General features: G+C 37.8%; 8 protein-coding genes across 11 annotated transcripts; 3 read left to right on the top strand and 5 right to left on the bottom strand.

Moving 5' to 3' along the window:
* The first annotated feature begins 461 nt into the window (after positions 1-461).
* On the top strand, positions 462-6,956 carry LOC306863882 (zinc finger and BTB domain-containing protein 21-like). The gene is made up of 2 exons (XM_079407464.1): positions 462-578; positions 1,895-6,956. Exon 2 carries the CDS (start codon positions 1,900-1,902, stop codon positions 4,972-4,974), a length of 3,075 nt encoding a protein of 1,024 aa, XP_079263590.1. The 5' UTR covers positions 462-578; positions 1,895-1,899; the 3' UTR covers positions 4,975-6,956.
* Positions 6,727-9,065, bottom strand: LOC306863883 (autophagy-related protein 101-like). Its single transcript, XM_079407465.1, has 2 exons — positions 8,527-9,065; positions 6,727-7,963 (listed from the first exon to the last, which is right to left on the bottom strand). The coding sequence occupies exons 1-2, from the start codon at positions 8,776-8,778 to the stop codon at positions 7,559-7,561; spliced, it is 657 nt and encodes a 218-aa protein (XP_079263591.1). The 5' UTR covers positions 8,779-9,065; the 3' UTR covers positions 6,727-7,558.
* A 1,013-nt stretch (positions 9,066-10,078) lies between these two features.
* Positions 10,079-14,181, top strand: LOC306864313 (DNA repair protein RAD51 homolog 3-like). The gene is made up of 9 exons (XM_079408259.1): positions 10,079-10,144; positions 10,269-10,503; positions 10,651-10,808; positions 10,996-11,129; positions 11,238-11,369; positions 12,156-12,222; positions 12,312-12,372; positions 12,926-12,986; positions 13,677-14,181. The coding sequence occupies exons 2-9, from the start codon at positions 10,310-10,312 to the stop codon at positions 13,788-13,790; spliced, it is 921 nt and encodes a 306-aa protein (XP_079264385.1). The 5' UTR covers positions 10,079-10,144; positions 10,269-10,309; the 3' UTR covers positions 13,791-14,181.
* A 6,018-nt stretch (positions 14,182-20,199) lies between these two features.
* On the top strand, positions 20,200-71,510 carry LOC306863990 (protein phosphatase 1E-like). Its single transcript, XM_079407635.1, has 7 exons — positions 20,200-20,493; positions 52,602-52,723; positions 57,653-57,852; positions 62,805-62,993; positions 63,088-63,231; positions 63,847-63,940; positions 67,417-71,510. Exons 1-7 carry the CDS (start codon positions 20,312-20,314, stop codon positions 68,352-68,354), a joined length of 1,869 nt encoding a protein of 622 aa, XP_079263761.1. The 5' UTR covers positions 20,200-20,311; the 3' UTR covers positions 68,355-71,510.
* Positions 71,511-80,167: 8,657 nt separating this feature from the next.
* On the bottom strand, positions 80,168-94,884 carry LOC306864105 (E3 ubiquitin-protein ligase TRIM37-like). Its single transcript, XM_079407821.1, has 20 exons — positions 94,805-94,884; positions 94,486-94,608; positions 93,663-93,786; positions 93,508-93,575; positions 93,031-93,155; positions 92,654-92,704; positions 92,479-92,560; positions 92,319-92,395; positions 92,054-92,233; positions 90,906-91,020; positions 90,431-90,628; positions 89,899-90,035; positions 85,806-85,888; positions 85,111-85,287; positions 84,710-85,000; positions 83,879-84,043; positions 83,339-83,531; positions 82,336-82,451; positions 81,920-82,072; positions 80,168-80,982 (listed from the first exon to the last, which is right to left on the bottom strand). The coding sequence occupies exons 1-20, from the start codon at positions 94,805-94,807 to the stop codon at positions 80,924-80,926; spliced, it is 2,520 nt and encodes an 839-aa protein (XP_079263947.1). The 5' UTR covers positions 94,808-94,884; the 3' UTR covers positions 80,168-80,923.
* Positions 94,885-95,416: 532 nt separating this feature from the next.
* LOC306864419 (E3 ubiquitin-protein ligase TRIM37-like) lies at positions 95,417-98,705 on the bottom strand (the record flags this gene model as incomplete). Its single annotated transcript, XM_079408428.1, has 5 exons — positions 98,562-98,705; positions 97,844-97,925; positions 96,530-96,631; positions 96,040-96,080; positions 95,417-95,537 (listed from the first exon to the last, which is right to left on the bottom strand). The coding sequence occupies exons 2-5, from the start codon at positions 97,862-97,864 to the stop codon at positions 95,417-95,419; spliced, it is 285 nt and encodes a 94-aa protein (XP_079264554.1). The 5' UTR covers positions 97,865-97,925; positions 98,562-98,705.
* Positions 98,706-99,519: 814 nt separating this feature from the next.
* Positions 99,520-109,561, bottom strand: LOC306864213 (rab5 GDP/GTP exchange factor-like). Of its 4 annotated transcripts, XM_079408044.1 has the most exons (11): positions 109,492-109,548; positions 108,530-108,722; positions 108,213-108,406; positions 106,893-107,036; positions 106,543-106,563; positions 105,756-105,922; positions 105,583-105,664; positions 104,266-104,398; positions 103,871-103,962; positions 103,509-103,765; positions 99,520-101,069 (listed from the first exon to the last, which is right to left on the bottom strand). In XM_079408044.1, exons 2-11 carry the CDS (start codon positions 108,706-108,708, stop codon positions 100,668-100,670), a joined length of 1,671 nt encoding a protein of 556 aa, XP_079264170.1. In that variant the 5' UTR covers positions 108,709-108,722; positions 109,492-109,548; the 3' UTR covers positions 99,520-100,667. The 4 variants fall into 4 exon arrangements, with proteins under 4 accessions (XP_079264170.1, XP_079264171.1, XP_079264172.1 ...); XM_079408045.1 differs by lacking the exon at positions 106,543-106,563; XM_079408046.1 differs by lacking the exons at positions 106,543-106,563; positions 106,893-107,036 and having other exon boundaries at positions 109,492-109,561.
* A 141-nt stretch (positions 109,562-109,702) lies between these two features.
* On the bottom strand, positions 109,703-114,876 carry LOC306864116 (BTB/POZ domain-containing protein KCTD7-like). Its single transcript, XM_079407833.1, has 4 exons — positions 114,316-114,876; positions 111,812-111,981; positions 111,454-111,632; positions 109,703-111,372 (listed from the first exon to the last, which is right to left on the bottom strand). Exons 1-4 carry the CDS (start codon positions 114,610-114,612, stop codon positions 110,996-110,998), a joined length of 1,023 nt encoding a protein of 340 aa, XP_079263959.1. The 5' UTR covers positions 114,613-114,876; the 3' UTR covers positions 109,703-110,995.
* Between the last annotated feature and the right edge of the window lie 966 nt (positions 114,877-115,842).

Here is a 115,842-nt window from a genome sequence, read left to right as displayed (position 1 = left end):
CATATCTACAGTTCCATAAAGGGACTGAAATTATGCTTATATATCATTTTCCAATAAAGTAAAACCTGTTGATGAAACACTGATAACTTAACAGGGAGTTTTTTAAGGTCATAATCGCATCTAAGGAAAAAATGGATACCTCCTAATTTCATAAATATTTGATTGAAAATATATTTTCATTTTTCAAAAAGGATTTTAGCCAATTTATTTTAATTGTACCATTAATACATTCAATGTCAAGGGCTTTTAGTCCTCCTTCTTCATATTCTTTGACCATCATTCCTTTTCTAATGTAGTGTGTTTTCCTTTTCCAGATCAAATTAAAGTTAGCTTGGTTTATAGCTTATTGCAAGTTCTGTCTCTCTGACTCAATGAACTTCCTGTGAACGCCCACAGCTCACACAGCAGCCAATCAGAGAGCAGCACACGTGACGAGCGTTCTTAGCGATGACCTCATCCCTAGAGTGGGATGACGTCAAACACAAGATGGATGGAATCACGACTGCTTCATGCTCAACGCAACTCTGAAACAAAGTCCACTGTCGGAGCTCCGGGGCATCCAAAGCCACCGAACTAGGGTGAGTGGAGATCCTGAACAACTTTATGTCGTCGTCTAATTGAAGTAGCTGAATGCCGTTTGGGTGAAATCAGCCTTTCCTGACGTAACGCCGAGGAGGTTTTCTCTTTCCTGACAGAAGCGGCTGCTCTCAGGATGCGGCGTCTGCGCAGTCGGTGGCAGGAGAGGCTGTGTGTGCGCAGACGCGTGCTCTAATCCTCTCATTTCCTACCTGGAGAATAGTAGAGTAGTAGTAGAGTGCCTGTATTTTGTCACTTGTTTGCTGATATGGTCACAGTTTGGCAACGGTGAATCAACAAATAGTTATATTTGAAATGGAGCTCTCGAAGAATCTTGAAATATTCAGCGAAATCATTCCAGTTGAAATATAAACACACTCACGCCTTGTTTTCATGAGTGAATAGTCTCTCTAGGCAGCGTAAACCCTACTGTAACTAACGTTAGACATGATGTAATCAGCGGTCGCTCTGCGCATGCGTAGACGCTGGCCCGCTTTATTTTATGAGATTTATTTGCTTATTGTAATTCTACAGTGACATAATACTCAACAGCTTACTAAATAACATAAATATGTATATTTTTCTAACGTCGACTTTTTGATTTATGTCATGATTTTGAAATAATGTGACAGTGTCTTATTTTAAAATGTATTAATAAATGAATAGTGTTTGTAATCAGGCATCTTCGTCAGATTGTTGTTATGTTATGTTGTTTTTTAACACACTAAATTGCAGTGGTTGCCAGTCAGTCCAGGGTGCCTCATTATTCAAGACAACATTCAAAGACAAAATACTAAATATCAATATGATTTCAGATGTTTCAGTAACTGTATGTATTTTTTTAAGGAAAACAAATTTGATGGAAATGTGCATTTGTTTGAGACAAATGTCAGCTTACATGTTGTGTACCTATCTGAGCATTTTAATGTTTAAGATAATGGTAATAATTTTTAATAAGATTTAATTTAGCATTATTTATTGCATTGGGTAGCATTTATTAATGTACATTAATGTTCATTTCCACATATCTGAATATATTTGTAACATTTTAAGTTGTATAAATAAGTGAACGAATTATAAGCAAACATGAATTAACAATGCACAAACAGTGTACTTATAAATTTAGATACAAATACATAAATAATGATTTACACAATTTTTATTTGTAGTTCATAATACCTTATGCTTTAAGTTTTGTCAGCGTATTTATATATGTGTAAAATGTTACCAAGATAATTTTTTGTAGCTTGATTGAAATCACTGTTGTAATGACTTTTCAATGCACTAAATTTGTATTTTCTTTCACTCCCCTTCAAAGCCAAAATGGAGAGCCTGGGGCACTACTGTAACCCTTCCCATGGTATTTCACTGCTGGGTGTCCTCAACGAGCAGCGGTTGAAGGGTCAGCTCTGTGATGTCGTGTTGTTAGTGGGTGATCAACAATACCAGGCCCATAAAAGCATCCTTGCAGCATGCAGTGAATATTTCCAGTCTGTGTTCTCCAGAAGGGACGCAGAGAACCGCTCCATTGTTCAGCTTGACTTCTGTGAGCCTGATGCATTTGAGATTGTACTAAACTACATCTACTCCTCATCTCTGTTTGTGGAGAAATGCAGCCTGGCAGCTATACAGGAGCTGGGATATAGCCTTGGCATTCCCTTTCTAACCAACATCATGTCTGTAAGACCTCAGGCGTCATACTCTGTGTCAAGGAAACGGATGTCGCTCTCTGAGGAGGAGGATGGCGCTTCTCAAAAGAGAAGTGTTATTGTACATCAAGGTCAAGGTGAGCAGCCTGGCATGGATGTGTTTCAGAGGAAAAGTTCGACTCTTCAGGGAAAACCGTTTAAACAGGCCACAGAGCCAGGCTCGCTCACACACGATTTCAGTAATCAGAGCCAATCCTCAGGACATGTCAGACCAAAAAAAGAGTCCAACAGTACCTCCAACAGCAGAAGTTCATATAAAAACACAGACGATAGCAATTGCAGATCCATCATCTCCTCACCAACATCCATACTGAGACATCGAACTGAATACCGATCGCAATCTATGAGGCCGCAACTAACATCCTCAGTGTCATTTAGCGAGTCTGTACAGCATGCAAGCCTACAATCAGATCAAACAGACGGCGCCATTGATGGAAGAATGGAAGCATCGCATGATTCCAGAGCAGTGGGTGAACATCAAGGTCCACGCAACGAAAGCGTAGACCGAAGTGGGCCACTTATTAAAAGTCTGCTGCGCAGGTCATTGTCGATGGATAGTCCAGTTCCCGTTTTTTCTCCAGCTCTGGAGCTAAAGGACTCACAAAGTCGAGAACAGTCCGTGGTCAAATTAATTACCACAACAGCAAGGTCGCCATCCTCTGAAAATGAGGATCGGGTGTCAAAAGATATGCCACTTCTTCTCAGGTCGAGACAGCGAAATGCACATCAGACAGAGGGCACTCAAATGACTCCTCTCCGAATTAAAGCAGAGCCCAGCAGTCCTCTTGCTGACCCCTCTGAAATAGTTCGCATTACTGTTGGAGACAACCTGCCGGTAAATTTCAAAGACTTTCAGGCAAACTATGATGAAGGTCCGAGAGGCTACTTCACTCCCTCGATGAAGAGGAAGACTAAGATAGATGGTAGTTATATGCCCTTTAAGAGATCTAGGCCTGTTAATGAGCAACATCTGATGCATCAGGAAAGCACATTGGATGAGGTACCTTACAATTCCAACATGGACAATAGTAATGAGGAACCTGGAGAACTTCGCCCAAACAAAATGTTTAAGTGCTGGAACTGCCTGAAGGTTTTCAGGTCCAATGCAGGTCTGTATCGCCATGTGAACATGTACCACAATCCAGAGAAGCCGTATGCGTGCGACATCTGCCACAAACGCTTTCACACGAACTTCAAAGTCTGGACTCACTGCCAAACCCAACACGGCGTGGTTCAAAATCCTGCACCCTCTTCTAGTTCCTATTCTGTCCTGGATGAGAAGTTTCAGAGGAAGCTAATTGATATTGTTCGAGAGCGGGAGATAAAAAAGGCCTTGATTATGAAGCTCCGGAGATCCAAGCAAGGCCTGCAGTCGCAACCCTTCGGCAGGAAAAACAGGCGATCGAGGTCCTACGGATGCCCCTACTGTGGCAAAATGTTTTTCTTTCAATCACACTTAAAACTACATATGAAAGGACACTCCGCTGAGCCGGCTAACCTTGACACGGATGCCGAGAGAGACCTTCAATACAAGCAGCAGCAGTTGACACATCTTAAAGAAAACCAAGATAAGGACGCCTTTTCTTGCCGGCTCTGCAATGAGAAACTGCCCTCTATGTCTGAATTAGAAGACCATGAGAGAGCTTGCAGGTATGCTACCGTTTGCCCATACTGCGGACTTCGATTCTCCAACACAGTCGTCAAGAAAGACCACGAAGCTCACTGCAAGTACAAGAAGCTGACCTGCCTTGAGTGTATGCGCACATTCAAGTCTTCTTTCAGCATATGGCGTCATCAGGTTGAAGTTCACAATCACAATATGATGAGTGTGAAGGAGCAGTTGACTCTCGGTCTCCAGAAGAGCAATCATGACGAATCATCCAATGTTCTCGGAGTTACTCCTTCTTCTCAGGAGTCGATATGTGACTCCAGAGAGGAAGGAGTGTACAGTGACTCATCGGTTCCACCCATGTATGATTCTGAAGACTCATCGTCTTATGTCCCAGAGGATTTGAGTGCTCATGGTCAGGGAGAGCTGCAGGTCAAAGAGGAACCTCAAGAGCAAGCAGTATCAGACAAGGATGGCATGAGCACGGCTTCTGTTGGATCTGAGGAACCGGGCGTTTGGCCTTGTGAGAAGTGTGGGAAGCTTTTCAGTGCCCACAAAGACCTGGAACGTCATCAGGAACTGCTTTGCCACATCAAACCCTTCATCTGCCACATATGTCACAAAGCATTCAGGACCAACTTCCGCCTCTGGAGCCACTACCAGTCCCACATGTCCACTCCTGACGAGCCAGGGATGAGAGACATCGACAGGCTTCAGTCTTCTCCATCTCCTTCTCCACCTCTTACAAATTCCATCCCAGAGCCTCCAACTTCTCCACTTAAAGCATCCCGTTCTGGGGTGGATGCCCCAGGAGAGGAACCCAGAGGCTCCATATCATCGTCAACCAAACTCAAGAAGCCAGAGCAGGAGAAAACAGGCGATGATGAGCCTAGGGAACAATCTCACGCCAAGTCCGACAGCACAGAAAAAACGATCACCCCTCAGGAATCCGACACGCTATTTTACCATGCCCCAAGTCTCTCTGCGCTCACCTTTAAAAGGCAGTACATGTGCAAATTCTGTCACCGGACATTTAAGACCGCTTTCAGTCTGTGGAGTCACGAGCAGAGCCATACGTAAGAGCACAGAGTTGCACATTTGTAGCCCTAACCATTAAAGTTGACTAACGTGGATCTTGTCTCCTTTAAACTGTCACATGATTTACTTTGGGAAACACTTGCAGACAAAACCCAGGGATTTATTAATAGCATTTGATCATACTTAATACACCTTATTCCTATAAACAGTATTTAGACTGTCAGAGTTTCCTGAATGCATCTTTGATTGAGTTGCTTAAAACATACATTTGTTTTCGAAAGCATTTCCCTGTATTATTTCTAAGTTCACTTTTAAGTGTCAGGAAAGACTGTTATAAATTAAACAGATTTATTTCACCTTAGTACTGATTTACTGCAAACAAAAATTGAGTGATTACTTTTTTGGATTATTACATGAAAGACTTACGTACACCTCTCTTGTTTCAGTGGCCTTTATGTTGTTATTTAGCACTTTGAAGCAATTCCAAATAAACATTGCTCTATATTAAAAGAGCACAGGCTGATGTAGAAAGGGCATTAATAGACATTCATTCCCTCTTTACTGGCCTAAAACGATAGCTTTAAATTTATTTATGCCCAATTAAGTTAAGGAAAAATTTTTTTTTCTTAAATGCCCAATTCAGCCCTGCTTATGTTGTTAGAGCTATTAATCTTAAATTGTTGCTTTGGTCATTTAAGAGAATGCAGATTTACATCTTGATTTAAGATGTGTTTGAACCATATAAAACCATACCTTAAGCAGACTAAAATAGTAGACATCAAACTATTCAATAAACTTTGTGAACATTGATAGAGGAAAACCTTTATAACTTAATTTCGACATTGCTAGTTAAGTTGTATTTTTAATTTTAAGAGTATTCTGTTAACGTGCTTTTGCCAGTTATGTAGGCTTACATGGTATTTTTGTTTAGAGGTTGTGGATAATATTCAGTGATTGTATTGAACAAATAGAAGGCTTTATATGTACAAAATAGCAGGTTTGGAGTGATGTTCTTTAAGCGGTTTAGTGTGTGCCTGCAATGTGGATCTCCTAATACTTTTGTTGTACAGGACATGCAGTATATGTGGGAATTACTTCTCATAAATGTGTATAGATGAAGTTCGAGTAGATTTTCACACTGTATCAGTACTGTATCAGTACATTGTGAGCTTTACCATAGTGTAAGCTCAACTTACCAGAACCCAGTACTCAGTGATTAATGAAGTCTTGATGTAAGTCCCAATGTTCAGTGGACCTTTTCTGTGACCGTATGACCCAGAGAAGATCTTTATTCTAAAATAGTAATCTCATTCCTTGATATTTTTCCCTCATATTTAGCAAGTGTATGAAATATTAAATCAATTAAGTAAAAAGTCTTCTTCCCTTACATTAGGGGATGTTTGGCTTCACAAGCTTGTGGCCTTTGTTGAGCACAAAATCCAAGTATGTTGCTTGCTCTTTGCATTTTCCATCAGCTACTGTCATTTAGTCTATATTTTGATGGATAAAATGGTAGCACATTCCTTTTTAACTTATTTCCCCCAAAAGGTATTCATTGACGAAGAAGTTGCCTATTACTCAGGAGGATAGAAGTACCTGATTTAGTTTGCATTTACTTTTGACCCCAGTATTATATGGCATAATATGCTTCTTGTTTTGGGTTAAGAATCCAACAATATTAACATGTGTCCTGATGATAAAATGATTATTTCAGGAATTGATAAACTTCTTATTATGGTTCATTGAAAGATTGTATGACATTGAATGAATAGTGATGACAGAACAGAACATTTAATCCTCAAAACGTATTTTTATGGTCTATGTTTGTACAACACACACAACATTTTCTCTGTTTTATGAAAAGTATATCTTTTTTGGTATTCTTGTGGTATCACTGCAATAACTAATATTTGTAAGCACTTGAATCGTTCTAATGTGGCTTTAAAAACTGTATCAGTTTTTGTGTTAAAGCATTTTCTACTGTTTTCTGTGCTTGCTTTCTAAAATAAATATCAATACCGTGCAATACAGTGTTTGTGTTCTGATTTGGAGGCCATGTCAGTTACAACATTTACAGACACTTGTATATATTAGCTATACTTTTTGTTTCTAAAATAAAAACACAAAAGTTGTTTAAAATAAGAATACTTTGAGAAGAAAAATGGGAGTCCTCACATAATTATGCATTACATATTTTTGTTGTGTTTTTAATTTTAATTTGATAATTGAATAGACATTATTGTTCTCAATTAGCTTTTGAATTAAGGTGAATGCAAGGAAAGAACACTTACTTGTGGCCTAATGCTGATATTTAGAAAACATTTTGCATTTGTTCTTACACTTTCCAAGGAAGCCAACACATGTGGTCCTTAAATTTATGTTTATCAGGCAAACAAATTCCAAACAATATGATATAATTCAGGTAACATAATTAGATTTTATAAAAAAAAAAAAAAAAAAAAGGAACAATATTCTTGCTTGAATTAGCTGATATAAAGATAGTGGATATCATTATTATACAAGGAAAGTGTAAATCCCATTCAGAAACAATGTAATGTGGTTTTCTATTTTTACACGATCATCATAAACATCCAAGAGCATCTGGCTTCAGCTGTTTGACTGTCCTTTACAATGCTAGCGTGTCTTTGATCAGCCTCCTCATGGTAGTGCTAACTGACGTGCCCAGAGAATCAGTGATCTGGAACGTGATCTTGTACAGATACGGCTGAACGTCTTTCAAACTCGTATCAAACACATTGTCCACCTCCGACTGTGTGGGCATCTTGGGAAGATACTCGTGACGGTTAATGACCTCCACGATGTTGATGACTTTCTCCCCGAGCTTCTCGCCAACCTTCTCCCTGCAGATCTGACGCTCCTGTTCGTTGGCCAGGTTCACCACATTCACCTTGATGCTCCAGACCTCCCAGAGGATGCATTCGTCTGAAAAGGGCCAGCGTGACTTCTTCTTCTGGTAGAACTCCAAAGAGATCTGACCCATGCCATCACTCCCAGAATTACCAAGAGCATCCTGGGTAGAAATAAGGTTGCGGTTACAAAACGTGTAAGAACGTTGCTACCTTATTGAAAGGTTTGGGATATGAATTTATTAGGTGAATAATTTTATTATTATTCAGTCTATTATTATTATGATTTGTTTTTTTTAGCTTGTAGTCAGGTATAGCGCAAATAATTTATTTTGAAATAATTTAAATATTTTTTTTTTTGCAAACTATGTATTGGAAAAACAAATATTTATGTATGTATACACTGCCGCTTAAAAGTTTGGGATCAGTAAGATTCTTAATGTTTTTAAAGAAGTTTCTTCCACTTATCAAGGCTGTATCTACGATATTTGATCAAAAATACAGGAAAAAAAACTGTTTTGTGAAATATTATTGCAATTTAAAATAATAGTTTTGTATGGAACTTAAAGTTACTTTAAAGAGTATTATGGTACTACCATGGTGCATGTCCAAGCAGGATGTTACAGTACCGTGGTATAATACCCAGATAGAGCACCTTTATAGTGAAATACAGCCTAGTAACCTATTCAAATACATCTCGTAAATGAAATAATGTGATCAGAAGTACCTTAAACTCGGCTACCGCTTTCCTGATAACCCTGTCAAGCTCATCAGACGACACTCGCACGAATGTGAAGTCGATGAAGTCGCAGTCCACGTCTTGAGTTCCCACAGTGCCGATGGAGTAGGTGCCCTCTTTCTTATAGTGAAATTTCCCCGTGCTGCGGTGCAGGAGGATCGTGTGCAGGAGGGCCAGCATGGCCTCATCCACCTGCCTGCCCTCCACTGACACCTCCAGCACCTCTGATCGACAGTTCATGATGCTCTATAATAAGCTTCTACAGTTAGTGAAACAAAAAGACTTTAGGATGATATGTTGATCTGAGCTCAGCTGTCAAATAGACACGGATCCAAACACATTCAGATCCTCTGCGCCACTTCAGACTGACTGAAACAGCTTACAATAAAATACCGATTTAACAATATAATTATGAAAACCAAACTTAATTTAAGCCGCTATATGGAGTTTATATAACATTTAACATATAACATTTTTTTCTTGCAATGGCGTGTTTTTGTTTTGTAAACACACGTCAGCTGTACAGGGCGGGATAAGGGACAGTAGAGTTTGGCGTTTTAATAATCGCAGTTGTTCACATCACGTGTTCAGGCTCAGTAGTGGAACATTATTAAGTAAGAACTGGACTGAAATAATCGTGCTAGCAAGATTTTATGGGTTTCTTTAGCTAATTTCTGAATTAGTAGCGATATAATGTATTTGCTATGTACTTGTCAACATTCGTCTTTTATTATGATTGCATGCATAATATAAACAATACAAAAAGAAATGTATATAATCAACGGCATTTTACAAAGTGAGTTACATAACAATAAATGCAAACAATAATTAAAGCGTATGTAGTATATAAAGTATATAAGTAAAATAAAACAATAACGATTATGATAATATGTAATCAAATTATTATGCTAAATTCGTATTATTCCGTATATAATAGTAATAAAATGCAATAATAATAATAAATGGAGGCATTCAATAATTTTATAGCATGCTTTCTCTTTCTCTATCCCACGGCTCTTAACTATATAACTATATCATTTTTACCAGTGTTGAGAAGGTTACTTTGCAAATGTAATAGGTTACAGATTACAAGTTACCTTATTTAGAATATAATAAGTAGTGTAACTATATCAATTACTTTATTAAAGTAGTGTAACTAATTACATTTTTTTACTTTTTGATTACTTCTCTAAATTTAAATTTCTAAATTTTGCTAAACTGATCATCATTTTGAAACATTTAAAGCAGGCAGGATTAGGGTTCGTCCTGATGGTGTCTCAATGCAATTTGGGAAATAAATAAATCATGTTTGCATGCATGTGAAAATATTCAGATGTATCCCCCTTTAACATTTTCATAAGTAACTGTAATTTATTTACACATTTTTTTCTCAGTAACTGTAACTTTTGTAAGTAAATTACTTAATTCCGTTACATGTAACTAGTTACTCCCCAACACTGCATCTTACATGCAAAAAAATAAACTGAGTATAATCGTGAACTTAAATGCGTCAATGGCGTCGTCTTGGGACTTTTATTTTGAAGAGAATTTTCCCACTCCGCGTCGTTTCCTGTTTTGGAGGAGTATGAAAGGGAAGAAAAAACATGTAAAGAAACATAAGTCCTCTTGTTTATACTTCGTGTTTAAAAGTTTTGATTTCATAAAATATTCTTTCGATAGTACATTCTTCAAAGAGTGACTTTGAACATCCGTGCTTGTTTCGTTCACAGAAGCAGGTATCTCACAGGAGGAGGCAGTGGAGGTGCTGCAGATGTTGAGGGATGATGGCCAGCAGAGGGCAGCAACAGAGAGCCTAACAGCTCTGGATCACCTGCACCAGGAGCAGGCTGTGGGGAGCATTGTGACATTCTGCTCAGCCCTGGATGATGCCCTCGGAGGGGGTGTTCCTGTGGGAAAGACCACCGAGATCTGCGGGGCCCCTGGTGTTGGAAAGACTCAGCTGTGGTATGGAAGTGGATTATAAGATGTATAGTGCATCCTAAATTCAACTTCTTGATAATATGTGCCACATATATTTCAAAAGTGCGATGTGCTCTAAAGAAGTCTTCAGGATTTTCATAAAAGAGATGTTTTTTTTTTTTCATTTTAAAGCATGCAGCTGGCTGTGGATGTGCAGATCCCTGTGTGTTTTGGAGGTCTGGGAGGAAAGGCACTGTATATAGACACCGAAGGGAGTTTCTTAGTGCAGCGGGTTACTGATATTGCAGAGCCAGCCGTGCAGCGCTGCACTCTCCTGGCAGAGGATACAGGTCTGATTTCAGTATTTAAGATAAGTTGGGATGTCTAAATGTACGCATATTCAGAAAAAAAATACTTAATGAGCTCTCCACGCCTAATATTGTTCAACTTTACCTGTAGTTTCATGCACGTTTGAATTCATTTATGAGACACAAAATGTATAATTGTCAAATAATCTGTCTTTGCTTTTCCTCCTAGAACAGAGACAGGCTTTAGAGGAACTTACTGTCGAGAAGATCCTCTCAAACCTCTTCTTGGTCCGTTGCCATGACTATGTAGAGCTGTTAGCTGAGGTTTACCTCCTACCTGACTTCCTTTCTGAGCATCCCGAGGTGAAAATGAGTAATCGGGACCGCTGCTAAGGACATCTCTTTCAGCAGTGTGATATTACAGTACTGCTAATTACATGCTTATAAATAACATGTATCTACCCATCACAGGTGAGGTTAGTAGTGATTGACAGCATCGCCTTCCCATTCCGGCATGACTTTGAGGATCTTTCTCAGAGGACTCGTCTCCTAAATGGCCTTGCCCAGCAGCTCATTCAACTAGCAACACAACATAGTGTAGCGGTACTCAGCAAATCTCACTACTGAAACAAAGAATAATGGATAGCAGACAAATCTATTTAATTATTTAATTATTTTATTTTTTTTGCAGAATACTTATGCATGTGTGTGTGTGTGTGTGTGTGTATGAGAGAGAGAGCGATCGATCAGGATATTTGATTAGGATATACAGTAGCCAACATTTGAAGTGGATCAAAACCTTTCATAAAATTTGTCCTAAAACCAAAACAATACCCGTTCTTGTCTTAGGACAACTTTGATGAATTTTTTGATCCACTTCAAATGTTGACTACTGTATATAAGATTTGATTAATTGTTTTTGCAGAATACTAACATTTGTGTAAATTATTAATAATAACAATAATTAAATAAAAATAAAATCATATTTGTTAAAAACAAATATTACAAATATAAACAACATAAGCATGTATTATTTCAGCTGGTTGCCAGGGCAATATTTCCCATCTTCGTTTAATTTACTTTGTAATTTAATTAATTTAAGTACCAACTAACTAATATTAAATAAAAATGAATAAAAAATTATAGAAACTATATCAGCAAAAAAAAAAAAAACTCAAAAAAATTATCAACAAAATACAACAAAAATGCAATAACTTTTAAATGAAGTAAAAATAGAAAATATAAATTAAAATGTAATTGAATATATAATATTTACAGAAACTAATAGCATATCAGTAATACTAAAATACCACTGGTATTATTAATTATAATACATACATATATTTTTTTTATAAAAAATAATTGTATTTGGTTACCATGTGCTCTTAGGTTGTTTTGACCAATCAGATGACGACAAGAATTTCAGATGGCCAATCTAAGCTGGTTCCTGCATTAGGTAGGACATAACATATACGAATGCATCCATGAAGTGTTTTTTTTTTTACATATTCACCAACAGAATAACAATTAAAATTCACACTTCAGGTGAGAGTTGGGGTTATGCTGCGACGCAGAGGCTCATCCTCCACTGGGAGGGACTGCGAAGGTAAACACAAACACTTTTAATTTGCTAATTGTGTGGGAAGGTGTTTATTGTGTTTTTATGCTGGATTTAGTCTTTTAAGTCCACTCAACCTGACACAGCAAAATGTGGCTTTAGAAAATAGAAGCCAACATCTGTGGGGTTCTCAGCCAAATGTGTATTCTGGAGAGAGAGAGAGAGCGAGAGTATGTTGCATAAACTCTTTACCCTTCACCTCCGTGGGTGATGGAATGAATCACTTTGAACAAGTAGCTTGCTTTGCCTTTTGTAGCCAGACCTTATTCATAATGCATCCTGCATACCTGCTAGTCTATTACTCTGTAGCAGCAGGCAGCAGAGGCACAGAGAGCATCTCCATCTTGCTTTCTCGTCTCTTGCCATAAAGTTGAAGGTCTTCCCGCTGGCTGTACAGTTCAGCCTCCCTGCATTTGAATTGCCGCAGACCCTCTTGCTTTTTAAACCGAGCAGACAAGGTCAGAGAGGGAGAGAATGTGCACTCTGCAATGAAAAAAACAAGGCATTTTATGCTTTTCTCCACTGTCTACTCTGTGTTTAGGCTCATCTCCCTGTACAAGTCCCCAAGTCAAATGGAAGCCACCGTTCAATATCTAATCACAGTAAGTTCAACAGTGGGAAAGATACAAGGAAAATATATGTATATGTAATGTAAGGAAAATGTATAAAGGTATATCACAAGAGTGTGTCTGTACATATAATACTATGTCTGTATATACATACATATATTTCCTTACATTTCTCCTTATACATTTATATATAGATATACATTATGTGTATATATATATATATATATATATATATATATATATATATATATATACATACACACACACTACTGTTATTTTAGATTATTGATATACTATAACAGTGTTTGTTTTAATTTTATTTTTAATTTTGATTTTATATTTTCTGTTTTCACTTTAATTTGAAAGTTTTAGTAATTCTGTTGTGTTTTTGATATTTCTAATTTAAATATGTCTAATATTTGAACATGCCTTTTTATTAATTTCTATTTGTTTTTATTTATTAGTTGTAGTTTAATTTTAGTTAGTACTTTTTAATTAAAGTTTTTTAATATTTTATTTTATTTCGGTTAACATTTATTTTAAGTACTCAACATTTTAAAGGTTTTAATTTTAGTTACATATAATAACCCTGATATAAACACACACACATATATATATATACACATATATATACATATATATATATATATATATATATATATATATATACACATACATATATATATACATATATATATATAATATATTTGTGATCTTTCACAGGTCCAGGGTTTTAGGGATGCCCCAGATGAACCCAGAACTACTACTGCTTCATCTGCAGTCTCATCTCCTTCGGGAAACCACAGCAAACGCCCTCGAATGGAGGATCTGTCTTGAGGATGTATTGCAGACCATTTCGCTTTTCAAAGCAGTAGGAAGCCACTTCAAAACTCGAGAAATGTGCTGAGAGAAAAACAAAACATCATAGCAGGAATGTACAGATATGTATATATTATTTAAAAACACAATTAAGGACGATTAGTTCTTAGATTATTATTGAATAAATGATAGTATATTAATTGTTTGTGGTATTAGTGGATCAATTAGTGTAGCCAATATACATTTTCCACCAGTCAATCAGACAATGTTAAAATTTAGGTGGAAACACTGAAGATGCAAACCTATTCCAAAGTGACCCAAACTTTCCAACTTCAATTGTTTGATGGACCAGGTTAAAGACCGCATATTTATGAAAAATATTAAAGCTATTCTTTGTTCAATAATGTCCAATACTTGGCTAATATTCTGTATTTAATATATGCTAAATTGTTTTTGTGTCGCTTCAAGTGCTGGTGATTAGTCAAACTAATTGACAATCGACAGTCGTTAATCATGTCACCTAATTCACACAGGCCCAAACTTTGTGCCATAATGTGCAATTAACTAAATTTGGAATAGTGTATTGAATAATTTGGCCCTAATGAACACGGTGAGAAGGTTTTGTTGTGTTGCACAGGTCACATCAGAATGACTTTCTGCCATGATTTATGCATGAGTGACAGTATAGAGATAAAGAGTTTACCGCTCACATTCACCTCCAAGTAACATTAATAACTTAGCTGCAGATTGTGCCGGATCAATATCAGTATATCATCCACTCCCAGCATATATGTGTGAGGTTCATCACTTTAATTGAATTATGCACTGGGAAGCCAGCATTACATCAGCACAAAGATAAAATATGAGCACTTCACCTGATATTTCCTTGGCTGGCAATGGATAGTTGAGACACCCGGCAGAAGAACTGACTTAAACACTTTATGTTCATGTGGGAAGAAGGGGACATTGGGTACTAGATAGATGTTTTTAACCTCCATGTTAGACACATGAACAGATCACGATTGAAGAACTGCCTGAGACGGAGAGCTGGACTAATTGGTTTACATAATTTGTCAGGGCTGGTTTAAGATGGGTGACAGTCTGGATGTGTCCTAACAGGCTCTTAGCCTCAGGCTTTCTCAGGTGAGGAGGAAAGTACACTGGGTATTCCTGCACTGCTGTGTTATCCAGTCACTGCATCACACATCGCTTTACCTTAAGACTTATAATTTTGAAGATGAATATGACAGGTTACTAGCTGACTGAATACAGTTTCAGATTGCTCTATACAGGCAAGGCTACTTTGCTGTTCTTTACAAATATGCACTATGGTAACCAGTTTCAAAATATCATTACTCATTTTAAAAGCTTTCACAATTTTTCTGTCATTTTCGTTACCTAGCAATAACTGTGGTAACTTTGATATTTTGCAGGAAACTGGTTACCTTACAATTTCGAAAAGGTTAATACCGAGTTGGATATTATCATAGAACCCCCAGTCATTTTAATAATGATAATTCTGAACTCAACAAATGTGGGTTCAGCTTCCCATGGTTCAGAAAGCTTTAAAAGTGTTTCTGTCATTTGAATTCCTCTGCAATAGCTGTAGTTGCTTAACTGTAATATGTTGTGTGAAAATATTTACACCAGTACATTTATGAAAGAGTTAATTTTTCCTTTTACATAATCTAGCAACCCCCCAGTTAAATAAACATGTTCTAAAACAAATAATCCTTCAAACTGCGTTAGAAGCTTGTACATTGTTTCCTGTCATTTTAATGTTTAATGGTTAATGATAGTATCTGGCAGTCCGCAGTTGAACTAACAATAATTAGTGTGAACTCAAATATGGGATCCCCTTTCGATAGTTAAAGATGCTTTCAAGGTTTTTTTTTTGTCATTTTTTTTTATGTCTCCGCAATAGCTGTAGCTGTCTAACTATAATATTTAGTTTGAACATACACTATAGGCTGATGCATTCTTGAAAGGGTTAATTTAGCTTTTAATATGATCTAGTAGCCCTGGCTGAACTAACAAGGCCTGTTCTAAAACCTGAGGCGCCGCGTAGGATTTAAATCAAACTTCGCTCAGAGTTTATATGTATGTGCAAGTGTTTATAGGTGTATATGCATGGATCAAGTGAATATGTATGTGCAAGTGTTTATAGGTGTATATGCATGGATCAAGTGAATATGTATGTGCGAGTGTTTATAGGTGTTTATGCATGGATCAAGTGAATATGTATGTGCGAGTGTTTATAGGTGTATATGCATGGATCAAGTGAATATGTATGTGCGAGTGTTTATAGGTGTTTATGCATGGATCAAGTGAATATGTATGTGCGAGTGTTTATAGGTGTATATGCATGGATCAAGTGAATATGTATGTGCGAGTGTTTATAGGTGTATATGCATGGATCAAGTGAATATGTATGTGCGAGTGTTTATAGGTGTATATGCATGGATCAAGTGAATATGTATGTGCGAGTGTTTATAGGTGTATATGCATGGATCAAGTGAATATGTATGTGCGAGTGTTTATAGGTGTATATGCATGGATCAAGTGAATATGTATGTGCGAGTGTTTATAGGTGTTTATGCATGGATCAAGTGAATATGTATGTGCGAGTGTTTATAGGTGTATATGCATGGATCAAGTGAATATGTATGTGCGAGTGTTTATAGGTGTATATGCATGGATCAAGTGAATATGTATGTGCGAGTGTTTATAGGTGTTTATGCATGGATCAAGTGAATATGTATGTGCGAGTGTTTATAGGTGTATATGCATGGATCAAGTGAATATGTATGTGCGAGTGTTTATAGGTGTATATGCATGGATCAAGTGAATATGTATGTGCGAGTGTTTATAGGTGTATATGCATGGATCAAGTGAATATGTATGTGCGAGTGTTTATAGGTGTATATGCATGGATCAAGTGAATATGTATGTGCGAGTGTTTATAGGTGTATATGCATGGATCAAGTGAATATGTATGTGCGAGTGTTTATAGGTGTTTATGCATGGATCAAGTGAATATGTATGTGCGAGTGTTTATAGGTGTTTATGCATGGATCAAGTGAATATGTATGTGCGAGTGTTTATAGGTGTTTATGCATGGATCAAGTGAATATGTATGTGCGAGTGTTTATAGGTGTATATGCATGGATCAAGTGAATATGTATGTGCGAGTGTTTATAGGTGTATATGCATGGATCAAGTGAATATGTATGTGCGAGTGTTTATAGGTGTATATGCATGGATCAAGTGAATATGTATGTGCGAGTGTTTATAGGTGTATATGCATGGATCAAGTGAATATGTATGTGCGAGTGTTTATAGGTGTTTATGCATGGATCAAGTGAATATGTATGTGCGAGTGTTTATAGGTGTTTATGCATGGATCAAGTGAATATGTATGTGCGAGTGTTTATAGGTGTTTATGCATGGATCAAGTGAATATGTATGTGCGAGTGTTTATAGGTGTATATGCATGGATCAAGTGAATATGTATGTGCGAGTGTTTATAGGTGTTTATGCATGGATCAAGTGAATATGTATATGCGAGTATGTATAGGTGTGTCTGCAGCCAGTTTATATGTATGTGCGTGTGTTGTTGTGGGTGTATATGCATGGATCAAGTTTATATGTATATGCAAGTTATTCACAAGTGTATATGCATTCATTACTAACATAATATGTATTGGCATGGATTTCATATTAGTGTGCACATGTATTTCATATATATATTTTGAACATCCAATAGTATACATGTATATGTGAGTAATTTATAGGTGTATATGCATGTGTTTTATGTATGTATTGATAAGCGAAGTTTGATTTAAATCCTACGTGGCGCCTCATAAAAACCACAATAAATATAGGATATCTTTTAAGCCAAGTAAGAAGCTTTTAGTTTAGTTTTTCTTTCTTGGAGTTAAATATAATATCTGGCAACCCACAGCTGAACTAACAAGCCTGGGAGCGGAACAGTTAATTCCCAGCGATGATGTGAAATCTACAACAGTTGTTATTTTTAGCTTAAGCTGTGATGTCCTATATACAGGCACACAGAGCATCACTTATCGAGTTTCTCTCTCATAAACATTCCCTCTAAGAGCTCTGTCGAAGTAAACCGTGGCCGTTTCGATTAAACGATTAAACATAATTGTTTCGTACGGCGTCTGAATCACAGTCTCGCAATAGATTACTAGTAGTAGCCTAATTAGATTTTAATAATAGCTTAATGTGTATCAAATTTCTGAGGGCTAGCCACCAGCTTTTCATAGTGACAGTTTTAAATGTATTAATATTGGGGCTATTAAGAATATTCACTGAGTAATTATTTCAGCTTTGGCAGAAAAAGGTAATGATCCGTCTAAACAGCGAGATAACGTTGAAACTGACAAATAAGGACCTTGCTCTTAAAAATGCCGACAAAACCAAATCCATCTTTAAACATGACGCATAGGCTGCTTACGTCACAGGCGCTTTGCGTTTGGCCGACGTCATACTTGCACGCAGCTACGACACTGGAGCGCGCGTGAACTGGAAAGATAATTATACCAAAAATTTATATTCTCACACTATGACTGTTTTAAATATAGTCCAGCACGTATACCTTAGTAAACTTTTTACAATACACACATCCTCTTTTTGCGCATAGAGAAATACAGAACGCAGCCCGTGCAAAAATGCCTAGATTACATATGAAAAATAAAAAGGTACATTGAATAAAATATAAAAACATGAACTGCTAAATGAGAAAACAAAACGAGGTTTTTATGCCGTAGAATTGGCCTACCTATTATTTGAATTATTAAAGCTTTAATTACGTTTTTAAAAAATACTAAATGTATGTAACTGTTGATTAGGTTAAGATACTTTATCTATATATATATATATATATATACACAGTGGTGTGAAAAAGTGTTGGCCCCCTTCCTGGTTTTTAATTTTTTTGCATGTTTGTCTCACTTTTTGTTTCAGATCAAACAAATTTAAATATTAATCAAAGATAACACAAGTAAACACAACATGCAGTTTTTGAATGAAGTTTTTTTATTATGAAGGGAAAACAAAACCCAAACTCACATGGCCCTGTGTGAAAAAGTGCTTGCCCCCTAAACCTAATAACTGGGCCACCCTTAGCAGCAACAACTGCAATCAAGCGTTTGCGATAACTTGCAATGAGTCTGTTACAGCGCTGTGGAGGAATTTTGGCCCACTCATCTTGGCAGAATTGTTGTAATTCAGCCACATTGGAGGGTTTTCGAGCATGAACCGCCTTTTTAAGGTCATGCCACAGCATCTCAATCAGATTCAGGTCAGGACTTTGACTAGGCCACTCCAGTGTCTTCATTTTGTTTTTCTTCAGCCATTCAGAGGTGGATTTGCTGGTGTGTTTTGGATCATTGTCCTCCTGCAGAACCCAAGTTCGCTTCAGCTTGAGGTCACGAACAGATGGCCGGACAGTGTCCTTCAGGATTTTTTGGTAGACCGCTGAATTCATGGTTCCATTTATCACAGCAAGTCTTCCAGGTCCTGAAGCAGCAAAACAGCCCCAGACCATCACACTACTACCACCACCATATTTTACTGTTGGTAAACACTTTTTCACACAGGGCCATGTGGGTTTGCATTTTGTTTTCCCTTCATAATAATAAACTTCATTCAAAAACTTCATGTTGTGTTTACTTGTGTTGTCTTTGATTAATATTTAAATTAGTTTGATGATCTGAAACATTAAAGTGTGACAAACATGCAAAAAACAAAAAATCAGGAGGTGGGGCCAACACTTTTTCACACCACTGTATACATATATATATATAGATATATATAAACATTTTTTTAAAGTATTAGCTCTGAAAAATAATGTAACTGCTGTTTATGTGGTCAGTCAACTCTGGAATTTTATACTTTTTTAAAACTCATTTAATCTCTGAATTTTCCCCTTTACTTGGAAACGTGTAGGCATTTGCTCCTCGGATTTCCAAAACAAACTTGCCTTTTCTAAAATAATTTATTATTATTATTAGGCTATTTTTCTAGTCACACCTGTAACTGGTGGGAAACTACAGAGGGGCTCCCATGATTTACATAAGTCAGAAATACCTGAATAATACATTAATAATAGACCGTTCAAACATTATATATCAAACATAAGTATGTCTGTATTATGATGCTTCCATACAGAATGAAACCGCTCGTGTCACGTGACTATTTACACCATGTGTATTAAAAGTGTTATGCAAAATAGGCTACATCATCAGTTTAGACCCTTTAAAGTCAAAAGTAAATTTCCGTCATAAATATACGGGATTAAATGGGTTAATTGTAATTCGTTCACCCCCTCCTCCTCTCCTCTCCATGCCCCGCCCCCGTGTGACGTCACGCACGTCTGTTGAGCGAATCCCTCTCCGTTCACGCGAGCGCGCGCCCTCCCCAACTCGCGCGACTCGCTCCAGCCTATGATTCAAAGTAGTGTAGACTTCTTGCCCGGCTTCAGCTGTCTCTGCTCTCTCCAGGAATGAGAAGCGATGGCCGGCTCTGCCAACGAGGAGAAAACCTTCAAGAGGTTCTTGGAGCTCTTCTTGCGGGAGATGAGGCCACCTCTCCAGGAGGACGTACCTCCACCTATGCGCCCCTTGACGGACCTGATCTCGGAGTACGAGGTGGAGGGGGAATGTCTCGACCTGTGTCTCCAGCACCTGTGTAAATAGTTAAGTACCGATGCACCTTTGCGCTTCATTTATTTCACTCACTATGCGCGTGTTTTAGGTTTGTAAACATTAAAGCGCGCAAGGATAAAAACATGAGGGCGAAGGACAAAAGGAAACTAATTCCTGCTCCTGTGTTCATGCAGCTGAAGTAACCTGCAGTTATTTGCGTGTTTGTGGATGAGAAGCACGGTGTTATAATTCGTTTAGGGAACCTAACAGTTTAAGAATGTTTCGTACATTTCAACGCTTAAATGTTTGGTCTGGCCACTTCAAAGATGAAATAAGAGCATTTCCAAATTGGTAATAGTTCATGTGCACCGCCAAGATATCGCTGTGTGTTGAAGTCTACAGTTGTGGCAATAATTTTAATCGTAATAATTATATTTTTATTATTACTTTGTTTCATTATACTATTGATATTATTACAATGGTAGCAATAACCGAAATACAAGAAACTGAAAAAATAACAACTATTAAAGTCATTCTGATATGAAAATAATTTTCACATTTTTATTACAAATGCAAGCAGATTTTGCTGAATAGGCTACACCAGGGATAGGCAATTTCGGTCCTGGAGGGCCACTGTCCTGCAGAGTTCGTCCCCAACCCTAATCAAACACACCTGAAGAAGCTAATCAATGTCTTCAAGATCACTAGAAAGTTACAGGCAGGTGTGTTTGATTAGGGTTGGAGAGGAACTCTGCAGGACAGTGGCCCTCCAGGACCGAAGTTGCCTATCCCTGGGATACACCCTCCGTTCTCCAATGACCCCCTTTAGTCCTCTGATGGGGTGCGAGCTCCGGTATTCCCCATATTTGCGCAGCGCTTCACTATAATCATTTTGACGCTACCATTTCCTTTGTGATAAATTGTTATCGATATGTTTTGATCTGAGCGAGCATACAAGCATCCATGTCGCCTGTATCAAGTCGATGAGAAAACTGAGCTTTTGATTCCATGCATGTTTCATGCACACAGTTACCTTTTACTCTCAAGATGTCGGCAGCTGTGTGCGCCATCGCCATATGCCGCGACGCACCTGTCTGCACAGCTTCATATACATTCAGCGCGAGCAGCCGAGAGTAGTGTAGCGAGCGGTGTGGTATCGCGGTGTTCTGGGCGAGATCTGTGGGAAGGGGTTACGTTTGATAAACTACGTCATTGGCTTGCTATAAATAGCCCATTCAAACCTTTGAGCATGAAATACTCACATCTAATGGGTCTAGTGATCAATGGCTGCGCAAATGCCCAAATAGCTGCACGCTTCCTGAGTCAGGTTGTTTCAGCTGTGCTTTATTGATTTTTAGTTCGTCTGTATCTATTTTCTGACTGTAATATATATTTTGCATAAGTGTTTACTTTTTTCTGGCTTGTGTTTTTCTGGGAGAGTAGAGGATTTCAGTGCCTTAGCTGTCACAGATATGAATTGTAAGGTGAATATTCTTAATATGATTGGATATTGATAATAAATCGACTATCCTGAATGTTATTTGAGACTGACAATATGAATATTCAAAGAAATATTAGACACTGATTATAATCAGAATATTCGGAATATTATTTGGCATTGATGGTATGAATATTCTAAGAAATATTAGACATTGATTATAATTGCAATACTCCAAATATTATTGGACAGTGATTATATTCTGAATATTATTTGACATTGAAATGAATATTGAGAATTATTAGAAATGTATTATAATTTGAATACTCTGAATTAATTATGAACTGAATATTCGGAATAAATTTGAAAAAAATATAAAAAAAAATATATATATATATATTAGACATGAAGTATAATCTGGATGTTATTAGACATTGATTATAATCTCAGTATTCTGAATATTATTATTTAAATTTGAATGATTAAATATTGATTATATTTAAATATTCAGAATTGATTATGAATATTCTTAATATTATTGGACATCTATAATATATGTGTACTATTAGACATGGTTTATAAGAATATTCAGATTAGTGGTCAATCAATAGCCCTATTCGCACGGATGAGTCAACTCTAGTCAACTGTAATAATTGCGAAGCTCGTCTGTGATCATAATCCCGTGTGAATCGGCCACATTTTTTAAGTAAAAATTCCCAAAATTGCATATTTCACTGAACACCTTGGTCCTGTGGTAATATTAGTCCTGTAACTCTGTGATTTGGCAGGGTCGTGTATTATTGTTTTTCAAGGTTTATATTTCCTGTGCGCATTTTTATCGATCTTTTGTGAAGAATGTAAGTTGGAGTGTTTTGATTAGTATTTTGGTTGCTGGGTTATATCGCTATACACCATAAAACAATACAATTTGCAGAAAGAGAAAGCTAAAAACCATCAGTAGAGCAAAAACAAAAGAATGATCAGATGGAGATGGATGATATGTATATCAGCATGTGGTAAGGAATATATAATGTTACGCAAAGCCTACATCATATCCAGGAGATAAGACAGTAAATTTGAGTAAAATCACAGTGTGATGCCATGTGAATGCACCACACGAAATTCAGATGTGGAAGGTAATTTCTAAATCACACAGGGTCCTCAGATAGTATTTGCTTACATCCTTTAATGCATTTGCTCAACCAGCTCATATTTTACCCAGCCTTTACAGCTCTACGCTGTGTTTGTATCTGACAAACTTTGACCACCTCACAAAGAGGTCATTGTTTTCTGAGTTTGAATTTCATTCAAATGTCAGCAACAGGCTGGCACGGCCTGCTGTGGAGAATCCCTTTTGCTCTGGCACAAACAAACACACAAATACAGTCTTTCTGAGAATCACAGAGCTATTTCCCCACTCAGATTTTTGCAGTGCTCAATAACCTAATTTCTGTGAAGATGCTCAGATGTCAAGGTTTATTCTAGGTTACTGACCCTGACTAATATCTGATCCCCAGGAGAGTGTTATATGGTCATTTCGCCTGAGGTGGATGGATATTTGCCGTTTGTCTGACAGTGACCTTAAAGGGGACCTATTATGCAAAAATGACTTTTATAAGGTATTTGAACACAGTTGTGTGGCCGCAGTGTGTGAAACAACCAGCCTATAATGGTAAAAATCCACCACCTCATTTTTTTATAATCTAAAAAAAAGAACGAGCAGTTTCAGATTTTCCCTCTGTTCATGTCACCGAGGGGAAAAGTCCCGCCCATTTGTGATGCTTGCCTATAAGCATAGACACAGTGAGAGTGAGAAACGGCAGTCCGACTCCGCCATTACTGATTACTTGCTGTAGCTGCTGTCAGCGCGAAAGAGGCATTTCAGGTGTTGTGTTTTGGGTTGCACTAACAAACATAGGAGTCTCCATAGACTCCCTCCATCTGAGCCACTGAGGACACTGTGGTCAAGTTTCATTGTCTAAGGAAATGTCCCAGAAAAAATCGGTAAAGTCCCCAATACATGTAGGGATCAATATCAAAGCTCCGTGTGCAAATGTCAGCTCCAGACAAAGTAAGTACCACGCGTTTGTTTTCCAAATTACTGAAGGTCTGGAATTTATGGTAGCTTTCATTGGCCAAGGCCCGCCCATGAGGCCGTTTGACCGACATGTCAAACAACCAATCACAGTTCGTTTCGTTCAGCGTTACATTTCGGGGCGTGGAATTGTTGCCACAATAACAGTGTTTGAAACTCTCTGATGTATTTTAAAGATTCTATGCCGCAAACTTTAAATATTTCACGTACTTTTGCAAATCCAGCGTTTATTTGATCCTGATAAGCATTTGTCGTCATGGTTGTAAACACGATGGCTTTCTTCTTTCGTGAGGGGGTTTGGCGCCACGGCATCTTTGTTTCCAGGTGGAACGTTAAAGAATGCGACACGCACGTCTCCCGGAAATCCTGTATAATTCAACCAATCTGACGACGACTTCACTCCTGAAGTGTTTCCAGATAAGTGTGCCATATGCATCAGACGTTTAGCCACCGTTCCATGGGCGTGACAGTCTGAGGCTGAGACTATCAGATGACTGACTTTTAAACAGAGTACGTTTTCTGTAACAGGCTTGTATTAATGGTGGAATGTTTATTTGCAAAGGCTAGCACTGCTAATGCCGAAGCTTGAGCTCTTGAAGCTCCGGCCTCTTCTCCGGGAGCAACAGCTCATTTGCATTAAAGCAACATACTCCAAATCAGTGCGTTTGGGCTCATACCCTAAAACTGGCAATTTTAACAAGCTATAAAAAATGATCTGTGGGGTATTTTGAGCTAAAACTTCACATACACACTCTGGGGATATCAGAGACTTATTTTATAATCTTGTAAAAAGGAGCATAATAGGTCCGCTTTAAAGTGAAAAAGATTGATTTAAACTTTTGGTGCCCGAATGCATAATTATTTTGTCAAACCACAGTTAGAGTGGAATACAAATTTGTGAAATAATGCATATAAACCAGAGTAATCATCTTTTGTTTAGCCATCAGTTTATTTTTGTTCTAAACCGAGGCTTGCTCGCTTCACTTACTTCAGGACTGAAGCTTCTGCTGTCTGCGTGGTGATTCAGCTGAACGTGTGATTATTTTGTCGCTGGGTTGAAGATCTAATAATAGTCCTAGGAGAAAAGTGGAGATCCCCTTTGTTCTGCTCCCTCTAGAGTGCGGGGAGAGGGTGGCTGGGTGTGTATGTGTGGAAAGGAGAAGAAGAAAAAGAGAAGCAAAAATTGATAGGGGAGGTTGGTGACGGCACGGTGAATAAGCTTCGTTACAAATCCAGAGCTCTGATGATGGTGGCAACCTACCAGTGGTGTGACATTTCTGACGTAGGAAGAATGCAGGGTATCATTCAATAAGAGCCAATCGATAGAGAAATAGTGACTCAGACGGACCTCTACACATGAGGTTCATTACTTTGACTTTGACATCCTTCTTGAAGGTCTGTTTTCCAATATTGTAATACGGTTTTCATAAACTCAACAGTTTTTGTTTTAGCACCCAGATTTTTCATTGTATGTATTGTAGGCTGTGCATTTTATTTTATTACCCTGCAGCCGCTCAATGATGGAATTCAAAGTAACATCACTTATTTTATTATTTTATTTGATCTTCACCATCAACAATTAATTTGAAAATGTGCTGTCTTAATTTTATTAGTTTTTTTTATTTTTAAATATTTAAAAAATTATATGGTTAGTGCTTAGTATTATTTACATTTTGCATTTTTTTCCCTTTTTTTCTGACACTCAAAACAATTCAAAATGCATAACGGCAGTATTTTAAGTAATATAGCGATTTCATTCGGCAGTATGTTAATTATCTCTCTCTAAATTCAAAATCAAGACGAACAGGAATACCCGTTCTATTTTAGTTGACAATAACATGATGTTATCTAACAGCCTGGTTTAGTTGTTGTGCGCTGATAAATGGGGATGTGTGGCGAATGTGAGGCTAAAAATGGAGGTTGGGAAGGGAGGTTGTTTCCTCCTCCTGTGGTGAGCAGGCCCTCCGAGCCAATGGGGAGTCCTGATAGACACTAATGGATAGAGGAACGCTCTCCTGAAGCTCATTAAACCCCCGTCTCTTGCAGCTGTAAACCACACACATACGGACGTACAATCTACATATAACAGACATGCATGCATACCCACGCACAAAAGATGTGCGACACACACACACAGCCCAAGGGAGCGCCTGTGGTAATGAAACAAACGGCACACTACACCACACAGCTGTGTTAAGATAGTATCAATGATGGAGGAAATATGTCGCAGAGGGGAGGATTTGCATGTTGTAGCATCATATGCGGCATTCACTCATCTGTGATGGCAGGAGTTTCCCTTTTTGTTGTCTTTTAGATTTCTTTTTTTGATCATTTAGGGTTGAGTGTTTTGGAGAATTTGAGCTCTGGTGCACAGAAAAGACATTTAAACATTGAATCACGTTGAATACACAGTAAGTAATGCACAGAGATATGATCATAAACCCCATTATAATATGGGATTTCACTTATAATCTAGCTTGTGTATATTTCTGAATTCAGAATTGTTTTGTTTTTTGAAAAAGCTTACAACATTGTGTTTGGTACAAATTATTTTTGGTTGAACTCTCTTTAACCGCTGTCCTCTCTTAAGTTCTTCATCAGTGTTTGATCAGCATCCGCATCGTATCGTTCTCTGATGTCTGGTCATGATAACATTGATCCAACAATTAAGGAAAACAAATAGATCTGTCAGCGTATTGTTTTTCCATGTGAGCAGACGATGTATCTGTGGCCAGGTGTTGTCTAGATGAAAGGATGCTATTTTTCATCTGGGTCAGTGTGGCCACGGGCGCCCTTGGCATGGCATTAGAGTATGGTTCCTCTTCAGACACACACTGACAGCAGCTGCGCTTCAGATGATCGCCGTAGCCCCTTCCCACTCCGATCACATCCAGACTTTCTTTTGTAGAGCTATAATCAGATTTAGATTTATTTCAAGCTCCGTAAAGTGTCTGTGTGCTGTCAAAAAAAAAAAAAAAATTATTTTATCTAAAAATGACATTATCTAACATAAACTAACAATGAGTAATGCATTTGTTACAGTATTTTTAAATTTAGTTTGTTACTTGTTAAGAGTTTATTTTAGCTCAACTCAGGTCTATTAAATAATATTACCAGATGCATCTTTTGATTTTAATCATGTATCTGCCAATTTTAAAATTGACCAACTAATGCTTAAGTATTTTTCATTAGTTCATGTTAACTAATGTTGCTAATTAATGAGTAAATTGACTAAATAAAATTTAATTGTAATATTGGGCATTAATTGTTATCACTCATACTAGAAAATAATTACTGGCTTATCGTATCGGCCACAATTTTTATATCAGTGCATCTGTCTGTCTGTCTATCTAACTGTCTATCATTGCAATAATTTGTACTTATTGCTCTGTCTGCAGATTGACATTTTTGTCTGTTGCACCCTTTTTCACATTTTTAGGACTCCTTGTCAAGATTAAAAGTAGTTTTTGAAGAGTAACCCAAGAATGCACGTTAAATATGTAGAGTTCGTTACTTGTCCATTGCATGCTCTGAAGTGCTCAGAATACCATCAGATCCTTGCAACGTTTTAAACCCCTGCGGCTCGCCTATTGCCTGTAATAGAATTTCATTGTCTGAGTAATAGCTCGCAGCTGAAACCACAAAACACAGTGAGGAATATTTGATCAATAAATCAATTCAGTTCATTGCCTCCCCTAGGCATCTAGGACCGTGTGTTCATCTCCTGTGATCAGACCTGACACTTAAGAGAAGCGAGTGTGGCTCCTCTCAGCTTGTTTTCATTTCAGCTGACGGCAGAATGAACTAGCCTCCGCTTCGACAGTCTATATGGACAAATTTAGAAAACTGCACAGGGACAAACAAGGCCGACAGCAGTGGCCAAGGAGAGAGAGAGAGCAAGAGAGACGCTCCTCAAGGATTCACAAGTCATTACTTATAAACCACCATTGGCATCCGTAGCTGTTATTTGCACTTCTGAATGATGTTTTCTGGGCCAGATATTAATTAGGACTCAACTTAAGGTCTTCTGTCTTTTTAGTTTTTTCCCTAAATGTGCCTCTTGGGAGGTCAGGAGTGGATAAGAGAGAGTTGAAGACCAGATTGTCTTGTCTTTTTTTCACTGTTCAGAGATCAGGGTGCTTCATCTCAAAGGGGACAGTGTGTACAATGCCAAAGATGTCCGTAAAACCGAATGATAAAAGCATTTTGAGAGCAAAAGATACTATTGTGATTCCATTGTGCATGTTATTTCAGATCTGCCTCCGAAATGTTTTTCCAGATTGGTGTTAGTGTAATGCGCTATAATACGTGTGTTTTCTTGGATTTCTCATCGCGTCAACAAGCTTTCATCTGTCCATCACAAACAAAAAAAAAACAGCACCTGTGCCAGGTTATGTAAGCCTTGTACCACACGAACCTGAGCGTTTATAGCGTTGTGCAACGTTCTCCTGACCGTAGAGCTGCCAGCAGCGTCTCCCTCACAGGTCCTCCAAGGTTGTATCTTCCTGCCTGTTTTTCATTTGTTTAAAAGAGGTCTGTCACCTCCTCTCAAACTGCTGGCTGGCTAATTGAATGGAAATATGATTGATTCCCCGCTTCTCCGCATTCGCAGAGCAATTAAGCTGAGTGGGTTGGACGGGGCTCGTTGTCATTCTGTTTGGTGCTGGCGCGCTCAGGTGCGCCGTGCAGTTCGCTGCACTTTCAAAAGGCAAAGTTCACCCTTTAAGAAGAGTAGTGGGTTTCAAATACCAAAGCTTTGAAACCTTTAATCAGGTATGGCATTTGGTAGAATCACTGTGGTGTCATTATGTTCTTTTCAAGAATTTTGCATTTTAAGTTCATTATATAGTACATTAGGGATATACAATGTTGACTAGTTGTCCAACAACTAACTAGTTATTTGGTGACATTTAGATTATTTATTTTTTTGTGTGTGTGTAGTATATTTATGGTTAGTGTCCCGACATTGAGAGAAAACACTCCTAGGAAAGTTAGTTAGTCTAGAGATGGATGATATATATTGGTAGCTTATATATAGATGATAATGGATATTTTGTCATGTAGCAGAAATTTAAAGGGATGGTGATAGTTTATAGGAAAGCTTAAGTCTTCAAAAGCTTTTCAAGAGCACATATTGGCATTAGTTACTGTATTAGTTACTATAGCAGATTTTTGTTTGTGCACAAAAATCATTCACTATATTAGATTGTGATGCCTAAATTTACTTTAATATTATACTATATGAACATTTTCCAGTTCGTATATAGATCTTTAAATTTTTGTCTTTTTAAAAAATGAAAATACTTTTAAAATACTTTTTAAAAGGATAGCAGTAAATTATGGCAAAAATGTAACCCAGTCATGTAGACATTCAGGCAAACCACTGTTTCTTATGCGCAAAGAAAGATTTTGATCTTTACCCTTCAGTTTGTTCCCCTCGCCTTTCTCTCTCATTCTTCCTCTTGATATTGTGCTGACCAGTCCTCTTGAGCAGGGCTCTCCTGGGATGGAAAACTACTTGCTGTGGTAATCCCTTAATCATCAGGCTGCCCCAGCGCCACATGGCTTGGCCTTCTCTATACCCTTTTTAAGCACAGGATCCCCCCAGCGCTGTCTTCCTTCAGGTCAGCTTCTGTAATAAAGGGCTTTGTTTATTTAGCCCGCCAGTGGAGAACACCGTTCATTTAACACTCTCAGAGATCTGCAGGGTCTAAATTGTCCCATTGCAATATCGTTGAGGTCAGAAGCGATAGTCATGCACACAGCATCCAGATTAGTGCTGGTCATTAGCAAGTACTTCTTCAGTGATTTAACAAAGCCACTCAAGGCTGTGTGTTAGAGTGATTTTACAACGGATGATGTTACAGACAGATGATATGCAGAGGATTAATGCACAATCTTGATATATGATAAAGGATATCAGTGTTCAATAAATGTAATTTATTAATAATAATCACAACAAAACAAAGCCCTAAATAATACAGTTCAACACATGGTAGATATTTGAGTAATGCCACTTCTTAAATAACAGAGATCTAACAGAATTAGCTAGAATTATTTTCCTTATTTTTCCTTTTTTGTCTCAAGCAAAGGCCCTGTTGGCCTCTTCTGTGAGCTTTATGCTTCTGCATGTACAAACATGTTAGTATTCAGCATAGAAATCCAAATTACGCTGTTAGATTATTGTTACTTCTTGGAGGTCTTAAAATAAGATGCATTACATGCTTTTCAAGTTCTAGATTTTCTGTTAATGCTAATGAGACACTTATATGAACTAAGCAGTGTTATTTTAGTATCATTATATACTATGGTATTTATTAATATATTGAATTAGCTTTTTATATTTTCAGTTTTCATTTGAACTTTAATTTAGTGATTTAATAGTAAGTTTAATTTTAGATTTGTCATTTTTGTTTTTAATAATTTTAGTACTTCAACTTGTTTCAAGTTCTTTCTAAAATGTATATTTTATTTTGTTTAGCAGAAAAGGGTTTTAATAGTTTTAGTTCTAGTTAAGAGTATCGCATACATTCTGTTGTTTTGCATTTGTGAAGTAAAGAATGGTGTTTGTTTTTGTGCTGAGATGCTGTCTTTAAATTGCTTTTTAAATGCCACTTTTGTTAAGCAAAATGCCAAAAACTGTAGGCACATTTAATCTCTCTTAATCCTGACACTTGATGTCTCCAATCTGGCTTTGAAAAATGAGTTTCCCTCCCAGCCTTTTTCTTCTTTTGCCTTCCCTTCTTTAGTTGCATTTTCCTCTCCAGCTGTTTTACTGGTTCTGTCCAGACCTGCAAATGCTGTAGTTTTGGGGAAATATTTAATTGCAATGGCAAACATAATTTTTGCTGATGGTATCAAGAATCTTTTTGAACAAGTTCACTATAAAATCTAAAAGTTATTTTTTTTTGATGAAGCTAGATAAACTATGCATCTGTGCTGTTGTATTGAATTAGAGACTAAGGTTTTGCTGGTTAGCATAGTCCCTGAAGTGCTTTGACAGATTATTTTCTCTATTATACAGATCCAAGTGGGTAATTTTTCTGGTCTAGATCAGGTGCACCTGTTGTCCTGTAATGTTAAACCTCATTTTGTTCAGTATGGAAATGGATCACTGCCCTGAGAAAAGTGTGCTGGTTTCATTAAGCAACCTCTGAAGGTGACCTTATAAAGGACCGGGAAAATGGACTAGCTGGAGTGGATGACCCAATACAGCATGCTGGTGTGTGTGTGTATGTGTATCCCCTCCCTTGATCATTACTCTCTACCTATAGTCCCTGGGCTGTAGAACTGGGGCTGTTTGGAGGCACAGCAGTAATGTGACCTACATTACACTGCTTCCCTGGATCTGGAGCTCTTCACAGACATGCCATATTCATCTGGAGGAAGCCTAATGGTTAAACATAGGCATGATTCATTGGCATACAAATAGACTTTTTTTTTTTTTTCACAATAATTTTGGTTCACATCACTTCAGTGTCATTTTGATACATGTATACCTTAAAGGGATAGTTCACCCAAAAATGAAAATTCTGTCATTTACTCTCCCACAAATTGTCATCTATCATCTGTCAACATTTACTCTCTCTCCCAAACCTGTGTGACTTTCTTTCCTCTGTGGAACATAGAAGAAGATATTTGGAAGAATTTTTGTAATGAAGCAGTTTTGGTTACCATTGTATGGGCCAAACCACAAAAAAAATAAAAAATAAATTTACAATTATGCTCACCAAGCTTGTTTTTAATTGATCAAACTACAGTAATAACACTAATATTGTGAGAATTTTTTTTATTTTAAAATATTTTAGTGTTATTATTTTCAGTGTCACATGATCCTTCAGAAATCATTCGAATATGCTAATTTGGTGCTCAAGAAACATTTTCTATTAATATCAATGTTGGAGACAGTTGTGTTGCTTTTATTTTTGTGGAAACTGATGTGTTTTTCAGAATTCTGAAGAACAGAATGTTTAAAAGAACAGCATTTATTTGAAATTGATTTTTCTTTTTCTTTTTTGTACCTTAAAATTGCCTTTACTGGTATTTCTTTCCCAGAAAAAAATATATATTTACTTAGAATCCCCTTATTTGGAATCCAAATGTAAAGTGCACAGTAATTTCAAATAATAATTTAAAAAATGTGGGTTACATTAATCAAATAACCAGGAACCTTGTTAACAGGCCTGGTTACCAACAGAAGCTCATAACAGAAAAGTTGCAGGTTCAGTCTGAAGTAGAGTTGATCTAGGACCTGGATCCTAGTTACAATCCAGTCTATCACCACAGTCTCTAGAGGCACTTAACCTAAGCCCACTTCTCCATGCTGTGTTAGTGCAAAACAGCACCTTCTAAATGCAGCTAGAATTATTCAACTTGTACCTTTTTCAAGTGTCTTAGAGTGTGACTATGGCCCCCAGCCTCTGTTAAACCGTGGCATTGTCAGCGCAGTTTTGGGTCATGACATTGACTTAGTTTCAGTTGAAGGAAGGTCAAGACCCCTGAGTGACACTTTTCAGTTTCCAAGTTACAGCACGTTTGCAGCTTACGTGTCCATGGCTCTACTTGTCCAGCAGTCTTTAGATAGCTAATCCAATCTACAGTCAGGTTATGTAACGCTAGCACATCGGTATGTTGCCATACTGTGTGTATGTATACTTTATACTGTGTTCAAATTGCTTTAAGATGGTCTTCATGGGTTATTGCTTCAGGATGCTGTATGCAAATGAACTAATAAGCAAATTGTTGTTGAAATGTAGAGCAGGTTCCATTTAAATCCTCCTTGGTGAGACAGGCTACATTATTAGGACTGTTTTGACTCTCCAGGGGCTCAAAAATTATTTTGGTGTCCCTGATAGATCACTGAACATAAGCAACTTGACATATATATTATGCTATTTGTTTAGAAGAATAATGTCATGTCAAATGTCATGGACTTTGATCTTGATTTCTGTCCAGGTTTGGGACACGGGACACTTATGTTTGTTGGATTATGCCAAAATCCTTTAAAATATAGATCACCAAAAAAAATGTAATTCTGTCATTTACTCACCTTCATGTCGATCCCAACCTGTGACTTTCTGTCTTCTGTGGAGAATAAAAAAAGTGTGTTTTTTGTCAGTGAAAATGAAGAGGGTGCAAAAACAGTCAAAATATTGCAGTAAGAATGACGTGAGGGCGAATAAAGGATGACAGAGTTTTCATTTTGGGTGAACTATCACTTTAACTTTTAGGTTGGCACCACGTCAGCCACCTAAAGCCAGGTAAACACCGCATTCTGTATGAGGAAGAAATTTAAAAAGAAAAGTTTAACTTCACATCTGGGTCAGGACGTGATAGAGATTTTGTGGACATCATGATCCAGTTCTGGCCCATCAAACCCACTTTAGTCAAACAGTTTAGTGTCTGGCGTTCGGTGTACTATGACAGTGGCTCCTGCCACCACTGAGAAAATCTGCATTATTGACGCCACTGGCATCTACATATTTAATACACTGGCCCCGCTATTGACTTTCCAGGCTAATGCTCCGCTTGTACACAAAGCCGAGCGCCTCCGACCCCCTGCCAAGAGACATTCTGCTGCCTGCTTGCCACCCCCTCAGACTAGAATGACCCCCTGCGTCGCTTCAAGACTCATTGCATTGGAACATTCATTTCAGTCCAGGCCCTTGTATTGGTGTGTGTGTGTGTGTTTCAGGGTCTCAGCTTGACACCATGAAGCCCAGCTACAGATCGAATTCTGAACCGACGTATTGGTCTTTCATCACTGTTCATGCATGGACTATTGTAGAACTCGTAGCAATTTCATAGTGGCTGCTGTTATTACTAATAAATGCTTTTAAATTTTCTGGACTTCACGGTTTTACTTTTTTAAATTTGTATGTATTCCAGTAACTAAAAGTTTGGGGTTGGTATGATTTTGAATGTTAAGTCTCTTATGCTCACCAAAGCTGCATTTATTTGATCAAAGATTTTCAGTGTTGAAACAAATGAGGACAACAGAAGCAATCAATTGTAGTATTAAAACAACTAAAAACAGATCCAAAACTAAAACTATAAATACTACCTATACACATTTTAAAAATAAAGAAATTAATGACAAATGCATACAACAAAATTTTAAAACTTAACACTTAAATAAAAAACAAAATAAAGCTAAAAACAAATCAAAATATTAAAGAACAAAAGGTATGAGTATAATAATGATTCTAACATAACACCAAGCCAAACACCAAAAAAAAACAACTATATGTATATGTACAACCACACACACACACACACACACATACATACATACATACACACACACACACACACACACACACACACACATACACACACACACACATACACACACACATACATACATACATACATACACACACACACACACACACACACACACACACACACACACACACACACATACATGCATACATACATACAGTGGTGTGAAAGTGTTGGCCCCCTTCCTGATTTTTATTTTTTTGCATGTTTGTCACACTTTAATGTTTCAGATCATCAAACTAATTTAAATATTAATCAAAGATAACACAAGTAAACACAACATGCAGTTTTTAAATGAAGGGTTTTTTTTTTATGAAGGGAAAACAAAATCCAAACAATCCCTAGTAAGCAATAAGCTATGGTATTTCTTTAAAGTACTTGTTTTGTGTACCAGAAAATCTGCCATGTCCGGTATGCATTGCTTGCGGCGCTAAAGTTAAATGCAGAGTGTTAAATAATAAAATAATGTTAAAACATGTGCTCTAATCATTCTGTGGAGAAAATCCAGTGAACTTCGCCCCGAATGGGAGCTTTATATACACATGTGCGCTCATCTGTTTTCAATGCAGTTAACCTCGCGTTGCTTCATGTCATCTTTCCACTCATTAAACTATGACAGGTCCTTTACTGCAAAAAGACGGTCACTGCGACACTCTAAAGTGATGAAACTATGGCATTATGTACTTTTTAAAACCATTTTTATGGGTTTCACATTATATTGTTGGCTCAGAAAATATGTAAATGCCCATGCCCACATATAATTATGTGGTTATAAAAATCCTGATCTTTCATAATCAATTTTCATAGAGCAATCTTTACAGTCTTTGAGGACGTCCATAAGTTACTTTAATATTTGCCGATAACCTATATGGTACCAAAATATCTTGCATCCCTATAGCTGAATTAGCAGGGCAATGGTCGTTCATAAGGTCGTTTTTCTTTTGTCATTTTGTCGTGTCCTCCATACTGTTTCTCTAGCCTTTCCAGCTCAGTTCTTGACGTCGTCGTGACCTCCGCGAACAAGCGAAAAACTGAAGCGGAAAACCACTTCAGTCCTATTTTGAATTGCACACCTGTGGTTCTTCTTTACCCTGCTTGTCATATACATAGTAAGACATTTTAGACACGGAAATAGAGATGAGGCACCATAGCTTTTCATATGGCATTTCACAACACTGACAAGGAAAAAGCGCGCAGAGACAGCGTGGCCCTCTCCGAGTCGCAGGGAGCTATTAGCTGACTGGAGATGGTGTGCTGCGTCGGCCCGCCTCTGCAGTGGCCTTCAGTTGTCAGCGCTGGGAGAGTGTACCGCGTGAGGGTTGAGTCATAATAAGCGGTGTGCTAACGAGCAGAGCCGCCCCAAAGATCCGTGACTAGCCGCTGTGTTACAGGCAAGTGCCTCGATGTACCCCACTCTCTCTGCTAAAGCTCTGAGTCATCTGTGAATAATTTGGACCACTGTGGGGCTTAGATTCTGACTCATCGTGCTAAACCAAGGTTTTTAGGGGGCTTCTTAGAGTGGGATAACTATAGAGGAAAGCCTAGGCTTTGGTAGAGGAAATAGAAAGCAGCCTCTTGTCCATGTCGCATGCAATCTTGACCTTGTTTGTCACAGGACAGAAGTTATGTGTGCTCATTAGCCTTGTGAGGAAGAGGCTTTGTTGATGGATACGTGATCATTTTGCCTGTAGATATGTTGTGACTGTGCAGGTTTTTCCTAAGATGATCTTGCTGCTCAAAACAACAGATCTGCCAGCTGGTGGATTACATAATCCAGTCTTTGGTTTTAAGGCCACTTACGTCACTCACTCATGACTCTTAGCTTGGCAAATTTGACTTGCATCACAAAAATGAAAGCAAAATGTTTGTTTTTTATTTGGGGGGGGGGGGTATCTTACATTAGTTATATAAAACTTTACATCAAATTTTCTTCTATATTTACTCCCCTTCATGCTTGAGACACACAATGTGAATTTTTGAAGACATTTTTTTGAAAATGAATGAGGACTTGAAGCTGTCAAGCTTTAAAACAGAAAAAAGTATCTTGCATTAACTATTCTTGTTGTGTTTGGATTTTTTTTCAGTGAATTGATTGACTCAAATTCACAAAACTGATTTGTTCATGAATTGAACTAATTTGGTTCAAGTTCAACTCGTGAATTTAAATCTGATTCAGGGATTCATTCATGCTTGGTAACATTGGTTATCCAATTGGAGATGAAGATATCAGTGAATAATTACTTTATAATGACTAATAACTCTTAGTTTATTATATTTACACACAACTGTCACATGGCTTCATTCAGAAGCTGAATACAAACTACCATTCAAAAGTTGTAGGTCGATTTAAATAAAAAAGTTTCTCATGCTCACAAAGGCATCAATCAAAAATACAGTAAAAATGTAATATTTTTAAAATGTAATTTATTCCTTATGATGACACCGCTGAATTCTCAGCAGCCATTACTCCAGTCTTTAGAGTCATATGATCCTTCAGAAATCATTCTCATGTGCTGATTTTTGTTACTCAAGAAACTTTTTTTTTTTTTTTTTTTTTTTTTTTTACATTTCTGCTTAATATTTTTCTGGAAACCATGATATTTTTATTAGGATAAATTTTATAATTTGACATAAAATGTCTTTACTGTGACATTTGATCAATTTAATACATCCTTGCTGGATAAAAATAAGCATTCCATTTTTTTAAAAATCATACTGACCTAACAATTTTGATCAGTAGTGTTGTTCACAAGCCATATGGACCACTTTTCATGATACTTTTATTGGGAGTTTTTTTTTTTTTTTTTTTTTTTTTTTTTTTTAAGCTTGAAAGCCCGTCTGTCTTCACTTTCATTTTATTGAAGAGAGTGGTCAGGATATCTTTTGTTCCCCAGAACACAGACGGACATTTGGAAGAACATGAGGGTAAGTAAGTGATTCATTTTTGTGTGAACTATTCCTTTAAACACAAGGAGCAGTTTGTCAGACTGCTTCTATCAGAGTAAAGCCAATTTGTCAATCTTCTCTGTTTACAAGGACCGGTATCAGTGCCAGAAACTGTCTGTGCGGTGCGATATGCATGCTGTGCACACACACACACAGACACACGCGCTGATTTGACTCTTCCTGTGGCGTCAGCGATGATGGTTTCGACCAGTCAGCTTCCCTCTTTTTCCACCTGGGAAGAAGAAATGCATCAGCGACACGAATGATGTTCTTTCCTCTCTGTTTGTGTGTATAATCAAGGGAGAGGGGAGAAATAATAGGATAAATGGTTAACTCCGGACACCCCCGCTCAACAACAAGCATCAAAACACTCGAAATCCCATCATGCACCCTGACGTAACACCCCAGCTCAATAACCTTAACTGTACTAAAAGAAATTCAGTTAATTTAGAAGCAGGCTGCTGTATGGCTTTGTTCAGTGAACCAAATCCACAACGTTATCACTGATTTACCTGAAATTCAGAGTGAGGTCAAAATGGCCTGTATGCTAAAAAGGAAATGCCTGTTCCAAGTAGATGCATTTTCATTATGCTCGTTTCTAAGAGTGAGCAAACTGCAAAGTCAACTCTGAACTGAGCAACTACCACACAGTGCCTCTCAATAATTGTCTCCAGTGTGTAATTAGTAAGTCCTGAGGGTAGACTCTCAAGAAAATAATTGCATACTTGATTTGGGCTAAAATATAACCCATACGGTAATTGAACCTTGTAACATGGGTTTACGGCTCTTAAGATATATGCATTACTCTTGAAGTGCATATCTGATATTAAAACTTTTTTTTTTGGTACGCAAACATTATAGCTGGTATATGTGCAGTTTCTGTATTTTTAATGAGTTTATCAAGTGAGTTTCAAAACCTAGTGACCTGGCTTGATGTCTTCTTCCTAGTAGGCAGCTTCCCTCTCAGGCATTCTAAATGAAATGAATCCTTATACAGTAAGTGACTGATTTGTGGAAATATCATGTCACACAAATGATGTACAGCCGGCTCAATTCCCATTTGATTCCATTAGAGACTGAGAGAGCAAATAACAAATATGTAACACATTTGGTAAAATCCAATTTTCAGATGAGCGCTCTAAACATCATACTGTACACTGAAACAATGGTGTAATTTCACTTAAAAATAAATTCACAAATTTCAAAAACTTGGCAAGCAACACATTGAATTAAAAGTACAGTTTTCAAGTAGAAAGACTGAATTTTTTTTTTCTTGTAGAGTGTACTTTAATAATCTTATTTACATCTTTGAATTTACAACTATTTTAATTTACTGCTATTTTTTACAGTATACTATTTTATTAATTCGCATTAGAATTTATATTTCTCTTGCCTCCTCCTTTATATGTATTTCAAATATCCAAAAAAGCCACAAATAAAAAAATTACATATGTAGATATAAGCATGTTTACATAAACATATTTCAGATTTTAAAAAAAGATAAGATTTAAGATCTTATCTTAAGATTTAATCTAAGATTTAACATTTTCTTGTACTGAAGTGCAGTTTGTAATATATTTTAGCATTTGAAGGTTGAAACAAAATATATTTCCTGTTTGAAAAATATATTCCCTTGAGCTGCCCACTTTTAAATACTTTTGTTTCTACTTAATATATTAATACTTGTATTTGAAACATATTTTGACCAGACGGAAGAAAAAAAAATCTCAATCTCGTATGTAATGGCAAGGAAAAACACCTATTCATTGCCATTAAAGTGAAATAACTGAACATAGGTGATTAAGAAAAATTTTAGAAAGTTTCAGACAGCACTTAGAGGCTTTTGCATCTGAACTCTTCATGAACGTATGTATGTGAGTGACCCTGGACCACAAAACCAATCACAAGGGTCAATTTGTGAAATTGAGATTCGCACATCATCTGAAAGCTGAATAAATAAGCCTTTTATTGTTGTTTGGTTTGTTAGGATGGGAAAATATTTGACTGAGATAGAACTATTTAAAAATCTGGAATCTGAGGGTGCAAAAAAATCTAAATGTTGAGAAAATCACCTTTAAAGTTGTCCAAATGAAGTTCTTATCAATGCATATTACTAATCAAAAATTAAGTTTTGATATGTTTACAGTAGGAAATGAACAATATCTTCATGAAACTTGATTTTTGGCATAAAAGAAAAATTGATAATTTTGAACTTTTATACTGTTGGCTATTGCTACAAATATACTCGTGTTACTTAAGCCTGGTTTTGTGGTCCAGGGTCACACATTTGCATGATTAAACATGATTGTTTAAATGTATTTTTTTACGAGTTCAGGTGAGTGAACTTGTTTAAACCCTCTCTGCATTCCAGAGATCTGAACACACCCGAACTATGACATTATCTGGAACTAGAACTGTCTTGCAGATGCTCTTTGTGTAGATGTTTGTGTACTGCTTAAATAAACCATTTCTAGGTTGATAGCGTTAAAGGTTGTTGTTTCTGATCAGATCAACATGATGACAGGGACTCAACCAGTGCCGTGAGTTTGCTGTTTGTCTGACCAGTGGCACGTGGGAATCATTTTTGCTGAGGCTAATGGAGCAAAACTTACCTACTTTAGCCAAAGTACATTAGTGTGATTGCACTCTGCCATACAGTCCAAATGAAAGCTTCCAAAGTCGAGGCCTTGCGCTCACTCGTGATGTCTCCTTGCATAACTCTTAATCAGCAGAGGGTAATAATCTCCCCACCGCTGATTAATTCCTTCTCGGGAATGTCTGAAATTAACAATCGCGACAGAAGCGCCAGATGCTTCCCGAGACATCCCGGACTCTCTTTGCCTGTCATCAGCCAAATAGAGCTGGAAAATAGTGCAAATGGTAATCTCTGGATTATAGTGTTAATCCTGGGCTGGAAGACAATAGGGCGAGAGGTGCTGTTTGTGCCCTGAAATGACAGCCACCCATCATCCTGTAGGTGATTTGAAGCGAACCCAGTCTAATTTTGCATTTGCCTAGATCAGGGGTCTGATTTCATACGGTTCAGGTTTTTAAAGGTACAGTAGCTTGTTTGATTTTGTAGATGATTGTAAGGGAAGAATGTTAAATCATCTGATAGCAAGGATTAGATTTCCTATTTTAATGTCTGAGACGGCAGAGGCTCCCATTGGGAATTAAAGAGACCAAATAAACCAAACCAAAGATATCATGCCTTGCTAATAAGATTTATTCTTGAAGATGCCCTGGTATCTGCATTTAAGGTTAATTAACTGGCAGATTTATAACAGAGATGTTTGTGTTCTTTCAAGAACCACTGGAAAATTCACATGGCTCACCTCAAGAACTGAGCATTGCCATAGTCATGGAGACAACCTTGGCACAAGTGGCGTGATTGGCTCGGGTGGAACAGAAGTAAATGAGTGTGTTCCATCACACAGACGCTGCTCTCAGTGCCCTATAAGTGCCCTTAAAGGCATAGAGTCTCTCCAAGTACCCTGGTTTCTCCTTAGAAATTGCTCTCCGCAACCTCTAAAGTTCTCCTGACCAAATATTACAGGTGAAGGACGCAGAAGCTCATGAGAGAGCCTCTCAAACAGCAAGAAACACAGTAGCAGCTGCCTATAAAGGAAACCAGGCTTTTGGCTGGCTATTTAAAGTGAATGCCCTCTATGCTTATACGTTGTTCATGTTTTTGACAGGCAGCCAGTTTTTGTGAGTTGTATTACCTTTTTAAGGCTAAAAAAGGATAAAGTAACAATTGTAGTTGACGTAGTATACAGTATCAGTTTTAGGTGATGTCTTTTGGTGACCCTCTCTTATCAATGAAAGTGGCCCAAAATACAGTCTTCTAAAGGTGGGTGGAATCAATTTTTCGATTGATATGGAAAACTGGATGCAGTGGAATATAAATTGGAGTGGCATTACAGAAGAGGAGAAAAAAGTTTTGGTCAGAAGGTAGGCCTTTGCATCAGTGTCACTACAGCCTAAATTACCGTCCTCCTTGGCTTAACTAGGTCATCTGCTCTCAAATAGACTTGCACACTTCATTTCGTAGCCCACATCGCTCACCTTATTTATCCTTCAGATTTTCAAGCATCCACACACTGCCAGCTTGAGACCTCATTTGACTACTATACAAAAAAAAAAACATTAACAATGAGTAACCTCAACATGAATGCTTGACAAAATAGATTTTGTTTCTAAAAACTGGGAATGTTTTACATGTACATTAATTTTTAATATATAAATTTTTATAATCAATTATATATTTTTTGTATTTATAAATATGTAATAGATTTTTTTTATTTGTTGTTTTTTGTTTTGAAAAACAATGTTTTTAATGTTTACACACTGATTATAATTTAAAAAATCATAGTTTTCAGTTTATGTCTATATATTATAGTATATTTTATGTACAGGTATCTCAAAATTAGAATATCATGAATAAGGTCAATTTTTTTTTTTCACTCATTTCAGAAAGTGAAACCCATATTATATAGATTCATTACACACAGAGTGAAATATCAGCATCAGGTATCATCTGCATTGTTGGGTCTTGTGTCTCTCATCTTCCTCCTGACAATACCCCATAGATTCTCTATGGGGTTCAGGTCAGGCGAGTTTGCTGGCCAATCAAGCACAGTAACACCATGGCCATTGAACCAGCTTTTGGTACCTTTGGCAGTGTGGGCAGGAGCCAAGTCCTGCTGGAAAATGAGATCAGCATCTCCATAAAGCTTCTCAGCAGAAGGAAGCATGAAGTGCTCTAAAATTTCCTGGTAGATTGCTGCGTTGACTGTGGACTTCAGAAAACACAGTGGACCTACACCAGCAGATGACATGGCAGCCCAAATCATCACTGACTGGAAACTTCACACTGGACTTCAAGCAACATGGATTCTGTGCCTCTCCACGCTTCCTCCAGACTCTGGGACCTTGATTTCCAAATGAAATGCAAAATTTACTTTCATCTGAAAAGAGGACTTTGGTCCACTGAGCAACAGTCCAGTTCTTTTTCTCCACAGCCCAGGTAAGACGCTTCTGACGTTGTCTCTGGTTCAGAAGTGGCTTGGTAGCCCTTTTCCTGAAGACGTCTGAGCGTGGTGACTCTTGATGCACTGACTCCAGCTTCAGTCCACTCCTTGTGAAGCTCTCCCAAGTGTTTGAATCAGCTTTGCTTGACAGTATTCTCAAGCTTGCGGTCATCCCTGTTGCTTGTGCACCTTTTCCTACCCAAATTCTTCCTTCCAGTCAACTTTGCATTTAATATGCTTTGATGCAGCACTCTGTGAACAGCCACACCTTTCAGTAATGACCCTCTGTGACTTACCCTCTTTGTGGAGGGCGTCAATGATCGTCTTCTGGACCATTGCCAAGTCAGCAGTCTTCCCCATTATTGTGGTTTCAAAGAACAAGAGATACCCGGAATTTATACTGTAGGGATGGTCATTAATTGAAATTCAAATATAAATATTCTAATATTTTGAGATACTGATTTTTGACTTTCATCAGCTGTAAGCTCTAATCATCAAAATTAAAACAAAAAAACTTTTGAAATGTTTTACTTTACATGCAATGAATCTAAAATATATGAAAGTTTCACTTTTTGAAATGTTACAAGAAAAAAATTTACTTTTTCACGATATTCAAATTTTTTTTTTTAGATGTACCTGTATTTCTTAAATTTCCTAATTCATGGATGAAAATATTGATCATTTTCTTACATAAACTGTAATCTGTATTGAATGGAATAAATTGAATTTCGAATTTAAAATTGATGACAAATCTACAAATATATCTTTTAATTTTCTGAAAAGTTGATATTTAAAATAATGAATAGCCATCTCTTGAATATCAGAATATCAGTGAATATCAATGAATATCAGTATTGAAAAAGGTGTATTACCATGTGAATGTTCATCCCAACTCTAACCTTGCTTTCCATAATCCAAACCGAGATTTGTTTGGCAAATGCATTGTGGGGAAAAGCAAATATTCCAGACGGAACGTATGACTCAAAAAGCATCCGGTAATATCCCCCATTGCTGGAAACTGCAAAATAGAACAGTGTGATTGAGAGCTGTGCGTTAAACAGTAGCTCCATTTAGATGATCACAAGTTGTCAAGTGTTTGATCAGGCCTCATTAACATCCTGGGCACATACCGCACATTCAAAGATCTTCAATGACCACATTACACCCTCTGCCTAGTAGCACCTAGCAACAGATTGTACATGGTATATGGTGCAATAACTCGCAATGGCATTTGGCTAACCTCTTTATATTTTGTATTTGTTTGTTTATGGCTTTTTTAGGGTGTGGCGATATACTGACTACAGTGTCATTTCAGTTACGTTATGACATTGTACAATCAACATGATTAAGAACAAGCCTCTAGTTCTGAGCAATGACCTATACGGAGCTACTGTGCTGCTGGATAGGAGAGAATTAGACTAGAGGATGTATATTTATATATCACAGTTATGTTGTTTGTTTTTATCATTATGCTGCAGGTATGATTATGCAACTTTATTTAGACGTTCAGCTGCTTTCTTAGTGGATGCCAATTGGGAAATCCATAATTTTTTAGTAAGTATTATTAATCAGTGCCATGTAAAATGATCGGTGAGATGCAAAACATATCATCTGTCCTAACATGCTCTTTCAGGATTTAGTCAGCTTGTTTCTTTAGCCCTAATCTCATTTGTGCTTTACGTTTCTCCATTTCCATTGCACCCATTTGTCTTATTTGTCCACTGTTTGATGTTTTTCATCCAGAATCTTTCTCAGTGATAGTGACTTTCATTTTGTTTTTACACTTCACATGCTTTCAGGACTTTTGATTCTCCTTGGAGCGTTTGAGCCCCCTGCTAGGTGTCGAAGTGGGGAAAGTATGCGTCGTATTATGTCACAGCCTGGAGCCTCCACTGGCAACAGTCCAGCATGGGTTTCAGGCCACTGTGTTCTTGCCCCATTGGAGAGGCGGACATAGAGCCGCCTTGCCAGAGAGAGATGATGCCCAGATGGCATGGTGACCACGTCTGTGGACCGTTTGGAGGGCTGATGGCCTAGATTCCAACACAAGTGCGCTTAAGTCTGTTCAGTCCTGCGGTCCAGTTAACACTGGAGAGTGAGAACACTAGGGCAAGCGTCTTTTAAGCAGTCAAACCCCATATTTCGTTCATATTAATTTATCTACAATCATTTCTCTATACACAAAAATGTTCTAATTTGTTCAAATTCGTAACTCTTAAGATTTAAAGGAATAGTTCACCCAAAAACGAAAATTCTGTCATTAATTTCTCAATTTCTTCTTTTTGTGTGTCTTCGAAACACAAATTAAGATATTTTTGATGAAATCCGAGAGCTTTCTGACCCTGCATAGACAGCTACACTACTGACAAGTTCAAGGCCCAGAAAAGTAGTAAGGACACCGTTAAAATAGTACATGTGACATCAGTGGTTCAACTGTAATTTTATGAAGCTAGGTGAAGGTCTTATGGGTTTGGAATGACATAAGGGTGAGTAATTAATGACAGAATTTCCATATTTGGGTGAACTATAAGAACTTGGGGAACTTTCTGGCACCAACATTCTAAAACCGACTCAGAACACCTTAAAAAGCACATAGCAACCTTACCAACCAATCACATTCTAGAATCCTCATGCTTCCTTGGGTTCCTTCAAAGAACAATAACTTCCTAAAGACCTTAACTGCCATTTACACAAAGTTTTAATAATTATTTCAATTATGTTAGTATTGGGAAGTCCACACCAAAACTAAAACAATAGGGCTTTTCACACTTCACTTAACCCCGGGTTATCATCGTTCTAAACACCGCTTTTAACCCCGGGTAAAGAAACGTTTCTCACCTGCAATTTGTCTCACCACTTTTTACCCGGGGTTATGAAACCCTGCTCCGGAGCAGGGTTAGCACCGCAAGTTTGTTCAGTGTGAAATGGAGCGGAGTTTGTTTGTTGCTGCTGGACGCGTGGCAACAGACAGCCAATCAGAAACTGAGCAGCGAGGCTCATGTCACGTCAGTAACAGGAAACGCGCGTCGTGTAAACGGCAGCCAGTGAGAAGAAAAGTAAGAAATGTCAAAAGATGGAAAGCGTGTGAACGAGGAGACGGTATTATTCACGTAAAAGAAATTCCCATAAATATTAACATACTTTGCTCCGTGTTTTCTTTCTTTTGTATTTTAGTCTTTGTTTTCTTGCTTCTCATGAGGCTTAAAACGGCTAAAGACCTACGTGGTGACTTTTTTTTTTTTTTTTTTTTTTTTTTTTTTTTTTTTTTAGTAACTGGAAAGATGCGGAAAAAGCAGTGTAAACGGGTTGCCTGCTGTTTGTTCAATCAGTGACGGTGACACCGCAAATATGCAAATAATAACACACTATAATGTTAATGAATACCCAGGATTAATAGTTAACCCCAGGTATAGTATGAGCAGTGTGAAACGTGATTACAGATAACCCAGGATTCCATTTATCCAGGGGTTAGGATGGCCCAGGGTTAACAATTTCAAGTGTGAAAAGCCCTAATATTGACAGAGGAACACCACTTTCAGAACAATTTCCTTCGATGAAAACATTAGCAGCCAATCAGAATCCACCCCACCTTAAAGAGCTTAAGCATTTAAAGTTGCAGATAAAAGACCTGCAGTATGCACTTATAATAAACAATGTTATCGTGTGTTGGTGTGGATGCTAATATAATTATTGTTAATATTGATATTGATTTCTTTGTGTGAACAGGCAGTGAAAAGATCTAGCTCTCCTTAGGTCATTTATTCCTTGCTGTAAATAATGGCATGGACACAATTATACAAATTTTAATTTTCTGTACGCCCCTCAGAACAAAGCCTCCAGAAATTATGATAGATGAAACAGTCTGTGACATTTAGAACTGAACGCCGCTTGTCTGGGCCTTAGAAACTGCTGTAAAAGATTGCATAGCAAATACGCTCTCTGAGGCCCAGTTACGCTGTTACCTGAGATAAGACCGACTTCCTGTGACATCAAAAAGCCCTCTTTTTCTCTTTATCTTCATGTCTCATTTTCTGTCTCTTTTTATTTAGCTCTTACTCACTTTGTCGGTAAAGGTATGCAAAGCTTTTCAACCTGTGCGACGTCAGCAGGCAGGTCAAAGGAAGGGAGTATGAAAAGTGTGGGTTAGCGCAATGCGTGGGTGTGATGACGCCATCGCTCTTTTCTCTCCCTCCCTCCCTTTCCAAAAGCGTGACTCTGAGGCGCTATACTGAGCAAGAGAGGAATGATGGGAAAAGTGGGGTTTTCATGAAGGTCCTTGACCCAGAACAAGCACTAGTCTTTATTTAGGCATGCTATTGGTGTGTGTGTGTGCGCGCGTGCGTGCGGGGGAGGATGGTGGGTGTAATGGAGAGATTGAGAGAAAGTGTGATGGACAGGAAGAGGATTTAGTTTGGTGTTAATCCTGCATGCTGCTATTAATAACCCTTGAGTCATCTACGCACGCACCCACTCCAACTTATCGACAAGCACCCACAAACTCATTTTCACCCACCAGCTCTTCTCATGAACTGGGGAAAGTCCATTTATATGATGTTACACAGTTAAGCGCGTCGTACTTATTAAAGAAAAAGTGAAAAGTTTGTCATTTACGTACCCTCACATCTTTCCAAACACATCTGACTTCTTTAGTGGACTGGGACTGTCAGGCTCTAAAATTACTAAAAATAAAATACCATAAGTAGTTTGTCTTGGGTGCTCTTCTGAAGTCATATGATACCTTTGTGTGAGGAACAGGCCATAAGCCACATGGACCATTATTATGATTCATTAATGGTTATTTTTAGTCATTTTGGTGCTTGAGTGCTTCAGTCCCCATTTACATTTTTATATCAAAATGAGTCCCCTCAGAAGCTTACCATTTGTGTTTCACACATGAGTTTGAACAGTGTGAAGACGAGTAGATGTTGACACAATTTTGCATTTTGTATCTCCTTAATATTCATTTTAGGCATTCTTAACACAGTTTAATCTTAATGATAAATTATGCTTCATTATGGCAGTACATCACCACCATGGATCTCAACAGAACAGCCACTTATGGCTAAACTGAACTGAAGTCTCAGAGGAGAAGCTGTGTGTGAAAAGGAAATCCTCTCATACACACACACACACACACACACACAAGTGATGTCAAGTGTTTGGTGGATCTTACATAGACAAGGACGGTTGAAAGTTAATGTAAGAGTAGAAACCCCCTTGAGAGCCTTGTGTAAGTGTGTGTGTGAGACATGTTTTTGCAGTAGTAGGTGGGTTAGAACGTGCATGCCAAGCCACACTGCAACAAAGACAGGCTCTTCTAGACACACAAAATACTATTTCCATAAGTTAAAAGTGTATTTCATCTAGCAGAATCTTAAAGTCTATTACAAAACAGATTTGCTAATGAATGTTTCCCTCCGTATGCCATTGGTTGAACAGACCCCGCCCCAAAAGTACGCCGTGTGTTGAGCCAGATTCATCACAGCTTTTACACTCATAACAAGAATCGATGTATGAATGTCTAAAAAAAAAAAGCATTTAAACACTTCAATTACACAATTAGCCTTTAAGTAATATTTATTTACATGTATATAAGTAATATTTTTATTACCGGTACTTATTATCCGTTTTAATTAAAGCAATAAGGCACTTGAGAGCTTGCAAAAAAGCTCTTTTAAAATATAAGTCTTTTGTACCTTGCTTAATTATTGTATTATAAGAGGAAGCTGATTCTGTATGTGTGTGGAGGTCTTTATGTCCCTTGATATGATTACTGCATTTATATGGTATGCAAGTCCATCAGCAGTGAGTAGCTGTGTGTGTGCGCAAAGCGTAATTTCTCTCCTGACATGAAGTGTGACTATATAGTGTTAGCCACGCTGAGCCTTCGTTTCTCCGAATGACGTCAAAGCAAGGCTCCCCGACACACATCCCTGCTTCTCTCACTTTTTGCTACCCTCCTGCTGTATAGTCGCATTTATCTTCTGTAACCAGGCTAATCTGTTAAACACAAACAATATGAGTGCAGAGCCACTTCTATTTATGCTTAATTTCCGTTCACAGTCTCTCTGGCAACACATAAGCCTGCTGTGAGATCTTAGCCTACTACAGAGACGTCACTTTGTGCGGTGCTTTGAAGTCTGGGGATAAAGAAAGCAGCGTGTATGTATTTTTTGCAACTTGGTTGAGAGGACAAAAACGGCTCTTCTCTAATCCTCATTCCTTAGCATGCCTCTGACTCCACTGTACTGCAAAAGAAACGGGCGTCTCCCATTGGCTCATCTTAGCTGTGCCCGAGAGCCTCAGCCAATCAGCGCTCCCCACCTCGGCACCCCCTCCCCGTCAGGTAGTGACGGCTGCGTGCGTGTGTGCAGGAGAGAGAGCAGGAGCATTTCTATGAATGGAAATGCGGAGGAGGATCCCAGAATGTGATGGCAATTGGCATGTCATTTCTCTCTCTTTCTGTCTTCGTCCCCTCCTCAGGCCATCAGTTCCTCCCCCATCTCACTGTCACTTTTCTCTCCCATCTTTTCATCTTTCTGCCATGGCGGACACTAATGCACACTGTTGTCCCTGTGACACGCATGATGTCCTAGACTCCCGGTGTCCTTAGGATCTGATTCATACATCAGAGTTAGTTATCATAGTTAGGCATAATGGACGGACAGACGGGCGATAGATAGACGGATATCGATGAACACAGAGAGACTGACAGATGGATGGATGGATTGATCCAAACAATATGCACAGTATAAAGTATAAATAATTGTTTAATGGGTTAATGGATTATGATTGTGAAGTCTTTCATCCCCTCTTAATGCTGAGTGAACTGATTATATGATGTTTGGAAGAAGCTGTTGGCTGTTAGTTTGTAGCCTCCTCCTCTCTGCTGGATCTTTCATTTGGAGCAGACTGTCATTGAGTCGTCCTTGAGAACGCTCCACTTTCCGTCCTTCTGTCTGCTGGGCTGGTATTCCAGCCTCTCGTGCTCACTGTGTGTGTGTGAAGCAGTTCGAGATTGCTCTGATTTCTAATATCTAACTTGTCTTCTGGCCTGAGGGCAGATAGTGGCTGTTTGCCTCACTACAACATCACTCACCACGGCAACCCGTCGCCATGGCGCAGCCCACATTGTGCAAGCAGCATGGCGCTGCTGTCAGGATTGTCATGGTTATGCAGGCGCATCAGCTGTCGGTGCTGTACAGCCTTATGTTGCTATGACCAGATTGGAGGCATTTTAAATCATTATTAAAGGGTTAGTTCACCCAAAAATGGAAATAACCCTGTGTTTTACTAACCCTCGAGGCATCCTAGGTGTATGACTTTTTTCCTTCAGATGAATCCAATCAGACTTATATTAAAAATTGTCCTGGCTCTATCATTGAAGACAGCGGGTGTTTCTGTTACAATCCAAAGCACGTTAAATAAAGCGTGCGCATCCATAATAAAATGTGCCTCACAGGGGGGGGTGAATAAAGGCCTCCTATAGCGAATCCATGCGTTTTTGTAAGAAAAATATCCATATTTCAAATGTAAAACACTTTTCTCTGATTTCCGCGGGAAGCCATTCCAGGCGGATGACATGGGTTGTATCTGAGATATGCTAGTGTCGTGAGTTTTTTACAGGAGCAAAGGAAGAAAAGTTTCCTTGCTTTAACAAAGGAAAACCAGTCTCCTCTTGGCTTATATCGAAATATTTACAAATCCTCGGTTTGTGCTTCTAATTCATGACCGGTGTTTAGTTTTGTTCCCTCTCCACATTTGTCACTAATCACGCAACGCTGACGTCCTACGTCATCCACCGGAACGACTTCCGCGTATGATAAATAGATGAAGTGAGAGATCTGATGTGTTTACATTGAAATATGGATATTTTTCTTACAAAAATGCATGGATTCGCTACAGGAGGCCTTTATTCACCCCCTGGAGATGTATGAGGCACATTTTTATTATGGATGTGCGCTCGCTTTATTTGACGTGTTTTGGACTGTTGAACAAAAACACCCGCCCACTGCAATGATGACGCTTGGAAGAGCCAGGACAATTTTTAATATAACGCCGATTGGATTCGTCTGAAAGAAGAAAGTCATATACACCTAGGATGCCTCGAGGATGAGTAAAATACAGGCTAATTTTCAATTTTGGGTGAACTAACCCTTCAAGATATTAATTCATAATGCCTCATAACGGTCATTTTTGGTGACGTTTTCTTGACTAATGCTTGGATAATGCACTGTAACATGATGTAAGACCTCAGTTCTGGGGTGATCATACTTTTATATTTTACAATTTATAGGTGTGACCAAGAATAAGTATTATAATGGTGTATAGTGGTTAAAATTATAGCATGTTTCATAGGTTTAACAGAAAATACGTCAATTTGACTAGAAACACCAGAGACTGGAAATGTAAAGCACCGTTCCAGTCAGGCAAGACTTCCACGTTCAGGAAAAAGGTGTTGCCCTAAACCTTTAGAAAGTAAAATATTTAGATTTAGAATGAAATCAAATTAATTTCTTCTGACTTCTTTTATGCAAAACTTTCATATCAATTTTAATTCATTACAGACAGTTGTTCATAAACTGAGCGGGTCATAATAAATGTTTTTGGGATTAGGACATCACATTATTGGATGGCTCTGTTATCCTCTCCCATCAGGCCACAGCTGAGGCTATTAATTCAACAGAATGTTGGCAAATGCCACTGAAGCCCCTCACAGACACAGGGAGATGGGAATGGCACATTGATACTGTTCAAGACACACGTTTTGAAGATTGGGGGATCACTGTTTCCACAAAAATATTAAGCAGCACAGCACTGATTTCAACATTTGATATTAATAAGAAATGTTTCTTGAGCACCAGATTCAGAATAAATTCCGATCTAAAATATATTAAACAAATAAAATGTTATTTTAATTTTTATTATTTCACAACATTACTGTTTCTGTGCCGGATAATTGTTCCTTTCCACAGTTGGAAACACCAATTATTTTGTATTTTTTTCTGGATTTGCTTTAATATGAGCTCATTTGCAAAAACAGATAACTCCGTTTTTAACTATTTTCAAAAATCATGTTTTTTCATTGTGCATTCCAATCTCTGTCAAACTGCAGTTGGGTTATTTTGATTAAGTTAAAAAATAGCTAAAAAATACTGCTAACTAACACAATAAAACACAATGAAAACATGATAACATGATAAAAAAAAATGATTTTTGAAAATGTAAAGAAATGGAGTTATCCGTTTTTGCAAATAAACTCTTCATATATTGTTCCAAAGTTTGGGATCAGTAAGAATTTTAAGATTTTTCAAAAAGAAATTAATACTTTATTTACTATATGAATACTAAATGACAGTAAAGACATTTATAATGTTACAACAAATTTCTATTTCAAATAAATGCTGTTCTTCCTGAAAAAAAAAAAAGCACAACTGTTATCAACATTGATAATAAGAAATATTTGAGTACCAGCTTCAGAATAAATTAAAGGAAAAAGGTTATTGTAAATTGTATTATTTCACAATGTTACTCTTTTACTGTGTTTTTGATCAAATAAATGCAGCGTTGGTTGGCATAAAAAAAAAAAAAAAAGATTTTTACTCAATATTCTTGTAATCTACCCAGAAACGGTGCAGTATTCATCATGTCATAATGTCAATATGCCTTATAAACATATAGGATTTCTGGTCCTTATCTTAAAGTTCATTGTCAGTCGTTTAATGGGGAGATCCCTGTTCTATTCAGATGAGAATTCCACAATCATCTGTTATGAAATCCTCTTATGGGGATGACGGGGCTTGTCTTTAAGTGTCGGCTCTTGATTTCATAATGTGCAGTTGTATTTATTTTCAGTGATCCAGCGGGGTCTCTGCTCTCAGAGCGGCACAGTGCTGGAGTGGATTTGGGTCATGCTAGTTTTAGAGTGCCTCTCCTTGCTCTCTCAATCCATCAGAGCGACAAGCCCTAAAAGGATATTCACATCAGTAGTTAAAAAGCCAGGCTTTAACACTTACAGTTCAGCTCTCTACCCTTGTTCCACACCATAAGCTTTTTTAAAGGAATAGCTCACCCGTACAAGAAAAAAGTCTGTTTGCAAAGAGGTTTTTGATGCACAGTGATCATAAGAACATCTTCAGCTAGAATATTTTTTTGCCATTTTCTCTGTTTTGACCTGTGCGTATTGCTTTTACCTCCTACTCATCATCTCGCGGTTAAACGAGCGCTCGCTCTGGTGCTGAAAAAGAAAAAAATGTAATAAAATACTGACAGCGCTCCTATACATAATGTTTCCGTGATCTACTCAGCCTATGTTTTAAAGCTCTCTCTCTCTCTCTCTCTCTCTTCATCTCTCTTTTACAGTAATTGCCCGTTTTCCTTGGCTGCAGCCCTGGCCCGTGGTACAGCAGACAGTATCCTGCAAAGCGATCTCTCTTTGTACTATCTCAACAAGAGTGTGGAGGATGGCACAGACACACTGCCTCGTAAGTGCCCTATAAAAACCACATCACATAAATGGAACTTGCACAGTGAAGTCTTATTTTTAAACGAGACAAGTCTAGCGTAGATTCATTGTGGTTTTCTTGGCACTCATGGGCCATCTGAAGTCACGCAGTGTCAGTAAAGCCAATGAATGAGTTGGATATTGCTATCGAGTAGAGATCTCGTGATATTTGATCTGAATGTAGGCCATTCTGCACAATTTTAAGCCTCCTATTCAACTGCAAATTTAGGTCACTTACTAACTTAACGGTGGCCTGAATTGCTTTCTTATCTTTCTATATTCGAATTGAAATGGCAAAGGAATTTGAGGTGAGTGGTTTTGGCTGGTTTAGAAAGGAGCAGGTCTAATGAAGCTCGAAAGATCGATTCATATTTGACACCTCTTTTTGTTATGATATCGTGTCTGATCTGATTAATTTCCCCCCTTCACTTCAGATAACCCTTTCTGTAATAACTGTAAACTGACACATGAAAGTATATTATAATCTTTATAGAGGACATTTGTTGTCTGGCATGCAAATGATGCACATTTTGTTGTGGGTGTACAATGTTAGTATCATACTGGTCTTTGGCCTATATTTAAGTTTTTTAGTTTTTTGTTTTTTTATCTGTATTGGTCAGTATTGCGTATTTAATTGTACATGCCCATTTCCTTTATTTTTACATGTAGATTACCTTTGTCATCTTTAAAAACACTAATAATTGAAATATATTCAATCATTTGAAGTCATTTTTAAATTTAATCTTTTAAATTAATCTAGCAAATATAAAAATAAATATTCACTTTTTATACTCTACGTTATAACATGAATGGTTGAATTTACGTATAGTATTTAAAATAATTATTTTATTTTTTTTGTATTATATTTATTATTATTATTATTATTTTCTTAATTTAATGGAGAAGCATTAATCAAAAAAAAATTCTGGATTTGCTTTAATGTATATTGTTCCAAAATTTGAGATCAGTAAGAATTTTAAGATTTTTCAAAAAGAAATAAATACTTTATTTACTATATGAATACTAAATATGACAGTAAAGTAATATATGACAAAATATGACATTTATAATGTTACAAAAAAAAATATTTCAAATAAATGCTGTTCTTCCTGAAAATATTGTTGTTTCCACAAAAAAATGTCTTGATTACCAGATTCAGAATAAAAGATTAGTAAAGGAAAAAGGTAATTGTAAATTGTATTATTTCACAATATTACTGTTTTAGTGTGATTTTGATCAAATAAATGCAGCTTCAGTTGGCATAAACGACTTCTTAAAATAAAAATAAAAAAAAGAATTCCAACCCAAAACTGTGGTTTTACAGTGATATTTACACACAGGTTTGAAAATGTGAACATTTTTACTCTATATTCTTGTAATCTACCCAAAAAATTTGCAGTATTCATCATGTCAATCAAATACATATTTTGATATTTGCACTTTTTATACTCCTTACCTTTTTATACTTTTTAATTTAAATTTTTAGTACCATAATTAGAATTTTACACAATATACTGTAAAAGTTTAACATCATCCATAACATGAAAATAATTATAATATATCATATATTTGAAATAAAATGGATATTAAAATTATATACTTAATTTTATATTATATTAAATTTGATAAATCTATTGTAAAATATATAAATGTATAGTATTCAATGTATAATATTTAATATTATTAAAATATATTAGTATTAAAATTCATTACGTGTATTTACCAAAAAGTATAAAAGTTTAATACATGTTATTTTTATATAGTAACACGCTGTATATCTATATATATTTTCAATTTATATTGACAAAGTGTTAGAATTGTAATATATATTTTTATTAATGTCTATATAACATTCTTGTGCTGCCACAGAAAATAGAAATGTAGTTTGGTTTGCCTGTTCAACCAAACAGATTACAATTCTTCTTCTGTTAGTAGGAAAATTATACATTTCATCTTTAATTGTGACCGACAGCAATTTGTTTCCGCCATAATTCTTTAATAGACATACGACAACTCTGGAAGAAAATTCAGAGTTTCCCCACTGGTAATTACAACACTGCGGTGGCGTTCATGTGCACTGATCTCATAAATACAATCATTCCAGCAAGTCATGAAGGCTGCAATAATTCTCAGTGGTTCACATCCAACTATTGCCGTCATGAGTTAGCACAGACATTCACATAGCATGCTGATCCCAGACACTTTCCTGAGTGAATGGTAGATTTATAAAGCCAGATGGACAGCAATCTGTGTGGAGTTTAAGCACTGTTCAAAAATACGTCAGAGCACGAGAACGCCACTTGAGCCGAGTCTGGTTTTCCTCAGTCAGGACAGTTGATAAAGGGTTTCACGGGAGGCACAGTCCTTTAAACAGGCCTACATGACGTGACCCATTCCAGCAGCAGAGAGTATGTTTAGTGTAAGTCGTAGCAGTGGAAACAACTGACATCAGTACAATGGGCGGCAGACAGACGTCTGCTCAGGGCAAAGGCAGTACATACTGTTCACCAGCTCAGCCCTGATGGCAGATTAAATTTAGATTCTGTGCCCACGGAGACGAGACAAATAAGAGAAAGAGAGAGAGAGCATCTAAAAGGCTAAAGGAAGAAAAAAAGAGCATGTAATGTCTGCTTTTACAACCATCAAACAATCTAAAAGGCCTCTTCGTCCACACAATGCTAAAATACATTTGTCAAAAGCAGTACTGATGCGGACTGATAGACAAAGACAAAAATACAGCCTTTTGAAAAATGAATGGAGTCATAAAAAACAGACACTCCATTAGGCAAATCTGGGAACTCTTTCAGCAACATTTTATGAGCTTGAGAAACAAATAACTTGCTTGCCAATGATACTTTTAATGGTTTTGCACACCTAAAAAGAAGAATTGTCAATTTGCTTACCCTCATGTCTTTCCAAACCTGTTCCAAAACTTTCTATGCAATACAACACAAAAGATGTTTTGAAGAATGTTAATGCGGCACTTTTTCAGTCAATGAATGCAAATTCAGTTTTTATATGCTTCATTTCAAGTCCTCTGCAGCCATGCAACAACTTTATTGGCCCTATTTTAACTAAGCGCATGGTCTAAAGCGCATGGCGCAGGTCCACTTAGGGCGTTTCCGAATCCACTTTTGCTAGTATAACGACGGGGAAAAACGGTAGCCCCTCACTGCAGAACAAAGATCCAGGGGGTGGGGTTGGATCCACATCTAGGGGGTGGGGATGGGATGGGTGGGTTTAAGGATCAGGGGGTGGAGACGGGTAAGTTTAAGTATATGTAAGGTGGGAGGAGTTGGATCTAGATCCAGCCACGCCTCTGGATCTTGTGTTCTGCAGTGAGGACCATCTCAAAACGGTCAGCGCTCCCGGCACGTGGTCTAAAAGGGTTGTCCCTATTCTCTTAATGAGTAATGGGTGTGTTTTCAGTAGCCCCTCACTGCAGAACAAAGATCCAGGGGGTGGGGTTGGATCCACATTTAGAGGGTGGGGATGGGTGGGTTTGGGTATCGGGGGTGGAGACGGGTAGGTTCAGGTCTATGTAAGGTGGGAGGAGTTGGATCAAGATCCAGCCACGCCCCTGGATCTTGTGTTCTGCAGTGAGGACCATCTCTGTGTTTTTAGGCATAACGTGCAATAAACCAATCAGAGTCTCATCTCCCATTCCCTTTAAGAGCGAGTTGCTCTCGCGCCATGGCAGATTCGCTATTTAAACAGCGGAATTTTAAGGGGCACAGACTGAACGCGTCTCCAAAAAGCAAACGGACCTGCTCATGCACGAGCAAATAGGCTAATTCTGATACACGCAATGACTATCCATTATGACATGCATGACATTTTTATATTTATGTAGCCTACACAATAATATTCTTTTACACTGTAATCCTTTAATTTTTAATATTCGGCGTGTTCGTGTGCTGCTGCGTGTCCTGTGTGTAATAATAAGCAAAGTGAATGCGCGTTGTGGACCTACCCAGAGGTGCATTTTCTACTAACGCGCCAACAATGCGCTTGAACACACCTCTTTTTTAGACCAGCACGCCCATGGGCGCACAAATAGGTGCAAATGCATTTGCTGTTTAAACAACGAGGCGCAGGATGGGAACTGAGAACTGCGTCGGGCTGAAACTAGCAAAAACACTTGCGCCGGGTGTATGATAGGGGCCTAAGTAACAAATAGACTGAAATTCATTCCTGTATCTTTTAAATCTTATTCACACTTCCAGATATTCAAATTTGGCGTATTCTAACATGAGAGACATTTGGATGTCATCTGACATTCGACCAGACATGATGTGTTTTGATCTGCCTGAATGTGGGTTTGGAACAACATGAATAAATGATAACAGATTTATAATTTTTAAGTAAACTTTCTCTTTAATTTCTGTACACAAATTAAAACAACAAAACAATTGGGTTAGTTGTCCATCAAATGCTTCATATCAAGATCTGAAAAGCTTTGAGGACATAAAGAGCAGCATATAGATCACAGGTGTTTGTAAAGGGAGAACATGTGCTTCAGAGATATTGATGAGAACTTCACAGAACAAAGGAAAGTCAGTTTTAGTCCATAGAGACCAGAGCTGGAACAATCGCATCATCATTAACCAGTCATCTCCCCTCTCTCTTTCTCAGTTGGCAGATGGCCTCTTTTGCCCACTGTCCTCAATTCCGCTTCCACTGTGCATTTTATCAGCAGCTCATGCACTCTTCTTTTCCAATATGATATTACAGTCAAATCTGTTTGGCTTGTGAGGGGGAAAAAAAACCTGTACTGTCTGTTTGTGTATGCTGCATGTATGTGTTTTTTTTTTTACACTGTTGTGACATGTGAAAGAATGGCAGCTTAGTCGTCCTGAATCAAAGCTGCTCAGAGTGTTTACATGTAACATGCTATTTGCCTCGGCAGAGATTGATTCGGTGAAGCTGGCCCGGCTGATCTTTAATAAGCTATGCGAGACGTGCTGTCATTGGCTAAAGGAGTTCCCGTATCGCCGCCGCCACTTGCCGTACTACGAGACCTCCATCCACGCTATTAAAAACATGCGCCGAAAGATGGAAGACAAACACGTCGTCATTCCGGACTTCAACACACTTTTCAATCTACAGGTATGACCTTGATTGTATTTTTGAATGACCCTTCTATTTTTCACCAAATATAATATACACCACTGTTCAAAGGTCTGGGGTCAGAAAATTTTGTTTTTAAGAAATTAGTGTTTGTATTCAGCATGGATGCATTAAATTGGTCAAAAGTAACAGTACAGGCATTTCTAATGTTACAAAAGATTTCAAATAAATGCTGTTCCTATTAACTTTCTATTAGTGCTGTCAAAATTAGCACGTCAGATGAGATGTTGTGAGGCCATATATCAGCAAAAACGAATTTTCCTGTCATGTCAGCCATTACACTGGGATGCACAAATACGGCGGGAAGCACACTATATCCTGTATCATTTATATTAAAGTGCAAATTAAACTACAAGCATGTGTCTCAGATCCGCTCTTAAAGTAATAGCCACCTAATAACCCAGCTGCTGTGATGTCTGTTCATCAAAGAACAAAAGAAAAAAGCTTTAAGGATTAATCTATTTAATTTTGAATTTAGTGTTGATAATTTTATTCCATTTCTGTATATTTCCTACTTGCTGAAGGTGGTAAATGACATTTACTATAATGGGTTTGTGAAGATTGTTTTAATTAGAAGTTTACCGTTAAGTTATATACTGTAATGTTGAATGGCTATAGCAAATGGCTAAATATTAGGAAATAAAAGAAAAATTTCCTAGAGACATCAGTAATATTGGTATCAGTGATACTCTATCCTAAAAAATATGGCATTAAACAAATATTAAAAATATACTGTCTGTATGTTGATATTACATTAATTTGAGGATTGAATTTGAAATTATTGCAATATAAAAGTACATTTAAAAACTTTAATGTTAGATGGGATTAATCGCAATTAATTTCAGAAAAAATGTGCGATTTTTAATTGTTTTGGTTTTTTTAATGTTTGACAGCACTACTTTTTATTAATCAAAGAATCCTAAAAAAAAAGGATCACAGTTTCCACGAAAATATATTAAGCTGCACAACTGCTGTCAACATTGATGATAATGAGAAATGTATCTTGAGAAGCAAATCGGCATATTACAATGATTTCTGAAGGATCATGTGTTACTAAAGACTGGAGTAATGATGCTGAAAATTCAGCTTTGGACCACAGGAATAATTTTAAAATATTGCAACAGAATATATTAGAATAGAAAATAATTACTTTATAATAACGTTTCACATTTTTACTGTTTTACTGTATTTTTGATCAAATTAATGCAGGCTTGTTGAGCGTAAGAGATGCTTCGTTTTAGGTAGTTTATAATAAACACCAAATAATCCAATATTTCTCTTGTGATTCAGTATTTTTTATTTTTTGTCATAGAGGACATTGTATTTATTTTATGAATGTAGAGATCATTTCCATGGTAAATTCTTCTCTAAAGTTTATTTATATCCTCCTTTTGATTGGGAGAAGATGATAGAAAATGATCAGGAAATGTACGATGGATTTAAACCTGCAGCACCCATATGAGCACCAGGGCTGAATATGTCTGAGGATCTGCGCAAGCTGCTAAGCCACAGCTCCAACCCACAGGCAAATTCCAAGGCATCTAACAGCCCATGAATACTAAGGCTGTCAGCAGCTCATGGTTGCTTTTCATCAAAAACTAATTTTAAGGCCTCTCCTGAGCTTTCTACACTTTAACAAATAGCTTATACATATGTGAGTCAAGGTAGATGCTAAAGCACCAATACACTTAACATCACTTTTCATCATAATAGAGTTGTGTTGAACCTAACATCCCTGAAACAGCATTATGTAATTTCTTGCCTGATTGCCAGTGTAATTTCCAGCCGAGCGAGACTGTGCTCCATCACCAGAAAGCAATGAGTGCCGACAGATTTGCTGTCTCACGTCCAGATCTACTTGATGTTTCAGATGAGATGTGTGGGGTATTCTTCCTCTAATAAGAGCAGACACTGTGGCATTGCTGTCCAGTGTAGCATGAAACAGATCCTCCCTAAAGCACGACTGTGGGGAATATTCTGTCCTGATGGCAGCACGTTTCATCAGTGCGCTCTTCCCTACCACACTCTGGGGGGCAGTACTTCATCTGTCACATCTGGTAGCCACTTGATAAATGCTGGGCTTTTACTGGTATTATTGGCGAACACTAGCATCCCTTTGCCTTAGGCAGAAGCCGATCAGAGACCAGTCCCAGCCATAAGTGGACATCATTCAGTGCATTTACAGAGAGAGAAACATAAACGTAGTTGTTGTTCCACATCAGTGCTTTTCTACATGAGCAACATGAGAAAACTAGAGCGCTCTCATTATAATTAAATGATGCACACTGAGGAGTACACTTTGGTGTATATAAAAAAAATTATATAAAAAGTTTAAAGAACAAAAGCAATTACGTTTGTCACATATGCATATAATTTCCTGATGTATTATCTAATTTAAATAGTGATTTTTACATTGAAATTATCACAATAAATAAAAAATAATATTAATAAAAAAACACATAGGTTTAGGTAATTAAAAGGAATTCACTGAGATTTTAATATTCAGTAAATTCATATTTCTTATTATTTTAAGTTTCATTCACTACAATAAAAAAAAATTGCTTGTTTATTCACGTGCATATGGATAAAATACAGATTGTTGAATTACACTCATCGGCCACTTTATTAGTTACACCTTGCTAGTACCGGGTTGGACCCCCTTTTGCCTTCAGAGCTGCCTTAATTCTTCGTGGCATAGATTCAACAAGGTGTTGGAAACATTCCTCAGAGATTCTGGTCCATATTGACATGATAGCATCACGCAGTTGCTGCAGATTTGTCGGCTGCACATCCATGAAGCGAATCTCCCGTTCCACCACATCCCAAAGGTGCTCTATTGGATTGAGATCTGGTGACTGTGGAGGTCATTTGAGTGTCATGTTCAAGAAACCAGTCTGAGATGATTTGAGCTTTGTGACGGTGCACTATCCTGCTGGAAGTAGCCATCAGAAGATGGGTACACTGTAGTCATAAAGGGATGGACGTGGTCAGCAACAATACTCAGGGTAGGCTGTGGTGTTTAAACGATGCTCAATTGGTACTAAGGGGCCAAAAGTGTGCCAAGAAAATATCCCCCACACCATTAAACCACCACCACCAGCCTGAACCATTGAGACAAGGCAGGATGGATCCATGCTTTCATGTTCTTTACTCCAAATTCTGACCCTACCATCTGAATGTCGCAGCAGAAATCGATACTCATCAGACCAGGCAAAGTTTTTCCAATCTTCTATTGTCCAATTTTGGTGAGCCTATGTGAATTGTAGCCTCCGTTTCCTGTTCTTAGCTGACAGGAGCTGCACCCGGTGTGGTCCTCTGCTGCTGTAGCCCATCTGCTTCAGGGTTCGACGTGTTGTGCGTTCAGAGATGGTATTCTGCATACCTTGGTTGTAACGAGTGGTTATTTGAGTTACTGTTGCCTTTCTATCATCTCTAACCAGTCTGCCCATTCTCCTCTAACATCAACAAGGTATTTTCGTCCACACAACTGTCGCTCACTGGATATTTTCTCTTTTTCGGACCATTCTCTGTAAACCCTAGAGATGGTTGTGCGTGAAAATCCCAGTAGATCAGCAGTTTTTGAAATACTCAGACCAACCCGTCTGGCACCAACAACCATTCCACGTTCAAAGTCACTTAAATCCCCTTTCTTCCCCATTCTGATGCTCGGTTTGAACTTCAGCAAGTCGTCTTCACCACATCTAGATGCCTAAATGCATTGAGTTGCTGCCATGTGATTGGCTGATTAGCAATTTGTGTTACCAAGCAATTGAACAGGTGTACCTAATAAAGTGGCTGGTGAGTTTATTTTCTAATATATCAGTCCTAAATAGCAGTTTTTACATTGAAATGTTCACAATAAATAAAGGAATATTTATGAAGCCACGCAAAAAAAAAGGTTTAGATGAGTGAAACTAAATCACTAAAGCGCTATTTTATGCATATTATACAAACTAATGTTATGCTAGTATTTTAGTGTGGAATAAATTGACTGAAATTTAGGATCAAAATCTGTGATTATGCATTTCATTTTCTATAAATTACAATTAAAAAGTTGCAAGACCCATTTTATTTTATGATTTTACTGACCTGGTTACCTTAACCTTCAGTGTTTGATTTTGTTTATTTATTTCTTTTATTTTTACGTATGTCCTTCATGTTTTGTTCCCTTGCAGGTGAAAAATAAACCCCTCATTTTGTGGCATACAGTTAAAGGGAGTAAGAGCAGCTGCTTTGCAGATCATTGCATGCATTGGACAAGATGTGGAATATTGTATTAACTGATTAATGAAAGAGAGAATAAATTAATCAAATAAATTCAAAATAGTTGTTGAATGCATCCACGTGTTACAAAAACCTAAACTAAATGTGAGCATTTTCATGTTGTCTGGAGATGCTCGGGAGCAGCGTCGACACAGTGTTGCAGTAATGGCAGCTCAGGGATTCTTCCATAATGATTCCTTATTTATACCAGTGAGAGTTTATCCCATTTGACCAGACCTGCTACGGAACGAAGCCATTTAATAATTCGTAAGCTGCTGATAATTAAAACCGATCGACAAGAGGAAGCACCAACATTTCATTTGCATATATTTCTCATGTGTAATATTTCATTTAGCTATGTTGACTGCAGTTGATTTGCGAACAGCTTCTGATCTGTTGGATGCCAGAGGTTGGCATGTTTTTGTTTTCTGTTCCGCACGGATTGAGAGACATTTACAGGGATTTATTTTAATTAAGAATGGATTATGAGGTCTTTTATGTGGCAATAAGCAAATTTCTGAATAACAAGAGTACAATTTATTTTAGTAAAACAAAAAATGCTTTGAACCATGATATAATCAATGAATTGAAAATTAGAGATGAATTGTTTTTTTTTTAATTGTCACAGTCATTTTATGAGGTAAAGCTAACAAAGTATGTGTGTTTAGGATCAGGAAGAGCAGGCTTTTTTTGCTGTGTTTGATGGTCACGGCGGGGTGGATGCTGCTATCTACGCCGCCAATCACCTGCACGTAAACCTGGTCAGACAAGAAATGTTCAGTCAAGACCCTATAGAGGCTCTGTGTCGCTCCTACAAACTGACAGATGAGCGGTTCATACAGAAGGCATCACGTGAAGTGAGTTCCTACCCCACAAATGCTGTCAGACATCAAGATGCTCATATCAGCCCTTTTTGTATTGACAATGTATGCATCCGTATCTCTGGAACAGAAAATGCGCTGTGGCACCACAGGGGTCGTGACCTTTCTGAGGGGTCACACGCTGTATGTGGCCTGGCTGGGTGACTCACAGGTCATGATGGTGAAGAGAGGTCAGCCGGTGGAGCTGATGAAACCACACAAACCGGACAGAGAGGTGAGAAAGACTAGACACTCAAAGCTATTTCTTATTTCATTTTTTTTGTAAATATATTTTAATAATTTTTCATGTTGTATGTTTAGTTTTTAATTTTATTTAATTTTATTTAGATGGAGACCAGTAAAAAAAAAAAATCAGCTTTTCCAAGTTCATGTGCCAAAAAACTATTATTATTATTTTCACAATTTTTTTTATATATTTTAATTAAATTTTTATGTTGAATTTAATTTAATTTCATAATTTGAACTAGTGGGAGACCAGTATAAAATGGTCTGCTGTTCCAAGTCCATATGCCAAAAACTGATCTTAGATCAGTCTTAGATTGGTCCTAATTGGTGCGCATGACCTTCGTTTTTATCTCCGTCAAGCCCTTTGTGTGGGATGTCCTTTAGCAAGTCCATTCAATTGACAAAAGTCACATGACAGCAAAGCTGTGTTACATAACAAACTCCCAAGAGTGGATCTGTTGAGCCTAGTCTTTGGAGCTTTATCTATATAATGAAACTGTATTGGAGTTTCACTAATTGACACTGAACTGAACATGACACTAGCTGTTATGGTTAATGACTCCTCTTGACCATATTTTTTGTTTGTTTGTTTGTGTTTGTATAGGATGAGAAAAAGAGGATTGAGGCTCTGGGTGGGTGTGTAATCTGGTTCGGCACATGGAGGGTGAACGGCAGCCTGTCTGTGTCAAGAGCCATTGGTATGAGACATTTGAAATTACAATATAACATGCTAAATTGACAGCCCTGATTGTATTTCTAGCAAACATTTTGTGTAAAATGCTGGGAGTAGTGCTTCTCTCGATGCCTATAGTATTGTTCTAAAGCAGCTTTATAGAGAATATTGCTTCACAAATCCCAGTAATTGAGCGAAAGGCATGAGAAGAGAGATAAAAACTCCTTAAGATGGTTGTGAAAACCTTTTATTTTGTGCTCTTTCAAGATATTCACTTATTTAGGCACAATCTTTTGTAAGTAAAAGTGAATTAAAGGACAGTTGGTGCATATTTTTAGAAGATGATGTACAGGCCACAGCAGAAAACCCTTTATCACACCATAGATTTCAGTATAAAATGGTTTATACTGGTTTAGAAAGCAAACCCTGGCACAGACTCAATTTCAATCAATGTAACCAGATTGTGCAGCTTCCACTTGGTCTAAATCAGTTGCTGCGTCTGTGTACTTTCGAAAAATAATATTGATTATTGTCAAAACTTTAACCACTGTACTGTTTCAAAACTTGTGTAATCAGACCAACTGGGAGTTGAAAAGAGTATAAACTTTTTCATCACCTCAATAAATTATTGATAATGTATCTGTATACTTTACAGTATGTACATTAGCCAATGTAAGATTACGGCTTTCAGGCTAATGAACATTGACAATAACAAAGACTGACCTCCTGCAAAATCCTTAGGCAGTGTTCCCATGACTTCCTGCGCAGGAACGGTTTCACTCCCTAAATGCTGATGGCTAATCTGTCAGATAATCCTATCAGTCTAGCATTTAATTCCCTTAAAGCTCTTGATTCATAAATAGGACAAGTGAGGCTAATTCTGCCATAGCCTAGGCAACTAGTCTTTTACAAACACGAAACAGAAATGTTCTGGATTTGAGTCATATTTAAGAAATTCTATTTAGTTTAATGAAAATATTGAAGCATATTTTAGCACATTTTTGCGTTGTGGCATTATTTGCATAGCAGCTTCGTATTGGTGATTCTGATAATTTTTTTTGTGATATTTTACATGTCACTGCTATTTATTTTGTAAAATAAAAATATTTATATTTTAACATTTTGTGTTTGTTGATTTGGATTTGAATAAAAAAAAAAAAAAAAAAAAAAAATTATATATATATATATATATATATATATATATATATATATATATACAGGTCCTTTTCCAAAAATTAGCATATTGTGATAAAGTTAATTATTTTCTGTAATGTACTGATAAACATTAGACTTTCATATATTTTAGATTCATTACAACACAACTGAAGTAGTTCAAGCCTTTTATTGTTTTAATATTGATGATTTTGGCATACAGCTCATGAAAACCCAAAATTCCTATCTCAAAAAATTAGCATATTTCATCCGACCAATAAAAGAAAAGTGTTTTTAATACAAAAAATGTCAACCTTTAAATAATTATGTTCAGTTATGCACTCAATACTTGGTCGGGAATCCTTTTGCAGAAATGACTGCTTCAATGCGGCGTGGCATGGAGGCAATCAGCCTGTGGCACTGCTGAGGTGTTATGGAGGCCCAGGATGCTTCGATAGCGGCCTTAAGCTCATCCAGAGTGTTGGGTCTTGCGTCTCTCAACTTTCTCTTCACAATATCCCACAGATTCTCTATGGGGTTCAGGTCAGGAGAGTTGGCAGGCCAATTGAGCACAGTAATACCATGGTCAGTAAACCATTTACCAGTGGTTTTGGCACTGTGAGCAGGTGCCAGGTCGTGCTGAAAAATGAAATCTTCATCTCCATAAAGCTTTTCAGCAGATGGAAGCATGAAGTGCTCCAAAATCTCCTGATAGCTAGCTGCATTGACCCTGCCCTTGATAAAACACAGTGGACCAACACCAGCAGCTGACATGGCACCCCAGACCATCACTGACTGTGGGTACTTGACACTGGACTTCAGGCATTTTGGCATTTCCCTCTCCCCAGTCTTCCTCCAGACTCTGGCACCTTGATTTCCGAATGACATGCAAAATTTGCGTTCATCCGAAAAAAGTACTTTGGACCATGAGAACAGTCCAGTGCTGCTTCTCTGTAGGCTTGACCTGGGGAATGCGGCACCTGTAGCCCATTTCCTGCACACGCCTGTACACGGTGGCTCTGGATGTTTCTACTCCAGACTCAGTCCACTGCTTCCGCAGGGCCCCCAAGGTCTGGAATCGGTCCTTCTCCACAATCTTCCTCAGGGTCCGGTCACCTCTTCTCGTTGTGCTGCGTTTTCTGCCACACTTTTTCCTTCCCACAGACTTCCCACTGAGGTGCCTTGATACAGCACTCTGGGAACAGCCTATTCGTTCAGAAATTTCTTTCTGTGTCTTACCCTCTTGCTTGAGGGTGTCAATGATGGCCTTCTGGACAGCAGTCAGGTCGGCAGTCTTACCCATGATTGCGGTTTTGAGTAATGAACCAGGCTGGGAGTTTTTAAAAGCCTCAGGAATCTTTTGCAGGTGTTTAGAGTTAATTAGTTGATTCAGATGATTAGGTTAATAGCTCGTTTAGAGAACCTTTTCATGATATGCTAATTTTTTGAGATAGGAATTTTGGGTTTTCATGAGCTGTATGCCAAAATCATCAATATTAAAACAATAAAAGGCTTGAACTACTTCAGTTGTGTTGTAATGAATCTAAAACATATGAAAGTCTAATGTTTATCAGTACATTACAGAAAATAATGAACTTAATCACAATATGCTAATTTTTTGAAAAGGACCTGTATATATATATATATATATCTATCTATCCAAGTGCGTTAGAGCAGTGAAAATATTGGTTAAAAATGTTTTGCTAAAACTATAATCTTATTTCAAATCAAGTATTTGTTATAATGACTTTTAATATATTTAACAATAAGGAATTGACAATTTGCAAAGACAAGTTCCGCCCCGTTATTGTTTTTATGTCCGACAAGCCATGCCGCACTTATGTTCTCACATAGTGAAAAATACATTGCGGCGCAAAGAGGACACTAACAGCTCACCGACAGACAAGACAGAGCAGGTTACTTCTGGTATGAAACAAAGTCTTAGCTTTCAAATTTTGTCATTTTAAGAATTTCAAACTATAAATACCGTTTTGTGGCTCTTTAATGTGTTGTGACAGATCGCTCAATTCAAGCGGCACCTGAACCGATCATCTTTTCATATTTACTTCAAGCATAAAATAAACATTAATGAATATCAGAAGGTACTTTATTTCAACCACGGAAAGACATAAATACACACCATTTTTCAAGTTTAAGTCCACCGAAGTTAATCTACTCTCCTGTCTGTTTTGTTTGTCGGAAAAAAATGGCGGATTCGGTGTTATGATTGGTCAGATCGCCTGTCAGTCAAACTCACAGCGAAGGGTCAATTGACAATTCCTGAAATCTATATTTTTTGTGATATTCACTCTCAGATGACTTACTTTCAGTTTTCTTTTGTATGAACAGGTGATTCAGAACACAAGCCCTATATCTGTGGAGACGCTGACTGCGCCACCTTCAACCTGGATGGCAGCGAGGACTACTTGATCCTGGCCTGCGACGGCTTCTACGACACAGTGAATCCAGAAGAAGCTGTGCGAGTGGTCAGTGACCACTTGCAGGAGAACAACGGGGACACCACCATGGTGGCCCACAAGCTAGTGGCCTCGGCCCGAGATGCGGGGTCCAGCGACAATATCACGGTCATCGTGGTGTTCCTCAGGGACCCCCGTTTGCCCCCACCCTCAGATGAACCGGAGGAGGAGCGGGAAAAGGAGCTGGTGGAGGACGCGGGAGAGGAGGAAGAGGAAGTGGAGGCCTTGCAGAGTGAGCTGGTGTGTCAAGACGGAGGGGCGGAGAATGGAGGAAAGAACCGGGGCGGCTGGCCACTCCAGCAGTGCTCGGCGCCGGCCGACCTGGCCTACGAAGACCGCATGGATTCGTTTACGGACAGAACAAGTCTGAGCATCATGGGGCCGGACCTGCATGCAGAGACTGGCTGCTTCAGGCTTCCAGCTTCATCCAGCCTCCCCCCGACAAGAACCATCATGCCAGACCTCATACCCCCCTACGGGGGGACCGGCGCGGCCTGGCGCCCCTACCAAGAGGACGGCCCCTTTGGGTACAGGCAAAAGCCCCAGCCTAAACCCAGAGTGCCCTCCTACACGCAGACCACCTCAGATGGACAATTGTTGGAGGTGGCTGCACTCTTCCCTCAAGAGGGCCGGAGGAAGAGGCGGCTGGAGGTCATGCCGATGAGGAGGGAATCACAGCGCCTGATTCGGAGGGCTAGAGAAAGTCACGGTCCTCTGAGCTGCTTCCCCAGTGTGCCCTATCCTCTCCGCTCTCCAGAGAGGAAGCCTGGGATAGCCTTTCCCCATGTAACCCACAGCAAAAGGGTCTAATCGACAACTTCCTTGCCCCATCATGCCGCCCTCCATCCCTCAAGCTAAAACACGCTCATTTCACACAACACATGACGTGGCTGTACACACACATACATGCATACTCTGTTCCAAAACCTAGTGAGCAGCCTTCATAGGCAGCATTTTATGGGACCTTTTGGTCACCTTGTATTGGACAAATTTTAAGGCAGCACCACATGTATCCTTTGTGCGGAACACAAACCCAGAATGAAGAGAGTGAAAATCTTGATAAAAACAGTTTACTATCATTTAAACCTGTTACCCAATATTTGTGCTTATGAGCATGAGTTATGCTTATCAGCATGGAAGCTTATTTCTGCCTTGCAATAAAAATTTAACTTTTTGTTCACAATTGTGAGTTTGTCTCACAATTTAGAATTTTTTTTCTTGCGTTATAAACCCGTAATTGTGGACTTGCACTTTTTTTCTCCGAATTCTGATTTTACCTCACAGTTCTGACTTTTTTTGTCTCGGAATTCCGAATTTACATCTCATAATTCTATTATAATTTCCCCTGAATTTTTACACGTGTAAACCTGTGAGATGTAAACTCAAAATTCAGAGGAAAAAAGCCAGAATTGCCGAATGTAAACTTGGAATTCTGAGATTAAATGTTGGGTAAGCGATTTCTGGTTGCCAAGGTTGATATTTGAAATCACCAAAAACAAACACGCCCCTACCCCAATAGCTCCGCCCCACACATACACAATCCAGGCAACGATTAGTTCTGTGAAACAAAGCAAAACCAATGTTACACTGTCTACACTGGACGCAAGCGGCGCAACAAAACACTATAGAAGTCATTACAATCAGTGATGCTGTCTTCACTGGATGTTGCGCGGCGCGACAAATCTTGACAGAAAACTGCTGCTGCGTTCTAGTTAAGATTTGCTGACACAAATTTCAAATGATTTTCAACGGTCGCTTTATCGCGACCAGTGTAGGCAGACTTTTGCTGTTGCGGCGCACCGCGTCCGGTGTAGACACGGTGTTACTCGCCTATCAAGAAGAAACAAAGCAACCTCGGCGTCCGATCACAGGCCTTCCGCTCCTTGAGTTCTCTCCAGCGCTGGAAAGCTGATCTGATATTTACACATGTCCTACTTCTTGCCTTATCATTCCGCAGACGTTTTCCTCTTTTGTTTTTTATCCGCCATCTCTATCTTTCTGTCGCTCGACTCTGTTAATGTCTGTTCTGTGCACTGAACGCTCTCTCCTTCACATCATGAGGAGACGCCCCTTACTGCTGATTGGCTACAAGTTTGTTTTGGTATTCGTCCCCGACTCAGTTTTCTAAAGTGTTTTTGAAAAATGACATGCCCCACCTTTAAAAAAAGTGCAAGATGTAAACTTCTGAGGCCCTGTTTACACTAGTGTGTTTTCATTTTAAATCGATCCTCGTCTACACTGGCGTTTTCTTTGTCCACAGTACGCACGTCACATGTCCATTCATGCAGGTACAACAATAAGCATGAAGTTGATACGCAGAGTGAATGTGGGCAGCCACGTTATCGTTTTCAAAAGTCTCCCCATTTTGGTCCGTTTACACTGAAACGCAACCCCAGAGTTTTCAATCTAAAACGGGGTCTGCAGTGTTTCCGAAAGTCTCCTATTTTCGAGTGTCGAAAACGCTGGTGTAAAAAAACAGGTGTAACCGTAGCAAAAGTTATGCGTTTTAAAACACACTAGTGTAAGAGAAAACATTGCGAGATGTAAGCTCTAAATTCAGAACAAAAAATGAAATGTAAAATGTAAACTCGAGAGTTCTGAAAAAACATCAGAATAACAAGATGTAAATTCAGAATTCTGATAAAGTCACAATTAAAATACGCTTTTTTTTTTTTCTCCATGATGAAAATAAGATCAACATGCTGACAGTAAACCCTAATAAAATTCCTTGTGTTAATTGTTTGTTTTGCTGCCTATGTAGAGGGTTCAATTGAGTCTATTGTGAGGCAGCAGGCAGCGAGGCAACTCACTGAGCTCTGGAACAGAAACACAATCAAACATATTAGATGCTACATTGCTTTAACGCTTCCACTCTCATCTTATATGAGCCAGCCTATCAGAATCCTTCACCACTCTCAGCCAGCTTCCTCCTCATCCTCATAATAACCCTCTCTCTGGTCCAGAATTATTCGTGTGTTTGGAAGGGGAAATGAGTGTTAACACACACACACACACACAGAAGTGGAGTTTCAGACAAACCCAGTGTAGAATCACACAGTCAACAGGAGTACAGGTCTTATGTCTTATATCTGGTGTTTGATGCGAGAGACATGATACAGCTTTTGGTTATTGAAGCCATTTTAACATTCAAACACTACTCTTCAGAGGAACTGACATCATAGTCCTCTAAAATTAATTTTTTCCTTTTTATCTGAAGCATATACTTATTGTATGAATTGGTTACTCGAGGATGTAATGATGTCTATAAATTGCAGCTCAGGCATAATTATGACCTGGCTGTGATGAGTCATTGAGAAACGAGTGGCATCATATTCATGTGTGTCTTTGTTTTTAGCACACATGCTGAATGTGCTGTTTATGACCACGTTTTACCACGTTCATTTTGTTAGACGGGTTCATTTATCCAAAAACCATGGATGGTGTTTTTCACAAATAGGATACAAGTTAGTGGGTTTTTTTTACTTTCCCGTTTATTTTATTTTAATAATATTATCTTTAATTTTCATTATTACTTTTGTTTATTGCTAGGAAAAAACTAAATTACATAACTTGATAAGTGGGTTGCAAAAATTGCAAACCTCATATAAAATCAATGTAAAATAAACCAGCTTATAATATTTAGTTTGACCTCGTTAGGTTGACAGTCATCATTTTCTGAAGTATAAGTGCCACATTTACTGACCATTTGTTGAAAGAACAAAAAAATGATTAGATTTTTAAGCGGCTCTATTTTGTATTCTATTTGTGGAAAGTGCTGGGCTGGTTTTGGGCAGCTGCCACGTCGAAGCATTTGCACATTCACCACATTTCCAGCCACCCTTTGATAATGCTAACTACAAATAACATAACCCACTGACAGACAACACCTGTTGCTTTTCCAATCATTGCCTTGGAGACATATATATCGGATCAAATTTAGAAGCAGTATATATTCTATACACTTTCAGTTTCAAAACCAAAGAAGAAAATGACTGAGTATTCATCAGGAGACGCTACCTAAACTGTGCTTCATCTACAAACCCTGTAGAGAAAGATTAGTGCAAGATATTCACTTCCTGTTCAAAACAAATATGTTTGGCCAAATATCTCCTATCAGTTATCTTTATATTGGCAAACTGGATTAAGATTTGATTAATTGTCAGATTAAGTTGTTATGGGATGTGTAAATGTGGCCAGAGAGGTTTGCTTGACAACAGAATAAGGCTGAGAGGAGACGCTTGTAGTTTGAAGTGCCCCTCAGGTGTTGAGGACATGGATAGTTGAGTTTCAGCAGCACAATGTGTGCCTTCATTATCTTCAGCATGGGCCTGTTTTTTACAGGCTGGGAAGTGGATATAGAGTAAATCTGATCGCTCTACCACTTTCTTTTTTCTATACACTACCAGATATTTAGAAATTGATACAACTTAAGATTAGGAGAGAATTTGTTGCAATTTTTAAATGGTACATATACTGTACTTTTAACATTTCATTTGAAAAAGAGTACAGCGAGGGAGTCGTTACTCACTTTTAATAATTATCTCTCTCAGTCACTAATATAAGGGCATCATGTATAGAAGATGATAGCTTTATGCGGTTCTGCGCCTGAAAGGGACAACAAGCTTAAAAGAATATTTTGGGTTACGGGATCGTTCGCCCAAAAATGACAATTCTGTTATCTTTTACTCGCCCTTAAATAGATACTTTGAAGACTGTTGGTAACAGTTACCATTGACTTTGTATGGACAAAACAAACAAAGACATGTTAAAAATGTGGTTCTTTTATTATCCAAAGAAAAACGAAAGTCATTGTTTTGGAATGAAATGAGGGTATGTGAAGGATATGAGAGTGTCATTTTCATTTGTGTGATCTATCCATTTAAGCTCTATTGATTAAGATTTAGCGATTACCACAGAAAATAATTTTGCCTCATTTCTAAAAATGAATGAAATAGCTTACATATGCCCGCAAGTGTGCAGAACTATGAAGCAACTGTCACAATGTTTCAAAAGTATACATTTCTTAGCCGGAGACCAATGTGATCAAATCTCTTACCAACTTGTCTGTGCCATTATATTCAATCTTTAAGCTAATTCAAAGAACTTTACAGCTCAAATAACAAACGTTTGGACGGAAGAATTGCTTCAATAACAAAATTTCAGTCTCCAGCCATTCCGCCTGTCATATTTATAAATTACTCAAAACTATTTGCTGTTGTAACTGTCACCATTCATCTGATTATTCACTCTTTAATCTTCAAACAGTACATGAAGATCACCACCCTTCTCACCAAAGTCATATACATGTGTTTTCATATGTGACACGTATGATGACTGCTGTGATGGCATTGGCTGGTTCTGTTCAACATCCCTGTGCTGGCCACACCTGTGTTTCTGATTAGCAATGCTGCAACCCTTGACTCCTTCCCTCCTACATCTATTACTAGCAGAAAGTCTTGTGCCATCCCTACCGTGCCATTGCACTGATCAGTTTCCATTTATTTTATTGTTTGTGTTGTTGGAGGAGGTATGGATAATGGGCGGGGCATAAACATCCATCGCTTGTGTGTTGTCATTCAAGTTCCCTTCATCCGCCTCCAACCACGAAATTCACCCACATAAAGCCTGAGCTTAACGCCATCAGTGCTCTCCTGTCAGAAAAAGGGGCTTGAATGGGAAGTTGATCTGTTATGGTGCATTTTAACTGGTCCAGAATGTACATCCAGATCTTGAATGTACTGTAAGAGGAACCCTTCAAACAGAAACATGGAGCAGGATCTATGAAACTTTCACCCGCAGTAAAAGATGCCCAGACTGTCCCGAATGCATGTACGCACTCTACCGTCCATTATGAGATTCGCCACCGGATTTTCTACCCTTTGTGGAAGTTTCACCGGCTGCCCTGCCAGATATATCATGCCTCGTAAATCCTAGATCTGCACTAGAAGCGGAAAATGTCCCGCCACGGCCTTCGAGACGGGATTGATGACCAGAGATCGATGAGTGCAGCAGACCTCGCGATGAAGCTGCGCTCGAGATGATACATACGGCGTAGATTCAGAGATAACCTTCCCCTTTCGCCCTCACCATCATGTACAATCTCCCTCACCATCATTCTTGTACGGGGCACAAATTATATATCAGAAGTGTAGTAACTTGCATATATTGTATACATGTATGTGTGTTTTGAGCGTGTGCGTGAGTGCGCGTAACATTTGGGATGTGTATGTGACGTCTGTCTTCTTAATGTGCTATTTTAATCGCCACTGATGACTCAGATGGATACAGAAGTCTGTAACCCTTCTCACTGAAGTGCGTACTTGAAAACTACTTTGGATGCGCGTGAAGTCTAACATAGTACAGTAATACAGTCACAGGCTCTCGTTTATTCACCAAGTGGTAATGAGGCAAAGGACCAAAGTTTTCGGACAGTTCGTTTCAGTGAAGAACATCTCACTTCATCTTCACGTAGGCCTACTCTTGATCCTTGGCCCCCCGTGGACTGACTGTTAGACTCAGCGTTTCTCCTGTTAGTGATAGTTTCTCTTGATCTTTCATGACGGTCAGCCCTCCTCACTTGCTGTCACTGCTTTTGTCCATGTACTGTTCAGTACTGCTCTTTTTCTGCTAGCAATAATGAACCTACACAAGCCATGAGTGAAGAGAGCTCTTCAAAGGGCTCGTCTTCTCTAAAGCAAAGCTGAGGAAGGGTTTCCAGACAACTAAGAGGGGAAAAAACAAACGTATCTTAAAGAAACCTATGTTACGATGGTCATCACTGTATTCTATTAAACCTGTGTTGATGAGAAACCACTACTGTACTCTGAGCTTTAGTTTTTTTTTTAATGGGATGCATGATCCTTTTCATGGACTGGTCAGTGCTTAATAGATTAACTGGCCTATATAGGAGTTTCCACAGTGAGAAGATTTCTGATTAATCATACTTTGGTCAAATTGTTATTAAGAATGATTTAGTAATCATCTTTTGCGACGGTCTCAAAAACGTGTGCGGTTTCATCAACTATCATTTTGTGAGATGGAAGTGGTTAAATTGAGTGAACATATTTAATTAATATTTCACATGTTTTCCCACATGCAACAACAACAAATTCACAAATAAAGTGACTTTTATAGTCCGTAGAATTTCAATAGGAATCCACACAATCACGACTTTTGCATGAAGGCAAACGATTTCCCGACGAAACTTTTGCAATGGGTTCTCAACCGAACTTTGTCACGTTGACCAACAGAAAGCTGTTTGGTTTGGAAGCGATGGGATACATTTTATTTGTAAAAGTTAATTATGACCTTTTATCTCAGAATTCACATGTTTTTCCCAGTCGCAATTATTTTGTGAGAATTGTCAGAATTGAAAAATAATTCTGAGAATTCTAATTCTGGTTTATATCTGGCAATTCATGATTGTCCATGATTTGCAATATTGTTTACACTTGGACATTAAAGGGGTCATGAACTGAGAAATCAAAATTCCCTTGATCTTTTGACATATAAGAGGTCATTGTGCTATAAAATCTCTGTAAGTTTCAGAATTCAAAGCTTATATTGAAGGCAGTCTGCCAAAATGACAGGTTATGGAATGTACCACTCTATGATGTAATAGTGTGGCTAAACACCGCCTCCGCAGAAGATGATCAACGCCTGCTTCTACATCGCTGCTTGTTTAGCCCCGCCCACCGATTCACTCATGTAGTGTAAATAACTAGAGACGACTTTAACTTTATTTTTGATGAAGTTTCAGAACACTTCAGTAAGAACTCAGTCCTTTGTTCAGTTCATTTTACAAAAAAAGTACAATTCCACGTGGGATTTTCAGAAAGATTGAAACTAAAAGAGGATGATGTGTCAAGTATGTTTGATCCGAAAGTAATGTTGCAACACACAGTTGTAACTTTTTATTACGTGATCACTACTGCTTAGTCTGTTAAACAGATTGTTTGAAATTAATATTTATGCATTTTAAACCTAAATCACTGCAGTGTCCTTCTGTGAAGGATGTAGGCTGGCAAACATGCACAACTATTAGCCAATCATAGCAGTGGGTGTTTACTTCCGAGTCTACAATCCACCATGTCTATTTAAACAGAGTGTTCTGATGAGGGGCTGTTAAAAACAGGACAGAAAACAGCCTTTTACTTCTAAATGTTTTTTTTTTTGTAAAAAATTATAAGTGGACCTCAGAGAACAGTAAAAACTTCATGACCCCATTAATGCTACACATAAGCACTCATTGAAGTATCTGTTCCTGGTGATTTCTGTGTGTCCTCACACACAGGACCCCTACAGGCTTTCTGAGGCAGGACGTGTAATTATAGTCTCCGGTCTCCACCTGTCAGGCCCTGGCAATTACGCAGGACAATTTAATTGAACAAGCAGCCTTTTAATCAAGCTACTTGCACTTCCTGTGGCGACAGGAGCCCATGTCACACATACAGTGTTATGTGTCACCCGGTTGTAAAGCACTTTTGTTACTTGACATGATTTTAAAAGAGACTATATAATAGTAATAATAATAAAGTTCAATATATATACATTATATATATATATATATATATATATATATATATATAAGCATCTAAGTGCCGCTTGAGTTTTTATTTTTTCTAAAATGATTTTGTTTTTAATCCGGCTCCTGTGTGTAGGTTCAGTAATTTCACTTTATTTTATTTCACTTTAATAGCAATGAAAAAAAAAAACTATTCATTGCCATTAAAGTGAAAGAACTTAGAACTTAAACATAGAAGCCTGAGAAAAATGCTCATTTTAGAAGAAAATTTCAGACGGCACTTAGAGGCTTTTGCATTTGAACTCTTCATGTTATATATATATAATATTTATAATAAAAATGTATAAATAAAGTATATAAAATGAATGCAAATCTAATGGTAAAATGTTAGTTGCAGTTCTGCATGTATTGTGGTGTTTGTACAGGTGTGACGTGTGGCACAGGAAGCATCTTCTGTTCTGTGTTGTGCTGCATATTAAACTTGAATCGTTCCGAAGTTATTAATGGATATATTTTTAAGGCCAGAGAACTTCCTAACCATTCCCTGCTGTACTTCAGAAGAGCTTTTCCTGTTGTATGTAGTTTGTCATTTTTACGCAAAACAAACTACGTATGCAATGTATTATCATTTCACAAGTTTTTAAAAACAGTTATATATAATCTACCCCTGAAAATTACAATTATAAGATTTAAACATTAAATCATAAATCTATTTGTAAGTTTAGTCATAAATCTAGTAAATCTAGCTATTCCAGCTGTTTGCTTTTAGCCTAATTGTAGACTCTTTCAAGATTGTACATTTATTTTCTTGCTCCTGAAACATACAGTGGTGTGAAAAATTGTTGGCCCCCTTCCTGATTTTTAATTTTTTGTACGTTTGTCACACTTTAATGTTTCAGATCATCAAACAAATTTAAATATTAATCAAAGATAACACAAGTAAACACAACATGAAGTTTTTTATTATGAAGGGAAAACAAAACCCAAACCCACATGGCCCTGTGTGAAAAAGTGCTTGCCCCCTAAACCTAATAACTGGTTGGGCCACCCTTAGCAGCAACAACTGCAATCAAGCGTTAGCGATAACTTGCAATGAGTCTGTTACAGCGCTGTGGAGGAATTTTGGCAGAATTGTTGTAATTCAGCCACATTGGAGGGTTTTCGAGCATGAACCGCCTTTTTAAGGTCATGCCACAGCATCTCAATAGGATTCAGGTCAGGACTTTGACTAGGCCACTCCAAAGTCTTCATTTTGTTTTTCTTCAGCCATTCAGAGGTGGATTTGCTGGTGTGTTTTGGATCATTGTCCTGCTACAGAACCCAAATTCGCTTCAGCTTGAGGTCACGGACACTTTTTCACACAGGGCCATGTGGGTTTGGATTTTTTCCCTTCATAAAAAAAAAACCCTTCATTTAAAAACTGCATGTTGTGTTTACTTGTTATCTTTGATTAATATTTAAATCAGTTTGATGATCTGAAACATTAAAGTGTGACAAACATGCAAAAAAATTAAAAAAATCACACCACTGTATATTTTGGTATATAAATTTAATATATTTCCAATTTAAAAAATATATTTCACTGAGCTTGACTGTTTACAGCATATTTTGCATATATAATTTCAATTTATTTTGGCCAGAAAAATGTATATTTTGGCACATGGAGAAACCAAATCAACAGTGATATGTTGAGTTCAAGATTTTGAAACCATCAAGACATTGAACTGAGGTATTCTCACACATGAAAAAAAAAAAAAAAGGTACAAAAGCTGTGACTATGGCAGTAGCCTTTCAAAAGCCATTAATGCTTACACTTTAGGTACTATCATGTTCCTTCAGGGTACTAATATGCACCATTTAGGGGTAAATAAGGTACAAAAGTGTACCTTTTTAAAAGGTACCACCCCGATGACAATTTCTAAACAAATACCTGTAACTAAGAAAAGATGTTTACTTGTTTACTTTAAATGTAAACTGGATTTTTCTGGTCGAGTGGTCCAGATTGAAGGTAATGAATTGCACTACAAACAGGATTTAGTGTTCGGCTTTCTGGATGAGCAGTAAATTAAAACTGTGTATTTGGCGTACTACACTTTCCTACAAAAATAGATCCGCCGTGTTACATAAACCCCTGAAGCACAGCACTAATGGAAATGCTAGGTAAAGGTTTAACAGGCCCAAACCAGGTATGTTATTATGATGAAGAATACATGTTATGATGGATCCGGTGTCAGTAACGGCTAGAGACTGAAGTGGACACAGGAGGCCGTGAGTGTTGGCAGTCATGCAGGTGCTGGAGGAGGACAGAATCTGAGCCAACACGCACTCATCCACATAAACACTGCTGGGCTTATTCTCACACAGCACAGACCTGGCACTGCACAGCCTACAGACTAGACCAGACAGCAGGCGCAGACGGCCACGCAGACATGCGCACACAACACTGCACTTAGTGGCTGAATCAAGCACAGATCCAGCTCACATTTCACCCCAAACATCTAAAGAAAGAAATGTACTAAATGTGATGTTTCGGAAGTCTACTTTCAACTAAATATAAAAAATAAACTTATGAACAAAAATTATTATAAATTGTACCCCTTACAAAAATTAACCGTGCTTTTACTACAAATAAAAAACAAAAACTATGGAAATTACAAATTAACAATATAAATTTCCATAAGGGGTATTTATAAATAATGGTATAAGGATATTTGTTGCACCAATTTAAATACAAAATATAGTAACACAGTGAACAAAATTTTCATAAAAAACATTTAATAAAAAACAACAAAAAATTCTAAATGATTATCTAATTAAAAAATAGCAATTAAAATCTGCTTAATTGTACAAAAAATATTAATGAACAAACTATTATGCATTTTTATTATTTTTAAATGATATTTTTCCATTATTTTTTCCATTATTATTTGGGGGTGAAATCCAGGTCAAATTCCACCTCAAAACCTAATAATACTTTATTATAATTTAAATAATAATACAGATAAAATAAGAATTAATTAAAATAATTAAAATCAGCCTAATTATGACAAAAAAAAAATTCTAAATGTAAATTAAAATGTTTTTTGTTATATTTTTTATATGATAGTTTTCCAGTATTTTCTTGTATAATTCTATATAATATAAGAATATTCTTATATAATTTGGGGATTAAATCTGGGTCATATTTCACTATTTAAAAAATAAAATATATATTTTAAAATTGTATGTATATATATATATATATACACACTAGTCAACATTTGAAGTGTGTGTGTGTGTGTGTGTGTGTGTGGGGGGGGGGGGGGGGGGGGGGTAAAAATAATAATTATAAAATCCTTGGAAATTGGAATTCCCCCTAAAAACATAAAAATCTGCTTAAATGTCATGAAAAAATACAAACATTTAATTTAACAGAATTTCTTCAAATAAAAGTATATATTTGTAATATTTATATTATTAATTATTTAGAGGCAAAAGTTGACCTTTTTGTACACTTTAACCCATTGCACTAAGGCAAATAATGTCATTCAAAGGAAAAAAACAACATTATAATGATAGTATCACGCCATTTATTTGTTCAGGTTTAATTTAGATAAATATACAGTACACACGGTGCATATACTCCAGTTTGTTTTGGGCCCCCCAAAATCTTTAAAAACATGCTAGAGAAGGAAACCAGTGAAATGTGCAGGGACACTGTTGTCATTGTTTTACACTCTGCAGAACATGCTGGAGGGGAAGTGAACAAAAAATAATGTGTATAAAGCACTTTATAAGCCAACAATTAAACCGCAAAAGCAATGCATTACTCGCTGTACACTTTTCAACAAAACATTCACGTTCAACAGACTGTGCTGAGCGAAAGCTGTGCATGCAAAGAGCGAGACCGTGACCTCAACTGAATATATATGCATCACTCCCCAGCTGCTGATGATGCCATGACATCTATTCACAACATCAATGGAGTGATTTCCCAGCTGCTGCCGCCATAAGAGCACGTCATCAATGCTTTCTGTCTAAGCTCAAAGCAAACCATACAAACACACACACGAGCCTGGGGCTAAAAACACAGACTTGGACCCTCCTGAGACTTTGGTTTAAGTATGTAACTGCCTTTTATTTGAGTTAACGTGTCAAAAATAACTAAAGGGAAAAAAACAAGGGAATGTAGCATTCATAAGTGCTTGTAATAAAGCTGTGCAATGCTAAATAACTGCTTATTTGAAATATATAAAAACACAATCATTGTGAAAATTGTTTGAACTTGTATTGGCTCCATGTTCCCTTTTTGCAGACATTTAGTCAATGTAAACATGTTTTAGGTATAGGAATCTATGAATTGTGTTCTGGACAGCTTAATATATTCACACACAAGCTACATAAAATTAAACAAACAAACAAAAAAAACTCAATGTCATATATATATATATATATATATATAAACTGCACAAATAATAAGCCACATAATAAGTAACAGAGCAGCACCTGTAGTGACATTCTTTGACTCAATGTGCCAAACATTTGAAAACAAGTTATTGAGGTGTTTGGCAACTCTCTATGAATTTGACAATAAGCAGCATTGCAAAAACAAAGAAAATGTATAGAACTGTAATAGGACTAGTTATGCACACACATAAAATGTATACACCTAGTTTTATAACGGGATGTTATGCATTTCGAAATGCAAAAAAAAAATACAAATCTATACTATCCCGAAAGTAGTTTCTCTGAAACAACATACAGTAGCACACAGAAACATATAGTCCTGTTCTGAACAAAGTAAGTGCACAGACATGTAAAGAGCACATTCAGTGGCTGACGACACAGGAAGGTTCATTTGTAACACTGTGGTGGATCATCTCTCTGTGGTCTCTCCAGTCACAAAGCTCAGATCATCAGGGATCAGCTGCTCGCCTGAGAACGAGACACAGACATCACTTCATCAGACCACACACTGACCACTGGAACACCAGTATGTACTGTCATTATATACTGCAATACTGTGACTATGACCCACCCACAGAGATAATAACAGATCAAGCAGGTGGCTGACCTGTCCAGCTCTATTTTTAACTTTAACAAAGGACTTGGATTTGTTCATCATACATGTGTGATTGGGTGTAACAATTTAACAATCTAACAGTTGTGACTTTTTTGCAATAATCTGCATCTTCATCCAAAATCTTAGAAAACATCAGAAATAATAACCCCAAAAATAATAAACATTACATATTCATTGAGTTTTTTTAAGTGACACTGACAAGTTGAATAGAATGTTGAACAGAATGAATGTTGATTTCTGAGAGTCTGTATTACTTGCGTTACTAAAAAATAAAGAAATTATGATAAAAAAAAGTATCACAGGTTCAAAAAAAAAAAGAAATTCAAAAAATTTAAATATTAAGCAGCACAGCTGTTTCCAACATTGATAATAAATCAGCATGTCAGCATAAAAAAAAAAAAAAAAAAAAAAATCAAATGATTAAAATTAAATGATTTCTGCAGCATCATGTGACAGTGAAGACTGGAGAAATGGCTGATGAAAATTCTGCTTTGCATCACAGGAGTAAATTGTATTTTAAATGAGAGGTTTTTCTCTATTTTTGATAAAAAATAAAATTACGTATCTTTTGCTCATCAAGACTGCTTTAAACAAAACATAAATCTTGCTTATCCCAAACTTTTGAACGGCAGTGTACATATGTTAAAATAAATAAAGTTTATCTGAACTGACTTTTGTCATTTCAAAAAGTTTAAAGACCATGAAAGACAAGTTGAGTGAAATATGTGCAAACTTTTGGCTAGCAGCAGTGTATGAACTAACAGCAGCAGTGAAGTGTGGGATATGAACCTGGGCAGGGTAGAGATCTGGTGTCAAACGCACAGTCTCCAGCCTCCAGAGCCATCACTTCATCCTCATTCTCGTTCTCCGTGTCACAGTCCAGCTCGCTGTCACTGCTCATGCTCGGCAGCACATGGTGGGGCTGCTTCTGGCTGAGGAGACCTACAGACAGACAATCGTACCTTTATATGAACTGACAGATGTCAGTACTGAGAAAATGTTTTGCACACTAAGAGTGTTACTCATCAAGCACCTGAATAAATGTAATTTCCTGAGAACTCCTCTAGTTTGAGGTTCAGTTGAATGACAGTGGTGTTCGTTCATAGCGTGTTCAGTGACTCAACACAAGAGTAACTTGCTGCAGTATAATTATACCTCATGTTCTTTCCTGTTTTTGAGTTTGAGAACGGATCTTCATATCTCACCTTCATCAGGGCATGATGAGGAAGAGGATGGTTCAGCCAGTGACAGCAGTGACTGATGGACCTCGCCAGCACCCTCTTGGTCACAGTTAAGAAAGCTGTCTGTCAGCAGACCAGACCTGAGGGATACAACCTTATTAAAAAAGCCATTGTCTATCACGCCATTTTATGTGAAAAAAAAAAAAACACGAACCAAAAAACCCCCCACAACAACAAACAAACATATACACATATACATATCTATATATATATATATATATATATAAAAAGATTGGTATAATAAATTTTTACAAACCAAAATAAAAACAAATATTAGCGTGGTAGAAACAAATTGTGTGTCATGCTATTTATGTGAAAAGACGACAAAACAAAAAACAAACTAAAACACACATAAAAAAAAAAGTAAGGGTGAAAGTGATTGTGTGTCATGTTATTTCATGGAAAAAACAAAACAGGATCAAATCTAAAAGCCAAATATTAGCATTAACTAAGCTAAACAAACAAAACAAACTACACCAACCCAAAGAACACGGATCATTTCAGTATTTGGCTTTGTTCTAAGACATTAAGCTTCTTATTTTGCATTAAATAAACTAAAATAAAAATTAGGACGGTAAAAGCAAACATGTGACAACTATTTAATGTGAAATAACTAACAACAATACTAAACAAAATCGAACACAAAAAAACAAATCAAAACAGTAAAAAAAAGGGAAATATTAGCATGGTGAAAGCCATTGTGTGTCATTTTACCATGCAATGTGAGAAAAAAAAGCAAGTGCAAAAGTCTCTTAAATAAAAGTAAATGCCAAGGCCAACCACTGATTTACAGCGTCAGAAGAAAATAATAATGAATGACAAATTAAAACAAGGAGCTGCGCATTTTAATGTCTATTCTAGATCTAAAAACAGCAACCTTCATTCAAGCTCACTTACTGCATTTATGAATGAAAACACACTCACACACAACACGCTGTGCTGCTGATGGCTTGTTTCTGTACATTACCCGACGGCTGGAGTCCTGCGCTGTTTGGTGGCAGGAGCAGCTGCTCCATTGAGGCCTGTGACGCTGAACAGGTCTGAAGGTGAAGCTCCATACAGAAGTTCCTCGTGTTTGGAGCCAGAGGGCTTATCAGAGGAAGAAGAGCTGCTTCCCAGCGAGGGAGGAGAACTCTGCACACTGCGGGCTTTCAGCGAGCCTGCAAAACACAGATAGCGTCATTTCTAAACGATTTCAATACACCCTGTAATATCAGGGTCGAGTCTCCCAGAAGTCTTTTTGCTTTCCACAAAACGAAAATTTCAGATTACTCCTAGTAATTGGAATGGTTTCAAAGCTATTGTTGCATCTTGGGATGAGCAAAATTACATATGTTCATGTTATCTGAACAACTAGTTAAGTAGTCAGTTTTAGGGAAGCCAGGCAGAATTAGGCTGGTTAAGTTAACTTGACATGGCATCTTAAAAATGCAATGCTTATGTCTACTAGTCGTCCAGCAACCTACTAGATTATCATGTTGACTGATGTCTAGTGTAGTGTACTGACCATCCAATGAGGAGGGTCCCTCTCTGAGACAAGGAGCAGGTTCAGTAGGGGACTCTCGTCCAGCTCCTCTCAGCTCCTTCTCCCCAGCATCCACAGCCCTGCGCAGTGACAGTCCACCCAGCACTCCCACGCTCTCCTGCTTAGGAGAACCAACCTTCTTCACTCCTAAAACAGAGCTCAAAAAGTCAGGCTGAATTTACAACAAGAACACTAAGGCTATATTTTACTGGATTATAAATATAGTAAAAACAGTAAGATTGTGAAATATTATAACATTTTGAAAGAAGTGTTTTCAATTTTAATATACATTTTAAAAAGTAATTTATTCCTGTGATGGAAAAGCTGAATTTTCAGCATCATTACTTCAGTCTAAAGTGTCACATGATACTTCAGAAATTCTTATAATTTTCTGATTTGGTGTTCAAGAAACATTTTTTATTTTCACTGTTGAAAACAGTTGTGCTGCTTAGTATTTTTATGGAAAGTGCAACATTTTTTAATCAGGATTAACTTTGAAATAAAAATCTTGTAACATTATAAATATCTTTACCATTACTTTTCGCTGCCTCATTTTGACGCTTCATGCAGCGTGATATGCGATACTCTATCCAAAAGTATTTTAAAGAGCATTTTGTTTATTATTTAATCAATACAATTGTCAGTTTTAGGAGCTCATGATAATTGTAAAGACTACATTGCTATATTTGTACTTTTAAAAAAGCACCTAAATTACACAATTACTTTGACAAATCCATACAAATTTTAATCTAAACTTCATGTTACTAAAAAAATGTTTTGTGTGTCATGAGGTAATCTAGCTCAGTGCCATACCACTGCGAGAGTGTCGTGACGAGACGGGCGCTTTGAAGAGCAGTTCGCTGGGTTTGTGTCTGGGCCCCATCTCTGAGTCCATGGAGGGGCCCAGCTCATGGTTTGAGGCTCCCTGAGAGGAGATCCGACCAGCTCCACTGCGCGCTTCCAGCTGCCCTTTTACGTCTGACATCTTGCTGCGCACTTCTGCCATCTGAGCCTTCAGTCTGATCAGGACCCCTGAGTCTGGGGCTGACCGACGCACCGCCTGAGGCCGACGCTCACGCTCTTTACGAGAAGGCACTGCAGCAGCTGTCAATCAAAAACAGTTAATGAATCATGAATCATGTCAACTTTACAGTCACTTCAGAGCGAGTTCATGTTCATAATTTCCATGTCCATTTTGATCACATCAGTGACACCTTGGCTCTGGAGGAGAGAGGTAGGGGGACGGGGCTGCATCCCCCACAGTGACTCCACATGGCTGCGGTCCTTCAGGTCCAGTAGTTGAATGAGGATGACCGGGTCGATCTCCAGGAGGCTGGCTGAGCTTGCACCTGCCCCACGCCTTGAACCCCGGGCGCCTGCACCAGAACCTCCTGACCAGCAGTGGGAGACAGTTAGTACAGGCTGTGTAAGGTTAGCATAATGTAGCTCAATCAATAGGTATTAATTATGTAATCAATAGGTAAGCATGTAGAGGTGGTGGCCAGTAGAGATATGAAAAGTACAGGCAGAGAATTTATCATAATTGTGAGATGGTAGAGTAAATCACAATTGTTGAATTTATTTTAAATATTGCACAACCTAAGGTAATAATTTTTATGTAATTTATTGAATTAATTATTAACATTCTATCATTATTAGCATTTTTATATTTTGAATTAACATTTTTTACTTTTATTTTAATTAAGTTTTAGTAATTTTTCATGTGCTTTTGTCCTTTTTGTTAGCTCAGTTGGCTCAGTTACATCACTAAAACTGATTAACAGGGTGTCGCAGTCATGACACGTGTTTCAACACACCAGATTGCCATATGCGTGACACTCGCTTTTCATTAGAGAAACAGCATTATTTGTATCAATGAGGCTGCTTGGACGGAGAAACTCTGGTTCACCTGTTGCCCCGGCAACATCATCGGGTAATTCTCCTTCCTCCAGGTCTAGATTCCCACCGTACTCCACATCATTCTCACCAGACCTATCACAGATAAAAATAATTCACACTTGTGTTATTTCTCTGGTACTAGTGGAATGTGAGCAGCAAGTAAACAAATCTGCAATGCATAACCAGATTAACGCTAAAATTTCGGTTTAAGTGTAGAAAGGTTTTGAATGATTAATTGGATCCCAATGGAGCTAAATGAGGTGTGGCCGGGCATTATGTTCCTAGTGTATCGCCACATGCTTTAAATAGAGCAGGATTCGTTTGCGTGGCTCCCCCTGTTAATAGTGAGAAGTGGTATAGTCTGAAATAAGCTGCTCCACAGGGAGTGTTGGTAGCATTCTGCTCCAAGCATCCTGCTGAATATGTATGTATATGTGAGTGAGTGTATGTATGTGTGTGTGTGTGTAAGGGTAACACATGCACCATTGTCTCAGGCTCAACTGTGTGATGACTCAGTCCTCTCCAGCGGTTCTCTGTGCTGATACACTACAGTATTTATAGAAGCTGAGAGTTTCGAATCCACATGGATACATCAAACAAATGTTTGCTTACCCTGCTAGTATTTACACTGGCATCACCAAAAAAAAATTATATATTTTCTTTATATACCGAAAAACACTCATTTAGAAAATAAAAAAGTATTAAAATAAATAAATACATAATTCCCCTCAATATATATATATAAAAACAATAGGTTTTTAATTTTATTATATATAAAACTAAAAATATATCCAATAATAATAATAATAATAATAATAACAACAATTATTATTATTGTTGTTATTCCCCAACAATACACATAAAACTATAGGCTTTCTTTATGTTGAAAAATATGAATAAAGATTAATACATATAATAATAAAATTAATCATGTTATTGGACATCATTGCATTTGTACTGAAAGTGCTAATTGATCAAGATGCATTCTGGAAAAACATGACCACCCACCTGCTGGTAAACCACTGTGCTGAAACAAAGGTTTTGAACTCTCATTTTTTGCAGATTTAAATGAAACAAAAACAAAAAAGATCAAACGGAGACATTTGATTAAGAACATTTCTATGCACTTCTAAGACTTCTCAGGTTTGCCTGACTGACATCAGGATGCATGTGTGAAGCACAGATGAAGAACACATGAAGCACAGAGCACCTTGAAAACTTAAAAAAAAGAAAACATTGAAGCTTTTTGTGCTGTAACAACATGCGATCATAAAACAAAAATCAAGTCAAATCCATATGCAATCTCAAGTGGCCACAGGAAACCCATTTGAGATGATTATACCAGTTGTAAATAGAGCCTAACACCCCATAATTCCCTCTTTCCCCTACTTTATCCTGAGTAAGTGGCGCTTCTGACATTTGGGTAACGGTAAGTGCATGGGCACTTTTACAAAGCCAACATGAAGAGCTCACACAAAACACTCCAGAAAATAGAGTCAAAGGTGTGAGAGAATGTGCGTGGGCCTGAGAACAAGAGAGCACGTGTGTGTGTGTGTGTGTGTGTGTGTGTGTGTGTGTGTGTGCACACTGGTAAAAGCCAGAGACTGAGAGAACGAGCATTTGTAAGCAGGAGGCAGAGGCTCCGATGACTCATTCGTCTCATCTGGTTGGAGCAGTGTGTGCGTTTGAGAGCAGTGTGAGCGGGCGGTAGCCAGCAGCATGAGCAGAAACATGTGAGGTTCTGACTCCAACACCTCACTACAGAAACACGAGCGCTCTCACAGAGCCTACACAAGTCAAAGCTGCCAATACTGTTCATTCTCTCAGATCGTGATAGGACAGAACAGAAAGAACATCTCTCTGGTTAAACACAGAGTACGAGGGAATGCCTGTCACAAATGTGGTAGCAGCCCTAATTAAATGTGTTTTCCAGCTGGGGGGAGGATACAGCTGTTTCCCTATGGCACACAAAGCACCATCTCTTGTGTAAGAATCTTGATACACTAGTATTTACCACACCGTGAGGACGTGACCTAACAAATTATGAGTACTGCTTTAAGGGGGAAAAAAAAGGAAAAAAACTATTAGAGCTGATCACGATTTTGCCAGAAACGCTTTAAAAAAAACATGCATTAGCTATATACTGGTACATCTCAAAAAATTGGAATATCGTGAAAAACTTCATTTTTTTTTGTAACATTTCAAAAAGTGAAACTTTCATATATATTTTACATTCACAACATGTAAAGTAAAACATTTCAAAAGTTTTTTTTGTTTTAATTTTGATGATTAGAGCTTACAGCTCATGAAAGTCAAAATCCAGTATCTCAATATATTAGAATATTTATATTTGAGTCTCATTAAACAACCATCTCTACAGTATAAATTCCGGGTATCTCTTGTTCTTTGAAACCACAATAATGCGGAAGACTGCTGACTTGGCAATGATCCAGAAGACGAACATTGACATCCTCCACAAAGAGGGTAAGTCACAGAGGGTCATTACTGAAAGGTGTGCCTGTTTACAGAGTGCTGTATCAAAGCATATTAAATGCAAAGTTGACCGGAAGGAAGAAATTGGGTAGGAAAAGGTGCACAAGCAACAGGGATGACCGCAAGCTTGAGAATACTGTCAAGCAAAGCCGATTAAAACACTTGGGAGAGCTTCACAAGGAGTGGACTGAAGCTGGAGTCAGTGCATCAAGAGTCAACATGCTCAGACGTCTTCAGGAAAAGGGCTACCAAGACACTTCTGAATCAGAAACAACGTTAGAAGTATCTTACCTGGGCTGTGGAGAAAAAGAACTGGACTGTTGCTCAGTGGTCCAAAGTCCTCTTTTCAGATTAAACGAAATTTTACATTTCATTTGGAAATCAATGTCTGGAGGAAGACTGGAGAAGTACAGAACCCAAGCTGCTTGAAGTCCAGTTTGAAGTTTCCACAGTCAGTGATGATTTGGGGTGACGTGACGTCTGTTGGTGTTGGTCCATTGTGTTTTATCAAGTCCAGAGTCAATGCAGCTGTCTATCAGGAGATTTTGGAGAACTTTATGCCTCCATCTGCTGACAAGCTTTATGGAGATGTTGATTTCCTTTTCCAGCTGGACTTTAGCAATTGCCCACAGCGCCAAAACCACTTCCAAGTACTTTGTTGACCGTGATATTACTGTGCTTGATTGGCCAGCCAACAAGCCTGACCTGAACCCCATATGGAATCTATGGTATATTTTCAAGAGAAAGATGAGAAACAGTCAATCCAATAGCTCAATAGTGCCTCAGCAGTGCCACAGGCTGATCGCTTCCATGCCACACCTCACTGACGCTGGAGATTGTGCTAAAGGAGCTCTGACAAAGTGAGTGCATAAATGAACATACTTTAAAGAACTTGATCTTTTCTGCTTTGCAAATCCTTTTTTTGATTGATCTTAGGAAATATTCTAATATTTTGAGATACTGGATTTTGACTTTCATGAGCTGTAAGCCTTAATCATCAAAATAAAAAAAATAAAAAAAGAAATAAAAGAAAAAAAACTTTTGATATGTCTTTACATGTAATGAATCTAAAATATATATGAAAGTTTCACTTTTTGAAATAAGTTACAAAAACATTCAGTTTTTCACGATATTCAAATTTTTGGAGATGTACCTGTATATACCACAATGAAGCTTGTGACCTTCAAGTGCTGACTTCCAACAAGTATGGTATTAATCGCTTTAATTATAGCTCATTCAGTTAGGTTTGCATCAGAACTGCTAATCATTGCAGTGATTTTGCTTGGGTTAAAAGAAATGGCTCAGCTGAAAAAAAAAAAATCCTGTCATTATTCATTCACCCTCATGTTGTTAGAAATTTGTTTTAGTTTCTTTCTTTCAAATTAAATTCCCCAAACAGAAAAAAACTCCATGCTGCGTTTTTCCATATAACGAAAGAAAATTAACAGAGACAATCAAGACTGTCGTTCAAAAAGAAATGGAAAACAAGAGAAAAAGTAAATGGTGACATTTTTTTAACTATACTGGTGACTATAACAGTGGGCCTCAAATGGTAATGCCTCAAAATCACATTCTGAAATATTAAAGCGGTTTTTAAATCTATTACATACATGGTCTCTTCGTCAATGTCATTCTCCTCTGTGTTACTGGTGGCTGTGGAGCTCCCCGAGGTGCTACTACCGTCCAGAGGATTGACATCTTCATCTCCAGTTAGACAGTCCACCTCCAGATCCCCGTCAGACAACTCCTAACATTGCATCAACACATCATAATCAAACTGATCCTAATGTGCGCAGTATAACATCAAATAGCTCCAAGCATGAAAATTATTCAAGTAATGTGGCTGTCAGGGCTTCAGGTTCACTACATTACATGTAGGCTTGTTTTCTTTAGAGATCACAATGAGCACAATCTGATTTGAATGTCATATGCCTAAAAGGAGATGATGATGTAAGAGTGTGTATGTAAAAGATGTTTAAGTTGCAGCTATGATGAAATGGATAATATCTTGGGGGGGAATATAAAAAAAAAAAAAAAAACTTTTCTAGTTTTCAAAGGGAACAAGAAAAAGTTAGATTTTATTGCTAAAATAATGTTAAATAATAGCTATGAATGTCACCATGCTGCTCTAACAGGCCTTACATTAGAGTCATCATGCTGGGTCTTCTCTTCATCCTCATCTTCTTTAGTCTCTGCTGAGGCTGTCTGACTTCCTTCCTCCAGTACGGAGCTCTTTCCCTGACGTGAGTCTCTCCCGGAGGAAGTCGTGGGGCAGAGACGCCGATCAGGTGGAGAGCAACTCCTAGACTTCTGTCGACGGAACAGTTCTATAGCTAACCTCTGAACAGAAATACACCAAAACATAAAACGTATAAATGACATAACACAATTTGGAAAAAGTGTTTCTTCATTAAGTTTGAAAACATCAAAAGGCATTACATGTTACAGCATAAATATTACATGGATAGCTAATGCATTCATAAATACACTCTCTTCAGTCTGTACAGAAAGAAGTGGCTATTTCAAATTCTGTTCACTTTTGAATCAACAGTTTCTTCAAGCCAGATTCTAAGTAGGATGCATTAAGGGTGACAAAACTTGCATCTTTAACACTAACCTCTTTAAGGTTGTTGATCTGTTGAATGTAGCTGGACTGGGCTGACTCCAGCTGACTTATGTACCAATACTGATCTCTACACTTCTGAAAAAACGTAGGTGATCGCACTTGATACCTGTGAGATTAATTGAAAAAGCAGACCATGAGAAATGAACAAGACAGCATACACTGGATACATCCTTGGACAGTATATCATGCATTTCATGGTAATTCTAAAAGAGGAGGAAATTCCATTCTAATTAAATTGTCACACAATTCCTGTATCAATGGGCTTTAAAGGGGTCATGAACTGCCTTTTTTAAATTTGTGGTCCACTTATAATGTTGTCAAGAATTTTGCATCAAAAAACATAATTTAGAAGTAAAAGGCTGTTTTCTGTCCTGTTTTTAACAGCCCCTCATCAGAACACTCTGTTTAAATAGACATGGTGGATTGTAGACTCGGAAGTAAACACAAACTGCTATGATTGGCTAATAGTTGTGTATGTTTGCCAGCCTACATCCTTCACAGAAGGACACTGCAGTGATTTAGGTTTAAAATGCATAAATATTAATTTCAAGCAATCTGTTTAACAGACTAAGCAGTAGTGATCACGTAATAAAAAGTTACAACTGTGTGTTGCAACATTACTTTCGGATCCAACCTACTTGACACATCATCCTCTTTTAGTTTCAATCTTTCTGAAAATCCCACGTGGAATTCTTTTTTTGTAAACAAATCCACGGTAAAATGAACTGAACAAAGGACTGAGTTCTTACTGAAGTGTTCTGAAACTTCATCAAAAATAAAGTTAAAGTCGTCTCTCGTTATTTACACTACATGAGTGAATCGGTGGGCAGGGCTAAACAAGCAGCGATGTAGAAGCAGGCGTTGATCTCATTCTGCGGAGGTGGTGTTTAGCCACACTATTACATCATAGAGTGGTACATTCCATAACCTGTCATTTTGGCAGACTGCCAGTTGATTTCAGATTAACAAGAAAGTTTTGAGTTCTGAAACTAACAGGATATGTTTATAGCACAATGACCTCGTATGTGTCAAAAGATCAAGGGAATTTTGGTTTCTCAGTTCTTTAATAACGGAGTAAAAATATTAAAAGGTACTATTTGAGACATAAAATCGTATAAAATTCAGTTGCAAGGTCGCACCTGAGCACAAGAGTGTCAGTCTGCATATTCAAGTAGCCTTCACTGGCGAGAAGGTCCAACCTGAAGAACCTGTTATACCCCCAGCACTCGCCCACCTCAAAGTCTGATGCAAACTCTCGAATTATGTTTTTGGTGGGGTCACTTGAGGCCTGATGGACCATCTCCACCCTGTATTCATACCTGGAAGAAATTCAACCAGTTAGCCTTTAAAAACATTATTTGTGACACTGCACAGCAGGATGACAGGACAGCAAGTGCAGCCTACTTGGACGTCTCTGGGAGTCCTGCCGACAACTCTAGAAAAACAGAGAGATAGTTTCCTCGAACAACGCCATTGCCATCCTAAAACACAACAACAATGTCTGTGAGAATAGGAAGAGTTTGAGAATTTCAATTTGTCACCGTGTTACGGGTGACAAACTTACCGGATAAACCTTCAACCTCCAGCAGAGGCCTGATATCTGGAGCGGGGGGCTGTAGACGGGGTCGGCTCTCTGCCGCAGAGTACTTAAGGCAATGAGACAACACCAAGTCACGCAAGAAAAATAAAGCGCCATTTAAGATATAAATTAATAAGAAAGACAAAGTGAGTGTCATTACCTGAAGTTCGCCAAAACAAAAGTGCTCGAGTCATAGGTAGGAACCAGCTCACTGAGAAGATATGAGATATGACTGTGAGCAATTTATCTTGCAAGTCGAAATAGGAAAGTCTCTACAAGTTCACCGCAAACTTCATTTCACTCATAAAGAAGTGCTATTCTAAAATCTCACTGGAGAAATAGCATATTGTATTGGCCCACAAATTGGTATTATGATTGAATGGCTTTTATAAGCCTAGAGTTGTTTTTACAGGTGTGCATGTTTATTCATTATTCACAGACTGCCACAGAGAGTGCCAAAGTTCAAGCTTAAGGAGATCTCGTCTCTGTGTGAAGCAGCAATATAACAGGTACAGTGTAATGTCTATGTTTGTGTACCTGGTGAAGTCTGGTGGAACAGGAGTGGTGACAAAAGACTGCATTGGTTTCCTGTGAACCTGCTGGAACATGAGCAGGATCTCTGGACTCTTAGAGATCAGCTCGCTCTTACTGCATGAACGCAGCTGTGGGGCAAAAACACACTTGTCTAAAATCAAAAAGTTTACAATCAACTGGAATTATTCCTGAATTCTAATTTAATACTATATTTTAATTACAAATTATTGCAATTACATAATTTAAGTGAAAAGTTGAACTGAACAGAATTAGAATTTAGTTTGTCCTCCCTTTTTTAGTTTAATTTTCTCATTTGACCCATTCTACTTTATAACATTAAAATAAAAAAATATATATAAAAAACAACTGTTTATTTTCAGGTTTTGATTGTAGTTGAACTGCATATTTCAGTGTAGTCTCAAGACTTTTGAACTCCTTTGCACATCTGCTTTATTTTACTGATACACCAGATCAACATACCTGATGTTCCACTTCCTGCAGCAGAGACTCCAGCAGTTCTGTCTCCTGTGTCAGAGAGGTCTTCTGTCCTGTGGGTGCATAAACTTTACGTTAGACCAATATAAATGCAAATGTCAAATTACATGAAATCTGTCAGAACAAAAGCATGCATGTACCCATAAGTGTGATGAGTTTGTTCTTGAGCTGATTATCAAGCCGAGCGATCATCATTTCCACAGCATTCCGGATTTCCCTCACTCTCTCATCCTTCGCCCCTCGCACCGCCTCAACATTCTTCTCCTGCAAAAACACATAAAATGCGAAGGTATAGCTCTCAAAACTTCCAAAATTTATATCATATGGCCAAAAAGTATGTGGAAACCGGACACCCAAACACGCTCCCATATAAATACTTGAGCACCAAGTCAGCATATTAGAATGATTTCTGAAGGATCATGTGACACTGAAAACTGGAGTAATGATGCTTAAAATTCAGCTTTGCAATCGCAGGAATAAATTAATCTTTAAATTGTACGAAAGTAAAAGTTTAAATCGTAATAATATTTTAAAATGTTACTATGTTTACTGTAATTTGAGCAAATAAATACAGCTATGTGAGCATCATAATTAATAGGGAGTTGGTTCTCCAACTTCCACTTCAAGGAAGATTTTCCACTAGATGTATTTGTCCATGTAATGTAAATTTGTTTAGTGCTGTGGCGCCCTCTATAGGACAATCCCCTGACGTAGGGGCTATAAACAGTAGCTGATGGACTTGTGTGGGATTCTTGGCATCCTGGAGTTCTACGTTATGTAAAACGCCTTCAAAAGCACTTATCAAACCAGGAATACATGTAATTAGATAACATTTGATTTGTCATTAGCAGTTCCATCTAAAAGGGATTTGTGGCTGGTAAACTAGCATTCATTACAAACTGTCAACTCAGAACAGATCTAAATGGCTCTGTGTGGGCGTGAATTAGAAGCGAGGGTGCTTACCACTTCTTGAACCAGACTAATCAGCTCCATTAGCCGGCGCCGCAGCTTGGCCACCTCCTCGTTCACCTTTGTCACATGCTGCTCGTAGATTTCGGCCAGGGGTTTGAACGTATGACCTCCGTGCTGTGGAGAGGAGGAGAAGGAGATAAGCAAGTTCCGGTTTGAGACAAACTGACATTCATTCACATTAAGCACAGTATTATTCATTGATAATTTGCTCCTGTGTGTGACCAGTCATGTTTTAGCACAACACATTTGGATCTGAGGAAATGACAACCCACCAGCCTGACTAATACGTTTTGAATTCAGAATTGCGTACCATGCCTCCCCACAGAGCGCACTGGTGACAGATGCACTTCTTACAAGTCCAGCAGAACACACTCAACTTCTCATGATGGTTCTCACACCTGTTAGGGTGAGAGAATGACAGGGTGAGAAGAGAGAAATCAGTGACAGTGAGCATTAACTCTACACTAATTGGTCACTTAGTCATCCCAGAACACGAAAACCAAATATAAGCTATGGCGTATGTTTTTTTTTTCTATATGAAAATATTTTACCATTTATTTTTCCCCCTAGGACTGTATGAAAAGCCATGATATAAATAATGTTTTAAATATTTGTGCTGTTCATATTTTTGTAGAAACTGTGGTACACTTTTTAAGAACTAACAAAAAACATTTGAATAGACATTTTTAACATTATAAAGTCTTTAGTCATTTTTGATCAGTTTAATACATCCTTGCTGAATAAAAGTATTAATTTCTTCCTTTAAAAAAGAAAAAAAACCTTACTGACCCCAAACTTTTGAACAGTAGTGTATATATTGCACAGTTAATATTATATATAGTTATTCCACAGGGCCAAAAGTGCCCATGGTTCAGAAACACTGTACTGAAGCTGTCAAGACTGTATTAATATTCAGTATTACTCACTTGTCTTTGTCGTTCTCTTCATGTTTTGTGAGGTTGCAGAGCTGCAGTGTGTCCAGTTGTTGAGTCACTTCCTCTGCCCAGCGACAGTTGACCAGTTCCCTCAGCTGAAGCGGAGCTCTGTATACAACGCAAGCTTGATTAGCAAAAAGAACCATATACATGTTTGTTAATATTACTTTTTTTTTAGAATAGAGAGAGGACAGAGGATTAAGATTGGTATACAAGCTGGATTAAAGTTAATTCCATAAAAATTATATTATTAATGTTTGAATATTTTTTTTTAGATCAAAGCATGGGATATGGGATGCATGTGTGCCAGCACTCCAGATAAAGGAGTTCTTGTTTGAGCTTTAATTATAAAGCTGTGGTTTGAAACACACTTCAAACTGCTTTGGCAATTATGTATTTGTGTTTCTATTGCCAAATATCAGGTGGCTCTGGTCCAGTTTTCTAAAGTTTTTTTGGATGCGGTTCCCTTAATGTAACTAATCAGTGCTTCCCTGAAATGATCTCATTCTGTAAACTCTAAGAATAGAAAAATCAATACTTAATCCTCTAGATTTACTTCAAAAACTGTTAGAGCTCAAAGCATCTTTTGAAGTTGAACCTCAGAACTTACCGACAGTGGGGACACTGAGCTCTCTGTTCAGTCAGCCATCGCTGCCAGGAAGAAAACAGAAGAGCAAAATTTACTAATTTATAAATGCTACCTTGGCTTAGCCTTTGAATCAATAAGCATTAATAAGCACATGACGCATTTTATTAGTAGGATTCGTCCCAACATGGCGCACTTGGAAAGCATTTAAAAACATTTACACTGCTCATTACTTAAAAGTGTTTTGGCAAAAACAACTGAAATATATCTCTCAGATCTCAAGTGAAATGTGACGTGTATAATATTTGTGTATGATAATAATAATAATAATAATAATATTGAACACCGTTTAGAAATCTTTAGCCATATCCTCGATTTATGAATTTAGTCATGTCCTGTCAAGCTGACACAATAAAGAGAGTGTTGATTAATTAGACAGACACTGTGAGCTCTTCTAGGCTGTGTGTAGTACGATCATTGTGCTGTTAATGAGTGCGTATGCAGGTTAGCTCACCCGTATGCAGCTAAAACAGCACAGTTTGGAACAGTGAGGGCAGAGACGTGCATCACGCAGCTTTTCCATGCAAATGAAGCAGCGGAAGACTTCCGCTATACTCTGAAGAGGTAGTTGATACATGAACAAATTACTGAGTTAACGCGAGAGTAATAACATTCACTACAATATAATCAAACCGTTTATGTTCTTAAAGGAATAGTTCACCCAAAAATATAAAATTTGTTAAAAATGTATGGGATTCTTCATCTGAACAGATTTGGAGAAATTTAGCTTTACATCACTTGCTCATGGATCCTCTGCAGTGAATGGGTGCCGTCAGAATGAGAGTCCAAACAGCTGATAAAAAATATCACCACAATTCACAAGTAGTCTACACAATTCCAGTCAATCAATTAATGATCTTGAATTAATAACAATTTACTAATCTTGTAAAGTGAAAAACTGCATGTTAGTAAGAAACAAATAAAACTAAGATATTTAACTAACCTTCATTACTTCTGGACAAAATAATCCATTCATCTCTAATGATCTGTGCATATTTGACTCCAGATTCAAATGAAATGACTTTTTCTCTGGAGAAGGCATTATTATGGATAGAGGACTTTAGCTGGAAGCAACAGTCTGATGTTAAAAAAACATCCTGATGGGTTTGTTTATTTTAAACATGCAGCTTTTCACTTCACAATACATTAATTGATGGACTGGAGTCGTTTAGATTATTGTGATGTTTTTATCAGCTTTTTGGACTCTCATTCTGACGGCACCCATTCACTGCAGAGGATCCACTGATGAGCAAGCGACGTAATGCTAAATTTCTTCAAATCTGTTCTGATGAAGAAACAAGCTCAAATTGGATGACCTGCAGGTGAGTAAATTGTCAGCAAGTTTTCATTTTTGGGTGAACTATTCCTTTAAAAGGACAGTTCAGACAAAAATTTACATTCTGTCTTCATTTACTCACCCTTATGCATTTTCTTGTGTGCCTCAAGCTTGTAATATATATAGCGCACAAATCTTATAGATCACTGATAACTTTCAAAATCCTTTTTTCTTTGTCATTTGAGAGTCTTGAATCTCTATTATAATGACAAGAGTGTTCAGGATATTTCTTATAAATTCAACTTTAGTGTTCCATAGAAAAAAGAAAAGATTTGAATTGCATGAGGGCGAGTAAATAATGACAGATTTTTCCTGTTTGGCTAAAGGCTGAAAGTCAAGTTGTCTATAAACAAAAGGCAACTTGATGCCTGCAGAAATTATAAAGCATACACAAAGCATAAATCATACACACACATCATACTGTAAACATACCTCAACACTCTGCTCATCCATTTCAGCCAGTTTTAATTCCGACAGTCAAATATATCTGACGGGAGAATCTTGGTTGCTTTCACTGCAGTAAAAGCAGAGAGCATTCAGATGCTCACATTTCAGCATTATCATGCACACAGTCTACAGTAGATTCCTATAAATGCCTTGGCAACTCAGAGCTGATGTGACAAGTGACAGAAGACATGCATCTGTATGAGCTTATATGACTGCACATGGCTAAAACACACGATGGAATAAACACATAATATTAAGTGTAAGTTACTGCCAAAATGCTGCAGGATACATCTGCCAACATCAAATGGAGGCCTTCATGGCTTTATAAAGCACATAACGGTATCAAACACAAGATATCAATGGTAAACATTCACAGACGATTGACTTGAAAAACAAAATAACCCATAAATGGTCAACATAGCGATCATTTCGATCAATAACAAACGCTGTCATATATTTAATATGCCTGCAGGGACAATTTTTGAGCACATCCAACAAGAAACATCTTCACGTGCGAGCTTAAAACTCAATGCCAATACAGAGAAAATAAGAAACGACGGATAAAGCGTTAAAACAAGAATATATTATAAATAAATACACAATACATAACTAGCAGGTGATATAGCACACGTTAGCATTTAGCAAGTTAGCTAGCATTTAGCAAGTTAACAGAAAAACCTCGTATTTATCAAAATGCATTTACCTTTTAATGTTGCCCTCGAATCTGTCACTCCGACTGTCTACATCAGACGCTATTAATTTAGTGTTTAATAAACAGGTATTGTTTATAGCCTAGCAGCAGCAAGCAGAGAATGTAGTTAGCGCCTATATGTCAATGTCAGTCACCATGGGAGACCGTGTCAGTCACCATGGGAAACCGTATCCACCAATCGTATTCACTGTTGGCAGCCGAGCGGATTAGCATTAACCAATCACGATCGCGCATTACGAGTGGGCGGTTCATTAAGTGTTGTGACACGCCTACTTAAAAGCGCCAACATCAAAATATTTAATTCATGACTTTTTTTTGTTGCTTGTTACCAGTTTTAACGGATTTAACCGTTTTTTGTAACTAAATTCTTAGGATTTTGTATCAGATTTACAATCTTTTATCAAACTGACGCGCTGTATTTGTTTTCTAGTGTAACGGTAAAAGTTGAAGTAGTTTAAACTGATGAAAGGTAGGTGATGTGCCATTAATAAAGCATTTTTTATCAAATGATACTAATTCAAAACCATGCAATACACGCTATATCAATGCCTCAAATAACCGAACAAAAATGAATGTCACATATTGACTGAGTAACATGTACTTGCAGAGTAAATCAAGATCTCAGCATATAACTTGTGGAGTGTCTTCACTCTCCTGAGAGACACTGACCTACATTCTATACTGAGAACCTCTGGAGGCCTGCAGGTACAGAGGAACATCGTACGACACTCAGGTTTGGTGGGGCTGCAGATCTGTTATGGATCTGATGGCTCATTAAATGAGCCATTTTCAAAGTCCCATATGAACATGTGCAAATTAAACAGTCACATTCAGGCTATACCAATGAGACGCAATTCAACTCATTTCAGAGATATTTGAGTTGGCAGACTGACATCTGCACAGCATATCCTCACCTATCATCCGTAAGTAAACAGCATTGAGAACGAGCAATGATACAATACTGGACTTTATACACATTTTAGTGTACACTTCAAAACAAAAATAAATATTGTGTTGAAATGTTGTGGGCCATTGGGTTTAAAACATGTTGCCAACAATTATTTCATTTCTATGCTGGCCATTAGATGTCAGCATTGTGCTTTGCTGATTTATTTTAGTGCTCCAGAATGATAAATAATGATTCACACACAAAATAACACACCTCAAGTTATATTTACATCATAAATAAAGCAGTTCAGTTAAAATATCACACAGAGTCATAAATCAAAATCATTACTGTGAATGAAACCAATTATTTTCACATGAATATAGTGTTTTGCCAAGTACCTTTTACAGTTACAGCTAGGGCAGTATTAAAATTTAAACTTGATCGCATCTAAACTGGGTTTATGTAATGCTGACAACATCAAATGCAAGACATATTAATGTCATCCTCATCTTGGGAGAAGTTTTTTTTTTTTTTTTACCTGCAGACACCATGACAGAATTGCATAAATTTAGGTGAGCAAATGCACAGCTTTATACCTATATCTTCATTTGTAAATAAACAAATTCGTATGCATAATGCTGAATCATATGCACCAACAGTATATCCGATCAATTCCGTGAATTACACTTTAAATTTCCTAAATATACAGTATGAGCAGCAAATAATTGTATACATCCATAAAAAGACCTTCATCAAGGAGAAATACACACTAAGGCATGAGGGTGAAACACCCTACAGTGAACATGACTTATCTACAAGAGAAATGCTGATATGTTGTGTATGATCACATTAAGAGGAAGTATTAGCAGCTATTTGATTCAATTATTTAAAACAACTCGTATTAAGGTAGATCAAACTGTTGACAGATCTTTTAAAGCCTGGTTAGAAAAGCTTATTTAGTTTCACAAACTCTGCCTCGTCCTTTATGAATCAGCTGCACAAATGTAGTCAGACAAGAATATGTTTGCAGAAAAGATATGATGGGGGACTGTGTAAGCGCATTTAAAAGACAAATGGAATGGTAACAGCCCAGATACAGCGAGAAAAGGAGTGGATAAGATCAGCCATTGCATTTAAAAATGCTTTACCCGTCTTGGTACGACCATGTCGCTGGCTTATTTATTTACTCCAGAGGACAGTACACTACGCTAACCTGCAAACACTTGTGGCTGAAGGGGAGGTGGCAGCCTGTCGTTCTCCACATTCTCCGCATCGATCGCAGATGCTCGTGGTTTGATCTCCAGTGGGTATCGCTCCAGGATTTCCTGCACCTCGCGGGCCATGCTGTCCTGCCATTCTGCCAGTTCGGTCTGCAGGTTCTGCGTCCCCTCGATGATCTGCTGCTGTCTTTTCTCGAGGTTGGATAGGAGCTTGAGGTTGTGATGGATCTGGCTAAGTGCTGGGTTGACACGGGTACCACTCTGGGGCCAGGCTGCAGGATCGTCTTGCCTTCGAGGTGAACCCTGACCAGACATGTAGCGCTCAAAGTCCTCAGGGCTGAGATTCAACGACTGGGCATCCAGCTTCTCTATGAAGGCAACGGCACAGCACTGAGAGGAACATGAAAATTAAGAAAATACAATGAAAAGGAACAAAGAAAAGATGTGAATAGAAAAGATTAGACTAGACTAAACAGTAAGATTTATTCACAATTTGCATATGACTAGCCAGCCTCCAAATTTCAGAAGTAATTATAGTAGCCTCAAACAGTATTGGGACACTTTTGCCACACTTAAATGGATAAAACACCTACAAATTTAAATGTTGCCATAATTTATTCACCCTCATGTTGTTGCAAACCTATATGACTTTTTTCTGTGGAGCACAAAAGAAGACATTTTAAACAATGTTGATAACCAAATGGCTTCCTGTTTCTCTCTCACTGATTGGAGTGTTTTTGAAGCTGCTGCAAACCATCTGGACGAGCTCACAGAGACTGTAACATCATATCAGTTTATGTGCATCCCTACCAAGACTCATCTAACTTATAACAACAACAGACCATGGTTCACTGCAAAACTCAGACAGCTCCGTCAGGCCAAAGAAGATGCTTACAGAAAGGGGGATAAAGTCTTGTATAAACAGGCCAAATACACACTGAAAAAGGAGATCAGAGTGGCAAAGAGGAATTATTTTGGCAAGCTAAGGAACAAATTCTCTTCCAGTGATTCTGCTTCAGCGTGGAAAGGTATGAAACATATCAACAGTTACAAGACGCCATTCCCCAGCACTGTGGAGAATCAACACCTGGCAGACAACCTGAATGACTTGAAAGACTGGTTTTGGCTTATCTGCAGGCCTCCACTGGACCCTTACTGAACCCCCTGCAGTTTGCCTACAGATCAAACAGATCTGTGGATGATGCAGTCAATCACACTTCATCCTGCAGCATCTGGACAGACCATGGACTTATGTGAGGATCCTGTTCGTAGACTTCAGCTCCACTTTTAACACCATCATCCCGGACACCCTTCAGAATAAACTGACACCGCTCTCCGTCCCCACCTCCGTCTGTCAGTGGATAACAGCTTCCTGACAGACAGGCAGGCTGGGAAAATTCTCATCCAGCACCTGTACGATCAGCACTGGAGCTTCCTCAGGGCTGCGTACTCTCCCCACTGCTCTTCTCCCTCTACTACACCAACGACTGTAAATCTAAAGACCCCTCTGTCAAGATCCTTAAGTTTGCAGACGACACCACACTGATTGGCCTCATTCAGGACGGTGACGAGTCTGCTTACAGACAGGAGGTTAAGCAGCTGGCTGTCTGGTGCAGTCTTAACAACCTGGAGCTTAGCACGCTCAAAACTGTGGAGATGATCGTGGACTTCAGGAGAAACCCCCTGCTCTCCCCCCACTCACCATCATGAACAGCACTGTGACTGCAGTGGAGTCATTCAGATTCCTGGGCTCCACAATTTCTCAGGACCTAAAGTGGGACAATCACATTGAGTCCATTGTGAAAAAGGCCCAGCAGAGGTTGTATTTCCTTCGCCAGCTGAGGAAGTTCAACCTGCCACAGGAGCTGCTGAAACAGTTCTACTCTGCCATCATTGAATCCATCCTCTGCACTTCAATAACTGTCTGGTTCAGCTCAGCTACCAAATCTGACCTCAGAAGACTACGGAGGGTAGTCCGGACTGCTGAGCGAATCATTGGTACAACCGTCCCCACTCTCCAAGAACTGTACTCATCCAGAGTGAGCAAAAGCGCTGGTAAAATCACTCTGGACCCCTCACATCCAGCACACTCCCTCTTTGAACTGTTACCGTCTGGTCGATGCTAGAGCTCTGAGAACCAGAACGACCAGACACAGGAACAGTTTCCTCCCTCAAGCAATCCATCTCATGAACACTTGACACTAAACGTGGAACACACAACTCTATTATACATTATTTATTCACCACACACTTATTTTTTCATTTCAAATTTGCACATACTTGACCTGTACACACATAATTGTCTATATTATATATTGAGTTTTTGCTGTTTTGTACATTGCTTATTTGTATACTTGTATATTATTCTTTTATTATCTGTGTCCTGTTGCTATCTCTCTGTTGCACTGTGGAGCTTCTGTCACTATAACAAATTCCTCGTATGTGTAAAAAACCTGGCCAATAAAACTAATTCTGATTCTATTGACTTCCATTATATTTTTTGTCCATACAATGGAAGCCAATGGGAACCAAAACTGTTTAGCTCCCAACATTATTCAAAATATCATCTTTTGAGCTCCATAGAAGAAAGAAAGTCATACAGGTTTGGAACAACATGAGGATAAATTATGACAGATTTTTCATGGGTGGATTATCCCCTTTAAAAATCCCTTTATTAATGTCATTGCATTAGATAACAAAATATTAAACCAAGGGGCTTTCATTTTAATGTAAAACAAGTACACTTTTGAACCAAAATAATCCACAAAAATAGATTGTTTGGACATTATAAATTATTTTTGAGCCGCTCTAAATTACGTGTGGACCTACCAGGTTGGTGAAGTAGTATCCGTCCTCTCCGGTCATTAGTCTTGAAGGGTTGCAGAAACGTGTGATGTACTGGATGTTGGACTGCAGCCGTGGCGGGTTGGCCTTCAACACAATATAGATGAGGGTGGGTAGGAAGTCATCTGCAGAAGCTGGTTCGTTCTTGGTGACCCTGATGGCATTGAAGATATGCTTGCTGCAACTGGTGATGCAGGCAAGTTTATCCCTGGGCACACGCTTGGAGTCCATCTCAATAATATCTGAGGTAGACAAAATAAGAAGAAAAAAAATCTTGTATCTTGATGGAAGAAAAAACTAAAAAGTAGCAACTAAAAGACAAAATAGTACCATCCTTGCAGACTCACCAGTGATGGCTTTGACTACACTATCAGAGACTTCAGGGATCTCCTCGTCCACAGGGACACACAACATCTCAATGGTGACCCAGTGTAACGCTCTGGAAAACCATTATTTAATAAATAAATCAAGAATGCAGATTTTAAAGGTGAATGGCTTAAAAGAATAATACCTATTTGAGGAATTTTCATGTACAAACAGCAAGTTGACACTAATATGGAGCACGTTTTTAAAAAAAAATCAATATTAAATGTAAAACAAAAATGAAAAAATATTATTTTGGTAACTGACCGAAATAAATTTAAGCTAAAGTACTAAACTAACACTGAAATAAAAATAGAGCTACAACCAAATATTAGGAAATACTATAATAGCATATAAACAAGACTAAACAATGGCTGACCGAATCCTGTGCTGGGTGGCCAGGTCTTTTTTCTCATCATCCGAGGTCTCTGGACAGAAGACACTCTTGTAGAGTCGAGTCATGATGTATTTTTCCACTTGGTCCATTACTCTGTCCACTTTCTCAGAGGAGCCTGAGGAAAGAGGAGCCGCCTGAGGTTTATATTTGCAAAAAAATAATTAATTTGGCTTCTGGCAAACAATTGTAAACCATAAAAAATGAAGTATATATGCACAAAAATGTAAATAATCATTATGGTCCATTCAGAACATTCTACAGAGGACAGCTGCTTCTTCTCATATACAATAAAAAATCCTTACCTCACATACTTGTGTCTTACAAACAAACATGAAATCAGTTTATTACAGAACCCCACTCTCACATCACCATGCTGGGAGAACAATGAAGTTTCTTAGGTGGTTAGCAGACATGGTGGCTGAGTTTACTGGATTTGCCCCAGGGGTTATTATTGTTAACTAAAACTATTAGAAGTTGTTCTTGTTAACTAAAATAAAGCTTAAATTAAGTAAAATATAAATATTAGATTAAAAAAACTTTAAAAACGTCATATAGTTTTTTTGTTTTGCAACTGAAAAGTTTAAGTAAAATTACTAAAACTAAATTAAAAACTAATTAAAAATGAAACTAAAATAATTACTAAAGCACAAAAGTAAAAAAAAAAAAAACAATTACTAAGACTAATTTTATTAGACTTATTATTTTTATTATTAGTCTTATCTTATTATTTTTAATATTTAATAAAATTCAGGTTCAGTCAAACAATTTTTAAATTAAATTTCCAAAAAAAAAAAAAAATTAAACATTTTTTTAGATAATTTATAAATTTGTCTTGCTGTAAAACAGAGGTGCCTAAATATTTTAGTATGAGGCACCAGTCAAATTTGACTGAGGGCTGTGGGTCAAAAGTAAATGCATTATCAAAGGTCAACAGAGGCCCTGGTTTGGACATCTCTGCTTTAAAAAATATTGTTTTATGCTGCAAAATGCTTAAAATGGACAACACTGGACTGCAATCTCACTCGTTTTAATGTCCCAGCCTGACCATATTAAAAGAAAAATTTGAATTACCAATGAAGAGGTTTCATTTTGTAGATGCTCTTGTTTCCCAAACAATCGAGTCCAACTACATACAAATATCATTAAAATTCCATTACACAAAACAACCAGTCAGCAGATGAATCAGATTTAGTATTCACTCTAATGGATCCAGTGAGTATTTCATTTAAATGATTCAAACCATTAGAAACTTTTTGACCAATTCAGTGCTGCCAAGTTTCTCCGAAGCATGCATTCTACCTTTAAAATGATTCAAGAGTCGGTCAGACATGCCCTGATAGAAGTCCTGCACACACTCAGACAGTTCTTCAGCACTGAGATCCTTCAAATAAGAACAAAAACAAAAGAATATGTTTACTTAAATGATTAACATGATCCAAAGGTTGCTGTCGGCAGGTAACCCTGGTTCTCACCTTTTTATTTCCCATGCTCTCAATGAAACCACGGCTCTGCTTGTGGATCTCTCTGCCGGGCTTCTGTAAGGTCTTCAGAAACTCCATGAAGTCTCGTGACACACGATCAGTCTCGATGCTGGTCTGGCGGGTAATGGAGGGACTGGGCGTTTTTCCCTCGTGGCTTTCTAAGGAACACAAATAAACGCACTCAATGTTTACAAACAGGCTGTATGAACATACTATAAAGAGAATATTAAAATGGATCAGATGAAAATGGACAGTTCAGAAGTTAGTTTTCCTCACATAACGTCATGTGAAATTAAGTAATAATTTCCCATCATTCTTACAACTGAAGCAGCCAATCATCTTCAAGAAACAGTTTCTAAGGCTGAATTACACATGACATTCTGCACAGAATAATGAAAAAAAAACACTGAATAGACAACATAAAATATTAAATATATATTCACAAGCTGACTTGCATCCCATAGACACAGAGCAACCTTCTCAGAAGTAGGCCATTCTACTGAAATATTGATCTGTTACTATGCCAACACCTTTGACATCAGATCAGAGTAAAGTCAGTACTAGAGTAGCTGAATTAATTAAAAGAGAATTCTATGTTTTGGCTAAATGCTACACAAACAGACTGTTGTACCCGTCTTTCTAAATGCCCCGTTGACAGTAATAGAGCGTTAGAAGGGTTTCAGCCCGAATGCATGCAGCTCATATATAACACTGATGCATTGGTTTGTTTTCTGTGATTTATGCTGGAGGGCTACAGTGATGTGGCACTAATACCCACCTTTCAGCCTTGATACCAGAGCTGCCACCAGATTGACAAGAAAAAAAAGAGGACGACGCATGACAATGAGACAGTGAACATGAAAAAATGGTAGGGTGAATTTAATAATGTCTATAAATAGACACTATGGTACAGATCAGGGCAGTATGTCACAAAGAACAGCTAAAGGGGAACATAAAATAATTGCTGTACTTTGTGAAATACTTTTAGCAAAGACACGCTCTTCTACACAGAACATCAAATCACACAGAAAACAGTGGTCCACCTCAGAGAAGACAAACACTGCAATCTTCATCCACGTTCCTTCGGTTCTCATAACCCCAGATTTTCCTTCAGGCTCTGGCTGTTACCTTCAGTGGGAGAGGCCATCTCCCAGGGTTGGGTAAAAATGCCCTTCAGATCCCTCAGGAGGTTTTCTCCATGGCTCTCCCTCCTGCCCTGCAACTTCTCCTCTTTCTCTTTCTCTCGTTTCTCGCTTTCTTTTTCGGGGGGGACTAAAACACCCAGGGTAGGTAATGGAAATGGGCGAAAGGGGGTGAGAAATGGATGAAAAATGTGGCAACAGAGGAGTTCAGATGAGAATATAAAGTGAAAAAGAGAGAGATAAATGTGGGAGAGGTGGGGCGGAGATCAGACAGAACGGCAGAACAGCAACGAGATGAAGGAAACAAACTGAGAGATGAAGGGTGGATCACTTGGTCAAATAAAATCATCTCATAAGAACATGATAGGCAAATGATAAAATCATATGATAGCAAATTAATATATAACTATCAAATCAAGCAAGGATGACTTACACTACCATTTAAAAGTTTGGGGTCAGTAAAAAAGCTAGCAAGCAAAATGTATTGAAATGATCAAAGGTGACAGTAATGTCATGTTAAAAATTATTTATATTTCAAATAAACGCTGTTTATTTTAACTTTCTGTTTTCAACATTGATAATAATAAAAATGTTTCTTGAGCACCAAATCAGCACATTAGAATAATTTCTGAAGGATCATGTGACACTGAAGGCTGCTGAAAATTCAACTTTGCGATCACAGGAATAAATTATATTTAAAAATATATTCAAAAAGAAAACTTTTCACAAAATAATATGTTTTTACTTTGATCAAATAAATGCAACCTTGGTAAGCAAAAGAGGTTTCTTTCATAAACATAAAAAACTGTACTGATCCCACTGAACTTTTGAACGGTCGACACTTGATGTTTCAATGATAAAGCTTTTTAATTACCAACATTCAGGTCTATTAAAGTACTATTAAACTAGCATGACAACTAGACAGTTTAGGCTTTATCAGAGAGATGCCATCCAATGGTAAAATCAAACTGGGACTAGGTATGATGATGAGGGCAGACATTTGCATATGAAATAAGCATGATTTCCAAAAGAAATCCAGAAGCAAAGGTATGTGTGATTTTCTATTTTGGGCTCTGAGGGAAAAGTGGCGACGCAGGGAAAATCTACAGCCCTGACACAAGACTGTGAAGCTCCACTGTATTTTAAATCAGTTTTCACTTGTCCAACCAAATATAATATTCATAAAGCATGTTTGATAAGGGCAAATAATAATTTTGTCCATCCAGTCCAGGACATCAGCCACCGAATCCTACTGCAAAACAACACGAATCACACTCATATCACTCCAATCCCACCCTCCTTGTACCTTTTTTAGGGGCCGTCCGAGAGGAGGGGCTAAAGAACTTCTTTACGGTGGTGACCTTACGGGTCTTCTCGTTGGTTTTCTTCTCCTCAAACTTGGAGAAGGTGGTGAGAGAGGGCTGAGAATGGGACTGTGGAGGCTGGGTCTGAGAGGAACTGTGACTGCTGACATAAGCCGCCTCTTCTTCTCGCTGCAGCCTGTGACAGGAAACACATCATTACAGCAGTCTGTCTGAACATCATTTCTGCTTTATGAATGTCTTGATGCTGCTGAATGTTTCTTTTACTTAATGCGTGATCTAGCTGCTGTTTAAGACTCACTTCTCAGCCAGAGCCCAGTCCTCCTGGATCTGTCTCTGCCGAGCTCTCTGGTACTCCTCCCTCCAGCACTTGGAGCATAGGCCCTGCCATGCAGCGTTGCCATAGTAACCGCAGCCTTTCTTACACAGCAGCTCTGATTGGTCCACATGGATCCCCCGTCGCTCTGAGCGCTGACTCATAGTGTCCCTTTTATCTAGGTAAAGAAACATGTTTGATATTGTGATCTGAATTTGCATATCTGTTCTGCAAATCATGCAGCAAGACAACAGGAGTCAGGTTACATAATGTACTCTGCAACTTTTACATACAGAACACATCAGAGATGTCAACACAGCCATTTAAACGAGATGACTCATTTACAGACCTGAAAATTAAACTATGTGAATATCAGATATTCATACTTAGATTTATATTTCAGAGCTGAAGGGCAAGTAAAATAGCGAAATGCATAGTTTTAATAACTATACGGGTGGGGGGTGTCCCAGTTAATCTGAATTTACTAACGTTAAATCACTGATGTCTAAATTACACAGAGAATGATTAAACAACCAATGACGCACTAAATCTCAATCCAAATTAAAAATTGAGCAGTTCAAACGTGTTTGATCTTGTGTCTTTATAGTTTCATTGAACACGCTGATCAACTTAATTTAACACTGATAACATTAAATTCCGGGTATTACATGTACTGACTTCGTTCAATACCGGAATGTTGTAGTTTAAACATTCATTAATTGTCTAAAAGAGGGTTTAAGAATAACCTAGAAAATACATTATCGACTGAAAATGCAAGCAATGCTAGCAAAACAGCTACATGGCTAAAAACAAACGCAACAACAGCTAACTGTCAACAAGATATTCGACAGAAATGCATTACTAGTCTAAAGAGATACTGAACAAACCATTTAAAATAAGGGCAAGTTTTAGTATTTAATATTAATCTAACGGACAGCGACAGATACCTCGTCAGCGATCTCTTCTCCAGGGTCACAATTGCATCATCTCCTCGCGACTGGTGTATGGGTTGTGTGGGCGGGGCTAAAGGTGGGCGGGGCTCGGAATGTCAACATTCCCTGACAGCTCATTCATCCTCTTCTGTACTTTCGTTTACTAACCTGATAAATTAAGCATTATTGTGAACGTTCAAATGTGACAAAAAGGATCTGCTTTTAATAAATTGCAAAATATAATGTTTATTGTCAGCACAATAAGAGCCAGTATAATAATGCAATACAAACAACAGTATTCACCAAATGTACAACAGAGAACAAATATGCATCGATTTAGACTTGAGCAACATAAAGTAAACTGGGCAAGACTGAAAATAAGTCCCAGTTAGGATTATCAAAAGCATTGTAACTGGTTTAGATATTCTGCTGCAAAAACACAGAGAGCTCATGCAACATCATGTGGCTTTCACAGCTCATGATGACTAAAATAACAAATAATGCTAAATCATATGCGATTGTTGAGGGATATGGCAAATAAAAGCATGGAGAAATGCTTTTGGCAGCAGAAAATAACTTCATAAAGTGTCAAAGTAGCAAAATAGGCAATCTAACCTGTAATAAAGTGGCTAACAGTCTTTAAGTATAATTTTAAATATACTCCTTTTAATTCATATTCAGGACATATTTAATCTAGCTCATAAACGTATTCTAAAAAAAGAAAAAAAATCTATTTTGGGCTCTCCTTTGAGAACAGTTATTTTTTTGTTGTTGTTGACATAAATCAAAACTTGCTTGACTATGCTTGCCTAGTGATGTGTGGTTATTTTAGAAGGCTTTATGTGAAACTTTGAGTGGCTGGAAAAACCAGACAAGACCTTTGTATTCTTGTTAAAGTCAGCATCTGCTGAGATTGCGTGATCTAAGGTGTTCATTATTGGCACCATGACACAGATCAGATCCTACATATATAAGTCATGTAAAACAAATGGGGTAAAATACTGTAGGGAAAAAAAGCTTTCCTTCTTAAGAAATACATCACAAACAATTTCTGAATATGGGTCCAGTTAACTGATTCTTCGATCAAACTGTTAATACATTCAATACATCTAACACAGAAACAAACTTAAGAGATGTCATATTTAGAACAGAAAACACTGTTTCACATAAATTCACTTCTTCTGAGGATGATTCCAGAAAATCCCTTTAGAACCACAACTGGACAAAACGATTCCGGGATTATTCTAAATAAACTTAAAGTTAAACAAATACTTACAAAAACTAAGGAATCAATAGAGCTGCCCATAAAATAAATTTGGGGTTTCATGAAGAAACAAAAGAGCAAATGCCACAATAACATCCATCTTGTTCAAAAGCTTGTCATTATTTCCGCTCATTTCAAGTAGGACTCTATGATCCTGCTGGTTTCATGTAACTGTAGACAGCAGCAAACATCATTTGCACAAACTTGCCCATATTAGTTCTTGGCAAAAGAAACACCAGGTAAAACACCTCACCTTCACCACCAGGTGATTTTAAACTCATAGATTGGCCTTTTGCAGTAGTAGTGGTTGACGAGGTGTTTGTCACACACGCCGATGCATTGCTGGTCAGCAGAGATGCCACGCTCTTCCAGGTCACTTACTATGCAGTGAAGAAGATCATAAACATCTGCCACTGCCTCCCACGGCCCGAAGGACACGTCAACTTCACAATGGTGCTCAAACAGCTTGGCCTCACTCTCCGAGCGCTCAAATCGCAGCAAATTGAACAGTGGTCTTTCATAAGGGGTGATGGGCATCTCCTCCTTGTACACACAGATCTTCAGTTTTGCAAAACGAGCCTTCCGCTGCATGGCACGAAGTTTTGCAATCTCCACAATCCGCTCAAGATTTTCTGGAAGAAAAGGGGACAATTGTTTAGTCAGCTGAAAACCCCACTCCTTTTTATTATTTTTATTTAGAATTTTTATACTACCTTTATAATAGGGCAAAAGATCAAGAAAAGCCTGTCGCACTTTCTCTCCGGTAAGTGGCTGCGTGTCTTCCAGGCTTTCCAAAAGAGGCCCAATAGCATAATACTGAGCTTCTCTGTGCACCGCACGAACACGGTCCCTCTGCGGTAGCTCTCCCTCTCGCAAGAAATTCAGAATATCCCTAATGCCAGACAAGTGTATATAAGCGTTTCTAATAAGCATCATATCAAGCAGTTATTTAAGTAATCCACTAATGAAATAATAAAAACAAAAGCTAAATTCAAATAATCAAAATGTTTGCTTTGTATTTTTGGGTACTAGGCACCAACCATAATCAGATTCACTAATCTAAACACTTACCCAAAATATGCTCCGTCTCGGTCAATAAAATATCGTCCCTCTGCATCCCTGGGAATGTGGTGGCGGCCACTAAACATGGCGGCCAGCATTGTGTCCTCAAAACGTCGCAGGGTGGACAGCCGAGTGGTAAAATATGTACCTCCTACATTCAGGGGGATGACCTCTGGGAACTATGGAGAGAGAGGAACAACAGAAATAGCCTTTTACATTACATTGTAATGTTTTAAGTCTCTTATGCTCACCTAGAATGCATTTATATGACGTAAAATTTTGAAATATTTTAAATTATAAACTGTTTTCTATTGGACACACATGTGCACACATTGCGTCGTGGTCCTGTCGTGATTGCGCATCGAATGCTGACATGGAAGAGAAGAAACTGTTGAATAAAGTTGTTATTTTTGCTTTCTTCATGCACAAAAAGTATTCCCGTAGCTTCATAAAATTACGGTTGAACCACTGATGTGACATGAACTATTTTAACAACGTCCTTACTACCTTTCTGGGCCTTGAACATGAAAGTCGTGTTGCTGTCTATGCAGGGTCAGAAAGCTCTCGGATTTCATCCAAATTATCTTCATTTGTGTTCCGAAGATGAACGAAGGTCTTACAGGTTTGAAACGACTTGAGGGTGAGTAATTAATGACAGCATTTTCATTTTTAGGTGAACTATACCTTTAAAGGTCACATGATCCTTCATAAATTATTCTAATACTGATTTGGTGCACAAGAAACATTTATTATTAGTATCAATGTTGAAAACAGCGATGCAGCGATGCATTTTTAGGATTCTTTGATGAATATAAAGTTCAAGGGAGCAGAATTTATTTGAAATATAAATGCTTTCTAACATTATAAAAGTCATTATAAATGTTTTACTGTCACTTTTGATCATTCATGCTTTCTTGCTGAATAAAAGTATTTCTTTCTTTAAAAAAATGTAATAAAAAAAATGCCACAAACTTTTGAACGGTAGTTTAGAGGTCATTCTTCAGTTGGGGTGGCAAATGAGAGGCAGAATTTGTAAAAATGCTTGTTTGTCTTTTTCTAATAAAATGTATTGCTATGCATTTAAAATTAGTTTAATATGCTATAGCCATTAAAATAAAAACTTAAGAACATTTAGATGTTTAAATAATTTAAATCAAACACTGGTGACAGCCACTTATGTCTATGTCATTTTGAAGTAACACCACAGACGTAATATAACACCATAGACTTTATATGGCAAGTTACTATAGGCTCTGTGGTGTTACCAGAAAAGACAGTAACACCACAGACAAATCAGCCTAAATCCAGACTTTTCTAAAATGGAGGCTGCCATCATGATGATTTCAAGATCAGGGGACATTTTGGAAATATTAATAAGTATGTATTTATCACAATTTTGATTAAAATATGTCAGATCTGCAAGTTATCAACACCAATAAAGTGCGACACATGAAATTGTCAGAAATTTAGCTAACTTTAAGAAAATTAATAAGAAAGAATGAACTCCCCATGCACCCCTCAGATCAACCAACACCTGCAGTGACCTTTACACACAGGAAGTAGTCCAAAAAGAATCCCCCCTTTTCTTAAAGGGTTGTAACACCACAGACATGAATTTGGGGAACACAACTTTTTTCTTAAATATAACAAAATATGTATTTTTTTAAAACAATTCAATGAAATTGTACATGTTAAAAAAAAACTATATTTACAATATAACATTTGTTTTAAAAATGTTATATTGTTGCGATTACATTCAATGATACCTCTCTAAGGTATGGCGGGAACATCCATATTTAGTTACAAAATGCAATATCTAAAACTCAATTAAACATGTATTATGTTTATCCTGCAGAATACAAACATGCAAACATTTTATGATTTATTGGTATTTAAATATTTCAACTGTTGTAGAATAGAGGGACACCACTTGCCAGCACAAATGAAGAATGACCCGTATATAAGACATATCACGGTACTAAAAGTTAAAGTTGTGCACGTGCATCTACTAGCAATGCAGTCCCCTCCCATGTTCATTTGAATGCTGTTACATGTTTAAATTCTCTTAAACCCCGTTGGCAATGATAAACAGGTGTTAGACTAATCATATTACACATCTTGACAGGTCACGCTGGGTTTATCGCAGTGACACCTTTAACACAGACCTTGCAAAACACGATTAGTTTAATCCAGTCGATATGATTTGATAGACGTGTGATGTGAACCAATCAGAAACGACGTGCACCCGCCCCACTGGGATAAAGCACCAATCCGCTTGCAGCAATCGGGAAGCCGTCACGCTCAATACATCTGTTGCCTATGGAAACGGTTATTATTAAGCATTAGAAGCTGGGAAACTTTGACACGGCTCCTCCAGATGATCCTTTGGGGAAAAAAATAACATTAAGCGGACGAAACGCAGATGAACGTGGACGTTTTAACTTGCATTTAACTTCTATGCAGCAGACTACAACTATAAAATAGCCCATCGTTTTGAAACCTCGGGGACTTACCTCCTCAGGTGCGTCTGAGGTGCGAAGGGACTTCCCTAGAGTCAGGTTAGGGACAGGTATGGCTGGTTTGCGATACTCCTCTTCCCCGTTGTCCGCGCCCGACATCGCATCTCCCTGTTCCTCAGTGTCACTCGCAGCCGAAAACACCACCATCACTCTCGGCTGAGGAGGGACCGTCCGCCCCTCCTGCGCGAACCTCCTCACCCGCGATGTTGCCATTTGGAGCGGAGCTGCTGCGCTAAAGGAAAGCGGAGGCGGCTCTCCGTTCGGGGTTTCGCCTGCTCCATTATGCTGCATGCACACACCCACAGCAGGTCTGACACGAGCGTCGATCGAGGGCCGCACGCCTCTGTCAGCGACTGTTGTGATGTCCTGGAGGACGGCCGAGCGAGAGGTGTGGTCTGTAGGCTGGTCAGGTGGATGTGTGAGGCTGCTGGAAATCACGTACGCAAGATACGTAGCTGACAGCGTGCTGCTGGAATGTTTTCTGCTGCGCGCTCCGCTACAGGCGTAAATACGAACAGAGATTTACAAACGTGCGTAACTTGTGTACACGCACGCAGTTCATCAGGCGTCGCTTTTGAGATTAGTTACATATTTATTATAATAAATATATAACTGCCAATATGTGACCCAGGACCACAAAGCCAGTCATAAGAGTAATTCATTTTTTTTAATTGAGATTAATAAAGTGAGATTAATACATCATCTGAATGCTGAATAAATAAGCTTTTCACTGCAGTCAGGCCAGCCTCCACTTTGAAAAGCCGCCACGTTATTTTGGGTTGCGCGCATATACTAGGCGTTGCGGTAATAGCGTGGAAAAAAAGGAAAAGCGATCTCTGGCATTCATTCAAGAACGTTTCTCTGTCAATAAATAGTAAATGAACGAATGAACGAATAAATATATTTCAAATAATACAAATGTTTAAAAAACGGTCTGATAAAATGAAAATGACTTAAAATGTTTAGTAATATTAAATGTAGAATTTCCAAATAATATTCAAATGACTGTCTGATGAGAAATAACAAAATAAAAGCCTTTCATGAACTTGCATATAACCACATTTATCTGTAAATTCACATTGTTATAAAAAGAAAACTCCCTGTTTCCACAAAAAAGTTTCATTTTTGATTAACAGTACACCACTTTTTGTCTTTGATTTTTTTTACACCACGTTTTGTCTTTGATTTTAGATAGCTCTAAAAAGGAAACTTCCTGTTTCCACAGACCAGTTTCAATTCAGATTAAAACTCCACTATCCCAGGGTGGCACTCAACCTGTTTCAGGACAATCTGATGTTGCATTACATAATAAAAGCCCTCCAAATATTATATTCTACCTGTTCTGCCTGTGAATGTGGATAGCTCTTAAAAGGAAACTCCCTGTTTCCACAGAACAACTTCAAGTCCACTATCCCAGTGTGTCACTTAGTCAGTTTCAAGACGATCTGATGTTACATTACAAAATAAAACTCATATATGACAAATTTTGTCTTTGATTATGGATAGCTCTAAACAGGATTA

This window comes from Barbus barbus, assembly GCF_936440315.1.
Source record: "Barbus barbus genome assembly, chromosome: 45".
NCBI lineage: Eukaryota > Metazoa > Chordata > Actinopteri > Cypriniformes > Cyprinidae > Barbus > Barbus barbus.
Note: the sequence above shows the minus strand (reverse complement) of the source record. Positions and strands in the feature narration are given on the sequence as shown.

Coding starts and splice junctions, on each gene's coding strand:
- LOC306863882 (XM_079407464.1), top strand. CDS start 1,900: ATGGAGAGCCTGGGGCACTACTGTAACCCTTCCCATGGTATTTCACTG.
- LOC306863883 (XM_079407465.1), bottom strand. CDS start 8,778: ATGAACTGTCGATCAGAGGTGCTGGAGGTGTCAGTGGAGGGCAGGCAG. Junction 7,964..8,526: donor AAGCGGTAGCCGAGTTTAAG/GTACTTCTGATC, acceptor ATTTCTACCCAG/GATGCTCTTGGTAATTCTGG.
- LOC306864313 (XM_079408259.1), top strand. CDS start 10,310: ATGTTGAGGGATGATGGCCAGCAGAGGGCAGCAACAGAGAGCCTAACA. Junction 11,130..11,237: donor TCCTTTCTGAGCATCCCGAG/GTGAAAATGAGT, acceptor TACCCATCACAG/GTGAGGTTAGTAGTGATTGA. Junction 11,370..12,155: donor CAACACAACATAGTGTAGCG/GTACTCAGCAAA, acceptor ATGTGCTCTTAG/GTTGTTTTGACCAATCAGAT.
- LOC306863990 (XM_079407635.1), top strand. CDS start 20,312: ATGGCCGGCTCTGCCAACGAGGAGAAAACCTTCAAGAGGTTCTTGGAG. Junction 52,724..57,652: donor TGGCACAGACACACTGCCTC/GTAAGTGCCCTA, acceptor TTGCCTCGGCAG/AGATTGATTCGGTGAAGCTG. Junction 63,232..63,846: donor CACACAAACCGGACAGAGAG/GTGAGAAAGACT, acceptor GTGTTTGTATAG/GATGAGAAAAAGAGGATTGA.
- LOC306864105 (XM_079407821.1), bottom strand. Junction 90,629..90,905: donor AGATCAACAACCTTAAAGAG/GTTAGTGTTAAA, acceptor ATTTCTGTTCAG/AGGTTAGCTATAGAACTGTT. Junction 84,044..84,709: donor GTCACGACACTCTCGCAGTG/GTATGGCACTGA, acceptor GCTCTGTTTTAG/GAGTGAAGAAGGTTGGTTCT.
- LOC306864213 (XM_079408044.1), bottom strand. CDS start 108,708: ATGAGTCAGCGCTCAGAGCGACGGGGGATCCATGTGGACCAATCAGAG. Junction 104,399..105,582: donor ACTCTTGAATCATTTTAAAG/GTAGAATGCATG, acceptor CTCTTTCCTCAG/GCTCCTCTGAGAAAGTGGAC. Junction 101,070..103,508: donor GATACTACTTCACCAACCTG/GTAGGTCCACAC, acceptor TGTTCCTCTCAG/TGCTGTGCCGTTGCCTTCAT.
- LOC306864116 (XM_079407833.1), bottom strand. CDS start 114,612: ATGCAGCATAATGGAGCAGGCGAAACCCCGAACGGAGAGCCGCCTCCG. Junction 111,982..114,315: donor CCTCAGACGCACCTGAGGAG/GTAAGTCCCCGA, acceptor CTCTCTCCATAG/TTCCCAGAGGTCATCCCCCT. Junction 111,633..111,811: donor CGAGACGGAGCATATTTTGG/GTAAGTGTTTAG, acceptor GTCTGGCATTAG/GGATATTCTGAATTTCTTGC.